Source organism: Malus sylvestris, chromosome 5 (genome assembly GCF_916048215.2).
Source record: "Malus sylvestris chromosome 5, drMalSylv7.2, whole genome shotgun sequence".
Lineage (NCBI taxonomy): Eukaryota > Viridiplantae > Streptophyta > Magnoliopsida > Rosales > Rosaceae > Malus > Malus sylvestris.
The window spans coordinates 13222159-13358962 of record NC_062264.1 but is presented as its reverse complement, the minus strand read 5'-3'; the positions used below and the strand labels follow the sequence as shown (position 1 = coordinate 13358962).

Here is a 136804-nt window from a genome sequence, read left to right as displayed (position 1 = left end):
ACAACTTATGCACATCTTAAAGTTGATAGAGGAATCTAATGATGACTACAAAGTTGCATCATACTAAAAATAAATAAATAAATAAACAAAGCAATCTCCCAAGCATATCTTCCATATCAAACCACGCCGCAATTGAACGCGAGACCTGTCAAAGAAATTCGCCACAAACATCTCAAAAACATCCCATTCACGAAATACAAAGAAATTTGTACAAAATCCTTACCAAGCCATTAGGAGATTTTCGTCTAATTCGTTATGTACATTAACAACATTGTTGTTTGTAGTACCAGTGATAGGACCTGGAAACTTCACATTAACTGCTATAACCTGCAATCAAAATTCTAATAAAAACAAGTAAAGTCAAATTCTGATATACTTCAAACATTGCTCAAACTCCTAAAACTTAAGGATACAACACACGGTCTAAAATCTACATTAATCATCCTAACATAAACAAAACGGTTAATCTCTATTTACTATCTTGAAGTTTTGTGGTTTTCAACATTTGGTACATGAAGTTTGTTGATGCACAAAATCAGTGAGGACTTTGGTACAACAGAAATTGTTAAGTTTGTGACCTTCGCTAGATTGCTCCGATCACTAATGTAGATAAATATGTAAATGGATAGGGACATGGATGCAAACACAAGATGTACGTGGTTCACCCAGATTGGCTACATCCACGGAGTAGAGGAGTTCTCATTAATTGTGAAGGGTTTACACAAGTACATAGGTTCAAGTTCTCCTTTTGTGAGTACTAGTGAATGATTTAGTACAAATGATATAGGAAATATTGTGAGAGAATGATCTCTATTTATAGAAGAGACTTTCTAGTTTCATTCTGACATTGACACGTGTTGTGTTATGATTGGCTTCTGATGTTGACACGTGTCGTGCTATGATTGGCTTCTGATGTCGACACGTGTCGCGATGTGATTGGCCTCCTGGTTTGAAGGAAACTCTTCTAGGTCCTTGACAGTATAACGTTGACCGGTGCTTAGTAGTTTTAGGATTGGTCAAGTATGGTACAAACAGTGCTCCCCTAAGTTCCTGAGTAAGGGAAGCTCCACGGTTGGGGACTTGCAAGATCCAAGCCATTGAGTAATCACAAAACTTCTAAGTACCAAAGTGTGGTATCATTTTCACTTGCCTTATCTGTCTCATATTTAGATGTGGCATCTTCTCTGGAAGTACTTTTCCTCCATCTAGGGGTGGTATATTTAACCGATGAAGATGCACAAGGTAACGTATCAATTTCACTTGAAGCTTACTTGTAGTTTCGGGCTTGGTCAAGTGCGATACAAACCCAATAGTAGGAGTCCCCCAAGTCGCCGAGCTAGGAGATTTGCCAAATGAGGTAACAGCCAAGGTAAGCAATCAGACTTCCAAGCAAGCAATCTAGATCGAAGGTTTGACTTCGGCTTCCGGTTGATTGTTCTCATTCTCCTTGTGTTGTAAATAGCAACAAGGATAAGGAGAAGCAAATGGAGAAGATATGATATGAGATACTTTTGCTTTTGAAGAAGTAACTTTCCACAGGCTTATTCTTGAACTGGGCTGGAGGGTTTTCTGGTTTCTTCCAGAGTATAAGGCTTACTCAAGAATTTGAGGGTCAAAACAAGTCCATCAAATCTAGAGTACATTCGACCTTGATGATATGGGATACTTTTGCTGTTGAAGAAGTAGTGGATGTATCGGCACGTGTTCTGTTACGCTTATCTCCACATGCTTCCTTGTATCTTTCTCACTTTCTCTTTCTGTTCTTCAGGCAGATGTGGTATCTTCTCTGGAAGCATAAGATGTTGAAGATGAGTACTCGAAAGCAATGCCAGGTAAGTGGTCAGGCAAAAGGTTCCAGGCAGTCAATTCCTGACTGGAAGCTTGATTCCAAGTGCTGATTGATTGCTCTCTTGTCTTGCATGTGAAAACAAGGCCACAGGAAAAGATAGGGAAAAAGCATGATATGGGATACTCTTGCTTTTAACCCTGATGATATGAGATACTCTTGCTCTGGTGTGGCTTGTTTGTAGAGGTATTATTAGGGGGGAAGCTGAGTATTTCGAGAGACTCTGCTGAGAGTGCCCTCTCGGATGTGAAGAAAAGTTGAGCATTTTTTTTATTTGCAGGTTTGCCTGGCTATGAAGGATGAAGGTCAACATATACAGGAATGGTCCCAACAGTGAGTGGTAACGCTGTTCCTTTACCCTTCTCGGTCATAGCAATGTAGTGGGAGTTGTAAGATTCACGTGTTTTAACTTTGTCAGAGCACTTTGAAAAGTGGTCTGTGGTATCTGGAAAGCTGATGTTGCGTGTGAAGATTGCAAACAAGCTTTATCCAAGGAAATCTAGCTCTCGAAGTTCGGAGAGTGGTGCCTCTTTAGTTTTCAAACAAGCAATCCTGTCAGGGATCTGGCTCTCGAGATTTGGAGAACGGTGCCTCTTCGATTTTTTAGAAAGCAATCATGTTGGGAGTCTGGCTCTTGAGATTCAAAGAGCGGTACCTCTTCGATTTTTGAGCAAGTAATCCTGTTGGGAGTATGGCTTTCATGATTCGGAGAGATGTGCCTATTCGATTTTTGAGCAAGTAATCTTGTTTGGAGTCTGGCCCTCGAGATTCGAAGGGTGGTGCCTCTTTGATTTTTAAGCAAGTAATCTTGTTGGGAGTCTGGCTCTCGAGATTCGGAGGGTAGTGCATCTTTGATTTTTGAGCAAGTAATTATGTTAGGAGTCTGGCTCTCGAGATTCGGATAGCAGTGCCTCTTCGATTTTTGAGAAAACAATCCTGGTGGGAGTTTGGCTCCCAAGATTCGGGGAGCGGTGCCTCTTCGATTTTTGAGCAAGTAATCCTGTTGTGAGTGTTTTCTCAATGTGAGTAAAGGTTAGGCATTTTTGCCAGTCTACCTTGCCATGAAGCACGGAGGTTGACACACACAGGGACTTTCCAGTTATCAAGCAGTGGTGCTGTTCCTTTACCCTTGTGGGTAATGGTAGGGTAGCTGAACCTTCAAAATTTATGTGACTAAACTTTGTCAAAGATCTTTGGCAAAGTTATATGTGGTACCTGAGGAGCTGCTGTTGCGTGTGGAAAATAGTGCCTTTTCGAAATCCGAAGAGTGGTGCCTCTTCGAATTTTGAACCAATGGCCCTGTTGCCACTTTTATAAGGGCACCAATTGTGTGCAAGAAGTACATTCAGAGATTTATTGCACCTCATTTCTCCTTCATCATTTATGAGAATGTTTGGCCTATCCGACCGTCGTTTTGACTTGAATTTTGGTGAAGAGGTAGCCATGCCTTCTTAAGACAACATATGGCGCCCATCCTTCTTATCCCCTACTGGTCCTTTTACTGCTAGGGACTCTGTGATGAAGAATGATATGACCGTTGCGGTGGTGGCCAGAAACCTTTTCACTCCCAAAGATAACATACTACTTTCCAAACAGTCTGATAAGTTGGTTGTTAAGGATTCTCTAGCTCTCAGTGTTCAGTGTGCAGGTTCTGTGTCTAATATGGCCCAATGCCTATTTGAATCATTGGCGACTGAAGTCATAAGTCTCAAACAGGAGATTAGAGGGCTCAAGCATGAGAATAAACAGTTGAAAAGGCTCAAGCATAAGAATAAACAGTTGAACAGGCTCACGCATGACTATGCTACAAACATGAAGAGGAAGCTCGACCAGCTGCAGGAATCTGATGGTCAGATTTTACTTGATCATCAGAGGTTTATGGGTTTGTTCCAAAGGCATTTATTGCCTTCGTCTTCTAGGGCTGTACCACGTAATGAAGCTCCAAATGATCAACCTTCGGTGCCTCCTCCTTCTAGGGTTCTGCCTAGTATTGAGGCTCCGAATAATCATCCTCTGGTGCCTTCTCTTTCTGGGGCTCTGCCGACTGCTGAGACTTCTCCTAAGCAACCTTTGTGAAGGCTCCCTCTTGTTTGTTTATTTTGATTCATGTATATGTACATATTTGTAACTTATCGGAGATATCAATAAACAAGCTTTGCTTCATTTTAATGTATTGTGTTAAATACACCAAGGCCTTCTTCACTAAGTTCTTTGAATTTTTCCTTTTGTTAAAGCTTGTATGTTAAAGCTTTGTGAGTGAAGCATGTAGGTTGAGGTAGTGCTCCCTTAATTTCCCGAGTGAGGAAAACTTCTCGGTTGGATACTTGAAAAAATCCAAGTCACGGAGTAGTCGTGAGACTTCTGAGTATCAAGGTGCAGAAGCATATGGTAGAAGTCCCCCAAGTCTCCGGTCGAGGGAGTTGACGAATGAGGTGTCTTGCTAGTAGCCAAGTTTCCAAAGTAACAAAACTTCACCATTTTCCTTTCTAAGTGGTAGCCCAAAACTGCTACTTTATATATATTAAGCTTTATAGGTGAAGCTTTGTGGGTGAAACTTTGAGGTTGAAGCTTTGTTGGGTACCATGAATTGATTTTGCTTCACACTATCTTGATCAAGATGTGTGAAGCTTGTGTAGGTGAAGCTTTTGTGTTGAAGCTTTGTAGGTGAAGCTTTTGTGGGTGAAGCTTTTGTTGGTGAAGCTTTTATGGCTGAAGCTTTTGTGGGGGAAGCTTTTGTTGGTAAAGCTAAGCTTTTGTGGTGGGGGAAGCTTTTGTGGGTGAAGCTTTTGTTGGTAAAGCTAAGCTTTTGTGGTGGATGAAGCTTTTGTGGGTGAAGCTTTTGTTGGTAAAGCTTTTATGGGTGAAGCTTTTGTAGGTGAAGCTTTTGTAGGTGAAGCTTTGGAGTTGAAGCTTTTGTTGGGTACCATGAATAGATTTTGCTTCACACTATCTTGAACAAGATAGTGTGAAGCTTTTAAGAATTTGTAGTTATCCTCAATTGATGAAGCTTTTGTTGCTGAAGCTTTGTTAGGTACCATGAATTGATTTTGCTTCACACTATCTTGATCAAGATAGTGTGAAGCTTTTGAGAATTTGTAGTTGTCCTTCATTGATGAAGCTTTTGTTGGTGAAGCTTTTGTGGTGAAACTTTGTTGAATTTCTCAATTTCCTTTGTTTTTTTTTTGGAAAACTAGAAATTTGTTGAATTTCCCAATTTCCTTTTTTTTTTTTGGAAAACTAGAAATTTGTTGAATTTCCCAATTTCCTTTTTTTCTTTTTTTTTTTTTGGGAAAATTAGAAATTTGAAAATGTGGGAGAGACAACATATACAAATTTTGCTCCCATATTGTTAAGTAAGAGATTATGATGCAAGACACACCTTGTAGTAGTCGAAGGTTTAGATGAACCATATAAATTGAATTTTCTTCGAACAGTCTTGATCAAGAGTGTGTGAAGCTTTCTACGAGTTGTACTTGCCCATCATTGATGAAGCTTTTGTTGGCATCATAAATTGGTTTGCTTCACACTGTCTTGATCAAGAGTGTGTGAAGCTTTTGAGAATTGTGGTTGAACTCCTTTGATGAGGCTTTTGTTGGCACCATAAATTGGTTTTGCTTCACACTGTCTTGATCAAGAGTGTTTGAAGCTTTTGAGAATTGTGGTTTCCCTCTATTGATGAAGCTCTTGTTGGCACCATAATTTGGTTATGCTTCACACTGTCTTGATCAAGAGTGTGTGAAGCTTTTGAGAATTGTGGTTGCCCTCTATTGATGAATCTCTTGTTGGCACTATAAATTGGTTTTGCTTCACACTGTCTTAATCAAGAGTGTGTGAAGCTTTCTACAAGTTGTAGTGTTTGCATTGTTACAGAGGGGAAATGTTTGAAGCAGATGCAAGAGGGTCGAATAGCTTGATCTTCGTATGCCATGCACTGAAGTTATTGTTGGCTTGCAACAAGACTTTGTTGGTGACTATAACTCTTGTTGGGCATAAGTGCTCTCCTAGTTGAATCGTCAAGCTTGAGGGTTTTTTATTATTTGTGAATGCTAGAAGTTCACATGTACAAGTTGTATCACTCGTCTTCTGGTAGGTGGAATGAATGGTAAGTTGCTTTCATCACTTGGTTGGTGGTACGAAGGTGAGTTCCTTCATCACCTTTCATCACATTTCATCACCTGGTTGGTAGCATGACGATGAGTTCCTTCTTCACCTGGTTGGTGGCATGAATGGCAAGTTGCCAAATGACATTAGGTACGGGTTGTACATTTCATCACCTGGTTGGTGGCATGAAGGAGAGTACAGGTTGTACATTTCATCACCTGGTTGGTGGCATGAAGATGAGTTCTTTCTTCACGTGGTTGGTGGCATGAGTGGCAAGTTGCCAAATGATATTAGAGTACGGGTTGTACATTTCATCACCTGGTTGGTGGCATGAATGGTAAGTTGCCAAATGATATTAGAGTACGGGTTGTACATTTCATCACCTGATTGGTGGCATGAAGGAGAGTACGGGTTGTACATTTCATCACCTGGTTGGTGGTATGAAGATGAGTTCCTTTTTCACGTGGTTAGTGGCATGAGTGGCAAGTTTCCAAATGATATTAGGGTACAGGTTGTACATTTCATCACCTGGTTGGTGGCATGAAGAAGGGTACGGTTGTACATTTCATCACCTGGTTGGTGAGAATAAGGGCAAGGTGTATAGGCACATTGTAGCAAGTGTCGAATGACACAAAGTATGTTAAACCCTTTCAAAGCACAGTTAGCTTATGTATGAATGTGTTGGAATGTATGATTGAACGAATATACTGTGAAGCTGTTCATTTATTTGTATAGTCTTGTTGACATATACTTAGATTTTGTTTCATGTTGAAGCTTTGAACCCGAGTGTTTCATTGCTAGGAATGTAAGAGGATTAAGACCGAGTTGTCTAAATCACCTCTTTATTGAATTCATGCCAAATAGTCTTTGTTACATAGAATGCCGAACGGCTGAAGCTTAACACTTGTACAATGTGAGTTTACTTGTAACAGTACTTCAAGTGATCAGCGTTCTATGGATGGCCAAGGGTCTTACCATCGGAGCTTCTAAGCTTGTAGAAGCCAGGGCGATTGATGTTAACAACTTCAAACGGTCCATCCCAGTTTGGACTAAGTGTTCCTTCACTCGGGACTCTGTCGCAGAGTAATCTTTTCTTCAATACCCAGTCCCCCACTTTGAAAGAACGAGGTTTGACCCTTGAGTCATAGTAGTTGGAGATGCGCTGCTTGTAGGAGACATTCCTCAAGTGAGCCTGGTTTCTATATTCCTCGACTAGATCTAAGTTGAGGGTAAGTTGTTTGTCATTTTCACTTTGCACGTAGTTCTGGACTCGGAACATTGCTTGCTCAAGCTCAACTGGGACAACTACCACTGTACCAAAAGCAAGTAAGAATGGGGTTTCTCCTGTTGATATCAGATACGAAGTGCGGTATGACCAAAGAACTTGGGGTATAAATTCTGGCCAACAACCTTTAGCCTTGTCCAAGCTGGTTTTCAAAGTTCGCTTAATTATTTTGTTGATGGTTTCAACTTGTCCATTAGACTGAGGATAAGCTGGGGAGGCAAAACATAAGTTGATGTTGAACTTAGAGCAGAACATCCTGAACTTATTATTGTCCAACTGTCGCCCGTTGTCAGTGACTATCGTATTAGGAATGCCGAATCTGCAAAGTATGTTATTCCATATGAAGTCTTCTATTTTTGCCTCAGTAATGGTTGCCAAGGGTTCTACTTCGGCCACTTCATGAAGTAATCAACTGCAACGATTGCATAGTGAACCTTGCCCTTCCCTGCAGGCATTGGGCTGATCAAATCAAGTCCCCATTAGGCCAAGGGCTAAGGGCTGATCATATGAGTGAGCGGCTCGGGAGGGGAGTGAGGAATAGTTACGTAGCGTTGATACTTATCACATGAGCGGGATATTCTGATGGAATCTTAGTGGAGTGTTGGCCAGTAATATCCTTGGTGAAAAGCCTTGTGGGCTAGGGATCGAGATCCAGCATGATCTCTGCAGACTCCTTCATGTATTTCCCGAATGACAGTTTCCACCTCTGCGGGCATAAGGCATCTTAAGTATGGTAGGTTAAAACCCCGCTTGTAGAGTTGCTCATTAATGATCAAGTAACGGGTAGCCTTGTATCGAATTTGCTTAGCTTGGACTTTGTCATTTGGAAGGGTGCCATGAGCAAGAAATCTATAAATCGGGATAATTTGACTATCCCCCTGTTGTAAGTTGCACACTTCCGCAGCCATGATGCTTGGTGCTGCCAACAATTCAACCTGAATTTTTCTCCCAATCTTGTCTTCCATCGCTGAGGTGAGGCGAGCCAAAGCATCTACATGACTGTTTGCCATTCGAGGCATTTAGGTGATCTAGTAGTGGAAGTGCTTGAGCAACAATTGTGTTTGTGCCAGATATGCTGCCATGAAGCTATCCTTAGCGTCAAAGTTGTTGGTGACCTGGTTAACCATCAATTGGGAGTCACTAAAGATATGAATTCGTTTAACCCCAAGGTGTTTGGCCAAACGTAAGCTTGCTAGGAGGGCTTCATATTCGGCTTCATTGTTCGACGTCTTGAATTTGAAACAAAGAGCATACTCCATCGCCACTTTGTCAGGGGTCGTAGGGACTAGTCCTGCTCCACAACCTTGTTGTTTGGACGAGCTATCAACATATATACTTTATGTTGGGGTTGTTGGTTCTATTTTTTGAGCTTCTGAGGGTAATGAAACCACTTCTTTAGGCGTATAAACAATGTCAACAGGATATGTGAAGTCGGCAATGAAGTCTGCCACTGCTTGGCCCTTCTCAGCTGGCTTTGGTTGGTAGGAGATGTCAAACTCACCTAATGCTATCGCCCATTTGATCATTCACCCAGAAGTGTCAGGACTTTGGAGTATCTGTTGAAGATGATGATTGGTAAGCACGATGATGGAGTGTGCTTGGAAGTAAGGGAAAAGTTTTTTAGTAGACATAACCAATGCTAGAGCCAATTTCTCAATGTTGGAGTATCGTGTCTCCGCATCTTGTAAGGCCTTGCTAGCGTGGAAGACAGGTCATTCGACATTACCATCATTTCGAATGAGAATGGAACTAACTACTGAAATCGATACCGACAGATAGATAATGAGAGTGTCACCAACCTCAGGTTTGGAGAGCGGAAGGGCTTTACTCATGTAGTCTTTGAGGTTCTTGAATGCCTCAGCACATTCATCAGTCCATGTAATGTACTTCTTACTTCCCTTAAGTGCTTTGAAGAAAGGAGCACATCTGTCTGTGGCCTTAGAGATGAACCTAGTTAAGGCTGCCACCTTGCCAGTAAGGCTCTGGATGTCTTTTGAAGTTACAATTCTTTCATGTTGAGGATTGCTTTGATCTTCTCAGGATTAGCCTCAATGCCTAATTGGTTATCATGAAGCCTAAGAATTTGCCAGAGCCTACGTCGAAGGCACATTTGTTACCTCTTCAGAATGGTGAAAGTTTCAGATAGGTTGGTGATGTGTGGGTAAGCATGTTTACTCTTGACTAACATATCATCAACGTAAACTTCCATGCTCTTCCCAATCTGTTCGGCGAACATTGAATTGACCAGTCTCTGATAAGTCACTCCTGCATTCTTTAGGCCAAAGGGCATGACTTTATAGCAATAAAATCCTCTATCAGCAGTGAAGGCTGTGTGATCTTAGTCCTGAGGGATCATGAGGATTTGGTTGTATCCTGAGTAAACATTCATGAAACGTAGGAGTTCACACCCTACCGTAGAGTCTATAAGTCTATCTATGAGAGGAAGAGGAAAGCTATCCTTCGGGCATCCTTTGTTTAGGTCGGTGTAATCGACACACATTCTCCATAAGACCTTTTGGAGCAGGAGACTTTCCTTGGTCGGATTCTTCTTAACAATGACAACATTTGCTACCCACGTTGGAATGATTTAGTACAAATGACATTAGGAAATATTGTGAGAGAATGATCTCTATTTATAGAAGAGAGTTTCTAGTTTCATTCTGACATTGACACGTGTCGTGTTGTGATTGGCTTCTTATGTTGACACGTGTCGCGCTATGATTGGCTTTTGATGTCGACACGTGTCACGCTGTGATTGGCCTCCTGGTTGGAGGGAAACTCTTCTGGGTCCTTGACGGTATAACGTTGACCGGTGCTTAGTAGTTTCGGGATTGGTCAAGTATGGTACAAACAAAGTTTTTTTCATCCCAGAATCCTAGCTTCAATCTTAAATTTGGGACAGTTTCATACATCCGTTAAGTTTTCCGTTGGAACTTCTGTTAACTGAAGACGTGGTACCCATGGACAATGACTGGGCACCACGTGGATATTAAAATTAATAAAATTAATTAATAAAATAATAAAAACTAAAAAAAATTAAAAATAAAAATAAAACTTTGTCTTCCTCCTCCCTCTTCCCTCGCACCCCACTTCCCTCTGTAAAATCCCCAAACCTACCTCTAGATTTGTCCTATGCACCCTCACCCTTCTACTCCTACTCCATTTCCCAACCTCCGTTTCTGAAAACCACTTCCAAGTTCTCGAATTTCGTTGACCCACAATTTTTTACAGCCTGTTACCTTAAAAAATTATGTGGTTTGTCACCAAATTCCACCATTTCAACTTCCATGAAGCTTCAATTCGAACCCACAACCACCCACAACGTGACTCGGTACTGAGTTTGTTTAAAGTCATCGATCGGAGGTCCAGATCGAACACCCATACCCACCAACGTTAGACCTAAAAAATTGTGTTCTAAGGCGTCTATCAGAGGTCCAGATCGAACACATAGACCCACCTGAAGGAAAAAATTTGTCCTAACTAAGAACATGTGAGAACATTTGAACACATATGCAAACTAATAACACATTAAAGTAGGCATGCATTAAAAAAAATTCTAAAACCCATGACTTTCAAAGCCTAGTGAATGGTGAACCACAAGACTCTTTAACAATATTAAAGAGAATGAAGGATTTAGACATTCATTACCCTTGAAGCTCATCCTTGTTTACACAAGGGATTCACCCAAGTGGAGGGCCTTCAAGTCACCTCTTAGCTCCTTGGATCTTCCTTGTGTTTTTCTTCCTTTTGATGCTCCTTTGCTCCTTGAGGATGTGAGGAAAGGATCTCCAAGAACACCAAAGATTTTGGTGTCTCTAAGGCTCCACACCAAGGATGAGGTGTGAAGATGAAATGGATGACTTAGAGAAGAAAAGATTGCTAGCTAATTCTTCCCTAAGTGGCCGGCCTCCTTTTAGAGAAAAAGAGAGAAAGTGTTTCTCTTTTTTTGCCTCAAGAAAACCCTAATGAGAAAAAGCTATAAAGTTCACTTTATACTACATCACATGTGAGTGGCAAACTTGTAATTAATTCAAGTTTGCTTCCACTCACCCTTATGGCCAGCCTTGTCTTTGTTATTGGGCTAATTGCCCATTTTGTTTTAGTTGTCATACAACTTAAACATAATGGGCCTTGTGGACCAAAACACTTTTGGGCCCTGAAACCCAAAACCAACTTAAAAGCCCAATACGAACCTTTCGTAAAATTAATTAACTAATTAATTAATCTTGACCATTCTCAATTAAACCATTTAATCGCTTATCCATCTCATTTATATTTCTTCACTTTCATCCTTACTCGGTGTACGATCTATTAGGTTCCAAATAGCGAGGCAGTGAGTGATTGTTACTCTTAACGATTGATTGTGAATTGAAACAACATTTCAATTCTCCCTTTAATGAAGATTAGTGTTTGCTAATCTTCAGGACTTCTACAAGCCATGAGTGACACCTAGCAGTATGTCATGGCTACCCAAGCTAAGTAGAAGTGGTTGGCGAACCTATCCAGTTACAATTACAATGTAATGCGGTCTTTCTCTAATACAATACTCTTAATCACATTGTTTGAGTGATAGTTTGTTTCATGTCTACTATCCAATGTGATACTTCTTTATATGATTCAATTGAATATGATTTGGAACAAACTTCCTAAGTCATATTCATATGCTTTGGCCAAAGACTCCCAAATCATATCTTAGAGTATTCTCCCTCCACCATGGAAGGTTAGAGATCCCTTGTTGTGCATTCATATGCCTACATCACCAGATATCTTGACCCCAACAATGCCAGGGACACTTTCGATGGAATGCCTTTAACATGATCAAAGATCAAGGACCTAACCATTAGACATCTATGATGCCTCAGGTCAAATGACTACTTTGCATATTGCAACTAAAGAGTTCTTACATGACATGTATGTTCGAACTCTCTTTTGATCGTTGTTCAGTGTACTCAATTACCCTTTTGAGCACCTACGTGTTTGTCTTAGTGTCCAACACTAAATGACTTGAGACTAGTCATACTCACGCTTGAGTTGACATAACACATACGTACTTAGCGGATTGTCAATGCCCAATTGGCAATCCTATGGCTAGGAACATTTTAGGAATGAACATAAGAGAAATGTCTCGTTATTCTAGCTTACTTAGATCACTTCTCTCTCAGATTAAATACTTTCCTTGGATTCCCTTATTGCTTAAACACATGATACAATAAATAGTGATTAACAATAAGCTTTGGCCTTCATTAAACATGTAATAGTTTAATACAATAAGTATTCCAAAAGCTATTACATGAAATGAGTGGCTTTGTGGGCATACTTCCAACAATCTCCCACTTACACTCAAAACCACCTCCCATGTATCTAATACCCATCTTTTCCATATGGCGGTCAAGTTGGATTTGAGACATTAGCTTTGTAAGTGGATCTGCTATGTTATCAGCTAAGACAACCTTGAGGATGTTGACTTTCCCTTCGACAACATATCTTCTAATGATATTAAAGCGTCTGTCAAAATGCTTGTTCTTTTGATGAGCCCTAGGTTCCTTGGCTTGAGCTATCGCCCCACTATTATCACAGTACAAAGTTACTGGTGATGTAATGGTTGGAACCACTCAAAGTTCAGTAATGAACTTCTTCATCCTGAACGCTTCTTTACCGGCTTCAGCTGCAACGACATATTCTGCCTCCGTCATGGAATCAGCAATTACATCTTGTTTCTTGCTTTTCTAACTAACAGCCCCACCATTTAGAGTGAATACATATCCGGAGTTGGAACTTCTATCATTGACGTCAGATTGGAAATCTGCGTCTGTATAGGCTTCCACTCGCAACTCAGTCCCTCTTCCATAAACGAGGAACATGTCCTTAGTTCTTCTTAAGTACTTAAGAACCGTCTTGACAGCTGCCCAGTGTTCTGATCCTGGGTTAGATTGATATCGACTAGTAATGCTCATAGCATATGCAATTTCAGGCCTTGTGCATATCATGGCATACATGAGACTTCCTATGGCAGAAGCATAAGGAATAGCACTCATCTACCGTATCTCTTCAAGAGTCTTAGGTCGCATGGACTTAGAAAGGTGAATTCCATGTATTACAGGAAGAAGACCTTTCTTAGATTGTTCCATCTGGAACCTACTTAGCACCTTATCTATGTACATAGATTGGGATAATCCAATTAATTTTCTGGATCTATCACGATAGAGCTTTATCCCAAGTACATAAGATGCATCTCCCAAATCTTTCATGTGGAAGGTTTTGGACAACAAAATTTTTCCAAAAGAAAATACAGCAGTGTCATTCCCGAATAGTAATATGTCATCTACATATAACACTAGGAATACAACTGCATCCCCAACGACCTTTTGATAAACACAATTGTCATTTTCGTTTTGAGTAAAACCAAACGATTTGATTTCAGTATCAAAACGAATGTTCCAGCTCCTGGAGGCTTGCTTAAGTCCATAAATGGACCTCTGAAGCTTGCATACCTTAGTCCTTTCAGACTTGGACACGAAACCTTCGGGTTGAGTCATATAGAGCTATTCCTCTAGGTAGCCATTCAGAAAGGCTGTCTTCACGTCCATTTGCCATATCTCATAATCATGGTACGCAGCTATAGCAAGCAAAATCCAAATGGACTTAATCATGGCTACAGGAGAGAAGGTTTCTTAACAGTCAATCCCTTCTCGTTGCCTGTAACCCTTGGCTACTAGTCTAGCCTTATAAGTCTCCACATTTCCATCAGCGCCTAGCTTCGTCTTGAAGACCCATTTGTTTCCAACAGGTACTATACCTTCTGGAGGGTCTACAAGAGTCCAAACCTGATTTTGATACATGGAATCCATCTCATATTTCATGGCCTCTTGCCATCTATTTGAGTCAATGTCGGACATTTCTTCAGTGTAGTCCCTAGGGTCCTCCTTTGTATCATTGTCACCTAAAAGGTGCAATTACCCAAAGTCATTATCTAAGCCATACCTCTTAGGTGGCTTGCTAACCTTTTCAGATCTACGTGGAGATAAGGGTTCAAGAACAGGGTTGTCAACTTGTCGAGTGCTTGTTTATGGTTCATCATTAATCTCATTAATTTCCATCGTTTTACTCTTAGTTCCTTTGAGAACAAATTCATCATCTACAAACTTAGCAGTTCTGGTGACAAAGACTTTTTGGTCGTTGGGATGGTAGAACTCATATCCCATAGTTTATTTAGGATATTCCACAAAATAGCACCTAATTGATCTCGCTTCAAGCTTAATAGCTTCAAGCTTCTTAACATATGCTTCACAACCCCAATTCTTAATATGATTAAGACTTGGCTTTCTTCCATGCCATATCTCATAGGGCGTCTGTGAAACTAACTTGGAAGGTAATCTATTAAGCAAGTAAGCTGCTGTATATAGAGTGTATCCCCAGAATGTTACTGGTAGATCGGCGGAACTCATCATAGAACGAACCATGTTCTTCAAGGTTCAATTTCTCCTTTAAGAAACTCCTTTAAGTTGTGGAGTTCCCGGTGGAGTCCACTGTGATATTATTCCACACTCTTTGAGAAAATCTGGGAACTCGTTACTTAGATACTCTCCCCCTCGATCTGATCTTAGGATCTTTATCTGTTTCCCAGTTTACTTCTCAACTTCATTCTTGAATTCTTTGAACCTTTCAAAGTATTTTGACTTGTACTTCATAAGATACACATAGCCAAATCGAGAGTGATCGTCAGTGAATGTGATATAGTAGGAGAAGCCTCATCTTGATGTAGTAGACATAGGTCCACATACGTTAGTGTGGATTAACCCTAGAATTTCAGCGGCACGCTCTCCTTTCCCAGTGAATGGAGATTTGGTCATCTTCCATTTTAAGCAACATTCACAAGTACCCATTTGGTCATTACCTAATGGGCGGAAATATCCATCTTTCGACATCTTAAGAATCTTATCAAGGTTCACATGTCCAAGTTTAAGATGCCACATCTTTTCTCGGTTAACTTCTTCTTTAGCCCTTTTGGGTTTTGAGGTATTCCCGCTTTCAATACAGTGCATCTCACTACTTGTCTTTAGGTGAAAAAGTCCCTCTATCATATTACCATGAGAGATAATACGACTGTTCAGGTATAAAGTGCAACTCATTTTGTCAAACAATATTGAGTGCCCATCTCATAAAAGCATAGAGATAAAAATCAAATTCTTTATACATGAAGGAAAATATAAACAATTTTTAAGTTCCAGGACTTCCCCAGAGGGTAGTTTAAGCATGTAGGTGCCTATTGCTTTTGCAAAGATCTTAGTGCCGTTCCCAACTCGCACAATCATCTCCCCATTGTGCAGTGTCCTGCTCCCTGTTAGTCCCTGCAACGAATTGTATATATGTTGACTAGCGCCTGAATGAAATATCCAGGAATTGGAGCTCACTGTAAAAGCACTCTCTATGACAGAAATAGTCCCTTCAAAAGTTCGTGCCATAAGGCTCGCAATGCGCACCCTGTATTTCTTCTTCCAACGTTCATCCTTTCCATAATGAAAGCATGTTCCTTTGGATTTTATTGTCTTCTTCTTATGCAACCTTTTCCTTATGACTGCATTCTCACTCCCACTGTCCTTTTTGAAACCTTGTTCAAACTTACAGCACATGTCAATCATCTCGGTAAAAGTATGATCGAATCTATTCACTTTATAGTTTACAATAAACTTAGTGAAATCATCCGAGAGAGATGCAAGGAAAAAGTCTTGGGCCATTTTCCCATCGATGGAAGTTCCTAAACTCTCAAGATCTTGAAAGATCCTTTCCATCTTTTGTCCATGTTTATGGACCGATGTCCCCTTTGCCATTTTGGCATTCAATAGACTACAAACATTTGAGAATCGTACATTACTAGTCTCAATGTCATGCATCTTATGAAAACTTTCAACCATGGCATAAGAAGTGTCCATGTGCTTATGTAGCTTCATAAGCTCCTCACTAAGTGAAGTGAGGATTAAGCATTTGGCTTGTCAGTCATCCTCATAGTGTCTAGCATAATTTTGACACTCCTCATTTGAAGCTAGTTTCGTAGGAGGTACATGAGGAGGGGATTGCTTAAGCACATACAATATGTCTTTCACCTTTGAGACATTCTCAATGTGGCGATACCAAGCAAGGAAAAGTTGGCCCCTAAGGCCCCTTTTGTCAAGTATAATGGTGGGTGTGATTTTAGGCATGTCGTTAACTACATAACATAACAGAAATCGTATTAGATTGTTGATTTTAAAACTACTTGATTGGGTCATAAATCAAATAGTACCACCCACTATCTTTGGCAAATTCCACATCCCTCAATGGAATTCGAGAGTTATTCTGAACTCTTAGCGGGGTATGGGAGGCTCACAATTACCAAGCCCACTTCACGATGATACGATGTTGGTTAGCAAAAATAATGATGAGAGAATAACGCTTTAGTCGTTTACAATTCTTGTAATTACCCATCTAGTTTGACCTTTAGAGAATGATGCCTCACAATGATATGATGTTGGCACCATTGCACTTAGTTAAGTTATTCCCACCATGAAAGTTCATGTAGGGGTTCAAGAATAGCCTCACAATGATATGATGTTGGCCATCCTCGTTGCCTACCTCACCACATCATGTATGTACATATGGACTCCTACTGAATGTAAGCACATACTTTGAACTTCCCCATGATAGGGTGAAGCCGGTGTAGGAGTCACAAACGATTGGAGCCCACCATGATGGAAGGCCTACGAAGAGATGTTCAAGCATCTCTCGCTTATCAACTTAATATTCGTTTTGTTGAGGGAGTAGTGTTGGGCTACATCAATTTTATTTTAATCTTATTAAAAGAACTTGGGCCTATCACAACCATTGGTCCAAGTTAATATGAATTAGTAGTATATAATACTCCCACTATTTCAATGAAACAAGCGAAACTATATGGAACTACTAACGAATACTTTGCATCCTCATATGGACTATATAGTCATATTAGGTCTTAGCATGATTATGAACCGTTTGATTTGATCCAACACGAGCCTTGTGTTGGACCTTGGGTCTAAGGTAGGTAGTTGTTGATTTTAGTTACGCGTTTAATATAATTAAACCGTTATTTCCTATTGGGCGTTGGACCCAACTATTCCAATTTGCATACAAATAAACAAATAGGAATACTTGAAATAAAGAGAAGGGCTTATGCCCTTTTACAGCACATTTGATGGACTTATGTCCATTTACAACAAATTTGAACTAATCAAATTACATTCAAATCTAAACTACTTAACCCAAGCATTCATAATGTAAAACGGCCAATCACATAGCTCAATTATCGAGGCCTTTGGTTCATAATCACCTTTTTCTTAATCAATCATATTAACTAAGAAAGCAACTTAAACAATTGGTTTTCGGATTCATAGAATTGATTTAAATGGAACTAAATGAAATGAAAATCCAATTCTCATTAAAGAGACAAAACCATTTTGTTCTCATCATCTTTTGGGCCGAAAAACAATGACCACAACTATTGGGCCACAATGTTAAAACATAAAATTTTGGGGTCACTTTGGAAAAACACAAGAGTCCACAACTTCATGTAATTACAACTAGAACCCAAAAATTTCAACAATAACAAAAACTTAATTAAAAGAGCAAAACAATTTGTCCTTTAGTGATTTTGGGCCTTTATGTAAAACCGTAAACTTTTGGGCCAAAGTATAAATACATAAAAGTATCAAAACTTTATGTAATTGAATAAAGGCCCCAAAAGTACCCTACTTTGTAGGGTGACCGGTTTTGGTAGTGAAAAAGGGGGGAATGGTTTTGGTGAAAATTCAAAATTTTAAAGAGTGTTGAAAAAGGTGAAAGGGATGGGTGGAAAATTGATTGAAAATGACAAATCATGTCATACCATTTATTACAATAAAGTCACACCAACCACCATAAACAAAACTTTATGAAAAACATCAAACACTTTGAATCAAAACACCAAACCTTTTTGTTCTTGGCAAGAACTTCAAGGACTTTGAAGAACACGTATGAAAACTCGTAAGAGCTCCATGAATGTTTTCACTCAATAAAACTCAAATTTTCACTACACAAAAGAGGGTTAACATCCTAGGGCACTTAGGGGTTCCTAAAGTCACTTTAAAACTCTTTTAACAAGACAAACATGAACCCAAAAATCCACCCTTTGGATTTGACCGAATTTCCCCACATATATGGCACCAAATTTTAGTTCCAATATTCATGCTTAAATGAACTACATCTACAACATTTGAGATGCTAAATTTTCAAGAAAAATTTATATTCAAAAGCAAGAACAAAGCTTGTAACATTTACAACATTTAAATCACAAACCATGAAAAAACACAAAACCCAAAAGGATTCACCATAAACTAGACCTAGGCTCTTATACCACTTGAAGGAAACATTTTGTCCTAACTAAGAACATGTGAGAACATTTGACACATATGTAAACTAATAACACATTAAAGTAGGCATGCATTAAAAAACAATTCTAAAACCCATAACTTTCAAAGCCTAGTGAATGGTGAACCACAAGACTCTTTAACAATATTAAAGAGAATGAAGGATTTAGAGATTCATTACCCTTGAAGCTCATCCTTGTTTACACAAGGGATTCACCCAAGTGGAGGGCCTTCAAGTCACCTCCTAGCTCCTTGGATCTTCCTTGTGTTTTTCTTCCTTTTGATGCTCCTTTGCTCCTTAAGGATGTGAGGAAAGGATCTCCAAGAACACCAAAGATTTTGGTGTCTCTAAGTCTCCACACCAAGGATGAGGTGTGAAGATGAAATGGATGACTTAGAGAAGAAAAGATTGCTAGCTAATTCTCCCTAAGTGGCCGGCCTCCTTTTAGAGAAAAAGAGAGAAAGTGTTTCTCTTTTTTTGCCTCAAGAAAACCCTAATGAGTGGCAAACTTGTAATTAATTCAAGTTTGCTTCCACTCACCCTTATGGCCGGCCTTGTCTTTGTTATTGGGCTAATTGCCCATTTTGTTTTAGTTGTCATACAACTTAAACATAATGCCTTTGACATGATCAAAGATCAAGGACCTAACCATTAGACATCTATGATGCCTCAGGTCAAAGGACTACTTTGCATATTGCAACTAATGAAATCTTACATGACATGTATGTTCGAACTCTCTTTTGATCGTTGCTTAGTGTACTCAATTACCCTTTCGAGCACCTACATGTTTGTCTTAGTGTCTAACACTAAATGACTTGAGACTAGTCATGCTCACGCTTGAGTTGACATAACACATACTAACCTTAGCGGATTGTCAATGCTCAATTGGCAATCCTATGGCTAGGAATGTTTTAGGAATGAACATAAGAGAAAGGTCTCGTTAATCTAACTTACTTAGATCATTTCTCTCTCAGATTAAATACTTTCCTTGGATTCCCTTATTGCTTAAACACATGATACAATAAATAGTGATTAACAATAAGCTTTGCCCTTCATTAAACATATAATAGTTTAATACAATAAGTATTCCAAAAGCTATTACATCAAATGAGTGGCTTTGTGGGCATACTTCCAACACCACCAACGACGCCGTATCCTCCCGTTCTCGCTCTTCCATTCTTTGCCACTACTCCTCCTAATGTCGGAGCCGAAATCGCTCCTGTCCATGTTTTTTTTCCGTCTTCGGTTTTGCCTGGGGCGAGGTTTTGGGGTTCTGAGGATTTGATATGCAACACAATAGAGCTCCTGACAGTGCTAGAAAGCTGAAGCTGGGACTCGACAAGTTGAAGAGGGAGGAGCCTCAAGAAGTTCCCGAGCCCCCACAGGCTGCGGAAGAAGTGGACCAGATATTCATAAAGATGAAGGAGACGGGTCTAATTCTGAATGCAGTGGAAATGCCTGACAGGCTATGCAAAGATGCGCTAGTCCAGAAGGCCATGAAAGTTCAAGCAAATATAGCTGAAAACCCGAAAAACCCACATCAAATTGATTTATAGAGGTATTTGTCGGTTTGCTCTCTAAACTTGTATAGAGGTGCCAATTTCCACCCTGAACTTTAATTTTAGCTAATTACCCTATCAACTTTTATGATTAGCCAATTTTCCCCTTGAACTTTAACTTTAGTCGATTACCCCTCTAAAATTTTATAAATAGCCAATTTCCTCCCTAGCATTAGATAATAAATTTTTCATCCATCCAATTTTCCATTCTTTTTGTCCTCATATAGTTCTCATATATGTTGTCCGCGTGATCAAAAGGGATAAACTATTGAATAAAATTTTTAAATCTACCATTAGGGGAAAATTGGCTATATATAAAGTTCAAGCGGTAATCGACTAAAATTAAAGTTCAAGGGGAAATTGGCTAATTATAAAAATTTGGGGGTAATCGGCTAAAATTAAAGTTCAGGGGTGAAATTGATAGCTCTATGCAAGTTTAAGGGTCAAATTGACAAATATGCTTTGATTTATAAATACTTTTCTTAGGGCTGGTGTCACAACCCATCCCGGAAATGTACTATATTTTGTTATCGTTGATGTGAAAATACTAAAATGCCCTTGAGCGTTTGTGGCATCATGGGAGTAGGTGTGGTTGTGGTTGAGGACCAATGTATTAAGTCCCTACTAATTTGGACCCAATTAGAAGTAAGAAAATTTTTAGGGGTAATCGGTGTACACTTTGGAACCACACACTCACATCCATACCCTTTCTCTCTCTTCTCTCCTATACTCTCTCCCAGACTCACTCTCTTTCTCTTCCCTCTCCTCCGAAGAAGAAATTGGTACCATTGTGTTCGTGAGGACCATACGAGTACAAAGGTACCCGTTTCAGGTAAGAACTCGTTCGATTTCACGTTGAAAACTCAAGCTCTGAGTTGAGCACTATTCATGAACTTTCGAATGGTTGTTATTTAGGACAATCCAAGTTCATAGTGAGCTTAGTAAGGTCCCAAGAAAGCTTGGAATGCTTCGTTTGAAGGTTTTGGACGTCGGGATCACGAGGTTTGAAGGTGGCCAGTTTTGGTGAGATTTTTCCGACATGTTTTCGAATGATTTAAGGCTCCAAAGAGGTATAACCATCTTCCTCTTGAAATTTGTGACATTTGGGTGAAGATTTCGTAGAAAATGGTGCAAAAACAAGAGAGAAATGTGCAGTTGCAGGTCTGCCCAGAATCCAGCTCCGGTGGCACTATTCCAGCGTCTGGAGGTTGAAGGTGATGCACGTGAGGGCGCGTGATGTCGTGCCCTCCCCGGCGCGTGAGGGCGTGTGAGCTATAGGAAAATTTTTCTAAAAATATCACGATGTTCATGAGGTTGTGTAGGTTGCGTTGGTATATTTAAATACCAAAATTGAGCAATGTATGAGAAATTATTAGCTGGTTTTGTATATGTGCTTTAAAATAGCGTTTTTATAGTTAATTCGCATATAGGTGAGACTTATCCCAAGGACGAGCGTGTCCACGGGCGACCCGGGGGCTACGACCCTTTGACATACTAGTGAGTGAGCTTTTGTTTTCAGTATATACTTATATACTTGATAAATTTCCCAGAAATGCATTTAAGGAAAGTCTGCTTAGAAATAATATGCCAAATGCTTCTATATTTGGAATATGCAATGCATAGTTGCATATATATATATACAGATTGCTTAAGGGAAGGGATCCCCATTTTTTGAAAAAAATGGGGATTAGGTGTGGGGCCCACTCCACATCGAATTTCAACGATCCGAACCGTCTATTTTGTTAGTTCGATTCATAGATCATCCTTGCAAAAATTCAATTCAATTCAATCCGAAACCGTTTGCCTATTTAATTATCAAGATCAAATTTCATTTTTTCTTATATAACAAAGTATTCGTTCATTTCCTTGAACCCAATTAGATGTCTTAAACATTTCCGATTTAGCTAATATTTTGCAAGGATGATCTATGAATCGAGACTAACAAAATAGACGGTTCGGATCGTTGAAATTCGATGTGGAGTGGGCCCCACACCTAATCCCCATTTTTTTCAAAAAATGGGGATCCCTTCCCTTAAGCAATCTATATATATGAATGTGGTGCTGTAGAGGCACAGGTGAGTTCAGGTAAGCTATGTTTGGTTGTGTGAATCATCGATGATGTGATATGTGATATGTGATATGTGATTAAGTAATGTTCAGCTCATAAAGCTGCACCTAGGGTGATTGTGAATTAGCCAGAGATATGAATTACAGGCCTGTTTATTTTCGTCACCTCTCGCACTATATGCTCATATTGGATCTAACTTAAGTGCACAGTCTTGTCATACAGACCTTATTCATGGTTCCGACTCGTAAGTGACTAGCAATTTAACGCCCAGCTATTATGAGAGAATAGAGTTGAGCATAATTATATTACACCCAACCTTGTCGTACATACCCTGTCTAGGGGTTCCGACTTATGTGCAGTACATTGCCGTATAGGTCATAGTAGTGACTCCGGCTAAATTGAGTTTGAGCTATGAATTCAGCCGTACAGACTACCACAGAAGTTCCGGCTAACATATCATATTTCTCTGAAATTATTATTACCTGGATTGTTTACTTTGTTACATTTTGGCATGGCATACATATGAATATGATTATGTGAAGCATGAACTGAATTGATATGATTTCAGATATATATGTATATGCTTATATCTTGATTCTGGGAAAATAATACATGTTTTACAGCGAGGGGTTAGTATATTGATAAATGAAATGATTTTGTAAAACATTTTTTTTTGCCCATTCACGTTTTCTGTTTTGCGCCCCTCCAGGTTCTAAGTAAGCTTGCTATTGGTGGCTCGGGATCGTCGGCAGTTCTGACCTATTGAATAATAGTAGGATATTTCTGGTACTGTGTAACTAGTACTTATTCTACTGGACTGCACCTAGACTTTTTATGATCTGATTAGAAGTGTTTACGGTTGTAACTAACTCCTATCACTCCCTACTAGTAGTGCACTATATTAATGTGAGTTTTTAATTATTCATATATTTGCTACCTTTATCGCTTCCGCATTGTGCACATAGCTACGTCACTCTCACGTGACGGCCAACATGCCTTTACCTCAGTCGGGGTGTGTCAGTTTGGTATCAGAGCTTAGGTTTAGCAGTCCTGTATAATTCTTGAATGTTCTAATCCCTGTGATGTCTTATGTCAGAACTATGCCGCCTCGTAGAGAGCCCCGTCAACCAGCTGAATCTAGTTTCCCTGATATTGCTCAATTAGGGGAAGTTATAGTGTCTGCCATTCAGACAGCATTCCGTACTCCCCAGATGACACCTCTTGAGACAGTCCATAATCTGAAGTTAACTCACTTCATGGGTAATAAAGGTTATGAGGGGGTAGAAAAATGGTTGAATCATGTAGAGAAGACCTTTCAGGTGATGAAGAGTCAGGGGAACCTTCCTCCTGATAGGTGGGTCGAGACGACTACCTGGTTTTTGGGAGAATAGCCTGCATCCTGGTGGAGATAGGAATCTTATGAGATGACCCCAGAGGAGATTGTGGACTGGGGAGTGTTTAAGGAACGGTTTCGGAAAAGGTTCATTCCTCCTGTGTATGTTGATCTTAAGAAACAAGAGTTTAGTCATCTAAGGCAAGGGAAGATGTCTCCTAATGAGTATTACAGGATGTTTACTGATCTGTCGAGATATAATCCGGAGGTTGCTGCTAATCCGGTAGAGATGCTTCGCTGTTTCAGTTTGGGTACTTGATAGGAGCATATTTATGCGACTTAGTTAGCTTGTTTCTTGGCATTTATGTTGTTAGTTCGTAGTTATTTTAGTATTTTAAGCTATTTTCGTGTGTTTGTAGGTCCAAAGGGTTAATGTGTCAAAGATGTGCATTTTGGAGCATTTTGGAGCATTTTTGGGCATGGAATGGATAACATATACTTGGAGCAAAAGGAATGGACGAAATTTGAAGTTTGTGCATCATCCTCTCCCTATAAATAACCATTTTAGCACACTCATTTCACCCAACACATCCACTCATTACAACCACCCAACACATTCCCCTACCATTACATCCACTCATTACCACCACCCACTACATCCTCTCCCTAGCCTACAAATATATCCATCCAAAGACACATTCAGTGGGACAGTTTAGGGAGAAGGGAGGAAGACACATTCTGCCGCAAGGCAGAGTCTTTTCTTCTTAACCATTCTACACATTCCCACAACAAAAACACAATTCCATGCACCTTCATTTCCCTTTCCTTGCCGTGACCTCCATCCAACCTAAACACATTCAGCCATTCCTCTATACAAACAAACCTTCAAACACTCACCAACACCTTGTGCCGTAGCAAACGAAGGGAAGGAAAGTGCTTGGATATGCTTGCTGTTCAACTTGGATCGTTGGAGCGTTTAGGTGTTTTCTTTCTTTTGTTTCTAATGTTTAAATTCATTTCCTTTCGTTTTGTTGTAAATATGAGTGGCTAAACTCCTCTTGGCTAGGGGTGATTTCAAAGCCATGATTATGTGTGCAATATAATTTGATAAATTCCAGTTATGAACTCTTGAATCGTGAATGCAATTGGCTTAACTATTTGATTGATAACTTATTTGTATTTGTTAATTAAGGGTCGACACTTAATTGGCATGCATAAATCCATTGCTAGAATATAAGAAAGTTTCATATAATCGTTACAAACTTATATTCATAAGTAGTGGAGGCCGCTTATAAACGATCGCGTTAAATTCAATTCCTAGCATAAGTGACATGATGTCATAGTTGCAAGTGCTTTGTCAATGCTTATGATTTTCATTAAACGTAATGATCTTTGATTGTATCTCTATTATGATGTCATGTAGGGAACTTTTGAAGAATGTTTTGGGTTGTCGAATGATGTCATCCGATCCAATCAAATAAAGGAAAATCTGAGAGTTAACTAGTGATGTCACGGTTAATTTGGAGCATTGTCGTTCATAATTCAATGGAGTAGTAACTGGAAATCGAATTATTTGCATATATGTCATGTGTGGAGAAAAAGCTTCTAGCTATCCCTAGCTATCCCATCCATCATCTTATTTCTCACATTTGTTTTACAATCTGTCTAGTTTTTCATACTTGTTTGTTTGTTACAACTTCATCCAAATCAAAACCCCCCTTTTAGTTTCTTGTTTCAAAGTGTTTCAAATCTGTTTTAGTTTGTGTTTTTAAGTATTTTGATAAGTAAAAGTCAATTTTTGTCCAAAGTCATTCCTAGTGTCTAGTTTAAGTTTATGTAGTTGTTTTAAGTTGTTTTCAGTATTTTAAGTTTGCTTTGAGTCTTGTGAGTCTTGTTTAGTGTTTTTACGTTTAGTTTTATGTTTTTGAGTCAGTTTAGAGATTATTAGCAAGCCCTCCTAATCCCTGGTCCAGAACGATCCCTACTTACATTCTTTACTACAATTGATAAAAGAGGGTTAAATTTGTGTGTTAAGATAATTTTCGCATCAGTACTAAGAAGAAATGGTGTTCCATAGCGACATCTACTCATTGTGCCTCTTACCAAGAGTTTTATGAGATTCTACTGAGGATTGAGGCCTCAGAGAACATGCTTAGTGAAAGTGAGGATAAAGAGGGAAAAAATGGGGGTCAGGGGCGAGATGACAAAGGAAAAGGGCAAGCATTTCAAGAACCCCGCAAGACTCAGAACTTTAAGAGAAGTAGTGGCAGTTCCAGCTCTTATAGCGGGGGATTAAGTACTAATATGCAGAAGAGAGGTGATAGATTCACTGGAGGTCCGAGGTTCCAGAGATAGAGAGATTTTGGTGGTTCAGGAGGATCTGGTGCTCCTTTATGCCGCAGGTGTAATAATCGGCATTTAGGGGAATGTACGAGAGGCAGCAACAGATGTTTTACTTGTGGACAGATGGGTTATAGGGCTGCTCAATGCCCTCATAGTCGGCAGAGACCCCAGCAGCCTTCCTTCCCACCACCTGCACCTACCCAGTACGCTTCAGGATCTCGTGGTTATACTAAGACAGGACGAGGAGGTGCCTACCACTACCAAGGCGACACCGCTCCCTACACCTCAAGACAACAGCAGTATTCTCAAGATCCTCAGTATCAGAGTGGGTACCCTCAGTACCAGGGAGGATCTATGTCTTATCAGCCTTATTCAGTCGGAAGATTGAAGGAAAAATTTTGTCCTAGCTAAGAACATGTGAGAATATTTGAACACATAGGCAAACTATTAACATATTAAAGTAGGCATGCATTCAAAACAATTCTAAAACCCATGACTTTTAAAGCCTAGTGAATGGTTAACCAAGAGACTCTTCAACAACATTAAAGAGAATGAAGGATTTAGAGATTCATTACCCTTGAAGCTCATCCTTGTTTACACAAGGGATTCACCCAAGTGGAAGGCCTTCAAGTCACCTCCTAGCTCCTTGGATCTTCCTTGTGATTTTCTTCCTTTTGATGCTCCTTTGCTCCTTGAGGATGTGAGGAAAGGATCTCCAAGAACACCATAGATTTGGTGTCTCTAAGTCTCCACACCAAGGATGAGGTGTGAAGATGAAATGGATGACTTAGAGAAGAAAATATTGCTAGCTATCTCTTCCCTAAGTGGCCGGCCTCTTTTAGAGAAAAAGAGAGAAAGTGTTTCTCATCTTTGTCTCAAGAAAACCCTAATGAGGTAAAAGCTATAAAGATGCTTTTATATCTCTTTTCTTAGGTGAGTGGCAAACTTGCAATTAAGCAAAACTTCCCACTTCCTTCACTATGGCCGGCCATCTTAAGTGATTGGGCTATTTGCCCATATTTGTTTTAGTTGTCATACAACGTAAACATAATGGACCTAGTGGACCAAACCCTTTTAGACCCCGAAGCCCAAAACTAACTTAAAAGCCCAATACGAACCTTTCGTATAATTAATCAACTAATTAATTAACCTTGACCATTTTCAATTAAACCATTTAATTGCTTATCCATTTCATTTATATTTCTTCACTTTCATCCTTACTCGGTGTACGATCCATTAGGTTCCATTTAGCGAGGCAGTGGGTGATTGTTACTCTTAACAATCGATTGTGAATTGAAACTTCATTTCAATTCTCCCTTTGATTAAGATTAGTGTTTGCTAATCTTCAGGGCTTCCACAAATCATGAGTGACACCTAGCAGCATGTCATGGTTACCCAAGCTAAATAGAATTGGTTGGAGAACCTATCCAGTTACAATTACAATGCAATACAATCATTCTCTAATACAATACTCTTAATCATATTGTTTGAGTGATAGTTTTTTCATGTTTACTATCCAATGTAATATTTCTCTATATGATTCAATTGAATATGATTTGGAACATACTTCCTAAGTCATATTCGTATGCTTTGGCCAAAGACTCCTGAATCATATCTTAGAGTATTCTCCTTCCACCATGGAAGGTTAGAGATCCCTTGTTGTGCATTCATATGCCTACATGACTAGATAGCTTGACCCCAACAATGTCGTGGACACTCTCGATGGAATGCCTTTGACATGATCAAAGATCAAGGACCTAACCATTAGACATCTATGATGCCTCAGTTCAAAGGACTACTTTGCATATTGCACCTAATGAGTTCTTACACATGTATGTTCGAACTCTCTTTTGATCGTTGTTCAGTGTACTCGATTACTCTTTCGAGCACCTATGTGTTTATGTTAGTGTCCAACACTAAATGACTTAAGACTAGTCATACTCATGCTTGAGTTAACATAACACATACTAACCTTAGCGGATTGTCAATGCCCAATTGGCAATCCTATGGCTAGGAACGTTTTAGGAATGAACATAAGAGAAAGGTCTCGTTAATCTAACTTACTTAGATTACTTCTCTCAGATTAAATACTTTCCTTGGATTCCCTTATTGCTTAAACACATGATACAATAAATAGTGATTAACAATAAGCTTTGCCCTTCATTAAACATATAATAGTTTAATACAATAAGTATTCCAAAAGCTATTACATCAAATGAGTGGCTTTGTGGGCATACTTCCAACAAGGATCTCAATGGTATCAAGGGGGACAGCCCCAGCAGGGAGAGATTGCTGCTAGTAGTGCAAGATCTTCGAGGCAGTCAGGTTAGCAGAGGTAGGGACGTGGTATTCATGCCAACAGAGGACGCAGTGAACGACCGCAGAGTCAGGGGCATATCCACAACATGTCACTGCAAGATACCCAGAATAATCCAGATTTAATCATAGGTACGTTAAATATTCTTGGTTATTTTGCAAAAGTGTTGATTGATTGTGGTGCTACGCATTCTGTTATTTCTCATACATTTACTCAAGTGACACCACCTCATCCTACACCTCTAGGATATAATTTAGAATTTTCTATGCCTAGAGGGGATAGATGTTTTGTGGATCGGGTATATCTAGGATGTCCAGTGATAGTAAAGGGTATTATTATGCTGACTAATATTATGTCGTTGGATATTATGGATTTTGATGTGATTTTGGGCACTGATTGGTTACACTATAATCGTGCCAACATAGATTGTTATGGGAAGACAGTCACATTTCATTGTCCTGGATTACCTAAAGTTACATTTGTAGGAGAGCCTAGTGGGGTGAGGCATGGTATTATTTCAACCATGAAAGCAAAGAGATTGTTGTCGAAAGGTTGTCAGGGATATTGGGCTCATGTAGTGTTGAATGATGATGCTCCTAATAGTGTGGAGGATGTTCGTCTGGTCAGATCTTTTTCGGATGTATTCCTTGAGGATTTGCCTGGATTGCCACCAGATAGAGAGATGGAGTTTGTTATTGATCTGCTTCCAGGTACAAATCCTATATCCTTAATTCCTTACAGAATGGCTTCTGCTGAATTAAGAAAATTGAAAGTGCAGTTACAAGAGTTAGTGGATAAAGGTTTTATTTAGCCTAGTACTTCACCTTGGGGAGCTCCAGTTTTATTTGTGAGGAAGAAAGATGGGACTTTGAGGCTGTGCATTAATTACAGGCAATTAAATTGGGTAACCATTAAGAACCGTTATCCATTGCCTCGTATAGATGATTTATTTGATCAACTCAGAGGTGTCTGCGTATTTTCTAAGATTGACTTGAGGTTGGGATACTATCAGTTGAAGATTAAAAATGAAGATGTCCCTAAAACCGCATTCAGGACTCGATATGGTCATTATGAGTTTCTTGTGATGCCATTCGGGTTAACTAATGCACCTGCAGCTTTTTTGGATTTGATGAATCGAGTATTCCAGCCATATTTGGATAGGTTTGTTATTGTCTTCATTGACGATATCCTAGTAAACTCTAAGTCTAAGGCTGAGCATGCTAGACATCTGAAATTGGTGCTGAGCAGTTTGAGGGAACACCAACTATATGCTAAGTTTAGCAAATGTGAATTTTGGTTGAATCAAGTTGTCGTTTCTGCTCAAGGCATTCAAGTGGATTCTCAGAAAGTGGTAGCTGTGGAGAATTGAGAACAACCTCGAACCGTCACCGAGGTATGGAGTTTTCTTGGCTTAGCAGGCTATTATAGACAGTTCGTTAAGGATTTTTCAATGATTGCCTTGCCACTGACGAGGTTGACTCGAAAGGATGTTAAGTTTGAGTGGGATAGTAAATGTGAGCAAAGTTTCCAGCAGCTGAAGTACTATCTTACCCATGCACCTGTTTTAGCACTTCCGGATGATAGCGGTAATTATGAGGTCTATAGTGATGCTTTTCTGAATGGTTTGGGTTGTGTATTGATGCAACATGGTAGGGTAATTGCTTATGCTTCGAGACAGTTGAAACCTCATGAGAAGAATTACCCTACGCATGATTTGGAGTTAGCAGCTATCATCTTTGCCTTGAAGATTTGGAGACATTATCTTTATGGTGAGAAATGTAAGATCTTCACGGATCATAAGAGTCTCCAGTATCTATTTACTCAGAGAGATCTTAATCTTCGTCGGCGAAGATGGATTAAGTTACTTAGTGACTATGATTGCACAATTGAGTACCATCCTGGTCGTGCAAATGCAGTGGCTGATGTACTTAGTAGGAAGACTCCAGCCAGACTTAATGCCATCTATGATTGTCATGTTCCTCTTTTAGCAGATTTGAGGTCCACTAGAGTGAAGCTAGGAGTGGAAAATCGAATAGAAGCCTTGCTTGCTAATTTCCAGGTCAGGCCAATTTTAGTTAACCGTGTACTTGAGGCTCAAATGATTGATGAGGAGACTCATGAAATAATTCAAGCAAGAAACCAAGGAAAAAAGAAAGATTTTGATATTCGAGAAACTGATGGTATGCTTATGCAGGAAAGCAGAATGTATGTGCCAAACAATGCAGAGTTAAAGAAAGAAATTTTGGATGAAGCACATATATCGGCATATGCGATGCATCCATGAGGCATTAAGATGTATCATACCATTAGACCATTTTATTATTGGCCAGGTATGAAAAGAGAAATTGTCGAATAGGTGAGTAGGTGTGCCATTTGCCAACAGGTTAAAGCTGAAAGAAAGAAACCGTTTGGGTTGATGCAACCAGCCACTTCCCATTCCGCAGTGGAAATGGGAAAATATTACTATGGATTTTGTATACAAGCTTCCTCACACACAAAATGGTTATGATGGCATTTGGGTAGTAGTTGATCGGCTTACGAAGTCAGCACATTTTATTTCAGTGAGGGAGAAGTATTCGTTAAGCCGATTAGCTAAGTTATTTATTACACAGATTGTGAAGTACCATGGTGTGCCAATTAATATTATCTCGGATCGAGATCCCAGATTTACTTCTAAGTTCTGGATAGCATTCCAGGAAGCTCTTGGTACGAGATTGCTTTATAGTACGGTATATCATCCTCAGACAGATGGACAATCTGAGAGGACCATTCAGACATTAGAGGATATGTTGAGATCTTCAATGCTGCAGTTTGAAGATAGTTAGCATGATTGTTTGGATTTAATAGAGTTCGCCTAGAACAACAGCTATCATTCAAGCATTGGTATGGCACCATTTGAGGCACTTTATGGGAAATCTTGTCGTACACCTCTATGTTGGTCAGAGGTTGGCAAAAGAGTTTTAATGGGCCCTGAGATTGTGGATGTGACTACTCAAAATGTTCAGGTAATTAAGTCTAACCTAAAAGCGGCCCAAGATTGACAAAAGAGCTTAGCAGACAAGCATGCCACTGATCGAAAGTATAATGTAGGTGATTGGGTATTCCTGAAGCTATCACCTTGGAGAGGTGTTGTACAATTTGGAAAGAAAGGAAAATTGAGTCCTAGGTACATTGGACCATATTTGATCACCGAGCGAGTCGGTGAGGTTGCTTACAGGCTTGAGTTGCCTCCAGAGTTGTCCAAGGTACACGATGTATTTCATGTTTTGATGCTTCAACATTATGTTTCAGATCCTTCACATGTGATTCCCCTTCAACCCTTGAAAATCAATTCGGACTTGACTTATGATGAGGAGCCAGTGACTTTGTTGGATTGGAAGGATAAAGAACTGAGGAACAAGATAGTTTGTTTAGTAAAAGTGTTATGGAGAAATCATTCAGTGGAAGAAGCTACTTGGAAGACAGATGATCGGATGAGAGAGATGTATCCACGATTGTTTTATGATTATTAGTGGATGTATTGGTTGTATGTAATTTCGAGGATGAAATTTTATAAGTTGGGGAGATTGTCACAACCCGTCCTGGAAATGTACATTATTTTGTTATCGTTGATGTGAAAATACTAAAATGCCCTCGAGCGTTTGTGGCATCGTGGGACTAGGTGTGGTTGTGGTTAAGGACCAATGTATTAAGTCCCTACTAATTTGGACCCAATTAGAAGTAAGAAAATTTTTGGTTATGATTGGTGTACACTTTGGAACCACACACTCACATCCATACCCTTTCTCTCTCCTCTCTCCCGTATTCTCTCTCAGACTCACTCTCTCTTTCTTCCCTCTCCTCCGTATAGACAAGGTCGAACCAAGCCAAATCATCATGGATCGAAGAAAAAATTGGTACCATTGTGTTTGTGAGGACCATACGAGTACAAAGGTACCCATTTCAGGTAAGAACTCGTTCGATTTCACGTTGAAAACTCAAGCTCCGAGTTGAGCACTATTCATGAACTTTCGAATGGTTGTATTTTAGGACAATCCAAGCTCATAGCGAGCTTAGTGAGGTCCCAAAGAAGCTCGGAGTGCTTCATTTGAAGGTTTTGGACGTCGGGATCACGAGGTTCGAAGGTGGCTGGTTTTGGTGAGATTTTTCCGACGTGTTTTCGAAGGATTTGAGGCTCCAAAGAGGTATAGCCTTCTTTCTCTTGAAATTTGTGACATTTGGGTGAAGATTTTGTAGAAAATGGTGCAAAAACGAAAGAGAAATGGGCAGTTGCAAGTCTGCCCAGAATTTGATGCCGGTGGCACTATTCCAACGTCTGGACGTTGAAGGTAATGCGCGTGAGGACGCGTGATGCCGTGCCCTCCCCGGCGCGTGAGGGCGCGTGAGCTATAGGAAAATTTTTCTAAAAATATCACGATGTTCGTGAGGTTGTGTAGGTCGTGTTGGTATATTTAAATACCAAAATTGAGTAATGTATGAGAAGTTATTAGCTGGTTTTGTATATGTGCTTCAAAATATCGTTTTTATAGTTAATTCGCATATAGGTGAGACTTATCCCGAGGACGAGCGTATCCACGGGCGACTCGGGGGCTACGACCCTTCGACATACTAGTGAGTGGGCTTTTGTTTTCAGTATATACTTATATACTTTATATATTTCCTAGAAATGCATTTTTAAGGAAAGTATGCTTAGAAATAATATGCCAAATGCTTCTATATTTGGAATATGCATTGCATGGTTGCATATATATATGAATGTGGTGTTGTGGAGGCACAGGTGAGTTCAGGTAGGTTATGTTTGGTTGTGAGAATCATCGATGATGTGATAGGTGATATGTGATTAAGTAATGTTGAGCTCATAAAGCTGCACCTAGGATGATTGTGAATTAGCCATAGATATGAATTACAGGCCTGTTTATTTACGTCACCTCCCACACTATATGCTCATATTGGATCCAACTTAAGTACACAATCTTGTCGTACAGACCTTATTCATGGTTCCGACTCGTAGGTGACTAGTGATTTATCGCCCGGCTATTATGAGAGAATAGAGTTGAGCATAATTATATTACACCCAACCTTATCGTATAGACCCTGTCTAGAGGTTCCGACTTATGTGCAGTACATTGCCGTATAGGTCATAGTAGTGACTCCGACTAGATTGAGTTTGAGCTATGAATTCAGCCGTACAGACTACCACAGAAGTTCCGGCTAACATATCATATTTCTCTGAAATTATTATTACCTGGATTGTTTACTTTGTTACATTTTGGCATGACATACATATGAATATGATTATGTGAAGCATGAACTGAATTGATATGATTTCAGATATATATATATATATATATATATATATATGTATATGTATATGCTTATATCTTGATTCTGGGAAAATAATACATGTTTTACAGCGAGGGGTTAGTATATTGATAAATGAAATGATTTTGTAAAACATTTGTTTTTGCCCACTCACGTTTTCTGTTTTGCGCCCCTCTAGGTTCTAAGTAAGCTTGCTATTGGTGGCTTGGGATCGTCAATAGTTCTGACTTATTGAATAATAGTAGGACATTTCTGGTATTGTGTAACTAGTACTTGTCCTACTAGACTGCACCTAGACTTTTTATGCTCTTATTAGGAGTGTTTACGGTTGTAACTAACTCCTAACACTCCCTGCTAGTAGTGCACTATATTAATGTGATTTTTTTAATTATTTGTATATTTGCTACTTTTATCGCTTCCACACTGTGCACATGGCTACGTCACTCTCACGTGACGGCCAGCATGCCTTGACCTCGGTCGGGGTGTGTCAATTGGTTTGGTATATGTGTTTTGAAAAAAAAAACAAAAACTGCTTAAGTTGTGCTGTGAGAATAAGTTCATTTTTGTTGCTTCACATTTTCAGCTTTTTTCACCCAAAACTGTGAAAATAAGTTGTTTTTAAGTGTTTACCAAACACCATTTTGAGCTCACATTTTTTTTATACTCACTTTTTATAAAAGCACCTCAGTACCAATTCATTACTTAAACTCCCAATCCACCTCACTGTCACTAAAACCCTCGTTATCAGGACCAGAAATAATCCATGAATGGCTGAAAAAACAAAAACAAAGCAAAGTATGGCTGAAAAACAAAAACCCACATCGAAATGATCTACCTTACTGTCACCAAACTCTATTTCACCATTCTCTTGATTGACGATTCTCAGATATGTCTCTTGGGCAAGATACCATCTATCAAGGTTTTGAGTATTAAGATTTCACGCTCTGGGATTATTAAGCGAGACAAGCACCGCATCCATGCCCCAGGAAAACCTAAATAATCACAAAACAGAAACACTTAATGCAAGAGATAAAACAAGTATATCAATTCCAGAATCATCCATATTACATGCATGCATGAACATACTGGAAGCATTCATTTCAGAAATCACATTCTGAAGCAAACCTCATCGAACATCTAAACATTTGCATTTAACTCGAATGTATAACCAAAATATTTGCTACATGGCCCATCATACAACTTTTTTCTAGGGTTCACGTTTTAGTTCCTTCTCTAGATTTTTAAGAATGGGCATAGCCTGCTGGAAAGCAAAAGATAATAAATAAAAAAAATAAAAGCAGATGTTCTAAACTGATGATAAAAAGACAAACATGTGCAGTGATGTTACATCCCGTTCTTTAAAATAATGTATTTTATTCCTGAGACATGTGAAATGACTATTTTGTCCTTGTATGTGTGTCATAATTTCCGAGCCTTGACAAGAAGACTAGTTCCTTGCAATTATCTTGGGTTTTCCTAACTATATTCACGTACATGAATATAAAGTTGAAAGCGAAATTTGAATCGAAACTTGAGGGCTTAATGGTAATAATAAAATTGAGGAAGCGTAATTTTGTAATTTTACTTAAGTTCCTTCACCTCTGAGAAGGAACCACCACCCCCCCCCCCCCCATCTCAATTCCGACCAAAACCAACCCCACAAACTTTATTTTATTTCATGATCGGGTCCGTTCATTGTATTATTTTGGACTCAGTTATTGTTTTGGTAGAAAATGGGAAAGGAGATAAAATGACCGTTGAAAATTAAATTTAAGTTTGTAACCGTTGAATAATTTCATTACATTACCTATCGTAGAAATATTTTTTCTATGTAATTTTTGGCATACACGATCTCATAGTTTATATGAATAATACTGGCGGTTGGATCAACAGATTTACTAACACTTGGAGTTTATTTATACTTTCATTAAGTATGACATAAGATTTTGTTGTATCCACTTGTGTAAATATTTTAAATTGACGATCGAACCAGTTCATTGTATTCATATATGATCAAGGAGTGTAGCTATAAAAAATATCATCAAAATCGGAGTTAAAACTACCGTTAAATCGTGATTTTTCGTTTATAATCATTGAAAAGTTTTCTCCCGTTACTTGATCTCAGAATGCTTGTTTTTTATGATTTTTGGCGTATGCGATCTCGAAGTATATACCAAAATTTGACAGTTAGATCGATGAAACTAATTTCATACAATGCGTATCACATCAAAACAATAGATTCACTAACACTTGCAGTTTATTTATACTTTCATTAAATATAACATAAGATTTTGTTGTATCCACTTGTGTAAATATTTTAAATTTATGATTAAATCAGTTCATTGTATTCATATAGGATCAAAGAGTGTAGCTATAAAAAAAATCATCAAAATCGGAGTTAAAACTACAGTTAAATCATAATTTTTCGTTTATAACCGTCGAAAAGTTTTGTCCCTTTACTTGATCTCTGAATGCTTTTTTTTTGCGATTTTTGGCATATGCGATCTCGAAGTATATACAAACAAATTTGACAGTTAGATCATTGAAACTAGTTTTGTACAATGCGTATCCCATCAAAACAATAGATTCATCAACACTAGGAGTGTATTTATACTTTCATTAAGTATAACATAAGATTTTATTGTATCCACTTGTGTAAATATTTTAAATTTATGATCGAATTAGTTCATTGTATTCATATAGGATCAAGGAGTGTAGTTATAAAAAATCATCAAAATCGGAGTTAAAACTACCGTTAAATAGTGATTTTTCATTTATAACCGTTGAAAAGTTTTGTCCCGTTATTTGATCTCTGAATGTTTGTCTTTTGCAATTTTTTGGCGTATGCAATCTCGAAGTATATACAAACAAGTTTGATGGTTGGATCGTTGAAACTAGTTTCGTACAATGCGTCTCCCATCAAAACAATAAATTCACTAATACTTGGAGTTTATTTATACTTTCATTAAGTATAACATAAGATTTTGTGGTATCCACTTGTGTAAATATTTGAAATTAAAGATCGAATTCATTCATTGTATTCATATAGGATCAAAGAGTGTAGGTATAAAAAATCATCAAAATCAGAGTTCAAACTACCGTTAAATCGTGATTTTTCGTTTATAACCGTCGAAAAAGTTTTGTCCCATTACTTGATCTCTGAATGTTTATTTTTTGTAATTTTTGGCGTATGTGATTTCAAAGCATAAGCAAACAATTTTAACGGTTCGATCGTTGAAACTAGTTTCGTAGAATGTGTATTCCAACGAGTTGAATGGTATGTGTGTGTGTGTGTGTATTTATTTATTTATTAAGTAGCTTTAAATTTATTTATTTTGTAAGTATAACACTTAAGAAATTGAATGGTATGTATATTTATTAAGTAGCTTTAAATTTATTATTGTAGTTCAGATTGAGTTTTTGTTAGAAAAATATATTATTGTGGGTTTTATGTAAAAAAAGAAATTGAATTTGAAGGGACTAAAGTCACATTTTCAGTAAATTTTATAATAAATTTTTTTAAATATATAACTTGCGCTACACCACGATGTGTCGTTGCGCAAACCAACTTTGTGCGACGTCTTAATGTATACATGCGTCGTGCAATGTGTTAAAATTTTGGCAGTTTAACTATAAAAAATACGCTTTTTGTTTAAATTTTCCCAAAATCTTGCGCGAGGAATGGCACAAAATAGCTTTGCGCGACGTAGGTCACGTTCGACGCGTAAAAGAGTTTTGCGTTTGTCACGCAAAGTCAATGACTTTGGACAAAATGGAGGTCCAAAATGTAGGTGCAAACCATGCAATTGGAAAACAGTCGGTCTCTCTTCCCTTCTCTCTCACTCGGTCTCTGTCTTTATCGCAGAATCGCAAAGGCCGAACGAAACCCTAAAAACCAGGTGCGTCGTCCTCTCCTTCCACCTCCCCAAGCTCTCTTGCACGGCCTCTCACTAGTCACCGCTCACCAAGTCGCCAATCACCATTGTTTTCCCCCTTCTAGTCGCGTCCTCCACCACTAGCTGTTAAGTGCTCACTTCGCCACTCCAATCTTAAGGTAAGACAATTTGTTGAATTTTTTTTTTTTTTTTGCGTTTTATAAACTAGGGTTTTGGATTTTGAAGTTACAGTTAGGGTTTTGCTTGATACATAAAGAACTAATGCGAGAGACAAAAATGGCAAGGAATTCCGGTGCAGCCATGGCACGGCAATAGCAGCAAGTTCTGCACTGCGCTTCTTCATCGTCACAGCCTTCCTTCCAGTTCTTTCCAAACCCTGGCTTCTTCAATCCCCACCTCACCACCTTCGCCTCCCACAGCAACCCCTTCCACCTCCAATTCCCTCCACCACTCCCCAAACCTTCACTTTCTGCAGCTCCGACCTAGCTCCTCGCCCTCAGGTACTCCGTATTTTTGTTATTGTTTCAGCCATTGTCCAAAGTTTTAATAGCTCATTAAATTGAATTCTTGATTAACTTGAATTTCAGGCTCCTCAATGTTATGAACTTAGGATTGTGATTATCTTAATAACAAATTAAGAGTCAAGTTAGTTGTAATTGAGGGTTTTACTTGTTATCAAGGGAATTTGTTAGAAGTGCTAGCTGGCAGTAGTCATACTTTGTGTATAAGAGCACTTGCTCTTTGGTTTGAAAACAGATCAGAATTTACAAAAAGAAATTAAACACAAAAATATTTGGAGCTCTGCTCCTTCTTCTCTCCTTCCCTCTTCTTCCATATCTTTCTTGTGCTACTTGCAGGTTGATTAAGGGAATTGAGAATTGGATCGTATCAATGGTATCATCCTTCTCGAATCTTGGTTTCCCTCCTATGCACACACACCCACCTACGTTTTGTGCCATGGTTGCTGCGAACAAGGATTCACTTCGCAAGACCTTGGATGCTTTATTCGCACCCTACCTTGCTAAGATCCGCCATGCTCGTGAGTTGGCTCTCAACGCTGAAGGAGACTCCACCCTAACCTCTATGTTCGCTATCAGCAATGGGGGAGTTTCTGATCCAACCCCGACGATTTCCAATGACATGAAATCAATCAATCTCGATCATCCCGGACTTCAAGGAGACGACAATCCGCTGAGACTTCTATTGCCAATCGAAGTCCATTCCATTCCGCCGTTGTTTTCGTCATCACCAGTGTTGCGAGAAATTGCAGCTCCGTCGATCAAGCCACAGTCGAACTCGAAAGCTTCAATGGCAGCCCACACCAACAATAGCAAACCATTTTTGAGCAATCAGGAAGCTCCAACAAGTGTGCAGGGTCTGGGTTTAACTCTTAGTAATGAAAGAGCCAAAGCTTTAGGCCCCTTTCAATGGTTACTACATGACGCCAGTGATAACATCAACATTAAGGGTTATGGAGACCACAGGAGCGTCAAATTACAGATTCTTCGCCTCTGCAAGTAGCCGTCAACGAATACAAACACCACCAAACGTAGACATCAGGTATTGAGATCTTTGATGTACAAGTTTAAAAATCGGAAGGCCATGTGGCATTGGTTTTTCCATGGTTTCCTTGCATGTTATACTGATGGCAAGATGGTCACGAATGATGTTTATGTGAATGAGATTAATGGGTGGGTCAGCATGTATGAGGTTGGCAAATGGATGATGGTTTTGAATGCAGAGAAAGTGTTTGATGAAATAGCTAAGAGACAAAGCAAGGATGCTGCAGGAAACCTCTTCGATTGAATGACCGCTCTTTTTCATAACAAGGTTGTATGCTCTCAATTTTTCATAACTAGGGGTGAATTCTGGAATGGATGGGATCCAGGAGGCAGATTAGTTAAAATTCTAGGGGTGATACTCTGTTCCAAGCACCAGGAGAACCGTTGTGACAAGTACTCTCAAATTTTTATCCTACAGCTTGACTTCATCAATCATGCAGTGCATTTTTCTTGTCTACTGCAAGTGCTACAATATGAGAAAGCTACTGTTATCCGTGAAATTGTTTTTGATACTTCAGGTGGTCGCCAGTCCTTTATTGGTTCACTTCTGAGATCACAAAACACTTTGGAAGTGCTTTATTTGAGGAATGTGGCAGGGCACAATATGTATCACAAAACGAGGGAGTGGCATGACGATGTCCTTTGGAAGATCAAACGGCTGAATGAGAAGGGAGTGGTATCGGTTATGAACAATACCGAAGGACAAACAAACTATGAAGGTTTTTCTGGTTGTATCAGAAAGGGTGATGAACTTGTTATTGATGGTGTAATGGCACACTTTGAAGTCCTTGAAAAATTAGGAAGCGGCATGCGTTGTAAGTGCACACACCCTGGTCTATTCCTGCTTCGAGCCAAATTCAGGTTTTGGAGAGATATGAAGCTTGTAGAGAGGAACTATGAGCTCCCAACTCTGTCTACTAAGGATCGGTCTAACATTGAATTCAGAATCTCTCAAGGAGTTGATTTTATTGTCATGTCATTTGTAAACGAAGTTGAATCTGAGAAGCATTTGAAAAATCACCTCTTCACTAACAAAAGAATTATTGCTTTAATGCTTTACAATGGTGGAAGAATTGGTTATGGAAGAGAAATTGCAAAATGCTGCTAGGCAAATGGGGAGTTGTGGATGTAAATGATTGTTGCAGTTGTGCTACATATTTGGTGGATTCCAGGATAGTAGATGGCAGACACCTATGTATTACTACGAACTCTCAGGTGGTAACCTTGTACACCTACTTACCAACTTCTTGTAATTCACTGAGGGAGGTGAATGACAGGGTTAAAGCTTTGGGTCATCTTATGTCAACAACTATTTTGTCTCAATGGAAGACTATCTTGCTTGAATATGGTTTCACATATGCTAGTATAGAGTTGGACAGGTTCATACTAAGCAGGTCCGCAATCGATTTTGATTTTGCAAACATGATGCTATTTAAAGGTAGGAAAGGCCCTATCGAGATGATCTTGCGTGAGTTCTCTTCTCTGAAACAGGATAAACCAGCAGAGCCCCAAAGACACATTCCTCAACCTTCAGAGAAGACAGTGGATGCTCCACACCTCGTAGATGATTACTACCTCAATTTTTTGGTTTGGGGAAGCTGCAATAACCTTGTAATAGCTCTTGCAAGCACAGTTTATTTGTGGGAAGCTACCAATCTATCAGCTTTGTCAAGAATTAAGGCTTTGGACTGGTTGGGACATGTGGATGAGATTGTAAATGACCCTGACTATAAATTGGAGTTCCCGATTTCCGATGACAAACTTGGTCCTCCTACAATAAGTTTCAGTGATGCAACATGCGGACCCGTTTTGTTTAGGAATTTAAATTTTGGAATTGACCTTGACAGCCGCATCACATGGTTTGGGCCAAATGGTATTGGTCAATCAACGATACTCCAACTAATTGCAAGAGAGCTACAACCAATTTCTGGGACAGTTTTCCATTTGGCTACGGTTCAGATCGCTGTGTTCAGTCAGCACCGCATTGACGGGTTAGAATCATCTTCTAATCCCTTATTGTATATGATGCGCTGCTTCCCAGGAATGCCTGAACAAAATCTCCAACCTCACGTGGGTTCTTTTGGTGTCACTGGGAATCTAGCACTCCAGCCTAGGTACATGTTGTATGGTGGTCAGAGGAGCAGAGATGCGTTTGCCAAGATAACTACCATGAAACTGCACAGAATACTGCTTGGTGGGCCCTCCAATCATCTGGATTTGGATGTTGTGGAGGCACTAATCCAAGGTCTTGTTCTTGTCCAGGGAAGCATTCTCACAGTTTGTAACAGCAAGCACCTGGTCTCTGGAAGTATGGACTACAAGAAGATACCGTTGGTGCAATCCTCGTGGGCAAAAAGTTACCAACCATTCATCCATCACTCAGATTTTGGAAACATAACAATTGAATTGAAAACATGTCCTTTCACAAGTGTGTTGCTGCAAGTTTTTATGCTTCATAATTGGTGGTCTTATGCTTCTTCCTTAGCTCCCAAAGTTGAGCCTTCCACCACCTTGCTAGTGAGCACAAAGGAAGGTCTAGTGCAGAAAGTCTCCTCACAAGCAGTATTGACTTAGCAAAATTCTCACATTCCTTCCAAGAACAACAAATTCACACTTCGGTTGCAAGACTCCTTTGTTGAACTTCACTGCAAACAGTTCCAGATTTCATGTTCTAATCCTATCCTTGAGGACAAGGTTGTTCTTCAAGGGAAGGGCAATGTTATGAACTTAGGATTGTGATTATCTTAATCACAAATTAAGAGTCAAGTTAGTTGTAATTGAGGGTTTTACTTGTTATTAGGGGAATTTGTTAGAAGTGCCAGCTAGCAGTAGTCACACTTTGTGTATAAGAGCACTTGCTCTTTGGTTTGAAAACAGATCAGAATTTACAAAAAGAAATTAAACACAAAAATATTTGGAGCTCTGCTCCTTCTTCTCTCCTTCCCTCTTCTTCCATAGCTTTCTTGTGCTACTTGCAGGCTGATTAAGGGAATTGAGAATTGGATCGTATCACTCAAACATTGTTGTCATTAAGTCAGAGGATGAATACAACAGTGCAATCAGCAAAGCTAAGGGTAATTTTTCTGGGTTTTCGAAATTGTTTTGTTTTGAGAAAACTTATCAAACATTTTTGCAAATTATCTGATTTATATGTTAAATTTCATATAGACGGAGCTGAGCGAGCACTTTTCTACTTCACTGCAGTCTGGTGCGGGCCTTGTAAGTTCAAAATACGTTTTCTTTTAAGCAACAAAGTCATTGGCACGAAGTGTGGCGTAATTATGTGTTTTGAACATAAAATTGGTACTTTGGTGTGATCTCTTGTGCAGGCAGGTTCATATCTCCAGTCATTGGAGAGTTGAGCGAGCAATACCCACATGTAACAAAATATAAGATTGACATCGATGAGGTGCGCATTCGCATAGGAATCTAGTTGTTATGGAACCTAGTTATATGTTAAGTGTTGTTAATTATGAAATCTAGTTATTTGTTACGGGTTTCAATTCTCAAGTTAGTTTTAGCAATAACTTTACTTGTGGGCTCATAGCCATCTGGCATGTAATGGTTAGCTAGTTTGAACGTAATTTCATTTATTTTTAATTTGGGAGCATAATTTTTTTTTCAAATTCATACCTAACCTTGTTTACTCTATATACAGGAAGGACTTACAGAGCAAGTCGAATATTTCTGCTGTGGTAAATGATTGCTCTTATTATGTTTGAAAGAAAATGCTCCAATTTATTTTGTTCTTCGTATATAGCTTCTTTTATTCATGGCACTCGTGGGATGATCTTTTAAGATGGTCTTTTGAATGGATTATTACTGGTTTTGCTTCTTAGTAATTCTATATGTTTTTACTTGGATATGGTAAAATCCAAGATCCATTTGGTTCGTAATTTGATGTGTGTACTCTGGGGCAGCCTAAATTCCATCTCTTTCAAGATGGGAAGAAGATGGCTGAAGTTGTTGGTGCTGATGTTGCTCGCTTGAGAGACACTTTTGGAAAACTCTACAAGTAATTCTTTAGTACATTACACTACACTTGTGTGCTTTCTCATTTGTGAATGCAGTGTTTGTATTAAATGCATAATAGTTTTTAGTGGTTCAAGTTTCTCCAAATGTGATCAGTTCTACCTCAATTTATATTAAACCCTATCGTAGGATTTCCATTTCATGTGTGTGTGTGTAACTAAAACTACTGGTGTTGATGACACTTAGAAAGTAGCTAGTGAAAAACGTGGTAGTTGCATAATTCATTTGCACTTGTGTCTTTGGAGCTTACTGCTGGACCATATGATATACCATTTTGAGATTCAAAAACCAAAAAACTCTCCGCAATGTGGAACCTTCTGTGGTGCTATTGTTATGTGATGACGGTTTAGGTGATCAACTGTGTCCATGACTTTTGGTGTCAATGACTCTCCCTTAGATGGACGTGACGGTACCCATGTAAGTCATAATTTTTTTCCTGTTTGCAATCAGTTATTAACTTATTATACATGCTCTATTTATACTACATTTTATCATCAATGTCCGTATTTTTCATTGAGCTGTTTTCTTGTTATAGTGGAAACACATGCACTTTATTTCCTCACTTTGGTTTAAAATCATTGATTTATGAATTATCTGTACTTGATGCACGCCTCGGATAAAGTGACGGAAATTATATGGACAAAATGTATATGGGAAGAGTAGAGACTTGACAGTTTGGATCATAATTCATTCTTTATCATCTATTTATTTTCCTAAATTTGACGTTGGAGTAGGGTCTGATTTACATGTGCTAAATTAAGTTTTTTCGATGTATGGGGAAGGCGCGGGTTCGTGAGACGGGTGCCTCCTCTTCCAGATCGACAATAGGACAGGTCAGCACTGACGAAGGAAGTGGCAACCCTAAAAGGTTAGCTTGCGGCCCAAGAAGCAGCCTGGGAAGCCGAGATTGCAGCCCAGTTATCGGCCCAGAATGATAAGATGAGTATGATCTTACAAGCTTTACAGATGTCCGGCCTTCAAATCTCGATGCCAGCACCTGATCTTGCTCCACTTTCAACCTCCCAACCACTTTGCCCATTCAATACCCAGTAGCCAAACATAGATGACTACTTGTTGTAGTTTTTTCTTTTTTGTTCGGACATCTTGTATATACATTTTCATATATTTTATAATTAAATACTTTTTCTTGGTTTATTAATTATTATTTATAATTTAATTACAATATTTATAAAAATTTAAATAAAAAGTATTTTTGCCAAAAAAAAAACAAGGGTTTGCGCGACATAGAAACTTGCTTTGCGCAAAGCAGTTTTGCGTGATAGGGAAGTAACATGCGTCGCGCAAACCCTACTGTCACTGCCTTGGTCCGACATTGGCACGCAACGAAGTGTTTTTTGTACTAGCGTGCTATACTCATGTGCTTCCTTCGTGTCCCTCTCAATGTCACCTTCACTGCTTGAGTCATCGATGCTGTCTTCTACCAAGGAATTTCGTTGAGTAGACAATATTTTACAAACAATGTTTGTTTTGGGGTTCAACCCAAAACAAGTTGTTATGTGATGTAGGGGTACAAGTTGATCTTCACCATGAGGTTTGGAGTTCAACCCCATCGATGGCAATTGTATAATATTTTTAATCATATGAGAGAATGAAGTCACTGGTTGCCGGATCATCCCATCGGCTGATCATTGTCACTGAAAAATCCTGTCGTCCGGTTGCCGCCGTAAAATCTCGCTGGCTGGTCGTCTAAAGAGAGGGTAGGATATGGCAATTATGCAAATTGCAATGTTTTCTTATTAAATAATTTTGTTGATTCAATTAGTACGTGAACTAAAAACGTGGTATGTGGTATTTTTTTTTTTCTTAAAATTGTTTTAAGTAATAAAATGGCCCATAATAAAATACGCATTTGAATCCCCGAAGCCCCTACTGATGAAACAAATCTCCATGTAGCTAGACCCACAAAAATTACAAGGAAAACAAATGACATAAAGGGCAAAATTGCTATAAATAAAGCAGTAGCCTGACTCAAACAAAATCACTAGATATATATATTCGACTTTCCGTTCGAAATCAAACACCCAACACTTGTCTTTGACGAAAGAATTTTAGAATTTGAAATACAAAATATACAACAGATTCATTTAGCAATAACACTTTTCAGGTTGTGTACATATAGATATAGATCTACAGCAGCCACCAACAAAATAATAAGTGTGGCACCTACTTCAGAGACTCATTGCATGCTACATGTTTACAGAGAAAAACGGGACACAACATCATGATGATACAGGTGAGCTAATGTATGCCCATCGGAGATGCATAACTTTCAACGACCAAGTCTTGTGTTTTCCCCACCTTTCCTGAAGTACTAAGTTTATTGCTAAAGCAATACGGTACAACCTAACTGCACAAGGATAAGGAAGTAGCAAATCCTAAAACTACATTCAAAATCATTTGGAAGAGATGGTCGATATTTTAGTAGGAAAAATGCATCCAATCAATCCTATCATCTTCTCTCAATACAGAGTAAGAAATCAAATCACCTTCATACCTATTGAGCTGAATCTTCAGAGAATCTACTATCAAAAGGAGTTGAAGGATGAGAATGTGCTGCACCAGCAGCAGTTCCAGAGCCATGTTGAAGTTCTATAACCAGCCATCGAACTGCTTTACTCATCTGTTCCAACCGAACCGCACTAATGGGTGGCAGACCAGTTGCAGTTTGCCCAGTCTTCCCAGCCACCAAACCAGTTGCCTCATCCACCAGGCACTCTGATCCAATTCTTTGCTTCACGGACTCCACAAACTCCTCCGCTTGATCACAAGTGACTCTGAAAAGTTCCCACTTCTGCTTAAAATTCTCAAGAGCAGCATCTGTGGCTGCTGTTTTCTGACCACCAGAAGTTTCCTTGGATTCAAGCACATTAGCTGCTGCAACAACAAACTCTTGGTATGCACTATTTAGAGAATCTACAATGCTGTCCATTTTGAGGCTCGTACTTCCTAATGAATATAGTCAAAATGTTGGGAAACTGATGAGGGAAGCTAATAATTTGCATAAATGCATATAACTAAGATAGATATATTGGTTACTTATCAATTTATACTCAGCATGATGAAAGAGAGAAAAAAATTTATCTTTAAACTTTGAATAAGAATTTCGTGTTAAATCTCAAATATTACGTCCCTTCAAACCGGGGTTTACACAGCATACATTCAAATAACAAAGTCCATTAGATGCAGAAACTAAATTCAAAAGGGAAACATTTTACGATACGATGGTAACATACAAAGACCGATCAGCATTCATTAAAGGGACAAGAAAGCAGATGAGTAGGTTTGGTATCAGCTTTAAAGGATAGGGGGAAAGGCACAAATCTCAAAAAATTAAACAGAAAAGATAACAAATAAAAGGAAGATCGTCAACACTGCTTCCTTTTGTGATGTTTGACACACAACAATGTGTTACATGTCTTCCAGTCTTATCGTCAAAACGTAAGACATGCCACACTATTCAGACAACCCAAGGAGGACTCAACAAGGAAAAGATTAAGTTAGTAGCAGCTTTCTTTTATGCCTCCAAATCTGTTAAATACCTCCAATTTTATGCTCCAAGCTATCAAGCATGGTTAGTACACCATTAACTACATGAAATGAATACATGCTATTGCGCATACAGATCTATGATTGAATAGCAAGAATAGAGTAATTAGATCATGGAATCAGAGTCCTACCAATAATAAGAGTAACAACAGAAGCCAAAGTTTAAACTAATCACAACTATTTTACAGACAGATCAACGATTCATCCTCGTGTACATATACTTTGATATATGACATACCGACATATCAACCAGTTTGTCCAAATATGCAAACGCATAAGCAGCAAACAAAGGTTTTGTACACTACAAGCAAGGTGAATACAGCAACAAGGCATCTCTTTTCCAAACTCTGGATATAAGGGTCAAAAAACTATTTTATAAACACAGCAATTTCCACGCAAATACACTACAGCTCAATACTTCTGACTTCCTTATTTATCCTCCTCTTAGAGGCTCCCCGTTTCCTCCAAACGAAATTCAATCCCTTCTTCAACAAATATACAAAGCAAACTCCAATAGAGAATCTAAGAATAATTTAAAATCAATGTTAATAATTATCATTAAATTCAAATATGACTGCGTATAGAAAATTAGAAAGAGAAACCATCTTTTGGGAAAGCAAGTATGCTATTTTTATATCTCTACAGGGTGGGCTTAAGAAATGAAGACATTGTCAATCTGTGTCTAAATGATAGTGCAATTATTCCTATCCAAAGAAGACCTCTTTATCACTTGTGTTCGGAAAACGCCCCATCTTACTTTTAATTTTCTGGTAACAACTGCCACCATAACATCATTAACCCTTTTGAAAAATCTCAATATTTTCTTTCAAATGGATAAAATAAAATAAAGAAAAAACAAAGACTTGTTTTAAAAAACAGAAAAACAATTCACATTCTAGCAAATGATCAAAAAGACTTCAAGTAGCTGTATTACTACTGGTATCATACTAATATGCACAAAATTCATTAAAATTAGAGACGGGAAAATCAGAGAGCTTTCATTGGCTTTCGTTGGATTAAGCGGATAATAAAATGCATATGATTCACAAGAGCTGGGAAAATGAAACCCAGATTAGATGAGGAAGAAAGAGTAAATCTCAACCGATCCCGGCACAGAAACAACACAAACTAAATATTTAATTTATTATCTTTCTATCTTTATAATTTGAACAAGAAGTTCATCTTAAATCACAAATCCATGTTAGTCCAAACCTGGGTTTACAGCGCATCCATTCAAATAACAAAGTCCATTAAATGCAGAAATTAAATTGAAAAGAAAAACATTCTACGATATGACATGGTAGCATACAAAGACCAATCAGCATTCACAAAATGTCATAAAATTAAGCAGAAAAGAAACCCATTACAAGTAGAATACTCAACAATGCTTCCTACCAATAGAGTAACAAACAACTTCTTAAAAACAATAAAGGAAGAACACAAGTAACAACTTCTTAAAAACAATAAAGGAAGAACACAAGTGAAGGGTAATTAAATTATCATACAATCGCGACACAATATTATTGGGAAAAGTAAATATCATACAATCTCGGCACAGAAACAACACAGACTAAACCCTAAACAACGAAATTGAAGAACTGAAATTACCCGGTGCGGAAGATGAAGCCGATTGTTATTGAAGATTCAGATAATCGAAGAAGCAGAAATACTTACAACTGATCAGAAGAAACACAAGAAATTCATATGAGATAAAAGATGAATTGGATTCGATGGGCAGCCGAGCTATTGGGCCAAATATGCGACTTGCTTAAAATATATATTTTTTTCCCCCACACGCTTACTAACGGAAGATTTGCCAAAAAAAAAAAATAATAATAATAATAACTTAGTAGGAGTGGGTTCAAAAAACCGAAAACCGCACCGAACCGAAGCCGAAAAAAATCGAACCGAAACTGCCAAAATCGAACTGAACCGAATATGGCCAGTTCGGTTTCGGTTTTTGAGGTCCGGAAACTGAACCGGACCGAACCGAAAAAAAAATTCATATATAAATAATGAAAAAATATGTTGGCATCAGGGTTTGAACCCTTGACCTCAGGTTGGATAGTCATTTCAAGCCAACTTGACTGTCAGCTTTGTTATGTTATAATTGTACCGGTAATTAATTTATAGGTTTCTAATAGTTATACGCTTTATAAAATTTCTTAACTTACAAACCCTAGCCGTCATTCACATTCCCATTTCAGTTTTTCACGTTTTCTCAAACTCTCTCTCTCCCTCCGCTGCTTCCTCCCTGAGTCTCTTCCTTTGCTTCCTCAATCTCTTTCTCTCTCTCTCTCCCCTTCATCTCTTCCTCCAAATAACTCTCTCCAATATTCTCCTGTCCTCCTCGCGGATTCCTTCTTCCAAACCATGATTGTTGTTGCATATTTCCTTTTAATTATTTTGTTGTTGTTGCAGATTTCCTTTTAATTATTTTTTTGTTGTTTCTGCGTGTTTTTTGGGTTTTTTCTTTTAATTATTTTGTTGGGGTTTTGCATGTTGGCAGCAGATGCATAAGTTTTTCTTTTAATCTTCCAATTTGGCAGCAGATGCATAAGTGTTCCATGGCTGGCGAGAGCTTTGGGACTAAAAATAAACCCCCAAGGTAAAAAACTCTCATGATTGCTATTTAGTTCTATTGGGTTTATTTTCATGGAAAAATCAAAAGATTTAACACATGCATGCATTTTCTCTGCGAGAGCTCTCAGATCCACAACAAGAAATACACACCGACACCCAATAATGTCAGATCCATGGCCGATCGTCCCAGTTCGTATTCATTTGATGCAGAAGTTTCTGCATCTCCATTGCTCAATCGTTGCAGATTTCTTCCAAATTAAAAAAAAAATCATGGAAAAAAACCGAAAATAAACCGAAACCGAGCCGAAAAAAACCAAAATTTTTTTGAACCGAATCGAACTGAACCGAAAATTCGGTTCAGTTTCGGTTTTGGCAAAAAACCGAACCGTTTCAAACCGAACCCAGCCCTATAACTTAGCTCCTCAATTCGTTAATTTACGAAATTTTACATTGATAATCAAAACTGTTTGTATTACAAAACAAATATGAAATCATTTAGTAATGGAACTGTATAAAAATAAATAGGCGAATTTGGTAACAGTATTAAGAACTGTTTGCTACAGTTGATTGACTAAACAACCTGAATTTTAATTGATCTTTTGTATAGATAATATTTACAAAGAGACTAATAAAATGAACTATTCCAACTATAAATACGAAATTTTGAAAATCAGCTCTTAAGTGAATTAAGGATGAGCTCTTCTTCAATCCTAAGCAATCAAGCATTGCTAATATAAATAAAACGTAAACCGACTATTAAGTTTTCATCAAGAGGCTTTTTTTGGCATCAAGAGTTTAGATTGAAATGACTATAGGAAGGTGACTTGCAATACAAAGTTCTTTCATCTGACAACTATTATAAGAAGGCAAAGAAATAGAGTTAAGGGGCTAATGAATGATCAAGGTGCGTGGGTTGTGGATTTTGCTAAGCTTTAAAGGATTGTTGTGGGCTACTTCCAGAATTTGTTTCCACATGCGAAAAAATTCTAGTCAAATGTCTGCTTTTCCTAACTCGTTTCCTAGCATGGACATTTTTATGAACGAAAACCTCTGTAAAATAGTTGTGGAAAAATAAAGACTAGTCTGTTCAACATTGGAGACCTCAAAGCTCCAAGTGTGGATGGCTTTCCGACTTGCTTTTACCAAAATAAGTAGGCTCAGTGTTCTGATGATATTTTTTAAATGGTGGTCAATGCTTTTCGATTTATGGAGTTGCCTCAAGGACTGAACAATATATTGATTACTTTGATTCCAAAAAATGAGAACTCTAGGAAGATGAATTTTAGGCCTATTAGTCTTTGTTGCACCGTTTATAAAGTTATCTCAAAAGTCATTGTGGCTGGTCTTAGACAATTTTTGCCTAATTTAGTTATCCCTAATTGCAATATTGTCCCTAGAAGACATATTACTGACAATATTCTTGTGCTCAGGAGATTCTCTACCAATTCAAGAATTCCAAAGACAAAAAAAGGTTCTTGGCATGGAAAATCAATCTCTCAAAAGCTTATGATTGTTTAATTAAGATTTTATTGAATATGTTTTTGTGGAGATTGGTTTGCCTATGGGTTTGGTTTAACTTATAATTAAGTGTTTTTCTATAGTCCAATATCAAATTTGTTTTAATGCTGAGTTGATTGAAGAGTTTTCTCTTAAAAATGGTATCAGGGCAGAGATCTGCTATCGCCTTATCTTTATGTTTTATGTAATGAGAAGTTGTCACATATTTTATTGATGTTGTTAATAAGGGATGGCGGAAACCAGTTAAGGCTTCTCAATCTGGGTTTGGTATTTCGTATCTATTTTTTGCAGATGATCTTATGTTTTTTATTTTATGCAACTCCAAAACATGCTCGATTGATGAATAACTGTTTTGAAAGTTTTGTAAAGTTTTAGGGCAAGCTGTTAATTTTGAAAATCAGTACTGCATTGTTCTCCTAATAGTTCTATAGATGTGATTATAACATTTGTATTATTTGTGGTTCTCTCCTTTCAAGTAACATTGAAAATTACTTGGGAATGCCTCTAATTCAACGTTGAGTTACAAAGCCTACATTCACAGGCTGCATGCATGGTTAAAAATGTTCATAAGAAATTAGCTTCCTGAAATAGTAAGATTATGTATGTGGTTGGAAGGGCCACTTTAATTCAAGTCGTTACATCTGTCATCTCTTTCTATACTATGTAGACCACTAAATTGTCTATAAGTATATGTGAAGATCTTGAGAAATTGAACAAGAATGGTGACATTATTTGTGCCAATAGCACATTATTGATGACTTCTTAGAAGAATCAAGTTTTATTAGCAAAGACTAGTTAGAGAATTCATGCTTAAGATTAAGGCCTTTGGGTTTGAAGGCGAACTATCTCAAATGAACTTATGTTTTGGACCCAAAAATCCTTGAGAGGTTAATTGTTCTTATACTTGGAAATAAGTTTTATGTGGTACTGATCTTTTGAATAAAGGGATGAAGTGAAAAATCGATAATGGAGAGTCTGTGAAATGTTAAAAGGATGCTTGGATAATGGATGTTCCATTGATTGATACTATTGATTATGGTGTTGTTTTAAAATTCTAATTGCACAGTTTCTGAATTTTCTCAAGATGGTTGGTGGGGTTTGTCAAAGCTTAGAAGTGTGCTATCTAAGTATATGGTGCAGAAAATCATTAGTTGCCCTCGTGGTAGCCTTGGTGCGGGATGAGACAAACTTATTTAGAAATGTACTTCAAATGGTGTTTTCTCTACCAAGTCTACTAATGGTCACTTATTTAATGGGTAAGTTGAAAAGTTTCTTTTGGTTTATCAGTAAAGGTAAGTTGCTCTCTAATGAATAGCGGACTAGGAAGTGCTTAATCTCTAATTCTTCATGCAGTTTTTGTTCTTACCTTGTTTACTTTATTCTTCATATTCTCAGGGATTGTCAGAAGGCTAAATGTATTTGGGAGCTTCCTGGTGTGTTTTGTCATATGATAAACTCTTTTATTTCAACATTCAAGCTCAGTTTCTTGCTAATCTTAAAGTTCATAATAAGGTGATCAATCAAAGGCCTTGGTGCATTTTATTCCTCTTTACTTGGCATATTTGAAAATGGAGAAATCAAAAAAAATTTATACTTATTTTTATGTGAAGGGATTATAAAGCTATTATAGTAAATGGCTTCTTCTAATTGGGTGAATGATTTCTTGAAAGCTTATGTGAAGCTAACTAGAATTCAAATCTTTCTTGCTTGGGAGCCTCTTGATATTGGATGATGCAAGTTTAATGTTGATGGTTCGTTCAAGAAGAATAACTTCTGGCAAATTAGAACTGGTGAAGTTCTTAGAGATCATTGTGGTGATTGGTTGGGGGGATTTTCTGCTATTTAGGGTAGGCACATGCTGTTGAGATAGATATTTAGAGTTGTATTTTGATCTTAAGCTTGTTTTGGACAAAGATGTCTCTAGACTTATTATTGAAATGAATTCAGTGGGTGCTATCAACTTGATTAAGCAATATATAGCAAATGATCTTTATCCTCACGATACAATTTTAAGCAACTGCAGAAATATGATGGGTCAGTTTGAGTGTTATTAGTTGGTTCATATTTTCAAAGATTTTTTGTTGTTGTTGTTGTTGATCATTTAGCTAGCTAGAGTTATAATATGGATATAGGGTTTGCAATTTTCATAATCCTCTTATGTATATTGGGATGTGTTGATGGATGATTGTTTAGGGATCTCCAAGACTCGTTTTGTTTGTTTTGATGATATTTCTTAGTTTTGTTTGGGTGGTTAACCACCTTATTTTACCCACAAAAAAAAGAGAAAAATATAATCATGTATTTTTAAAAGGATTAAGTACCCAAAACTCCTAATCTTTTTGTGTGATTTCAAATTATTCTCAATTTTTTTTCAAACATTTCAAATGAGTACTCGACATATAGGAAATATAACTTTCATTAAGTCCTAAGTTAGAAGAATTGTTAAGTACTTACGTGGCATTTTTTGTTAGATTTATTTTAATGACATTAAATGAGTTTAACTTTAGTAGATAAATTAAATCAAACCCATTGAACGATGCTCAATAAGATGGTGAGTATCACCACAAATCAAACCCATTGAACGATGCTCAATAAGATGGTGAGTATCACCACTACTTAAGGCTGGTTAGCAAAAATACATATCTAAAATCTATTTCTTGCCAACTGCAACTTGGTCTGAATGGCTTTGAGACTTGAAAATCCAACCACCAAACAAGCATAGACATAAACTTTTTCTTTGTTAAATGAAGTTGAAACATTGAACACCCTATTCCAAACTACTGATACCAATATCATGCATAAAGAATTAGACAAATGTTAAAATTCAAGAACAAATAACCAATCTTAACATTGAACAACCTAGGATTCTTATAATCATGTGTAATGGAATAATTTGGTTCTTCCAGATACAACATTCTTAGAACAACATCAGCATCTGAATTGAAACACGCTTTAGGAACAGCAAAAAAATGCCCAATTGAATTTTTACTTTCAAACTTTTTAGACCTAAAATATGCAATGGGGCATCGACTTGGTTGGCCCTTTAAGAAGGCTCAAGGAAACAGAGAGTGCCTAATAGTGGTAACAGACTACTTCTCGAAATGGATAGAAGCAGTGCCCTTGACAAGAATCATCGACGTTTCTATCAAGTCATTCTTCCAGAAGAACATCATCTGCCGATTCGGAATCCCACATACAATACTTATAGACAATGGGATACAGTTCAGTAGTTCCGAGGTCACAAATTGGTACAAAGAACTTGGAATCCGTCACCTCACTTCCACTCCAAGATACCCACACAGTAATGGGCAGGCGGAAGCCTCAAACAAGACTATCCTACAATGTCTAAAGAAGAAACTTGAAAAGAAAGGTAAGTGGCCAAAAGAACTGCCCAGAGTCTTATAGGTGTAATACCCTGGAAAATTTAAATATATGTTTTTGGTGGAAAAAATAAAAAAAATAAAGAAAGAAAATTGCCTTATGGTAGAAAATAAAAGGGAGGAAGCAAAAAGATGGGGAACCAATTAGGAAGAGAGGAAAAAGGGGGAATTGAGGGAATCCAATCATTAAGGGAGATCAGGGAGGGAAATGAGGGAAGTGAGACGCACCAAACCCATGCTTTTCATCCCTATGACCCGTTCGACCCGAGGAGAACCCGGACCTCCCCAAGCCAATTTTGACAATATTCACATTATTTCTGGCGAATCATGACTCCCCATCACCTACAAACATCATCACGTCCCTCCTCCTCAGTTGATCACCCAAAAAATTCGATGCAAATGAGACCTTTTCATGATGTATAGTGGCGACGGCGCCATGGGACTCATGGTGGCAATCCGCGAATTCCGAATGAAATACACTCAATCTTCATCACCAAAACACTCATTTAAAGGTCAGGAACAAAGCCCAAATAGGTTTGAGGGTGGCAGAGCACCGGTACTGGTCGAATCGAAGCACACCTACACCAAGGGTTCCGCCCATCCGTGGGAAAATTCAGGCTTTTCCTGACCGAATTGGACTTCAGCCCAGGTATGAAAATTGCTCCTCTCATTGAGATCTACTTGCCTGTAAAATTTGGTAATTTTTAGAAATAGTTGAAATTTTCCTGTGAGTCGGGGCAGCCAACCGCCACCCACCACAGCGCGTGACCAAAGGGCCGACGATGCTATTTTAAGCTAAATTAGATGTCTTGATTTTAAATTTGATATTTGTATGACATAATTTGATTGTTTGAACCTAAATTCACTACGATACACTACTTGGTCAAAATTTGAATTGACAATCCAACTGTTGGATCATCACCAAACTTTAGTACATTATAATACGTAATATTTGAGGACCTTAGGAACTTACAGATCGAGAATCAACGTACAGATATTTCTGAATTGGATTTGCAAGTTAGTAAATTAAAACGTCGATCACCACTCGAATGTTGTGATTGGCGGAGATCCAACTGTTGGATTGAAATGAAATTTTAGTGTGTTGTTCTAGAAGCGTAATGTGAACTACAAATGGCTTGATCCCTTAGTAGGGTACGTAGGCAGTCTAACAAGAAGGTTAGATGCAACCATAATAAAATAACTGAGATTTAATCTTTTCTTAGGAATTGTCTAAGAAAAGAAATTTGGTGATTATCGTCCGAAATAAATTTTGGGTCTATTTTAGTATTTGCTTCTAAATATAAATTTATGGGTCATTACAATAGGCATATCATACAACGATCTAAAAAGATACAGGGGAACACCATTCTCCATGGTTTACGGAACAAAGGCCGTTATCCTAGTCCAAGTCACGACTATGCCAAATATGCATACCGAATAATAGACCACCTTAGAGAACGCGGGAATCCTTAAGTTCAACCTTGACTTTGTTGAAGAGCGTCGATAATGTGCTCAAGTCTAACTAGTTGCTTACCAGTAACACATCCAATCATACTACAATAATGGTGTCAAACCTAAGAGTTTGTAAGTTGGGGATCTGGTTCTAAGATATGTCTTTGAAAATACCAAAATCCTAGGAGAAGGCAAGCTCCGGGCAAATTGGGAAGGATCGTATATAATCCCTGGAGTAGAAGGCAAGGGAACCTATCATCTAAAACACATGGATGGGACCTCAATGACCAAGAAGTGGAACATCACTAAACTTAAGTGATACTACCCTTAAACGAGCCATCTGAACTACATGCAGTTTGATTTCCTTCTCTAGATATATAGGTTGTCCAATCAGAACTCAATCATAATGTCATTATTTGCGCGAAGATAAGTCCATGGAGAACTCATCTCCTAAAGCCCTACCATAGTCAAGAGTGATCCCTGATGTAGTTCTTACATTATATCATCTTTTTTTAGAACTACACCAGTGATATTATTCTCATTCCTAGAGATATGTAGGCAATCATTCCAGATTCAATCACACGCCTGTGTTGAGCAATCCTATTTTCTTATGTACAATATTTGTTTGTTTCTTTTCTTTTTTTAGTGATGCAAGGAATACCTCAGTCATTTGAACAAAGCATGAACTTTGACAACTTCGCACGATTGTAAGTCTAAAAATTCAAAGTAACAGTGTTAGATGAGTCTCTCTTAGCACATCCTGTATTAATCGGTTAGCAGCTTAGACTTGAACCGTAATAAGCACGATCATGATAGGCGGGCTACAGGCATGGGCATATAGCATCCTAACCTGGAAGTCCAATGCATCATTCGGCCTAAGTTTATACAACTAGTAAGGTTGTGGGTTATAACATTTAAACCTTGGCTCTAAGCCATTCAAGGGAATAGTTGAAAAGGCAATCTGAAAATCTTCTGAGGGTGGGTCTGAACTTTGACTCTGAGTATGATTACTTCTATCCCAAACCAACATACTAAGTCAAGTATGTTCTACAACATCAAATGACAGCAGTTTCGAATGGGGCATCCAGACTAGGCAATCCTCAAAAGGAATTTTATTCCAATGGAGCTTCGATACGTGAAAATGATTTGACCAAGACAGTCAAGATAGTCCAATTGAAAACGCTTAGGTCCGATTCATATGGTCTGATAGGCATCCATACTAGGTAATCCCCAAGAGAAATTTTATTCCAATGGAGCTCCGATGCGAGAAAATGTTTTGACCAAGATAGTCAAGGTAGTTCGATCGGAAATGCTCAGGTTCAATGTATATGGTCTGACAAAAGGTTTCAAAAAGTGTTTTTGACCCACATGTTGACGACTAAGTCTTCAAATAACTTTTGTTTAAGATTCATTAGGAACGGACACGCAATCCAAGCTAAGGGAGAAACCTTACTTTGGCACCACATTGCAAGTATTGAAATTCTTGACCTAAGAGATGGGGCAAGGTAAAAAAGATTGGTTTATTTTTTGCAAGTCGTGTTAGGTGCAATTCAAAATTCTCTCATCCTTGGTCCCATAAATACGTTTTGACAAGTACAGAGAAAAAGATTCTTCATGGGTTTAATATCTAATTCCTAATACTGGAGTAAGGTGGTATTCTGGATATCGCAATGAGAAGCTTTATGAATGCCAAGTTTGGGAGGTAATGTTTTTCCGAATCAACATTATCAAAAAGGGCTTTTAAGCTCTGTCTCAGACCCACAAACTTACTCGTACTCTGCTCTGTTACTTATTTTCCATGAATAAGGAAGAACACGATGTGGAAAAGGGAAGATATATATAAATACGTGTTTATTATCAAAGTTTCAAGAAAATGGCAACTATTTGGGTGAGACAAGCTCTCACCCTTGACATGAAAAGTTTCCTATGAAAACTATGAAGCAAAACTTGGCCAGGATCACCAACTTTGATGAAGTTTAGTTGTCACCATCATTCACACCTAAATGTAAGGAAGAAATTTGTGACGAAGAATCCTCTAAGGAATATCACACTTTGTTGAGGTTAAACCCATATGCTAAGGTTGCAAGGAGGATGTGGCACAAAGATGAATACTATGGAACAAATCATGAGAAGTAACAGATGCTATTAAGGGATTATGGCTCAACTTGTTTGGTAAAGGTTGGTAGAAAAAAAAAACATGGTTTTCTGATTTCAAGATCCTAAATATCGAAGATTCAAAGGGATAACTGAGCTAAAAAGAAGATTATGGAGTGAAGGAAGAAGCTTCATGGTATGGACAGAGGAAAATAGGTATGGAGGAACCTCGCTATAGAGGGACTATTTAAAAACAAAGCACTTAGAGATACAGTCGATGAATGCAAAACGTTACCTACCTTAAGATTTGTGCATATGAGGATCGAAGTCGCTCGAAGATATGAATGGTTGTCGCTTGCAGTACCCGTTATCATTACAAATTTTATGGCATGACACCCGAGATCACATGTCTAAATCCAAAATGTCCACTACACCATAACGAGTTGGATCACCACACATAGAAAGAAGATTAAACTGTACGTAGTCCAGCTTACTTTGAAAGCGTGATCTTTGGATAATTGTTCATCCTCAAGGGGAACATATTTCCTTTCAAATGCATGTTAGGGGCAATTGTAGGACCATGATTTTCTAGGGCCAAGTAAATGGGCAAAGTTTGAGTGACTTCATTGGAATGACCATGCTTGTTTCACAAGACATGCGATCTGATTTGGATATGGGCACGATCAGATCCTTATAAGTCTTGGAGTTCCTATAATCTAGAAAACAATCTAGGAATTGGTATGCGCCACAACTAATCACAACTCCTAAGAGAGTGCAATATCTACTTTTAGATATCCTCATCTCCCTTCCTATGGTATAAATACACCCATTTAGGAATTGCTCTGTGATTGTTGTTAATAACTCTTAGTTGTTAGTGGTGGTGACCATTTATCTTTTATTTGTTACAAGATTTTCCTTAAGTGTTTTTAATGCTATTTGAGATGTTTATCATTAACCGAGGTTCTGGGAATTTTATCAATAACTAAATTGTTTCACACTTTGCCAAGTTTCAAGTTCTGATGGTTTCATCATGTAAAGCAGTTGGTAATTTACAGTGATTTTTTTAAGAGTTGATTTAGTTTTTTTTTTTCCATAAGTGATTTTAATTCTATGCCAAGGATCTATTAATCCCTATTTTTGTTGTCAATTTTCCTACTGTAACATGGGTGATAAAGCTATGACTTTATATATAATGATGAGTAAACGTATGATTTTATTTATCCATGTTACTACAAAGTTTTATATTAAAATGGAGTTCTTATTTATGTTCATCTTCTTGCAATCATAGATTAGTTTAAATATTTAATTAGAATTTAAATAGTTTTTATTTTATTTTATCTTTTAGTATTAGACTACCTAGTTCTAACATTTGGATCCTTGGAAACTTACTAGGCTATTATAAATGATAATGAAACTAGATACGCAAAAGTAGAATGAATATATGATAACACAACTGAAGGTTTGCAAGGCAATGCAAACCAGCAACATCTCTAAAGGTAGTCATATAAATTTGGTCTCATTAGCTGATGTGATAAAAGTTAAGCACTCAAATTAAACCCTCTTGTTGTCAAATCGTAGTATAAATGCAAGTAGGGATCGTTCTAAACCGGGGATTAGGAAGGCTTGCTAAAACCTCTAAACTGACTCAAAAACATAAAAACAAAGTTAAAAACGTTTGAATTGACTCAAATGACTCAAAATAGGTTCACAAGACTCAAAACAACTTAAAAACACTCAAAACCGCCTAAAAACACAAACTGGGCAGTTACTGACTTTAACACAACTTTGGACGACTTTAGTGTTTTGGCTTGAATCAAAACACTCAAAAACACAAACAAAATAGATTTAAAACACTTTGAAACAAGAAAATAAAAGGGGGGGGTTTTGATTTGGATGAATTTGAAACAAACAAACAAGTTATAAAACTAGGTAGATTGTAAAACGAATTTGAGAAATAAGATGATGGATGGATTAGTTAGAGGTCTGTTCTTCACACATGACACACTTGTACATGAATTGATTTCCAATTGCTTTTCAATAGATTATGATGCTCAACACCCCAGATTAATCGTGATGCACAAATTAAACCTCAGATTTTCCTTTACTCATTGGATTGGATGAATGCATGCAACAACCCAAATCATTATCTAAAAGTCCCCTACATGAATGCATAATAGAGATACAATCAGAGATCATTACGTTTCATGAAAATCATAAGTGTTGACGAGGCAATTGTAACTATGAATGCATGATACGTTAGCCAAGAATTCAATTAACGCGATTGTGACAAGCAACCTTCACTACCAATGAATATAAACTTGTAATGATTAGGTGAAACTCATTTATATTCTAGCATCTAATTCATGCATGAAAACTAAGTATGCATCCTTAATAAACATACAAGAATCAGTTATGAATAAAACAGATAATTGAATTGCAATCACAACTTAACAAATCACAATTGGAAGAAATCAATTCATATCTCAAGCATGTTCATGGCTTCAAACTTCCCCCTAACTAAATAGGGATTTAGCCACTCATGATTACAGCAAAATCAGAAAGTAATAACAAAGTAAACATTGAAAACAAGAACAAAGTACACCTAAAACGCTCCAATCTGCAAGCATGAAACGCCAAGGCCCTTCTTCTTCCCCACCTTGCTGCGGCACAAGTGTGTAAGGATGTGTATGGATGTAGGAAAAGGTCAGAGATGGGTTTAGGTTGAATGGAGGCTGCGGCAAGATTGTATGGTGGTGAAGGGTGATGTAGAATGGTGTAAATTGATGAATTGTTGCGGCTGATTGTGTTTCTGAGTGAATGAATGATGGTCCACGAATTTTGGCTCAAAATATGTTTATATAGGCATAGCAAGAGCTAGGGTTTTTCAGATTAGGGTTACAACTTAGCAGATTTTAAGGCTTAAGGCCTAAGGGTTCGGTACAAGTGTTCAAATCCACAAAGAAAGGGGTTTTGGCCCACTTAGTTCCTGAAAAGGATTTGTATAACCCAAATCCACAAGGAATAAGGCCTAATAAATCAGAATCCACAAGGGAAAAGGGATAAAGGGGTGCGACAGGTATTGGAGCGAAGGGAGAGTGGATTGCAAGGCAAGGCAAGGCCTTCTAGAAGGGAATAGGCGCCACCTTTGTAGGGAATTCTAGAAACCATGTGTTTTGTGGCTGATTTGGGACTTCTAGAAGGGAATGCTTCTAGAAATAGCTTCTAGAAATAGATATTTAGGTCCTTTTGCAGCTAGGATTAAGGCATGATAAGATTAGGATAAAATAAGATAAGATAAGGTTGGATAAGGTTTTGGATAATGTTTCCTCTTTTGAGCTGATTCTTTATCTTCTTTGTCTTGAATTTAATTTCTTCATCCCCTTATTAGATTCCTAGCCTTTTGAACTCCAAATTCCTCCATCCATCTTGGCCCATACATGTGATATCCATTTAGTTTAGAACAAGAATTAAACTTGAATATTTAATAACAAATTCACTAAATAAATTAAAACATGTTTTACTTGTTTCCACTTCTTCCATTTCCTTGTAAAATTGAAGCATATCTTCCGTTGGTTCTTTGTAGAAGTTGACTTCATCCGCCCTAAGCCAATCACTAGTATACACTAGTACCTCTACCATTTTAGGAGTTAAGGATGCCCTAAAAGGGTCCACAACCCTCCTCATGAGACTAAATGCACTTTCACTAGCAACGGTAGAAGTAGGGATTGTAAAGATATCATTGGGTATTTGTGAAAGGATTGGAAACTCTTTTGTGTTTGATTTCCACCATCTCAAAAGATCAAAGCCACCAAAAACAAAGCTAATATAAGGAGCGGTGAAATACTTATCCACTTCATTGGATATCTCCAAAAGACATTGCTCCCTCCTTTTTTGTATAAGCTCCTTCATCATTTTAATTTTGTTCTCATCACCCTTACAAGCTTGAATTATGAACTCTTCATTTAGTTCCACATCTTCCAATGGAGCCCTAACGGTAGTGGAAGAACCCCTTCTATACTCATAATACATATCAAACAAGCATTTTTTAATCTCTGTAAGCATTCAATCTACCTTCCTATTATTTCATCCAAGTGCCTTGAGGTTGATGGTAATCATTTGAAGTTTATAACAAGGGTTTAGAACTTGGCCAAGAAAAATAAGCGGATTCACATTCTTAAAATTCCCCCAATACTTGTTATATTTCCACATAGCCACATTTTGCAATGTAAGATTGGTAGCATCTTTCTGTTTTTCTTCTCAATCTCTATTTGTAAAGCAACCACTTGATCCCATAACAAAGTTGATGTAACTTTTTTAGTTGCACTAAGCTTTAAAGTAGCATCACGAAACTTCTTAAGAAAGTGCGTAAAGGCTAGTGCCTTTTCCCAATCCTCTTCTTCTAGAGGCCCTACTCTTTTTATCAAATTCTTCTTTGAATCCATTTACATCTCTTCAAAGTAATCACAAAATTGCACATTCTCCTCTGCCATCCTAAGAAACACCTTCGTAAACTTGTATGCAACGTCAAAAATTTTATATGTTGCGTTCCACCTCGTAGACACATCAAAAGGCACAGTTGACATTTTATCCATCTTGAATAAGATAGTAAAATACCTAAACTTATCCAACCTAGCCGGTGAAGAATGAATATACTTGACATAATTTTGAATCCCCTTAACCGACATAGTAAGCTCCTTTAACCCACTATTGACAACTAAATTTAAGATGTGACAAGCACACCTCATATGCAAGTACTTCCCATCAACCAAGAGAGAATTCATTTCCCATAGCCTCTTTTTCATATAGTTAACCATAATATCATTGGTGGAATCAACTGTAATGCTAAATATCTTCTATATCCCTTATTGGTTCAAACATACCTCTAGAACCTTCCCAATGTCATCTCCTTTATGGCCCGTGATCTTTATGAAGTTTATGATCCGTTTGTGCAACTTCCATTCATTATCCATGAAGTGGGCGGTAACTACTGTGGAGCAAAAAATAATCAAGACATTAGGGAGGCGACACACCAAGATTCCCACGCGTATGCAACGGACAATAACAGCTCAATCGAGGTCAAAGGTGATCAAAATGGTACTTATTCAAAACCCTTTCATCACTCCTCATCAAATCTTCACCCATAAGGTAACTCCCAATTATTCTTTTCAAATTGGGATTAATTACCAAATTAATTGCAAGATATTATTTGACATAATATCTTGCAATTATTTTCAAAATACCACCATAAGTGGCCGGTCCCTATTTTCTCCAAATAGGGCCAGCCACACCCCTATATATAGTCCCATTTCTCTACCAAAAAGCTAAGTTGATTCTCTCCCTAAAATTCTCTAAACACATTCTCTCTCAAATTCTAACTTTGGCATCGGAGATTCTTCGACCAAACCCCCCCATTCATCGTGGGTGCGTGAGGCTCTTGGCCTTGATCTTAGGTGTTATTATTTTGCATATGCATTTTCATCAAATGAGAAGAAGGCGGAAATTTGCATCCATAAATTGGTACTTTCATTGAAAGTTTGATTCATAAGCTCGAAGAAGACTCTTGTATTCATAGTTTCTCATTTCTCGTTCGTTCGTAAATTTTTCATACATTCTTATTTCTAGATTTTTTTTTTAATTCTTTGAATAGATGTAGGAGAAAAATACAATGGCGAAAATTTTGAAAACCATAACGAACGAAACTTCCTACGTTCAAAGATCTGGATCAAATGATGGAGATTGCGATGTAGCCCTACCATGAGGATCCACATGGCTCAACACGACGACAAGATGAGCAACTTTGCCACCATGGAGCACCACCACCATGGTAGCCATATGGACCCCGTGACAGTGGGTAGTGGGCCAACTCCATGGCAGCAGACCACTGCCTTATGCACTGCCACTACAGCAGCCGAAACCTAAAACCAAGCCTAGGCCCAGGCACTAGAAGCAGTTGCGCAAGTAACCCAGCAAACGGTCCAATCTACAGCCCACGCCGTAGGGTAGCCAACCCAAGCTCAACACGAGCAAGCCCAAATCATTACCCAAGACGCATTGCAGGCCCAAGCTGCGTCGACCATCCCTTAAGCCCAGATCTAAAGCACTTTTAGTGCTGCACTATGCCCACGCGCATTGCACATGGCACAGCCCACTTTCGCAGCCCAACTCACTCCCGTGGCCTACTTAACAATCCCGATTGATCCAAGACTGGTTCAACCATTCTAGCTTCATATTTCACCCCAAGTTTTTGCAGATTTAACCTATCGCGGCTCAAATTTTGCACCTGAAGTCCACTACACTTCTACCACCTATGAAGAAACTTATCCCTTCCATCTCGCATGGTGAACAACACTTGTCCCGATAAGTCATAGAGTTGACAAGCTCCATCGTGTAGCAGATAACCTTGGTGAATTAGATTTTACAGCCTACCGGGATATAGCGTGCCCTAGATGAGGTATCCCGAAACAGGACGAGGACAGACAACGAACTCTCCAGTAACGTCCTAGCAAGTAACCCTTCAACCAGCCATGATCCTAGTGTTCTGGTAGTTTACGCTACCTCTAGGCCCTTGGGATAACATATATTATTATCTTAGCATGCGGAGGAACGTGCACTTTCGATCAAGCCCACGGACAAACATACGTTCACGGTTGAGGTCACACTCCGATTGTCAACATGGACAACCTCCCAGGCGAAGTGTTCGGCAGCCTGCGAACATCCTGCTCGCTTGCTAAGAATGTGCCATATGCATCGCAGCCACGACATAGACGAGTCGAGCATAGGGAAAAGCAGCCTAGAGCAATAGGTCACGACCGGGGGCAGCCGAAAGCTCCACTACCCTAGTAAAGCCATTTTTAATAAGAAGTTGAGAGGCTTCTAACTGAACGATTGCGCAATTTCCAGCGCAACAAGGCTACTGAAGATGCGCTTCGATAAGACATAACCAATATAAGTAGGTCACCATTCACGGAAGAGATTGAGCGGACAGATCCACCTCGTGGGTTCACTATGCCTCACTTTACTCCGTACAAGGGAAACGAAGATCCAGATTGACATCTCAAGCACTACAGCAGTACCATTATCCTCTACAGGAACAATGACGTTCTTATGTGCAAAATTTTTGTCACAACTTTACAAGGCGAGGCGCAAGACTAGTTTCACACCTTACAACCTCAGTCGATCAGGAGTTTCAACGAACTTTCCTTAGTTTTCACTAAGGAGTATTCGTCTAACTGCTCAATTAAAAGGACATTCGACCATCTCTTCAACATCGTAAAAGACCCTTGGGAGACAATTCGCGACTATGTCAACAAGTTCAAAGCGAAGAAGGCTAAGATTGTTGGCTACAATGAAGACATAGCAACAGTATCATTCAGAAATGGGTTTCCCACTGAACACCCTTTATTTGGAAAATTGATCATGGGAAAAGAATTGACCCTGACAACTTTGTATGCTTTGGCGGATAAGCACACACTATGGGACGAGGCCAAGCAGTCTAACAAAAACGAGTCAAAAAAGAAGCACATGGAATGTTCCCCAACTAAAGAAGACTTAGCGCCTGAAACATTCACCAAGTTCACAATTCCAATTGGCCAAATTCTTCGCAAGCTCAAGTACGAACCTTGGTTCGAACTGCCACCACTTATGAAGGGCGATCTTACTAGGCTGAATCAGACAAAGTATTATGCATTCCATCAAAGACCAGGCCACACTACCAACGGCTGCCTGAAGTGGAAGCAGTACTTTGAAAAGCTTATAAATGAGGATCGGTGCAACAAGTATCTTGACAGGTCAACGACAAAGCCTACACAACCAAAGGAAATCTCCATCACACCCTGAACCCCGTTAGTGCTTTTCCAAATAAGTTCGAAGTCTCAAGCAGCTTGACGAACAAGACCTCGTAAGACGAGGATTATCCAATTTGTTATGCATTTTCTACCTTTTAGCATAGTTGATCTATTTCTTTATTCTCAATGAAGATTAAAGAAGTTATTCATGCTGTCTACAACAAATGCTCAAACCTCCATATGGTTTCGCTTTCCAATGCGAGAGGTTAAACTAATTGATCTTTAATGTAAGAAGGTAAACCAATTCCCCAACACCCATATGGGTCTGCTCTTTAGTGCGAAAGGTTAAACTAATTGCTTTCTAGTATGAGAGGGTAAACCAATTCCCTGACACCCATATGGGTCTGTTTTCCAATAGGAGAGGTTAAACTAATTGCTCTCCAGTGCGAGAGGGTAAACCAATTCCCCAACATCCATATGGGTAAGCTCTCTAGTACGATAGGGTAATCTAATTGCTCTCCAGTGCAAGAGGGTAAATTAATTCCTCGACACCCATCTGGGTAAGCTCTTCAGCGCAAGAGTATAAACCAATTCCCCAGCATCCGTCTGGGTAAGCTTTCTAGTGTGAGAAGGCCACACAGCTTAAAATATTGAATACTTGAAGACTAGCTAAGCAAAAAATGGTTAGGGGCAGCAACCACTTCGCACTCAATAGTTCGCTCATCTGACACATCATCTTCAGCAGCTCTGATCTTGGCATCTCCATCTACGACATCAGAGAAATCAAACTCAAGTAGTTTTCTCATTTCTAGCAAGCAACCCATATGTGGTAGCCTAAACCGTGGCCAATGCCACACCATTTCCTCGGCCCATGCCAAGCTAGCCCTTGACTTCAGTCAAGCTGAGCAGCACAAGTTGTGGCCCTAGCCACACCACCTTCTCGGGCTATGCCAAGTTGACTCTTAGCCTTTACCAGTCGATGTGCCGCACCACCCTAACGGCTGCCCCATGGCAAGACCACCCAAGAAGAAGACAAATAAAATTAAGTTTTTCTTACATCAATGCGACGCGGAGAAGACAAAAAAATCAACGGATGACGGTTCTTTGCACAGGCAAGCAAATAAGCGTGCTAAGGGAGGGGGAACAAATATCCTCTAGTTTTCTCTCTTTCTTGTAGGGATAAATAATTAACCTCTGAAGTTGATTTAATCCCCTACTTAAGGTAGGCTTAAATAGGCTTTGGAGGTAATTTATTTCCCTTTCCTAGAAGAATCTAATTCCAAATCCAGGTGGGAATTTGCATTAAAGTTAGAGATCTCTACACCTACTGCCCTTTCCTACAGGCAGCCCAGCAGGTGTGGGGTCATTTATGAGCAAAAAATAGTCAAGAAAATTATGGAGGCGACACATGGACTTTTGGTTAAAAAGATAAAATTGCTCTTCAGGCACACCGGGATTCCCACGCGCATGTAATGAACAATAACAGCTCAATCGAGGTCCAGGGTGATCAAAACGGTACTTATTCAAAACCTTCTCATCACTCCTCATCAAATCCTCACCACAAGGTAACTCCCAATTATTCTTTTCAAATTGGGATTAATTACCAAATTAATTGCAAGATATTATTGGAGATAATATCTTGCAATTATATTCAAAATACCACCATATATGGCTGGTCCCTATTTTCTCCAAATAAGGCTGACCACACCCCTATATATAGTCTCATTTCTCCACCTAAAAGGTAAGTTGATTCTCTCCCTAAAATTCTCTAAACACTTTCTTTCTCAAATTCTAACTTTAGCATAAGAGATTCTTCGGCCAAAGCCCCCCTATTCATCATAGGCACGTGAGGCTCTTGGCCTTGATCTTAGTGTTATTATTTTGCAGGTGCATTTTTGTCAAATGAGAATGTTTATACCATACTTAGGGCCTCCATATTTAAATCTCATATAAATACTCGGGGGACTCAAATGTAATTATGTAATAAATGAAGGGACAAATATGTAATAAGTGATGAGCCCTTATTCTATAAAAGGACTTCTCACTCTCTTTATTAGGAGAGACCAATTCTTAGGCCATGAGAAGCCTCACTCTCACCCTCTCATCCTCTCACAAATAGAGAAATACAATATCAGTGTGGACGTAGCCCAAACATTGGGGTGAACCACGATACGTCTTGTGTTATTTATATTTCTTGCAGATTCACGGTCGGATTTACGTTGTTCCAAGACCTCCGGTTTTGTGCATTAACAAAGAAGAAGTCGGAAATTTGCATCCACAACTACCATGTAGTTGATGTTTTAAATCGATGTTCAAGTATCGGTTGTGATACTTACCCTTTGATTACACATATCTTCAAATAGTTTAGACTTCTCTAATACAAACAAATCCCACACACCGGCCGTAATCTTTCTCTTGTTTGGAATCTTGAACCGAGGTAGAGCCTCTTTCATCATATTAATATATCCACCACCTTTAACCACCTTAAATGGTTGTTCATCCTTGATGACAAACATCACACCCCTTAACTCTAGTCTCTTTTGGTTAAAGGTGTAGGGGACCAATCTACTACCCATGGACTCATTTGTTAAGATCGGTTGATTTTTATCACCTTTGATATAACAGGGGCGAATCTTTACAAACTTTTCTAAGGTGATATCCTATGTTTGATGTCCCATTTTTATCAGGATCAGTCGGACACTCTTTCTTACAATGTCAGCAAATTGCAAGGTGAATTTTTTTACTTTTATTCCCTTTTCTTACCACTTTCTTAGCATGTGACCACACCACCAATCTCCCCCCACTAATATCATTGTCACCTCTCTTACCACTTCCCACACTTTCATCCACTTCTTCTTGATTTTGTTGTTGAGGTTGTGTTTCAATGTTTGGAGTTGAGGTTGAGGTTGGGATTGAGTGGTGGAAGGTGTACTAGTAGAGCCATGACTATTCCTAAACTCCATCTTGACCTATTAACCAAAATAAGACACAAAGTTATATTAAAATATAGTAGCTAGCCTTGTAACTCATTCATATAAATTGTATGCATAGTCATATAAATAAGCCATATAACTCCGCAATAATTCATACATTTTAAAAGATAAAATCATGCTTGAAGCAAGCAAAATAGGTAAAACAGCATGCACACCAACAGAACACCAATCTCCAATTTAATCAGGCAGTAAGTGAATAAGTCATATAACTCTACTATTTTATCATATTAGTATGCAAAGTAATACCCAATTGAATAAAGTTTTGAAAGACACCAATCCCCAATTTTATCTTGCAGCAAGTGAATAAGGCACCAATTCCTAATTTTATGCATTAGTATGCAATATAAAAAAGCAAGTAGGGAAAAAGCAAAATAGGTGATATAAAAGCAAACCAATTAATAAATCCCCAATTTTCTCAATTTAGGATTTCTGAAAGTTTTATCTAATTACAGAGAATGATAACCCATTCTTCAAAATTGATGACAGAGTATGATGGAAAAATTGATAAAAGAGTACAATGGAAAAACTGATGAAAGAGATTCCTAAACTCCATCTCTATTTTCTTCAAAATTTTATATACATTACCTTGATAAACGAAACCGCGGAGAAGGACAACCCAAGTTGATGAAAGAGATGATGAGATGGACTACAGAGAAGGACAAAGTCACCAAAAACAAGAGAAACGGATATGAGTTGACAGCATTGAGAGAAACTATAAGCTGCGATGGCGGAAAAGGCTTAGGTTTCTATTGGGCAAAGAGTTAGAGTAGTTTGGAACTTTTTGGATAAATGCTTAGGATATAGTAATATTAATAAAAATTACATAATACATAATTATATATATATATATATAAATGAATAAATATATAATATAATATTAATAATATTGGTAATGGTTTTGGATACCACTACTATACTGAAAATGTACGGTACGGTACAAATATTGTACCATTACCAATTGGTACAATTTTTTGGCAAATATTTGGTATGGTACGGTTGGTAAGGCGGTTGGCATGGTAATTTGGTAAAAATTTACACCCCTAATTTAGATAGGCTCGCCTGTTATGTTTTGTTCTTACTGTAACTATTTCTTCAATTCTTATTTTCTTCTCTTTTATTGATGTTATTCAAATTCCCAATGCACCGGTGTACTTGCTTGAGACAAACATGCATGAATCTTTATTATTTGCTCTTTTATTATCCAAGGATAAGATGAAGAGAAAGAATGATGAAGTTAAAGAAGAAGGTATTCAAGAAGCAATTGAGGTAGTGAAGGTGATCTTTCAGACGACTACAACTTGTGTGCCAAACTGGAAGACCATGATATGGATGATGACATATATCGTCTTTTGTTGTTGGTTTCAAACATGCACATGGTATACCTTTTTTATTACTAACTCAATGTCTTAGACTCTTATTAGCATCTCAATATGTCTAGAGGTGCTATGATGTTTATGTTAGCTTTTGGGATGTACAGTTTGTGTATGTACTAAATGTTACCTAAATTATTGATCAATGAAATATGATTGACCAAAGTATTACCTCATATTGTTATATATTCTAATTCCAGATGACAAAACATGGAATATGTGGTAATTGACTCATCTCATATTGTTCCTAATAGGTATATGGTTTTGACATGTGTGTCACAAGTTGCGCCACATGTCAAAAGAATAGGTGACACTTTTAGTCTCACTTATCCTTAGCCATAGCATTGTAGGATCATGTTTGGGTGATGATAAATTCCTCATTTATACATCTAATATGTGACGAATGCATAGGTCATTGAATTTTATGTTTTGTGACACCTATTCCGTCACATGTAAAGTTATTAAGTGACGAAAATCCACGTCACTGATACATATTGGCATATAACAAGAAAATAAAGAACGAGAAAATACTTGTAGTTTTAAAGTTTAAAATTCGTAGACCTAGAGATCCCTGCTAGGGGTGGGTTGGAAAAAATCGAAAACCGAAAAAAACTAGGCCGAAAACTGAACCAAGATCGAAAAAAAACCGAACTGAAGCTGTCAAACCAAACTAAACCGAATTTAGTTGGTTTGGTTTTGATTTTTGAGGTTTGGAAACTGAACCGAACTGAAATATGAAAATCATATATAAATGCTTAAAACCTAGTGGCTTAAGGGTTTGAACCATTTCCTTCCTGGTTAGAGATAGTCACTTCAAGCCAACTTGATTGTCGACTTTGTGTTGATATATTTGTACCAGTAAAATATTTATATGCATTCTAATCTTTAATGCTTCATAAAATTTCCAAAGTTTACAAACCCTAGCCGTCATTCCTATTTCAATTTTCATCTCTTCTCAAACACACACACACACACACACACACACTCTTTCTCTCTCCTCCGCTACTTTCTTCCTTTCTGCTTCCTCATTTTTCATATTTTCTCCTTCTATTCTTATTCTTTTCCCTTGTTTTGTAAGATTTGAAGCTCCTACTACTCCATTAGATTACAATAATTTTGTCGAGACTCTGAGGCATCAGTTAATTTCGTCTTTCGTCTCATTGGCAGAGCTAGAGGAGAAGGAGCTTGAGGCTTACCTGTGGATCAACACCTGGAAAGGAAGCTCGAGGCTTGCCGACGGATAGGTACTTCGTTACTTATGATAGCTGGGGGAATAAAGAAGATGTATGATTTCTCAAACACATTTGAATTGATATGTTTTTACAAATGAAGTCCTAGTCTTTGTCAGACACATCGATTTCTCAGTCTTTGTCAGTAGGACATTCTTCTTTGAATTGTTAGGTAGTTGTCTCTAAAATCTGGGTTATGATATTTATTTTCTTTTATTGAATCATACTTTATTCCAGTAGAATGAAGTTTTATCTGGTCATAGAACTGACATTTTGAATAACAAATGAGTGATGTTATTTGGATTTCTAATAAACATTTTTTCCATTTCCTAAAGACATTGAATGTGCTTGCAGAGGTTTCTAAAAGATTGATAATACTTTAGTGATTGCGAGCTTTGGGGTTGATTGTTCAAGCTTGTTATGTTCGGAGCTATTGAAGCAAAGGTAAAGAATCTGAGGGAAATAGTAGATGTGGGAAAGGGCCTTAAGATCTTAATTTAATCATCTGGAATTTATTTATACTCCACTAGAAGATGTATTACAAAATGGGTGTAAGCTTTGTTTTCTTAAGGATTTTTTTTGCTATTGAAGAAAAACAAAATCTGTGGAAAAAATAAATAAAAAACACTGAATCGGGCCGAAACTGAATCGAAAAATAATTTGATCCGAACCGTTTTGAATTGAACCCAACCCTAATCCTTGCTCTCATTACTATTTATGTATAATTTGAACAACTTAGTCGCTTGGCTTTCATTTTGTATTCTTTACACATCTAGCCCTTGCCCCACCAAGCAAAGCAATGCGATATAACCTTATTCCATTTATGACTTGGAGTTTACGGTCTAAGGTGTTGCCCCAACCACCTCATTATGACTTTAATAAATATTATTTTGAGCATTGGGATTTCGGCATAAACATCGGTGAAACAAGAAAGTGCATTGATCCTCGTTAAATCATTCTTGACAGTGGCTGAGGAATGAGCGACAACTCATCGACTGCTTTTTCATGACTAAAACATTTTCCCTTTCTATTTGGCTATTTTCATCCTTACAATGAATAAAACTTAAATACACTATCATGGAAAACCCATCAATTGTTTCAATTAGGAAATATAAAATCAATCTTGAAATTCCTTCACCGATGACTTCTTATATGACACGACATGTTATGACAATCTGAAAAATGTAAGTGAGGTTGTATTATTGAGAGTTTATCATTCAATTGTATAAAAAATAATATTTTGTTAAACAAACATCCATTATCAATTTATCATTCAAATCCATTGTTATTCAAAAGATAATATCATCTAAATTATCATTCAAAGGTAATGTCATCCAAATTCATCATTCAAAAGGTAATACAAACAAATAAATCATTCATATAAGTCTTCCTCATCTAAATCAAAGGTAACATCATCCTCTTCATTGCCAAGTCTAGATGACTTGTAGGGTATGCCATCAATTCAATAAACAAATCTTCAAAATCAAACTCAAATTTCTTCGACTTGAGGTTTCTTCGTTAACCTGTTTTATTTTTAAAGTAATAGGACCTTGAGGTTGAGTAGGCTCGTGAGAAGGAAGAGAAGGCTCTCAAATGTATGGGCCACCTTCATAAACCACGAGTGGCACATTACTTTATGGCCTCAACATTGTACAATGACTCATCCTCAAGCTATCTAGGATCTTCGGGAAGAACGGGATCTACTATCTCCGTTATTCATTCACCATCAAAGGTAATTTTTTCCACAACAATGGGATCACACTTCTTCCTACTTCTAAGACTTCTTCTTGCAAAGCAAAATTGTACTTCACATAGGCTAAAACATTAAGCTTTTTGTGTTTAGCATATTCCTCCCTTTTGTATGAATCTACAAATAAATGTAAAATTAATTCTATTGTTTAAGTCTAATCATCTTAAGCAAAAATGACATAAAATACTATTAGGGCCAAAAAATGTCACACTCCAACCCAACCAAGTCTCAAGGCCTAATTGTTATGCAAAGCCCACATTCAAGCCCAAACACATGCCAAGGCGTGGGATCAACAAGGAATATATTTTACCAACATGCCATGCCATGGTGTTTAAACCGAATATTCACACCATTCTTTCTTATCCATAATTCATGCTAAGCCCAAGTCACATATTCGAGGCTTTCCAAGTGGTGTGGTGTGGATGGTTACAAAAGGTTATCGAGCCTACGTGGAATCGGGGTCATGGAAGACTTTGGGCTACTTGGGAGCCAAAAGATCCAAGTCCATAGCCTTTGTATTTCACGCAGGCATCATTGAGAGAAAACTAGCCTAGTTTATCCTTTTCCCTAGCAAGCCAACCCCCTTGGTTAGGATTAAACTAGATTCTTGCATTAAATGCATGTTAAGCCCAACAAGTCAGGGATTTAATGCTGACTTTCCCTTCCTAGCCTGCACAAACAGTCAACGCGCAAAAGCCATGAAACGCGCTACCAGATTTAGTGTATGTGGAAGGTCGTCCTGGTAAAGCCACGTCTTGGTAAGTAGCAATCTGCAGGTCTTAACAATGCAGCTAGTTCACACCAAAATTGAAATAATAGGATAGCTAGGGAAAAGGGAGAGGAAGACCAAGCCACGAGGGGATATTCTCTTGAAACTTAGAGAAGAAGCATTCACTTACATAAGGAGGGAGAGAAACCATTAGAAGTGGATTGAGATTAACAGGGAGGAGGAGATAGAGAAAACGTAGTGAGAGAGAACCACATAGGAAGAAGCCCAGAAAGTTACATTTTAGTCCAGAAGCATACTCCAAGTTTCAGACATCACCATTCATGAAACCTTGGCAATTTCCACAAGCCTTCAATCAAATATCTCAACCATTAGAAGCCTTGCTAACACCTAGGAAAACCCAAAACATGCAGCTAAGAATGTCATGCAACCATGCCAACTTTCTCTCTTATGTAAACTGATAATCTTCTAGCTTCCACACCACGCTTCACTTAAGCAAGTAATTATCTTGATCTTTCATGCTATCTTCCAGGCGATGATGTTACCGGGGTATTTCCTAAGACAATTTACCTCTTTTGAGATATCCCAAGACTTGTTACGAACCCGTACCAAGGGAGACAAGAGGACGTTCTCAAAGCCCAAGTTCACCTCGACCTAAAAGTCCCCCAACAAATACTAATAATATATTTACTTACAATTTGAAATGTGCTCTAATTCTTATCACATCCCGACGCACTACAAGTAAAACTAAGAACTCGAATAGCAAACTTCATTAACTCAGGTGTTTTAGTCCCAAAACGCTCCCACTAAACAACTAAAAAACAATATTAGTAAAGTAAATAATTAAAGGTTAATGATAAAAATATATTAACAATTGACTAATTAAATCTTACTTGGAGTTCACCTTTTCCTAGTTTGCATAGCCATAGGATCTACAAATTCACCAAGCCTTTTATCATATGAATCCAATTGGATATCTACATCTTCACATTCTTTGCCATTCCCAAGCATCATATCCATGCAGGCAAACAACCCACTTCACATTTCGCCACTATTTAAGAAATTATTCTCATACCGAAATTATGAATTCAAGTAATAGCCCACCGCATGTAATGGTTGATGAAATTGATCGTCCCATCTACGATCTATCTTTTTCAAAATAGGCATAATTTTTTTCTTCACTTTGTTAAGATTGTTTGCAATTTTCTCTTTTGCAGCATCCATCAACTCATATATACAACCCATGGTGGGTCTCTCCTGCAAGTCAACCTCTCTCAAGACACAAACAAGAGGAAGAACACCCTTAATGCAAAAGGAAACTCTAACCCAAAACTCACTATTATGTAGCACATGATGCTTAGCCAACTTTGTTTCATAGGATTTGCATAGGCTTTTTTTCCAACCATTCTTGAGAGGAAAAGAAAGCAACAAGATTTTCCTTTTGCTTTTGTAAGCTTTGAAGTATAAGGAAGGAACTTATTAGTCCCCTTGACCTAGGTGGTAGAAAAGAACCGATTTATTATGAAGGTGTGACACTCACACTACTTACATAATGTGTCCTTGAGTCTATATCCACACTTTCACTTTCTTCTCCGCCACCACGAGACAACTCATGGCTAGCTTTCTTCTTTTCTTTAGTTTCTTGAACATTAGCAAAACATTGTGCCTTCACATTGGGTGGGACTTTTTTACAACTAATCATTTCTCCCAAACTTACACCACCCAAGTGATGTTTAGATCTAGAAATTAAACACGTGCATTTGTGATTACAATAACCACAATAGAAGTGTTTGATGATAGGATCAAAATATTTTGTCCATTGCCGAGTAAAATCTTTCTTAGTAGAGGTCATATTCTTCAATGCCTAAACAATTAACATTCAATGCATACAGTTAAAAAAAAATTGAATAAAAAATAAAAATTCAATGCATATTCTTCAATGCCTAAACAATATGTGGATCATGAGTAACATTAGCACTGTTTTATTTTTTAGTAGGCTCACGGGATCAACCATTGCATTATTTATAAAAAAAATTAAAAAGCCCTAACCATTTTAATTATAGGAATAGACGCATAGCAGTAGAGTGCACACAAACATTATATATAAAAAAATATTCAAAATCACATTTTCAGAAGCCCTAACATTAAAAGTTATGGATCAGTGGCATGATGACAATGGTGTTGTTGCTGGGTGTTACGGTGGGGTGACGGTAGTATTGCTCGAAAGATGGCGGCGGCTACTGCTCGAAGCTGGTGGTTGTGCTCTATCGGAGGTCGCGCAGGAGAAGAATCGAATGAGGTAGAGAGAGCATGATAGAAGGAAGAGAGAGGAGGGAGGGAAGAGTTAATACCCTACCTAAATGGCGTCATTTTCGGTTTAGGAGTTTAAAAAAAAACAAAAAAAAAAAGGAAAATAGAGGCGGCCTAAGATTGCCTCGAGGTGAGTCTTTTAAAACACTTCTTGTATGTTACAAAACCACTTATATTTACAAAGGTGAATTCCATAATGGTTGAGTTTGTCTAGTGGTAGAATCTTACTAGGATTGTGACTCATCGACATGCACTTGGATATCCTTTAACATTAGCTCAAGAGATCCCTCTTTTGCCGAAACTTAATATGTATCAAGTCTTCGACCTGAACAAGATAAACTTAGCCCCTTTATGTGTTCAATTCATTTCTTATTTGATCAGCCACAAATTTTGATCCTTAAAATCATTCGAATCTTATCAAAACTCATCATAATCGTTAACAATCCTAATTCATTCAGGACTAGAACGAACCATCATCTACATCTTTGATCCCTTAGCAATCCTAATTCTACTAGGATTCAGTCGAACCACCAGCGTTCCACTTTTGTGTTGAGACATAGCCTTCCTTCTTGATTTATTCCTTCCTGGCCCAAATCCTGGATTTCAAGCCCAAACAAGTCTATAATACTCCATGTGTATACAATTAAGAATTGGGTTTAATGTATTTTTAAAAATCAAGGATTTTGATGGATTTCATAGTTTATTTTAGGCTTTAGGGAATCAAGTTTTTCCCCGAAAGAGAATGAATTCACATGGAATCTATGCGGAACTAACTGTTGGAGCTAAAAAATTCAGATTATCCAATCCTCCAACTAGTAAATCTTGTAATCATGTTGAAAAATCCACAAAAGCATCTTCGTTTGCCATTAAGGTGAGGGCCACTGCAAGAAAACACCGTAACTCAAGTTAGTCAGTGTTTAATATAAGGATGATTTTGTATTAAATCAATAAAAAGTTACAATATGAACAATATGTTAATAATATTTATGTTAATTATAAATAAGTCAATCATGTATTGTGATTCTTAAATGCTTTTAAAACAAACATTACAAAATATATCGCTACAATTGGCACCCACTACAGCTCACACCTATTTTCTCATATTTTTTTTTTATATTTTAGAATAGGTCAATAACGCTCCAAACATTGCAACACAATGTCCTTTTTCTGGTTCTGTTTTTACATTTGAATTTAGATGCTGTGGTATAATGTCCTTTTCCTAATTCTATTTTTTTACGTTTGGATTCAGACACTGCAACACAGCGTCCATTTCTTGGTTGTGTTTTTTACATTTGAATTCAGATGTTGCAGTAAAGTGTATGTTTCCTAATTCTGTTTTTTTATGTTGTCTGTTTCCTGGTTTTACAATTTACATTTGGATTTGGGCGCTGTGTCGTAATGTCTGTTTCCTAGTTCTCTGTCAGTTGATGTACATGTGCAACCACTCATCCCCAAACCTTGTCTCCATCATCAGCTTCATGATCTTGTGGAGGTCGTTGATGGTCAGGAAGGAATCATGTCAATCACAATGTCATAGTTAATTCAGACTCTGCATTACAGTTTGCATTGTACAATAGAAATTGCAATTTATAGTTCCTACACTTTGCCACTTGAACTTCTTAAACCCAATCAAAGGCTTGGCTTCCACCATTGAACAACCAATTTGGTCGACCATCTAGCTCGGATATGCTTCAGAATAATTGTCTTACTCATTTATTACACCATTTATGTGGCCCTTCCCACTTATCCCACAATTTTTTTTTTCTTTTTTTTCAATGGTAAACTAGAACTATTGCTATCACAAGGAGAATCCATCAAACATGGCCACACATGAACAAGATAAAACAAAATCAGAAAATTCCCCCATTGGAAGTATATATAATGACACAAAGTTCACTTAAAATTCTATAAAAGCTTGATTTTGCTCTGTCTTTCTCGAAGGTCTCCGCAGCCATACGCTTGACGACCTCATCATCATCCTCATCTTGTGTAATGGATGCACAAACACCATTCAATTTCTTGGACTTGAAATTGAGGAGACAAACCTAGGTCTTCCAACCAATTCGTAAAGCCAACACCAGAACGTGATATAGTAGCAGTGGTGGAGGCAAACATATCTCACAACAAATCGAAAGCATTTAAGTCAAAATCGAACATATTCGAAACAAATTGATTAACTTTCATGGCAGAAACCGTCGTCTATTTCTTGTAGGTTCACATAGGCATTGAAATCTTAGACTCCACGTCCATTTTCTCACCACTCCCTCCATGTTTCATGGAGTGAGCATTAGGTTCCTTGATTATAGTACCCATTTTCTCTCATATTTTTACGTTATTAGCTTGATTACATGGAGAGTACTTTTGGCTCCCACACAGATCAAGAATAAAAGCACGTATTTGATAACTTGCTTCTCTCTCCAACATATGGACCTCCTTGTAATTCTCTCTTTCTTCAAATTTTAAATTACTTTATTCCGTTAGGTAAAAACACGTATTTAGAAGTGAAAATGAACTAACACAAGGTCAATATATTTGCAATTTGAGGTAATCAAACAAAACCTATGAACTTCAGTAATTTATGATTCTACTACCGAATGCTTTTCTAATATTTCGTAATTTTGATGTTAATTTTAGGAAGAAATAAAAAGATAAATTGATTATTAATTTTATTATATTCGTCAATTAAGTTCTATTGTTTTTGTTGGGTTGTGAATTTAGTACAAACGCAATACTAAATTAACACTTATGTGACTAAAAACGCAAGATGATTAGTATTTCACCATGTTGTGATGCAATTATCAAATGTATATTTTATTAAATGTTTATTTTGTGTTTATTGCTATTTGTGTTCTTGAAGTATCTAAGTTATAAGACATGACATAATAATAAATAAGTGATTATGTATTCAAAACACAACCTATATGAATATACACCGTATTAGAGTCCTTAATAACATAAAGGTATATTTTTTTTCCAGTGTTTTGCCTTGGGCCTGCAAAATATCAAGGCTAGCCCTCGGTCTAAATGCCTAACCCTAGGTTTTTTTTTAACCAATATTTGACATATCAAACAATAGTGTGCTCCATTTTATACCAAAGTTTGAGTAATTTTTTTTTATAGTAATTTATACAAATCCAGTGTAATAATTTTTTTGGGCATTTTGATCTAGATGCTTGGTTTTTGGATTTCTTAGACTACACCTTAAGACTTTTACGGTGCGTTTGTTGCACCAGACTGTCTCGGACTGGACTAACTTTAGGAACTAAGCTAAACTGGCTTATACTAGACTAAGCTGGACTAACTTAGTAAAGCATTTGGTGCAGTATTAGACTAAGAAGCAGGATAATGAAAACAATACTATCACCAGTTTGGTGTTTGCTCAGACTAGGACTATATTATTTGTCACATCCCGGCTCGAGTCCACCACATCCCGAGCCCGTTCCACCACCGTAGCACGATATTGTCCGTTTTGGGCTTACCATTCCCTCACGGTTTTGTTGTTAGGAACTCACGAGTAACTTCCCAGTGGGTCACCCATCCTACGAGTGCTCTAGTCTCCTACTCGCCTAACTTCGGAGTTCCTACGTAACCCGAAGCTAGTGAGCTCCCAAAAAGTCTCGTGCTAGGTAGGAATGAGAATATACATTTAAGGATCACTCCCCTGGGCGATGTGGGATGTTACAATCCACCCCCTTAGGGGCCCGACGTCCTCGTCGGCACACTTCTGGCCAGGGATTGGCTCTGATACCATTTGTCACATCTCGGGCCCGTTCCACCACCGTAGCACGATATTGTCCGCTTTGGCCTTACCATTCCCTCACGGTTTTGTTTTTGGGAACTCACGAGCAACTTCCCAGTGGGTCACCCATCTTAGGAGTGCTCTGGCCTCCTTCTCGCTTAACTTCGGAGTTCCTACGGAACCCGAAGCCAGTGAGCTCCCAAAAAGCCTCATGCTAGGTAGGAATGGGAATATACATTTAAGGATCACTCCCCTTGGCGATGTGGGATGTTACATTATTGTTCTATTGTAATTGCTTTTTTATTAAAGATATTATTAAAATTAATAATATTGGATAAGAGTGAGACTCAATAAAAATACAAAAACCAAATTTTCTTAACATGATTCAAGAGTAACATTGTTCCAAACATCAATATAACAAAGTGTCCCAACAATCAATTCTAGACCTTCCAAGCTCAATCTCCTTGACCCCCATTAATAGCAATAAAGGGAAAAACTGTTGAGGCTCTTGGCTATCACAATACCATTCACCATTGTTTTTCCCTTATCATAAAAGGAGGAAGACTCAATAGACAAGACACCATTAGGTCCAACCTTGTCAATATCATCAGCAATTTCCATGGCATCAGGGAACTTAATAGCCGTAACAATTTCTTTTGCAAAGAACTTCACAACAAAGTGACCCTATGTTTGCTTCTTGTAATTCACACTCTTGTTTTGCTGTTGTTTTACCAATGCTTACCTCTCTATAGCACTAGCAGTAGAACCGTGCAATTGAATATGTGGTTCAAATAAGCCTACATTTTCCAAAAAAAAAAAAAAAGAAATGTCCACTGCATATATAGTATTGGAGTGGAACCACTCAGCAGAGTCTTCGCCATCAAAATGTTTTCCTGAATTATTATGATTGTTGGCAACCCGAGAAGTGACTTCCAAGAAATAAAGGGTATGTGCAATCAGTGAATTCTTAGGATTAAGTGGCAAGGCATCAAACAAATTGGCATCATTAACACAATATTGTTTTATCTCTGCCAACCATAACAACTCCTTGAAAAGCATTCCATGAATTAATAGAAATAAGATTGAAGCAATTGTTGTTCCATCCTTCTTCAAAGGAAGCTTGACTGCAATCTTTAAATTCAGAGAACTTGTGAAAAGGCATGTTTTCAGTTCAACTACAATCACTGCCCTCCGTACAACATCAATACGTTTCAATGGTAGTTCCATTTGGAAAAATAGATTCATAAAAACACCCATTCATTTGACCTTCGTGTACTGAAAATAGATTATCAGTTTAACAGCTTTCTCCGATGCATCTCCTGGATCCCAATAGGCCAAAAATCAAGGTTACGAGTGAACCAAAGATAGAAAGCAGCATGTAAATCAATAGCCAAGGTACCAAAATTGCTTTCTAGGTGACTTTCTAGAGAGCATACTAAATCAAAATAGGTGCCCATAGTGTCTTCACTTTGTCTCTTAGACTTTTCATCAAACAAGAGAAATAAGATTGAAGCAATTGGTAGTACTATCCATCTGATTCCCACATTCTCAATTGCCTTCACAACATGATCGAACTCCACATTTGAAAATTAGGAAAGTTCATTCCATTTGTATTTATAATTTGGGGTTGGCTTACCGGGAATAGCAAAGGCAATTGGTGGTATACCTGTAGCATATTGGTGAAAAGTAGTAGATATTCCTTGAAATTTACTTACTAAAAGCTTAACAATGATTGTGCAACCAGAGGGATTCCAGATATATCTAGTGTTCTCGAAACTATAAAGGTCTCTCCAATTAGTTATTTCCATTTTGTCTTCACTACCCTCCTCAGACATTTTCTCAAACAGTTCCAATGCATAGAAATCTTTCTTCACAAACTTTCCCACAAGATACCAATTAACCCATCCACAATTATCAGTCAAGAAGTCTTCATACATGATCACAACAACACTAGTATAATATGCCAGAATAAACTGCAAAATCCAATACAATTTGTCCTTCCGATTCGTAAAATTAGAAAGCAAGGATGTTAATACCTCATGTTGACGCTTCGTGGTGTTCGTATGCATTGAGGGTAGCCTACAGAGGCATATAATTTGTGAGTTGAAGCTCCAAAAATCTCCATACTCCTTAATTTTGGAAGGGCCAAAATCTCGATAGAAAACTCTTGGAAATTCCTCCCAACGCGATGTAGTGGGAATGCAATTGCGCTAACAAAATCTCTGTAAAGCTTCGTTGTCTAGATGAGATGAGACAATTCCGACCTTCTGAGATGCAGAAGTGTTAAAGTGGGCAAAAAATTTCTCCGCCCTGGAGATCTAGGAGAACGGATTATCGTCGATAGAGAATCGAGGGAATTCGATCCGTTGTGGACTCTGAATTCGGGGTGGGCTTCATTCCTCATCGTGGATCCCAAAGCATAGAAGCAGATTGTGATCAACATCTAGCGATTCAACGCCATCCAACAACAACGGGCCCAAAAGTGAGTCATCCGTAGCATTGATAGCAGACATCGAGGTTGGAGTAAAACCTAGACCCTGCCTACTCGTTAGAGCTTCTTGACTGCTAAAAAATGGTTTGTTATTGTTGGTGTGGGCTGCCGAGCCCATTGAAGTGTTCAAGTTCCATTATGGTTGGACAGGAGAAATTGCCATTGCTTGCAATAATGGTGAATAAGAGAGCAACGGAGGAACATAATCGACGGGTGTTACCGATGAAATTCGCAGTGGGCTACCGTCAACACTTTGAAGTGTTTTGTGACCGAGATTGATAGATGCAGCGACGTCCAAAAACATCAAGGCTGGATCAGAATCTTCCCCAACACCGAGAGCCAAGTCATGGCGTAACAGAGCAGGGCAAGGAGGGAGCGATATGCGACGACTCTCTCTTGCAAGATGGGCAAGGTTCTCTCTCGTAGAAGGTCTTACGAGTTTGGTCGAATTTGGGGTTCTTGGCTAAGAACTCTTAGCGAAGTCGTTAATCCGAGCGAGTCCTATCTAATCCCATTAAACCTAATCCTTGTGCAGACCAAACATGAGACTACATTAACAATTAGTATAGTTCCCTCTAAGAAGGTCAAATAAACACATCCTTAAAGATTTGATCAAACTAATTTTCAACAATTTTAATTTAAATATTTTAGATATATACTGATTATTAACAAATTGAGGAAGGGATCAAAATTTATAGAAATAGCAATAAATTAATTAATATTATTGAGTATGACATAAAAATGAATTTAAAAAGCATTTAGATTAAGACTACTCAAAATATAAAGTTTAATAAAAACTTTAACCGCACGAAGTGACACGGACTGCGACTCCTCAATAAACAAAAAATGTGGAAAGTTTTCGAACTGGTGAGTTTGCTTGACTGGCTTGCCACCAACCAAGGTATAAAATATCGATGATATCGGAAATATCGGTAGTCCAAAATTACGGAAATATTGATGGAAATATCGGAATATTATCGATATTGATAAAAATTGAATAAAAACCACGGAAATTGTAAGAAAAACTTGGAAATTTTTATTGAAACTTTGAAGAATGTTTATTTAGTCAATTATCTATTAGTTTATAAAAAAAAATTAGAAGGAAATGCATTACATGATGGATTTAACTGATTTAAGTTGATTATACAGCGAACTGGCAAACATTGTGAGTATATAAAATATGTAGTAATTAATGAAAAAAAAATTAAACACACCATAATCATTTATATATAATGATTTACTACAATATTTTACACTTTATACATTGCATGGTAAGATACATGAGTGATTTATAATCTTGATGAAACCACCATTACTTTTTATCTTGTCAAAAGTTGTCAAAAGTTAGAGACAGAGAGTCAGAGACACGGTTTTGAATTATTTGGATGCTGTTTTTTTTTTCTCACACGCCACCACACACACACAGAGTCAGAGACTCTCACACGCCACCACACATGCACACAGAGATCGAGAGCCCACACAAGCACACAAAGACCTCAGTCTCTCGATCATTCTCTCTTCTCCCTTCTCCCACACACACACACACAGATCTCTCGATCCTTTTCTCTTCTCCCTACTCCCACACACACGCCAAGGTTCTAAAAGCGTTAGGCGCTAGTCGGGCGGTGGGCTAGCGCCTAGCGCCTAGGCAGCTAGGCGGAGTCTAGGCGGACGCCTAGTCGACCTGGGCGGATTTAGGTAAATTTCTTATATATTATATGAATTAATTAAATTTATTATATCAGATATAAACAATTATTGAATAATATGTTATTTCTTATAGAAGAACATACATATACGAATGTTTTATGTACATGTATAATATGCTTACCTAGAAAAAAAAATATTATCTAAATAATTTATAATTTATGTAACATATATATATCCCAAACTTTTTAAATATATATAAAACCCACACAAGTGGGTGTGGGTGGTTTCAATTAAAACCATCTGATGACCCTTGTCCACCTTACTTGTTCACATCATTCACATCACCCAAGGCCCCTGTCCACCTTACCTCTTTCTTCTTCTTTGCCCTTTCAGAATCTCAAAGATTTATTTTGCTCTCTCTCTCTTTGCACTCCCTATTCCCTCATACATCTCGATCCTTCTCCCTCCCTTTCCTTGTTTCTTCTCCGGTTCTCCTCCCCATCTCTTCTCTGCAACTCACCTTCCCAAAGTAGACAGACACACACACCCCACTTCCCCGTGTTTGCCCCTTCCCCAATCCCTTGAACCTTCTCCCTAATTCCTCTCATTGTTTCTTCTCCCCCCATCTCTGCAACTCTCCTTTGCGGAGCACAGACACACCACACCCACGCCCACCATGACCTCCACCACAGTGGCGCACACTTCGACGAGCACCATCACCACCTGTGGACCGTTCCTCCTCCCTTTCTCACCTCCCGACGGCGGCGAGCACCATCAGCCTAAACTTTAGGTTGTATGAGGCGGATGATCCATCAAACTCAATCGGGTTTTGGGATCTAGAGAGAGGATTGCACAGAGAGGTGTAGATCTTGGCAGCTACGACGACGGAGCCTCGGCTGCCGTTGCGATGACGGAGAGAGAGAGCGATATTATCACGATAATCAAGTGGAACACTGTGAAAATATCGCTGTTGCAAAAAAACGATATTATCGACGATATTTCGCTGATAATATTGATATTTTAGACGTTGCCACCAACTACCTTCATTTTTAGACAAAAAAAAAAATTTGTAAAAACGCTTTAATTTAAAAATATTTAATCTAGAAAAGTATAAAATAAATTATCTTATAAAGAAAAAAAATAGCAAAATGAAATTTATGTAATGAGCCGAGAGAAAAGAGCCCCCCCCCCAAAAAACCAAAAACAAAGAAATTAAAAAAAAATAAAATGAATTCGCCGAAAAAACAGAAAGCAAAATCGGAGGAAGCACAATTGCCCAAAAACAGAAAGAAAAGAATCGGACATTTCCAGAACCAGACACACACAGAAACTCCCTCCTCCCTTTAATTTCCTCGTTCTCTCTTCTGCATTGTACGGCCATGGAACCTTCCAGTCCAGCTCCGAGGCGGAAATCCTGAGGAGCTTCAAGCATTGTTCAGGCTGGATCGAATTCGTCACGGAATTTGAGTTTCTTCGGATTTTGGTTTTTGTTCTCGGATTCGATCGCAATGGAGGCGTTGATCGAGCTGTGCGATCTGATTGCGGAGCACCCGGCGCAATTCACCGAGAAGCTTTCGTGGATTTGCGGCCGCTGTCCGCCTCCAGAGTTTCTTCTCGGCGGATCGCCGAGGGTTTCGCGGATTCAGCTCAATGCCGTGCTCGCCATCGCTCGCTTCATCTCCAAATGCCCCGATTCCGCCGATCTCCGCCCGAAATCGGTGGTTCTCGAGTTCCTGCGCTCGGTTCCCGCGTCGTTCAATCGGTCGTTTTGGCCCCAATCGTTTGGAAACGACTCGATCGCTTCTTTCTTCTCCGATTTTTTGGGTTACGTTTCTAAAGCCACCGAATTGTCTCCCGATTTTGCTACAGAGATTGCTGGGTTCACTGGTGAGGTCATAGTTTTGGCAATTAGCAGTGGCGGCGAAGATTTAGGGATTTCTCGGGCTTTTCTCATGGCACTGTCGGAACATTTCCCGCCAATTTTGCCTTCCGATGCTGAGAAGTTGATTACAATGCTTATTGATCATTTTGCGGTTTCGGGACCAGTGGTTCAGTCCCCGGTGACACCGAGGCGTATTGGGGCGAACTCGGAGACCTCATCTGCACAGAGCTCCCCAATGAACGGAAACCATTACCAAGCGAATGAGGGTTCCAGCCCCAGAAATGAGGCGAGTAATGTGTCAGGTTCATCAGGTAGTATATCATCAAGGGGGTCGGTGATGATGAATGGGAGCAGCATTGTGTGGAAGAGTGGTGTTGATCAATTAGGTGTGAATTTCGGTCTCGGTGATGGAGGCGGAGCTGTGATGCTTAGGCAGCAAGTTTCTTCATTTGAGGAAGAATCTGTTGAGAATTTGGAGAAGCAAGATATTGCTTTCAAATTGGTAGCACATATTTTGGATAAAGTCCGCATTGATTCTGCGCTTTTGGAGCAGGTCAGATTTATTGCAAAGAGGCAGCTACAGTCTATGTCAGTGTTTCTGAAGGTAAAGTTTTAATGTTACAGTTTTGAATATATGGTTTTTGCAATGAGAAGTTACTGCTTTACAGTGCTGTCAATGTGAAAAACTAGAATTGAGTTTATATGAGCAAAAGAAATGTAAAAAAAAAAGAGATTGTTTTTGTCATTTGTTACTTGTGAGCAGATTAGAAAGCGGGATTGGACTGAACATGGGGCACTTTTAAAAGTGAGAATTAATACGAAACTGTCAGTTTATCAAGCTGCTGCCAAGTTGACTCTTAGTTGCCTGTCTTGCTATGATACGGATATGAAATCAGCCAAGAAGTTGGCACATGAGACTCTGGCATTGTTGATGGATGCTTCTGAAGCCTGTTTGCTCTCCGTGTGGCGGAAAATGAAAGTTTGTGAAGAGCTCTTTGCTTCTTTGCTATCTGGGCTTGCACAAATTGCTGTGAAGCGTGGAGGCCAGGCACTACGTATTTTGCTCATCCGCCTAAAACCTGTTGTGTTAACTGTATGCGCACAGGTGCATATTTTTAGTTGTGCTAAATTTTAAATATCATTCTGAAGTGTGAAAGGGAATTTCACTTTATTTACTTTTGCTTTTCTACTACATGATTTTACAGGCTGATACTTGGGCAACCAGCCAGGGAGCAACGTTTGAGAGTGTGATGAAGACAAGTTGTGAGATAATTGAATCTTGTTGGACCAAGGAGCGTGCTCCAGTTGACACATTCATAATGGGATTAGCTACAAGTATTCGTCAACGAAATGACTATGAGGAACAGGTTGGTTGTTGCATACAAGATTCTAATTAACAGATTTACATGTATAATGCGCATATGAACATTTACTTGCATCTGAAAGTGTATTGTTTTGTCTTTATTTTAATTTATGTCTCTACATGCTAGATGTAAACATGCTTTTATGTTTGACCATATACTTTTCAACAAAATTATTGGTTCTCCCTTTCTTGTATGTACTTCTTGCGAGGAAGAGTTTTTCTTCATACAAAAATTATACGCGAAAGAGTGGCACTGTACCTTTTCTTAGCATGTCAAACCGTGGTGCCATATAAGTAATGAATTTCTTCAATTTTTTCTGTCTATCTATCTTGACTTAATCTAATTCTTATAAATCTTGCTAATATCAGGTTGATAAAGACAAAGAGGCACTTCCTGTTGTGCAGCTTAATGTTATACGCTTGCTAGCCGATCTGAATGTTGCTGTTAAGAAGTCTGAAGTCGTGGACATGATATTACCTCTATTTATTGAAAGCTTAGAAGAGGGCGATGCTTCGAGTCCTAGTTTATTGCGACTTCGGGTATAATATGTGTCTTTATGGCATAAATGTTATTATATAGGTTTCTCTTTAAACAGCTTTAAAAAGTAACTTTGATTAGCAAAAAATGCTTAATTATATGGTTTCTTAATTATTTATTGTACTGTACAACAGCTCCTTGATGCTGTATCACGCATGGCAAGTTTAGGTTTTGAGAAGTCCTACCGGGAGACTGTTGTTCTAATGACAAGGAGTTACTTAAGTAAACTTTCAAGTTTAGGATCTGCTGAAAGCAAAACTGTGCCACCAGAAGCCACAACAGAGCGCCTTGAGGTCTGTATACTTAAGCAAAACTACACATGATACTGTTGATTGCTTGACTTGATATAAAACAGATTCTCACTGGTTCAATCACATTCTAGACTCTTCCTGCAGGATTTCTTCTGATTGCTAGTGGTCTTGCAAATGCTAAATTACGTTCAGACTATCGTCACCGTCTACTGTCTTTATGTTCAGATGTAGGCCTCGCTGCTGAATCCAAAAGTGGAAGGTAGAAATCTTTCAAATAATATATCTGCTGATTGCATGCTCTAGAGTTTTTCATATAATTATAATTTAATTAATTTACAACTTCCGCACTCGCAGTTTTTATTTTTTATTTTGATACTTTTTCAAAATATTTCCTTTTCTCATTACAGTTGTGTTTCAAATTTTTATCTGATATCAAACTCTTGCAGGAGCGGAGGAGATTTTTTGGGACCACTACTTCCCGCTGTAGCTGAGATATGTTCTGATTTTGATCCTACAGGAGATGTGGAGCCTTCACTTTTAAAGTTATTTCGCAACCTGTGGTTCTATGTTGCTCTTTTTGGCTTAGCACCCCCCGTACAGAATGCTCAGCAACCTGCAAAGCCACTTTCCACTTCACTCAATAGTGTAGGAAGCATGGGTACTATTCCACTACAAGCTGTGGGTGGCCCATACATGTGGAGTGCACAGTGGTCTTCTGCTGTTCAGCGAATTGCTCAAGGAACACCTCCACTTGTAAGATTTTAATGGAGTATTTTTGCTTTCTCTTGATGTTGTGCTGTAAAAGTGACTATGGACTTGCTATCTGTGCTTTCACTTGTTAGATTTATTTATTTTTTCTATTGTTGGGATGGTAGTGCCAAAGTAATCTCTCGTTCTCTGACACACACACACACACACACACACACACACACACACACACACACACACACTATGCATTGCCTGTGAATTGTCTCTGGTTCTGTCATAAACAGGAAATCATTTGTTGATGATGCTTGTCCTGTGTATGTATTTAAAATTGAATATTCTTCTGTTGTCTCCTTAACATGGAAAGTTAGTTTGGGGGAATGCTTTCTGGTTTGTGAGGCAACATAATTGCTTCAATTTTTTTCCTTCTTCTTGCTTTGATTTGGTGTTTTGCGAGGATATGTCCCCAAATTTTAGTTTTTCCTTTTAAAATTACTATTCTGGAGTTAAAAACCCATGAAGTATGCTACATAATGTAAAATAGTGAATCTCTTGTCTTCATGTTGTTTTACATCTAATGCTCTCATACCAGATGTATAACCACTATTTTAAATGGTTCCAACTACACATAACCCAACCGAGGCAAATGTATTCCCCTTCTATTGAGAGTCCCTCAAATAACTTTATTTGAGGGACACCATGTGGGAACTGCTCTGTGTTTCATTTCAATTATCCGAACTGTTTTCTTATAATTCATTGTTCAAAGGTCATCCTTGCAAAAAGTTACACACATTGGAAATCATTAAATCCTGCGAAAAAAATAGACGAACATGGTATTGAAGAAAACTCTAAAATGAAAACATTTAATTGAGTTTAAATGGTTTTGGATTTTTATGATTTTTTCGGAGGATGATCTATGCACAAAGATCTAAAACTAAAAACTAGACCGTTCCTACAAGGATGATCTTCACAAGGATGATTTTTGCAATAAAAGCTTTGAAGGAAGATTTGATTAATGGGACTCACACAAACACACACACGCTATCTATCTCTTTATCTCTAAACCTATATACAGTATATTAACTCTTAATCAACACATTCTCTTCAATATATCAGGGAATTCACCTAAACCCAAATAATTACTTACTTGTTTCTCTCTCATGTCTGCTGTTAAAAGTACTTTAGGATGTTTAGACAGTCATAGTTCCATGTTAATCTGTGTCTGCTGGGACTGATTACCCCCAGTCTTTACTAGTTTCCTTTGCACTGATTTATTGAACTCAACTTCTGTCTGACTTAGGATGAGTGCAAATATTTATGTGATTGTAACTGATTGTTTGTGAAATTTTACATGATAATGTCTCTATTTCAGGTTGTTAGCTCAGTGAAATGGCTTGAAGATGAATTGGAACTCAATGCTCTCTACAATCCCGGTAGTCGTCGAGGGAGTGGGAATGAGAAAGCTGCTCTAGCCCAAAGAGCTGCTCTTTCTACTGCTCTAGGAGGGCGAGTTGATGTTGCAGCAATGAACACTATATCAGGTTATTAAATTTCTTACTCCTTAGTGCTTATTTACTGCTGACGTAAATATACATTCTCTGTATTCATTAACTGTCCACAATTTTGATTTTTATATTACAAAAAATAGGATCCCTGGATTTTGTTAATAGTTACTCTTCTCACAAATATTAAAGTATTACCTTCGAATGCTTTGCAGGTGTGAAAGCTACCTATCTTCTTGCAGTAGCATTCTTGGAAATCATACGATTCAGCAGCAATGGTGGCATCCTCAATGGTGGCACTAGTTCAGCTGCTTCTAGAAGTGCATTCAGTTGTGTTTTTGAATACCTAAAAACTCCAAATCTTGTGCCCGCTGTCTTCCAATGCTTGATGGCAACTGTGCATAGGGCTTTTGAAACAGCAGTGTCGTGGCTGGTATGGTTTTATTCTTTCATAAAGCTTCTGAAATAATAGTTTTTCCTTTTTTATCGGCTTGACTTAATCAATCTGTGCTCTTCTTTCGTGTGTGTATGTATCTGTGCTCACATGTCTGCTGTTCTTATTGCTGTTTAGGAAGATCGAATATCTGAAACAGGCAATGAAGCTGAGGTTAGGGAATCTACTCTTTCTACCCATGCTTGCTTTCTCATCAAAAGCATGTCACAGAGAGAGGAACACATTCGGGAGGTTGCTGTGAACTTGCTGAGTCAGCTTAAAGATAGGTGTCCACAGGTAAGATTATACTAGTAAAGTTACTCTAATATCAATTATTTCCCAGTTCTCATTGTCATCAATCTTGCCCTGTAAAGTTGAAACATAACTATATGAATGCAGGTCTTGTGGAATTCATCTTGTGTTGATTCCCTGCTATTTTCAATTAATAATGATTCGCCTTCTACTATTGTCAATGATCCTGCTTGGGCGGTGACAGTTCGTTCTTTGTACCAAAAGATTGTTCGGGAGTGGATTGTTAAATCACTTTCACATGCTCCTTGCTCTAGCCAGGGTCTTCTCCAGGTTGGTCACTGTACTTTCTATTTATGAAGTCGGTATAAGTTTATTATTGGTATCAAATCTCTGAGCATTCATGTGGTATTCCAGTCCTAAAGTGGTAAATAATATAATTTTAGACAGTTAGAACCTCCTCTTAAACTACAATTGTTTTTCTTTAAGGTTTTAGACATTTGGGCAGTCTTTTTTTTTTCTCTTCTGACATACACTGACATCAAATGGATCTTTAAGTATGATAGTTCGGTGTAATATTCTTATTTGTAGGTTCCCATATCAGTTATCCATGACCTTATACTCGTGCTTGTTACAAGAGATCTTATACACTTCAGAGTATTCTGCTTTTAGGATATTATGTCTTTTTTAATTGTGTTTTTAATATACAACTTGTACATGTTTTAGTTGTAAGTTCAGTTAATGTATCTGCACATTTTTAGGTGCTGTTTTTTGAAAGTAAAATGAAGTACTGAAACCGTATCATTGAATTATACATACTGACATCTTATAACTGCAAAACAAGTGGTGAATATGCTCAACCTGAAACTTTAGTGTTGGACTCTAGTCCACTGCATTGTACTTCCGTTGTTTTTATTCTGAAAAAAGCATATTCAACCTGTTTGATGAGTGATGATTAAACATTTGAAGTCTTAATTCATTTTTATTTCAATACACATTTTAAGAAATGAAACCAAATATATTTTGGTGAACAAATAACAAACTAAAATCCAACCCAAGAAGTTGAGTTGGTCAACGTTTAGGTGGTTAGGTGATATGATAGGTACACTAAGGATGGTAGCTGAGCAACATGAATTTCTTTTAGTTAAATTATTATGTATTTGAATCTAGAAATATAATCTTACCGGTGTTGGTAGTTGTTGAGGGTCATGTTTCATGAATATGTACGACGATGATACGATGCCGTGCGATAAGATATCTCCAAAATGTAAGATCCAGATATAACAGTTAAGAAATTCTAATCATCATTATCATATTGAAGTTGTAAATTATAATATTTTGTAAAAGAATTGAACAACCAAGATATCTCCAAATTGTATAGCCCTGTTAATTATTATACTCTTAGGCCTTTTTTTAATATAAAAGAATTTTACGACACTACTCATATCCTAATGTGTATTTGTGGCACCATGTGCTGTATTTATGTCGTATCCAAAAGTCAAACTTCCCGTAAAGTTAACTGGATAAGAATCTGGAGTAATCAACACAAGTCGAGGCTGATCTTGGGTGTATCAGGGCCTTCTCCATATGATATACTGCCTTGCATTGCAAAGTTTGGAGTATTTGTGATGTTGGAGCAAAGTTCAAATTATGATATATAAGACTATATGAAGCACTGCTTGATTGAGTCTTCCATTTTCTATTAGTGCAATTTACACATTTTCAGTCCGTTACTGTTTGTTTTCTTTGAGTCTCTTTGTCACATGATCAATGTTTTGGGCATGTAGAATTATCTTCTTAAGAATTCGCAAGTGCAATAATATGAGTCTTTCAAGTGTATTAATTTGTCTTTGAGTCGCTTAGAATTGAATGCTGAACACTATAAACTTCTCGAGGGGACGTATATATGTTTGAGTGTTTTAATTCCTGCACGTCATTTGGGCTTAGCAAACATCTTCTTAGCCTCATTTTTATGTCTTTTTTTTTGTTTCACTGTTCTTTTCTTTTATTTGCAACTGCAGGAAAAGCTTTGTAAAGCAAACACATGGCAAAGATCTCAGCATACAACTGATGTTGTATCTCTTTTATCAGAAATACGGATTGGTACAGGTAAAATTGATTGCTGGAAAGGCCTACAAACGGCTAATATTCCTGCAGTAATGGCCGCTGCAGCTGCAGCATCAGGAGCAAACTTGAAACTATTAGAAGCCTTCAATTTGGAAGTGCTCAGTACCGGCATAGTTAGTGCAACAGTTAAGTGCAACCATGCTGGAGAAATTGCTGGCATGAGAAGCTTGTATAACAGCATTGGTGGATTTCAATCTGGTACGACACCAACTGGATTTGGTATTGGTGCGGGCCTTCAAAGGTTGATCTCAGGACCTCGTCAACAGACACAAGCCGAGGACGATTCATTTAATGGGATCTTGCTCACAAAGTTTGTGCGTTTACTACAGCAATTTGTGAATTCTGCAGAAAAAGGTGTGGAAGTGGACAAGTCTCAGTTTCGCCAGATTTGTTCTCAGGCAACTGCATTACTACTGTCAAATCTGGTAAACATGTCCTATCTATTTTTTTATCCTTGCTCAATTCTTAAGCCTTTATGTTTCATTATCTGATTTTGTTTTTTCTTTTTCTATTCCAGGGCTCTAATTCAAAATCAAATGTAGAGGGCTTCTCACAACTGCTCCGTCTTCTCTGTTGGTGTCCAGCTTACATTTCCACGCCTGATGCAATGGAAACTGGCGTTTTTGTCTGGACTTGGTTAGTTTCTGCTGCGCCTGAACTGGGATCTCTAGTCCTTGCGGAGCTTGTTGATGCATGGTTGTGGACCATTGATACAAAACGTGGTATCTTTGCATCTGATGTGAAATATTCTGGCCCTGCAGCAAAATTAAGGCCTCACCTTTCTCCTGGAGAGCCAGAACCGCAGCCTGAAATTGATCCTGTTGAGCAAATAATGGCTCATAGATTATGGCTTGGATTTTTCATGGATCGCTTTGAGGTGAGGATTGTACTGATTTCATGCACGAATAATATTAACTACTATGCAGTAAAGATTTGCCTAGTAATTTGATAATGTGCTTGAACTTGAATATGGGAATCATAATTTTCTGTTTTCTGATAACTTCAACGATTCTAAAAGCCTTACAGGATGACTATTTCTAACTATTGGTGTATATGTAATTGTTGTCTTTTTCATTGGTTTTTTATGGGACAAGGAAAGACAAACTTACCCAAAACTTTAAACTTTCCTGAAACTTATTTATCCAACCTGAAAATCCCAACGTTATGCCTCCTTATTTTATCATAAAATAATTGATGTTTGGACTTGAATTTTCTTTCTTGCATCGTCTCTTGCCTAGTGTCTACCATTTTCTTTTCTCTAATTGTAGCCACTTTAATCGACCCCTATCTTGTTCTACATCATTTTGTTTTTAATTTTTATTTTTATGTATGGTGTTCCAGTTGGGGAATTTATTCTCAGTGGAAAAAATAACCGCTTAAAAGATGGTTCTCATTTAGTTATATACTGTCTTGTGTCACTTATCTGGTTTATGTGTTCTCACCTATGTATTTTCTTTTTGATTGGCTGTATAGGTAGTTCGACACAACAGTGTTGAGCAGCTCTTACTTCTTGGACGAATGTTGCAAGGGATAACAAAGATTCCCTGGAATTTTTCGCGCCATCCTGCTGCTACTGGTACATTTTTTACTGTCATGCTTCTTGGACTGAAGTTCTGCTCATGCCAATCCCAGCGTAATTTGCAGAACTTTAAAACAGGGCTTCAGTTGCTGGAAGACCGGATATATAGGTTACTGCATTTTAGTCTTTTGCTGTGAATTTTATTCATAATTATTATATTTATTTACACACTATTGATCATAAGAGGGCACCTTTACTTGCATTTAGTAGTAAGTAAATGATTTACGCACAACCCTTATCTCCTTTTATACACTCCTGCTTATTTCTGCGCTTGGTTATCATTTGATTTGTTCAATCCAAAGGCCAGAAATAAGCAGGGGAGTACATGGGGATAACAGGAAATCATTTCTCGTGGTAGTATGTCCCTGTAGCACAATTTCTTGCCTTCATGTACATGAACGCTTATTCATTGATATTCATATGGCCTATCGACGTTTATGTATACAACTCACTCTCTCTCTCACTAGAGTTCAAGGCAACCATATGTACCATCAATTGGATTCAATACAAATCAATAACTCAACTGTATATGCATTAATGCATTCTGCTGTTATACACTAGGATGTGTGTTCTGGGTTTAAGTTTAGTGTTTCAGCACACTTGGTTCTATGATTTTAGGAAAACTAATGAAAAGGGCTTGAAAACTTTGAGTTTTAATGATAAGGACAAAATAAAGGGTAAAGTGAATAGTACCAAGATTGACTTTTTAGTGTAAAAATGTGGTTTTTCGTTAACGTGAACAGTACCGGGAGCTTTTCGTTAAAGCTCCCTTCTTCTTTCACTTTTGCTTTCCAAGTTGCAGCCTTCTTGTCTGCTGTTTATATTTAATGTTTTCTACATAAAATTTGTTTCCCATAAAAAACAACCCTGAGTTAAAAATGCTTTGTTTATGCTACTCTATTGGTTCAACTTGTCTTAATTTTCCCGAGTTTGTAATTATCTGAAAATTACAGGAATTGACATAATCTTTGGAAGAGTATACAAATAATGATTATTTATTAAGTCAGTATTCTATCTTGGATCTTAGGAGGGGAATCTCTACAGGATGGAGTTGGAAAGTATTTTTTTCCACAAATCATGGGAAATAATGGCAAACAGTGTCTGTATGGTGGAGGTTTCTGTTAAACAAGCTGAGATACAGTAGATCAAATACTAGGATCCTTAGTTCAACCTAACACATTGTCATGCAACTAACAGAGTGGATCGTTGTATAGTGTTGGTGTCTTGGAAATTATTTGGTTTCTTCATGAATGAAGGTGCTGTTTACCCCTTTATCTGGATTGGCTGCCAAATATGCCAAATTATTTAGAAGGTTTATGTAGGAGCTGGTGTTTGTTTATTTGCTTGTTGATCCGTACCCACTCCATTGCAGTAGTGCATGACTGCAACTTCGGCCAATTATATTGTTGATGGTCTTAAGTAGGAAGTTGGGTACTCATTGTTTTGTTTTGTGTTGTTAGCTATAAAGTTGTCCCCTTCTCCAAAAAAAAAAAAAAAAAATTGGAGAAAAAAGAAACAGGAATTTGGTTGCAAGAAAATACTTTAGCATTTTGGCATATTTTCTGTTGCCAATATTGATATCAAATTTATCATATTAAGGTTGTGTGCTTAATTCAGTAATAGGTTGACACCGTATGTACCGTGTGTGCATACTTGTCCAAGTCAGTAGGTGTGCTTTTAATGAATTCTTGTTCAACTTGATTATGTTCACATTTTCCCATTTGATTGAAACTTTCTCTTGATGCATGTTACAGGACCTCTTTGGGTTGGTTTGCCTATGAGCCTGAATGGTATGATACCAGCTATATGAATTTTTCTCAGAGTGAAGCTCAATCCATCTCCTTATTTGTCCACTACCTTTCAAATGAGCGAGTAGATGCAGCAGTCTATTCTGATTCAAAAGGGAGTGGACGAGAAAATGGGACCACTTTGGTTGATGCGGTAAGATGGCTATGTTTTCAGTGCAAGGTTTCTGCCAGTAGAGTTTGGATTTAATGATTCTTCTTCATGAACAGGATGTCTAATGCATTCTTATTTTATTTTCCCTATTACTGGGTTCCATAAGGTTTTTCTGCAATATATCTGTAAAGTCACTTAATACATGCAGAACGATCAATATCATCCTGTCTGGGGTCAAATGGAGAACTATGCTGTGGGAAGAGAAAAACGGAAGCAGCTCCTTTTGATGTTATGCCAGCACGAGGCTGACAGGCTTGAAGTTTGGTCGCAACCAACTAATACAAAGTACAATTTTGTTGGCACATTATTCATCACTTCATAAAGGACTTGGAACCTTTTCTTAATACCCATGGTTCCATGTAAAAGTTAACATACTGCTTTTGAATTTCCTGTTATTCTCAGGGAGAGTGCCTCTTCACGGCAAAAAATTAGTTCGGATAAATGGGTTGAGCATGCTAGGACCGCTTTTGCTGTAGATCCTCGAATTGCTTTATCCTTGGCCTCAAGGTTCCCAACAAACACATTTTTGAAGGCTGAAGTTACCCAGTTGGTTCAGGTATGTTTGTTAGTAGTCAGGAGAGTAGGAATGGTAAATTTGGGATGTTGCATATTAGTTAAGCTAGGATAATTATATGCATGTCTTAAATACTTTTCGTGTGGAAAATATAACTTATGAGACATTATGCATGCATCTGTTCAGATTTCCAGAGGTCATAAGAAGAGACTGCTTATTAACAGAACAATTTGTTGTTTATGGTTTAAATTCTGACTGACCTAACTGCATTCTTGCTGGGTATTATCACAACGGTTAGTCACATCTTATGTGTCTTAAGCATCGCTAATCTGTTGCTATTGGTGTAATGTTTTCTTAAGTGGTAGGAGGAAGGGGTGCTACGGTAATTTTGAGAAACATTCCCGTACTTATCCTTTGCCTTATATATGTATATGAATACATGTAACTCATATACATTCATGTGTACATACGCCCGCACGCACGCCCGCACACACTATAGTATACAAATTGCCTCTTAGGCAGGGATGTCTGCATGTCCCCATCATGTTGTTCAGGCTTGTTAAAAATGAGCCAAGGCACCCTTTTAGTTGAAAACATTATTATCTGAGTCCAAAAAATCTGTCCTTTTGAATACAATTAGGAGGTGGGAATACTCAGTTACAATAAATTTGCTTTTGTTATAATTTCTTTACTGATATTTGATACCAATCATATTCCCATTTGTTGCTCCTGGGATGTTGTACATTATTACATCTTGATTAAACTGGGTTTTTTTGCAGTCGCATATCTTGGATATCCGCTCCATTCCTGAAGCATTGCCGTATTTTGTGACCCCAAAAGCAGTTGATGAAAATTCGGCACTTTTGCAACAATTGCCACATTGGGCTGCTTGCTCAATTACACAAGCTCTAGAGTTCCTTATTCCTGCATATAAGGGTCATCCTCGTGTCATGGCATACGTTCTTAGGGTTTTGGAGTCTTATCCTCCAGACCGAGTAACTTTCTTCATGCCACAGCTAGTGCAGGCTCTGCGATATGATGATGAGGTGAGTTAATAGAAGTTTTGAATTTATTCCTTTAGCTACATTTGTTTTCATTAGTTTTGTATTTGGGATGCAATTGGAAAGTTTATTTGCATAGCTAAAACTCAGTTTTACTTTATTGTATATCATTCTTCAATCTTATCAAATGCCCAATCAAGTTTTTAGAATCCTTGACTTCTTAGTCTCATACCATATACTCCTAATAAAACAGCCAAGTGTAGGATTCTTTTTTATTGACCTGAAGATAAGATGTATGGTTGTTCTATTCATATTGGGGTGAACTTCAGCGGTCCTTACTAAAAAATTGTGCCTTGTGCCATTTATGTTTGGGCAATTTTAAGTACACAACTAAAAATATCACAGTTCTGAAACATTTAATGTGGTTATTGCATGTATCAGAAAACCAATAAAACTGTGTTTTCTTGTTTTATATGTAGACTTATGTCCTTTATAATAATAATAGTAATACAACTTTGAGGAGTTTCTAATGAGTGAAATGAATACTGTCCAGTCAAGACAAGATCCTTAAGATCATAAGTTTGTTTCTCAATTCATCATAAAAGATCCGCTTGCTCCGAAATGACTTGACCCAATAGGGAAATCCCAATTCATTGGGCCTTTGGATGCAATCAATCGAAAGCCCCAAGGTGCCATATTCTAGGAGCCCAAACTATGTGATTGAATAAATCCTCTTCTATCCACTGCTGGTCGACGACTCCTTCCAAACTCCGATTCATATTGTTCATTGAGAAATCTCTGATCAACGGTAGAAGGGATTCCTGATCAACCACCAATTTAATTCAACTTTCCCAGTTGTTATTTATTATTACTGCTATAATTTTTATGCATTTTATTTTTATTTTAATTTTACAGCTAATTTCTTTGTGTTTATATATTTTTAATTATTTTATAATGCGATTTGCCTCTATTATTTTCTATAAAAGTTGATTGGGTAATTGGTTGGTAGGACTAAGGTTGAGGATCCTTAATTTGACCACACAGTCTGGAGGTGCAATCATCATAGACCATTGTTCCACACATTCCGTGTAGCTCTTTGCAAGTCTTTCTTTATATATCTGATCTCTACTTAATTCGTTTTGCAGAGGTTAGTAGAAGGCTATCTGCTTAGAGCAGCTCAAAGAAGTGATATCTTTGCCCATATTTTAATCTGGCACTTACAGGTGAAGCCTGATTCTGTGAAACTAATCTACTTCCTTCCTTCCTCCGTCTCTGTCATACACACACACAGATGTGCGCACACACATGAAAGTCCACATGCATATCTTTTTAAGAAAATTTGATTGTGTGTATTAATGGCAGGGTGAGACATCTGTTCCAGAATCAGAAAGAAAAGATGACGTCCCTGTGAAGGTATGCCTACAATCTGAGAATGGCCTTGCGTTTTCATTACATGCTGTCAATTGGCAACCAAAATTTTGGGCATATTTAAAGTTTTGTTTGTGATACCAAGGAATTTGATTCTATGTTGGAAAGTTGATAACTAATATTTAAAGTTTTGAGTCTTTTGGTTGGAATTGTGCTGAAGACAGTCAGCATTGCACTGTTAAATCTAGAGAATATATGAGAAATGATATCATAAAGTCATATTTGAGTATAAATTAAGATATGCATAGAAACGGGGTATCCGCTACACGGTATGCTGTCATGTACTAGTATCTGCCTAGGAGTTTTACTAAATATTTGCAATGATACTTAGTCTTATAGGAATGGAATATCTTCAGTAAAAGGTTTGCATCATTTTCTGTAATAGCTTTCTATTGTTCTCAGAGGCAGTAACTGTTGGTGACCATGGGTCAAATGCAGTTCATGAGTTAATAAGTGAATTTATGGTGATTGGTGATAGATAGTGCATTATTATATTTTAGGTCATCCCTGCATTCTGAATCGCTGAAGGGACGGTCAGTATGAATTTTCAAGAACCAATTTCTTGCATTTTGTGTAGAAAATCACAACATTACTTGGATTAAACTTTTGCATTGGACTTATAATCTAGTTGGAAGCATCTCCAATTAATTTTAATTCGGTTCAATATGTGTAGTCGTGGAACAAGAAGTTTGTATACCACTTTGATGTGTTATCATTTTTTATTTTTAAAATAAAAATCCAGAACTGCAGAGTCCATTATCAAAAACCATTGTGTCACCAGAAAAAATTGTAATTCCGTTCAGCATGTATATCTGATCTTCGTGTGTATAGAACAGTACAAGCTAAGATATGTTTGCATCATTTTGTATCAACTGTACAAACTTTTTTAAAAGGTCTTAAGTAAATTGAATATTCACATGAGTTCACATGGTCTGGGTTTCTTCATCTTTTGTTGTTGAATAACTTGAATTAATTGATGCTTCCTTTTCAGAATAGTTCGTTTCAAGAGTTGTTGCCTCATGTTAGACAGCATATCATTGATGGTTTCAGTCCCAAGGCACTTGATATTTTTCAAAGAGAATTTGATTTCTTTGACAAGGTTACATCTATTTCCGGTGTACTCTTTCCGCTTCCGAAGGAAGAACGCCGAGCTGGTATCCGGAGGTATACTTGTAATGTGTGGAATTTTTTCTATAAAAATGGTCTTTGGATGCTTGAGCTCATAATTTATAAATATACACACACATAAGCACATGTGTGCATATAGTGTGCATATATGTGTGTGTCTGTGTATGCTGTTGATGCTAATATGCAATCTGCTTAAACAGAGAGTTGGAGAAAATTGAAGTTGAGGGAGAGGATCTCTATTTGCCAACTGCTCCTACCAAGCTTGTAAGGGGAATTCAGGTAGATAGTGGAATACCCTTGCAATCTGCAGCAAAAGTTCCTATAATGATAACATTTAATGTTGTCGATCGGGTTGGGGACCGCAGTGATGTAAAACCACAAGCTTGTATTTTCAAGGTAAGCTTATCCACTTACATCTCAAATTGATTAGACCCATGTATGGTTGAAAGGCTGCTTATGTTGTTTAGTTTGTACTATGGGATATGATGGATAAAGAAGTTACATGATGCAGACAATTAGTCTCAGGATTTTTAAACTTGTGACCTCTTATTTATTCCTATGAAAATTTGAAATATTAGAAATGTTCAAGTTTTTTCTTATTTCATGGCTTAACGGAGCTCCCTTTCTTGAAGGTTGGAGATGATTGCCGCCAGGATGTTCTTGCTCTTCAAGTGATTTCCCTGTTGAGAGACATATTTGAAGCAGTTGGAATTAATCTTTATTTGTTTCCGTATGGTGTTCTCCCAACTGGCCCAGAGAGAGGCATTATTGAGGTTTGGATCTTTGTCAACTACTTTTTAGGGTCCTGCATGCCTGCTATTTTGCTGAGAGATCTTATTCTTCAATTTACACGATTCCATGTGAAGCTTTAGATTTTACAGTCCAGTTCATTTTCCAGTTTCATTATTTGGGTGTGCTAGGCAATGTTCAGACTACTTTTTTTATATGAGAAACACAGGTTTTATTGATAAAAGAGATACAATGTGGCGGATAAAGTGTCCCCTGAATGAACACACGGTTATTCACATCTAACAAGGTTCTGGCTACATTTGATTTATTTCTTTTAATGATTTGGCTTTGGCATATAGTTAAATACTACAGTATTTGTAGAAAGCAGTTGAAAAAAATGTGTCTTTCCTTGAAGCTAGCTGTTGCCTAATGTATCAGCAATGGTTTTTAAGAATCTTATCCGGATAATATTTTGTTTTTATCTGCCTCATGAACATAAAAGGAAGAAAATAGTGGAGCCGCTTTTTCCATTTTATATTATCCTCCAACTAGTTTGTAAACTAAAACATTTTTGCTGTCAGAAGAGAAATCGGGGATCAAGTCTTTTCCTGCCACGAGGCTAGGCCCAATGGTTGTTTGAGGGATTTGAAGGGCTGCAATATTTTTCTTGTCTGTTTGGTAATCTACTGGTGGAAAGTCTCTTTGTTTTTGTGCTTTGGTACAAAATTTTCTGAAGTAGGGGTCAAATCTGGATATTTTAAGCATGGGTTTTAGATTGATTGCCTACAACTACTTTCATCAAGGTTTTATGTGTTTATGCTGGAATAGCACAAGTTATAGACATTTTAAGGCTCAAGCCAACCAAAAGTAGAAACTCCAACATCGATTGTATCACTTAGCCAATTAATATTGAATTTTGATTTACTAGACATTCATATCTTCAGCTCTACTGTGTGAATTATGAATGCAATTGCATCGAGTGGTAGATTCGAAAGGGTAATCTGACGTTGTAATTTCCATTCCAAGGAATGTCTTAAGTTGGGTGATATGATCTCCCCAAGCTTCTTCCCTTGAGCTAAATGGCTGATTATAGTAGTACGGGCACATTTGGTTTCTTTCGTAATATATTTTTTTATTGCAGGTTGTACCTAATGCACGGAGCAGAAGTCAGATGGGTGAAACTACGGATGGTGGTTTGTTTGAGATTTTTCAACAGGATTATGGACCTGTTGGGTCTGCCAGCTTTGAAGCTGCCCGCGAAAACTTCATCATTAGTAGTGCTGGTTATGCAGTTGCCAGCCTTTTACTTCAACCAAAGGATCGACACAATGGGAATCTTCTGTTTGACAAGTACGATCTTCGAACCAGCCTTTTACTTTTTTATTTTCTTATTTGTTCTTTTTTGTCAAATTTGTGTTTGGAAGGACTGAGAGACGTAGGCACCCAGCACATATGGTACAAGCATAGCAAACTCAAAAACTGACCTTCAAACCACTCATGTATTATTAGCCACTTCCAAATGCTATACTTGAAACATGTAAGGTATACAATTTGTGAAAGTAAGGATTGATCTGAAACTGATGTCGACATGCCTGCTAATGCAGCGTGGGAAGGCTTGTTCATATTGATTTTGGTTTCATCTTGGAAACTTCACCGGGTGGAAACATGCGCTTTGAAAGTGCACACTTTAAGCTCAGCCATGAGATGACACAATTATTAGACCCTTCTGGGGTTATGAAGAGCGATACATGGAACCAATTTGTGAGGTAGGAAGGGGTTTGTCCCTTTTGGTTTCTTTTTCCTCACGATGTTTCTGGATAATATTTTTATGTTGATTCTTTTTGGCTAGAAGTTTAAACGTGTGTTACGTTCTATGTAAACCATCCACAGCTTGTGCGTTAAAGGGTACCTTGCTGCCCGCCGATACATGGATGGGATCATCAACACAGTGTCGTTAATGCTAGACAGTGGGTTGCCTTGCTTCAGCCGCGGTGACCCTATTGGAAATCTTCGTAAGAGATTTCATCCAGAGATGAGTGAGCGTGAGGCGGCCAATTTTATGATCCATGTGTGCACAGATGCCTACAACAAATGGACGACCGCTGGGTACGACTTGATACAGTATCTGCAGCAGGGCATCGAGAAGTAAAAAGGAGATGTTTGGAGCTTGTTTTACAAATGTACATGATATGCCTGTAGTGTTATAGTAATTTTCGTCGTCGTAATTTTTTTACGGAGGAATCTCCACTTTATAGTGTTGAGAGGACTCTTGGAGAGGCGTGAAATCGAAATCATTTTATTCTATGGATGGAGATCCTCGTGAGGTTTGTAAAAATACAGTTTGTAGTTATTATTTTATTAATGGAGTTCAAACTCTGTTGCTTCCAGGTTTTAAAGATGCAAACGAATTAGGGAAGTTGCAGACGGTGCTTTACTGCAGTTGCAGTAAACAAAAATGCCTATGCATTTTGGTGTGGGCTCAATTCTCACCGATCTCTCTCACTCCTACCATTTAGCAATTTACTCACCGATCTCTTTATGAATCCAAGTCCATTGAACTGGAGCTAAGGATGAAGATAACCTCCAAATCTCCTCCGTAGTAGGGTAAATTTTGCATGTGCTTTTTAACTGACTTCTTCAAGACAATAACTTTGGAATCACTTTCAACATGATGTTCTGCAAATCCATGTCTTTATCTAATACCTGCCTTGAAAGTGCTTCCTCTGCCTCAGTTTCCTTAACAGATGATCTGAGGAGATGGCAGCGTTCGCCTCCCAAAAGGATCCCTCCCAATCTCGTATGACAACGCCCAGGCCAGCCTCGCAAGATGATCTCCATTCACCATCTACATTTATTTTAACAAAAGCGGGTGTGGGAAGGGTCCAAATGGCATTTCTTCTTGTGGTAGCAGAAGCTCTCGTCTCTCTGCAATGATGCTCAAGCCTCTTCGCTACAGAGCGGGAGATGATCCCTTCAGCGTAGCTGTGGTATCAGGGTCCTTCCTGAACATAAGCATTGCACCTTTCCTTCCATATCTCCTAGCAAATAACACCCACCATGATAAGAAAATGATCCCTTTATGTTGTACTCTTTTCTAAGTTGGTCAAATATTGATATATTTAAGTAGATCGTAGTTTTACGATGAGTGCAAAATGATCTCAAGTTCAAACCAAACATTTCTTGGTCCAATGTTTAAAGAGTTTCAACTTAATGATACAAACAGCAAAATACAAAGTAGATTGATAATACGAAAACACTGGCATGAATGCTCGACCATACTACCACAACTTGGTGATGGATCGTTATTTTACACGCACGATACGGTATGATACACAGAACCAAGATCCAACAGAATCGCTACGTACTCAGATAGCTGATGTTGCAGGTGATGGGATCCAAACTAGATGATTTTCCGGCAAGAAATGGCAAACTGGAGATGAAGCGCTAGCTTTAATTCCAAGAAGGGCAAACAAGTCGTGGGCAGGGTCCCAATCAGAAGTGTCCATGTGGCAAACAGCTACAGCTTGAACCTTATCACCATTCTCACCTCCAAGTTTAACCTTGAAGAACTTGGTGTCTCTCTCAAAATGGTGGCAGAAGAACACTGCATAAGGATAGGCCAATGGATGGCAAAAAACCATTTTGGAAGCCAAAACTTGTTTAGGCTCTTCTAAGATAGTGTACCTTTGTGTGATGGATGTTGATGTTGTGGGGTGCTCGGTTGAGAGAATGTTGAAGCGAACACCTGAACCGATGATCTTGGTAACAAAATTTGTCATGGACTCCAGTGAAGTGGCACAAAACTTCGTCTCACCCGTGATGGGTTTCATCTCACATTGTTCAAGTGCATATGCGACATTCTTCGCTTCTTGAGAACCTTGTGGGATTGAGAAGAGTTGACGAATTTGTGGGATATGTGGTGTTGAGAATGGGATGGAATCAGCTACTTCTTTAGGCAGGAAACGAGAATGTTCTTGGTTGGGAAAGTGGAGAGGCATTCTCATACCGCAGTGTAAATCATCGAACGTGAAAAATCCTTGCTTGGATGCTTCATTGTGATCCATGTGAGGTTGAGATTGTGGATGCATATGAATATGAACATGCTCATGAGAAGGCTCAACTTCTTCTGTTCCATAACTCATTTTGTAAGGAGTCTCGACTTCTTCTTTGGCTGCATAACTCATTGTGTAAGGAGTTTTAACTTCCTTTTTGCTTTCCTTAGTTGCATAATTCATTGTGTACGGAGTCTGGACTTCTTCTTTGGTAGCGTAACTCATTGTATAAGGAGTCTCGACTTCTTCTTTGGTTGCATAACTCATTGTGTAAGGAGTCATAGCTCCTTTTCTGCCTCCATAATTTGTTATGTAATTGGGAATGTCCTGTAGTTAAAAGTTAGTTATGTAAGGATCATATGATTAATCTTAGTAATGTATAAAATTACTTGTGTCTTCATTTACCTCCACTTCTTTCATGCTTTTTGTAGCTCCAATTCCCTTTCTACCTTGTTTGTTTCCATAATTTGTTATGTAATTGGGAAGGTCCTGTAGTTAAAAGTTAGTTAAGGGTCAAGTGATGAATCTTAGTAATGTATAAAGTTAGTTGTGTAATCACTTACCTCCACTTCTTTCATGCTTTTTGTAGCTCCATTTCCTATTATGCCTTGTTTGTTTCCATAATTTGTTATGTAATTAGGAAGGTCCTGTAGTTAAAATTTAGTTATGTAAGGATCATGTGATCATAATCTTAGTAATGTATGAAGTTCGTTGTGTAATCACTTACCTCCACTTCTTTCATGCTTTTTGTAGCTCCATACCCAATTTTGTATTGTTGTTTAACTACATCCCTTGCTCCAGTGGCATAACGACACTGCTTTAGAATAACAAGAAATATGATTTTTTTTTCTATATATCCATTTATTTTTTCTATATATCTTGAGCCTCGAGATTCATTTTAACAAACAATACAATATTTACAAAAATACATTTAATAATAGGTTATAAACTCACATAAAATATGTGCATACAATTACTAATAGATCAAAAGTTAGTTGGTAACTTATATTTATAATTGAGATGAGAATAAACCTCAGCGATATATATGGTTAAAATTTACTATGCTCTTGGAGTACTGTCTATAAAATGGTTAATAAACAAGTACATATTCACATATTCAAGAAACTCGAGAAATAAAGTTTCTGACTCAGTGACTCCTGTTAAAACGAAAAGAGGAAAAAATGAAGACCTAATGTTGCTGCTGATCACTCTTTATGTATTTATTTATTTTTGTATATGGCTATAGGGCTTAAATATGAAGGTTATTTTGGAATGTTCTGTTCTATCAATCAAGACCATAGGCTTTATCCGCTTTCATTTTTATTATTTGCAAATAAATTTTCAATGGAAAATTTGAGACAAATAAAAATTATAAATATTAGAAATTATATTTCATGAAATATTTAGAAATATATTTAACGTAAAAATGAATACAACATAGTGCATAGACAAAAATGAATACAACAGTTGCCTATAACAGTTAACAAAAATTTCTGTTAATAAAACCAGAAATAGGTGGGGATTAAACCCACACCATAGTGCATAGACATGATTACTTTCCGTTACTATGATAATGCGCCATCTGCATGAAATTAATTAAGATAGAACAGTAGGACGCTTTGGTGAGGTGTTAAAGGTATTACCAAAACAAACAGAAGACAAAAGATGATGAATCGAGAGGCCATATTTCTCTACTTTGAGATTTTTCTCCTCGTACTCCTAGTGAGGGTGTTTAAGGGCTTTTTATAAGCACTGAGAGGTTTCACTGGTATTAATTTATTTTAATTTAATTGATAATCATTCTTATCTGAAAGGATAAATATAATGCAACCATAGGCATGACTTGACATTTCCCCCCTTATTCGGTGGTCGTATTTTATAAGTAAATAATGATGGCAACTAATCACACTCACAGAGATTTAAAAAAGACCATACTTTGGGAACTATATGATGGGAAATGTAAAGTGTCTTTGAATGAGTATTCTTTATTAGTAAAAAAATTCTTTAATGGATATGATATAAAAAGGAAAAATTACATATAAAGTATATTTTTAATACTTAATTTCATATTGAGACAACACTTTTTAAACATTCCAAGGAGAGACAAAAATTAATATATGTAGAAGACAACATCAATTACGCTTTTTTTTCTAAAATCTAAGTTACAAAAATACCCTTTATCTTTAGCATCTTTTCACACTTCTTTTTCTTGCTCTCTTCTCTCTCTTTCTCCATTTGTCTCTTTCTCTCTCCCTTTCCGTTCCCCATTTCACCAATTTCATGCAGTAAACAAACAGCCAATATCGGCATAGCATGAAAAGGATAAATAAATTTAATTTCACCAAAAACAAACAATTGAGTTTTTCAATTCAGCAAAAATACGCAATTGAGTTACTAAATTTTCAAAATTAAAAAAAAAAAGGTTAAAAAAACACATATGGGTAGGAGAGAGAGCGTGGTGAGCATTGAGAGCAACAGAGAATTTGTCATCTTTTAACGAAATTGTAGAATTGAAAGCACCACTACAGCCACCACCATTTCTTCTAACAATATTAATAATAATTTATTACCCACCACTTCTACCCCAAATGAGGATTCTCCAAAATCTGTTCTTTCCAAATGCCCAGGTACTTTCACGACTTCTTTCCCCATATAAGAAAATTTAACAAAAACACGCACATGCACATATGTTTTACATACTACTATGATCCATATAAAGAACAAAATAAATAAATAAAAGAATTATTAATTTTAACTTTTTAGGTCTACGAAATTACAAATTGAACCTAAGAAGTAGCTGATGGCATGGTGGTGCATGGCGAGGTTGATGTTACTAAGCTTATGATTGAAGATAAGAAGCAGTGGATGGACAACATATTAAACATTATTGAAGAAGTAATGAGAAATTCCTCGAAAGGCTTAGAGATAAAACTGACATGTTTTCGTGTCTCTTCTCTTGGCTACTATTTTTTGAACCCTTGTGTTTGAAGTAGTGAGGAAATGAAAGAAAACATAGGGAAGTGTATATATATATATATATATATATATTTTTTTTTTTTCTATTAGAACAGTGATTTGATTTAATCTAAACGAAATTATTGGGAGGAGGATTCGACAGGTTGGACTGATAACATGTATATAGTTTTGTTGAAAATATACAAACTGGTTCTACTAAAAAAAAGTGTACAAAACTAATTCTACATGTGTTTGAAACTGATTCTGCAAAAATGGTCGATGACTGGTTAAACTGATTCTATGAAAATGCTCGATGACAGATTGAACTCATTATGCAAAAATGTCGAAGAAGGGTTGAAGTAATTCTACAAAAATGATAGAAGATGGGTTGAACTGATTTTTTGCAAAAATGGTCGATGACAGATTAAACTGATTTCTTAAAAATGGTTGAGGACATGTTGAATTAATTCTGCAAAAATGGTCGAAGACGGGTTGAGCTGATTCTGCAAAAATGGAATTGAACTGATTATGCAAAAATGGTCGTGGACAGGTTGAACTGATTCTAGTAATAAAGGATACCAATTGATTCTACATATGTTTCAAAATGGATTATGTAGAAATAGTCGATGATGGGTTGAGCTTATGACATTTTTGTAGAATCAATTCAACCCATCTTCTACCATTTTTGCATAATCAGTTCAATCTGTCCTTGACAATTTTTGCTGAATCAGTTCAATCAATTCTCGAGCATTTTTGCAGAATTAATTCAACACGTGTTCGACCATTTTTTCAGAATCAGTTTCAAACACATGTAGAATTAGTTTTGTATACTTTTTTTAGTAGAACCGGTTTCTATATTTTCAACAAAACTATATACATGTTATCAGTCCAACCTGTCGAATCCTCATCCCAATAATTTTGTTTAGATTAAATCAAATCACCGTTCTAATAGAAAAAATATATATACTTCCCTATGTTTTCTTTCATTTCCTCACTACTTCAAACACAAGGGTTCAAAAAATAGTAGACAAGAGAAGAGACACGAAAACGTGTCAATTTTATCTCTAAGCCTTTTGAGGAATTTCTCATTGTCTTCTTCAACAATGTTTTATATGTTGTTCATTAACTGCTTCTTATCTTCAATCATAAGCTTAACATCAACCTCGCCATGTACCACCATGCCATCAGCTACTTCTTATCTTCAATTTGTAACTTTCGTACTTACATTCCAAAAGAAAACCTAAAAAGTTAAAATTAATAATTCTTTTATTTATTTATTTGTTTTTATTTTTTTGTTCTTTATATGGATCATAGTAGTAATAATGTAAAACATACGTGTATGTGCGTGTTTTTGTTGAATTTTCTTATATGGGAAAAGAAGTCGTGATAGCACCTGGGCATTTAAAACGAACAGATTTAGGGGAATTCTCATTTGGGGTAGAAGTGGTGGGCAATAAATTATTATTAATATTGTTAGAAGAAATGGTGGTGGTTGTGGTTGTGCTTTCAATTATAACATTTCATGAAAGATGACAAATTTTCTATTTGTTCTCAATGTTGACCAAGCTCTCTCTTCTACTCCAAATGTTTATTTTTAACTCATTTTTCTTTTATTTTGAAAATTGGATACCTCAATTGTTTTTTTTTATTCAACCCTAAACCCTATTAATATATGCTATAAGCCTAACCCATCCTTGACTATTTCTGCAGAATCAGTTTTGAAACATATATATAATCAGTTTATATCTTTTATTACTAGAATCAATTCAACATATCCTCAACTATTTTTGCAGAATCAGTTCAACCCGCCTTCGATCATTTTTTTGCAAAATCAATTCAAGCAGTCCTTGACCATTTTTGTATAATCAGTTCAACTCGTCTTCGACCATTTTTGCATAATCAGTTCAACCTGTCTTCAACTTTTTTTGCAAAATTAGTTCAACCCATCCTACACTATTTTTACATAATTAGTTCAACTTGACTTCGGCATTTTTGCAGAATCAGTTCAATCAGTCCTTGAGCATTTTTACATAATCAGTTTAACCCGTCCTCGGCCATTTTTGCTGAATCAGTTCAACACGTGTTTGATCATTTTTGCATAATCAGTTTCAAATACATGTAGAATTAGTAAATTTGTATACTTTTTTTAGTAGAAATAGTTTGTATATTTTAGTAGAATCAATTTGTATATTTTCAACAATACTACATATATGTCATCAGTCCAACCTGTCGAATCCTCCTCCCCATAATTAGTTTAGATTAAATCACATCACCGTTCTAATAGAAATATATATACTTTCCTATGTTGTCTCTATTTCCTCACACAATGGTTCAAAAACTAGTAGACAAGAGAAGAGACACGAACGTGTCATTTTTATCTCTAAGCCTTTTGAGGAATTTCTCATTATCTTCTTCAACAATGTTTAATATGTTGTTCATCAACTGCTTCTTATCTTCAATCATACGCTTAGTAACATCAATCTCGCCATGCACCACCATGCCTTCAGCTGCTTCTTATCTTCAATTTGTTACTTTCATAATTACGTTCCAAAGCAGAACCTAAAAAGTTAAAATTAATAATTCTTTTATTTATTTATTTATTTATTTTTTTTTTTGTTTATATGAATCATAGTAGTAGACTGTATTGTAAAACATATGTGCATGTGCGTGTTTTATTGAATTTTCTTATATGGGGAAAGAAGTCATAAAACTACCTGGACATTTGGAAAGAACAGATTTTGGGGAATCCTCATTTGGGGTAGAAGTGGTGGGCAATAAATTATTATTAATATTGTTAGAAGAAATTGTGGTGGCGCTTTCAATTGTACCATTTCATTAAAAGATGACAAATTTTCTGTTGCTCTCAATGCTCACCACGCTCTCTCCTACCCATAGTCTAAAATATCCATAATATTTCGATATTTCCATTGAAATTTCTGTGTTTTTGGACTACCGATATTTCCAATATCATCGATATTTTAGACCTTGCTAAGTCACTCATGTATCTTACTATGCAATGTATAAAGTGTAAAATATTGTACTAATTCATTGTACATAAATGATTATGGTGGTTTAAACTTCTTTCATTAATTACTACATATTTTCTACACTCACAATGTTTGCCAGCTCGCTATATAATCAACTCAAATAAGTTATATCTATCATGCAATGCATTTCCTTCCAATTTTTTGTGATAAACTAATAGATAATTGACTAAATAAACATCATGCAAAGTTTCAATAAAAATTTCCAAGTTTTTCTTACAATTTCCGTGGTTTTTATTCAATTTTTATTGATATCGATAATATTCCGATATTTCCATCGAAATTTCTGTGTTTTTGGACTACCGATATTTCCGATATCATCGATATTTTATACCTTGCTCCTACCTCAGATGTGTATTTTAACTCTTTTTTTTTTTTTTTTTTTTTTTCTAGTTGGTTACTATGATAGTTAATAGTCTTTGTTAATGAAATTAAGATTCTATGAGTGACGAAGAAAGGATGGCATGTGCTTTTAGCTACATATTCATATGCGCAAAAAACAACATCCCAGCTTCTTGGCTCAACGTCAACTCTTCAATAATGTTATTTTTTACAAGCAAATAAACAACTTAGAGAAAAAAAAATAGTTATAACTTATACAGACTTGTTCTCTTAGATCTTAGTGTTCAAGGAAATTATGGTCATCTACCGTTCGATCTTAATCCAATGGTAAGTAGTCATTTAATATTTATTGTATTTTGTCCTTCACCGTTATATTAGGATCGAACGTTGAATGACCACTGTAGACCAAAAAATAAGGGGTGTGATATCCACACACCCCCCCCACACACCCCATTTTATTTCTCACACACCTTTTTAATTTTTGGCCGTCGGATCGGATGAATTGAAGAAGATTAACGAATATAAATTATCAAGGGATGTGTGAGAAGTAAAATGGGGTGTGTGGATAACACATCCCAAAAATAATCCTAAAAATCAAGAAGATGACACACGAATTTTTTCTCAAGAAATACAAGAATGCCCTCATTAAATAGGCATAACGCACCAATATTCCTACTTGCAGCTCAACATTCGTAGAGGTCCAAGGAGCTGACTATGATTGCTCAAAGCTCTCTTGCTCATGTCATGGAAAAGTCAAAGACATTAAAGTTGCAATTAATTACTAAATCTATCTTTAATACATTTGCAATTGAAGATCAACTTTATCAAATAAGGAATCCCTATCACAATCAATCATGGATGCTTCCATCATCTCCCAATAAATTATCTCCTAATTAATATCTTGTGAATATTATTTACTCATTCATCCAACAAATGACACACCTTGACCAATGGAAAACCATCATATGTAGGGAAAAATCTAAACCCAATGTCTAGCCACTCCTCCCAATAAATACTTCATCTCCACCAAATTTCTAGTAAGGTTTTGCACCAGAGATGCTGACTTAGGCATCGAAGACAAGGTTTTGCAATTCACTACAAGGTTTAGGAGAAAAAATTAATACAGAAAATCCTAGAGTTGACACGTGAACTTTGACCCCAAGTGATGAGAATGCCCTCATTAATTTGGCGAGGCCCACATCCACAATTGAAGATCAACTTTTATACAATAAGGAATCTCTATCACAATCATTCATGGATGCTTCCTTCATCTCCTAATAAATTATCTCCTAATTAATATCTTGTGAATATTAATTACACATTCATCCAACATATGACACACCTTGGTCAATGGAAAACCGCCCTATGTAGGGAAAAATCTTAACCCAATGGCTAGCCACTCCTCCTGATAAATACCTCATCTCCACCAAATTTCTGGTAAGCTTTTGCTACGCATACAAATCCTAAACACTCTCTTACCAGAGATGCTGACTTAGGCATCAGAGACAAGGTTTTGCATTTCACTACTAGGTTTAGGAGCAAAAATTAATACAGAAAATCCTAGAGTTGACACGTGGACTTTGACCCCAAGTGATGAGAATGCCCTCATTAAATTGGCGAGGCCCACATCCGCTCCATGCGCAATTCAACCCTCAAGAATACCTAGTTGTTGGCTGTGACTTCACCAAGCTCTCTTGCCCATGGAAAGGAGAAAAGTCAGATGTATTAAATATAAGATTAATAACCAAATCCTATCTCTATACCTTCCTAATTGAAGACCAACTCAATCAAGTAAGGAAACACAATTAAATCCAATCAGGGATTCCACAATATATATTCCAAGATATTATTTATTCAATACTATCTCTGGAATAATTCTTTCATAATTCATCCAACGAATGACCCACCTTGGCCAACTGATGGCAGATACATGGCACTAGATCGCTCTCCTCCATTGCTAGCTCTTACTCCTATAGATACTCAATTATCTACCAAATTTTCGTAAGCTTTGCTACGCAATTAAGCTCTGAAAATCTTTCACTTTTCAGAGAAATTGACTTAGGAATCAGAGATTTATTGGCCAAACCCCTCTCTCTTTAGGTGCATGGCTTTGGCTTTTGATCAAATGTGTTTAATTGTTTTATAGGTCCAAATTTGTCAACATTTAAGATGAGAGAGTTTTTAATCCACATTACTCCCTCCTTTCTTAAAAGTTAAAACATGAGACAACTCATCTCTAATCATAACTTCCTCTTCAAGGTCCACATTGTTGTTTACCATAATCATTTTCTATAGTTCACTAAGCTCCTTAAAATAATTATCTTTGCACTCTTTAGTATCAAAAATATCTTTGCACTCCTTAATATTACCAAAGGTTGAAATGTTCCAACCTTGACCAAATACTTTTGGTGAGGTGATAAAGGTATTACTAAAACAAACAGAAGACAAAAGAGTTTACCAAAAACAAAAAAACAAAAAAAAACAGAAGACTAAAGATGATGAATCCAGAGGTCATATTTCTCTACTTGAGACTTTTCTCTGTAGCTCTTACTCTTAGTAAGGGTGTTTAAGGGCTTTTATAAGCACTGAGATGTTTAATTGGTATTAATTTATAATTATTTAATTGATAATCATTCTTATTTGAAATGATAAATATAATACAACCATACTACTACAGTCTATTGATATTTCTCACTTGTAAATGAAAAGTCTTAAGTTCAATTCTCGTTAAAGGCGAATTTGAACCACATTATTGTTAGCCTACTATGAGGCTAAGCCATCATAATCTTCTTTAATGTAGATAATATCGTTTGATAAAAAAATAAAAAATAAAAAAAGGACGAGACATTTTCCTCCTTATTCGGTGATCGTATTTTGTAAGTGAATAATGATGACAATTCATCACACTCACAAAGATTAAAAAAAGGGGAACTTTAACGAAAAGCTCCCGGTACTGTTCACTTTAACGAAAAACCACATTTTTACACTAAAAAGTCAATCCTGGTACTATTCATTTTACCCTTTATTTTGTCCTTATCATTAAAACTCAAAGTTTTCAAGCCATTTTCATTAGTTTTCCTTAAAAAAAGACCATACTTTGGGAACTATAAGATGAGAAATGTACAGTGTCTTCGAATGAATATTTTTTTATTTTTTATTGGTAAAAATATTCTTTAATGGACATGTTATAAAATCTATTTTGGCTGAAAAAATATAAATTTGCATACTTTATTTTACATCCTTAAAATGTAAACCTCACTAGATAAAGAGAAAGAGAGAAAAGTAAATGTGATCCTATATGTACATGTCTATTCAAGTACGACTCATATTTACATTTTTCGAAAAGAGGAAATAAGATGTAAATGTACGATTTACATCTCTCGATAAAGATTCTCTAATATACCTAAATATCGTGGATTAATTTTCTCGCCTCTGTAAATACTAAAACTTTTTTTTTTCTTTCTATCTTATCAATTGTAAACACTAATGATGATTATTCAGCTTTTAGCTATAGGCTCATATGCGCAGAAAACAACGTCCCAGCTTCTTGGCGCAATGTCAACTCTTCAATAATGACATTTTTTACGAGCAAATAAACAACTCAAAGAAAAGAAAAATAAATTAGTTATAACTTATACAGACTTATTCTTAGACTTAGATTTCAAGGAAATTGTGGTCTATCTGTCATGCAATCTTAATTCAGAGGTAAGTATTCATCTAACTTTTTGTTGTATTTTCTCTTTTACTCACTGTTTTAAAAATCTCCACCTAGCATCACCTAGGCCCCACCTAGGCGCTAGGCGACTGATTACTGTCCCGATTAATACTTACGCGTTTGAAAATTAATAAATGGCGCTTAGACGTGTTGAGGCGCCCGCCTGAACCGCCTAGCCCGTCTAGACCCGCTTAGAACACCTGCCTAGGTTGGAACTCATTTAGATACAAAATAGATAACTTTCCTTTTGCATTTTATTATTTCCAATAAATTGTAAGAGACTTATTGAACTCTTAAACAAACACACATTATATGTTCGCTCCCCATGTTTTCATTATGTTCAAATACTTCATAATATATATGTCATTCTATTTTCTAGTTTATGATGAAATTATATATATTTTAAGTATAAATAGACACTTATTTACACGAAATATAATAGATTTACTTAAATCCGTCCGCCTAGGTGCCTGCCTAGGCTCCGTCTAGAAGCTAGGCCCTAGCCCGCTGCCCGACTAACAAAACCTTGCTTTTACCTAAGGTCGAACGGTGAACAATCACGATTTTCTTAAACTTTGAGATCTAAGAGAACAGGACTCATAACTTATAAGAGTCTCTACCTAATTAACCGAGCGTCCACTGAACAAATAAACCATTTTAAAGGTTTAGTTTATTCCTTGGAGAGGTTGGAGTATTTTAGTATCTTAAGTATATTCAGCTTAGTTGCCCAGAGGTAAAACGTCATTATATGTTTGCATCAGAGTGCACAAAAAATGGCACACAATGTGCGTAGCTAAGTGTAATTTAACATATGGGTCACTGGTTCTGCTAGCATGCCACATTAGATGCAAGTTCAAGAAAATGCCTTGGATCCAATGCACGATACGTCCGCCTTCAACCACTATGCATCGAGCTCAGTGCCTTACTTTACAAAATACATGAGTTATCAACTTCAGACACAAGTCACACAACACCATAATCAAATCCTAAGACATATTAAAACAACCGGGTTCACGTTGTAATAATTGTGTTCGTATCATAATAACGGTGTCGATTCAATTATAACTATACAATTCGTGTTTTATAAATTTAATCAATTTATTTGATGAAAATATTATACTTTAGTAGTGACTTTTTGGTGCATTATTGGTACGTTATTGTTATTTGATGAAAATGTTATACTTTAGTACGTATCTAAACAATAATTTGATACATTATTGGTACGTTATGCAATCCAAATTTGTGTACAAATTAGTTTTTGATATGTTATTTATTTTTTATTTAGATATGTACTAAGCTACTGGTACATTTATATTATCATAATTTTTGTATGTAAAAAGCTAACGGCAATTTATGTGTAACCCTAAAATCTATCTGTATGTTTCCAGCCAATATGAGTACATTTTTAGGTTGGCATGGGTACATTTCAATTTAGTAAGCATATATTTTAATTAGGTATGAATACATTTTAATTTAGCATTGTTATGTTCAATTTGATAATAAATTATGCTGGTACATTAATAGAATTTTTACCACAACCAAAAGAAGCGATAATAACACTTAAAATACTTTATCCAATTTGACTAAACTCAAGTGTCAATGTAGGAAGAAAAAATTGAACATAAAATTTCTAGCATATATATATATATATATAAAACGCTAGATCATCGTCTAGTGGTACTGTTATAGTTAATAGTCTTCGTTAATGAAATTATGAGTGACGAAGAAAGGATGGAGTGTGCTTTTAGCTATAGGCTCATATGCGCAGAAAACAACATCCCAGCTTCTTGGCTCAATGTCAACTCTTCATTAATATGACATTTTTTACAAGCAAATAAACAACTTAAAGAAAAAAAAATTAGTTATAACTTATACAGATTTGTTCTCTTAAACCTTAATATTCGAAGATATTGTGGTCATCTATTGTTCGATCTTCATCTAAAAGTAAGTGTCATTTTACTTTTTGTTGTATTCTCTCCTTCACCATTATATTAAAATTAGACGGTAAATGATCACGATTTTGTTAGATTGTTGAGATGTAAGAGAACGAGACTCATAACTTATAAGAGCCTTTACCTAATTAACAGAGCGTCCACTGAACAAAGAAACCTTTTTTTATGCGCTAAGATAAATGTTTAGTTTATTCCTTCGAGAGATTGGAATAGTTTAGTATCTCAAGCATATTCAACTTAGTTGCCTAGAGGTAAAACGTCATTATATGATTGCATCAGAGTGCATAAAAAATGGCACACAATGGGCGTTGACCTACTGCCACAGTAGGTTACGTTCGTTACTTGCGCCTTCAACTACTCATGCATCGAGCGCAGTGCCGTACTTTACAAAACAACTGATGTTCGGTATAGTGATGGAGTTAGAATTTCATTTGAGAAGCCTCTCACAAATGGTAAGGTGATGTTATTCACACATTTATTTTTACCTCTTAAAAGTTACAACACATCTCTCAATTTTTAACAGTTTAACAAGGGTATGTAGAAGGTAAAAAAAATGTGTAAATGAACATTACCCCAAATGTTAAAAAAATAAATCTAAACAGTTAGTATCTACAAAAGTACAAACAAAAACCAAATATAATTTGATACAAGTCCAAAATAACAAATGCATTGATAACATTACGAATTCACAACAATCAAAATTGTACTTGACGACATTTCATATTTTGAAACCGTATCATAATAGACTCATCATCTATACTATTTAAAATATCTTTATCAATGCAAGCAACCAAGTAATTATCCATCCACAAGTCACCTATTGGTTTGTATAGGTTGCTCTTCACAATATAGCAAAAATACTCGCTCAAGATTACAAACCCAAAATAATTTTAAAAATCAATTTAAAAAAATTACAATAGATCAATTTAACAAAAACAAAATCATAATTTAAACCAATAATTTGCAAGAGAGATGAGAGAGTAAAATACAAATATTAGTGTAAAAATTGGGATGTGAAACGGATTTGTTGGGACTTGGGAGGTGGAATTTGAAAGGTTGCAGTCGAGAACAAGGTAGGCTAAAAATAAAGTGAGGATGGCCTGGTCCTACCTGGTGCCTTCTTTCCTCCGACCAGGTAGACTAAATATATAGACTAAATTTATCAATGAAAATCATCTACTCACCTTTAAACCATACATATCCAAATTAATTTGTTGGATTATCCTTAAGGGTTATGCGTAAGTTTTTTATTTAGAAATTGTTTTGGATTAATTAAGGCCTTCCAAAGTTATTTTTTTTGGTCGTTTGCTACGCTTCCACAGTTATTTGAGCGAGTATGATACATATATAGGAATCATGTAACTTGAGTTTGATACCTCTAGCATTATTGTTACGCTAGTGTGAGTTCAGTATATTTTAATATCACACTTATGAGTTCAATATGTTAGTATGACACTAAATTTTTTTGGCTTACTGTAAGAATGTGATTCCTATATAAATTCAATATATTAGTATCACACTCGCCTTGTCTGGCCTACTATAGAAGCGGTAACCTTGCAGATTCGTTTCTCACTGGTGTTTCTCTTGTTGGCAAAATAGTTGTCGTAGATTGTTTACTATTGAAGCTCACAAGTCACAAGACTCACAACCTTGGCTGCAATTTTTCTGCTTAATTTCCTGGAAAACTTTTAATCATTTCCTACTTCCTCCTCCTCTGCTTTCAAATGCGACTGGCAGCGCTCATATACAAAACAAAACAAAAAATCATTATAGCTACCCGTACCAAACAGATTATTCAAAACACTTGGATCTTGTTGGAAAATTTAATAATAATATTATTATATTAAATTTATTAATTGAATGAAAATTAGAAGTGGAGTTTTTTGGTAGAAAGATATGTCTACTTAAATGAAATGTTGTAACCTTTGACTCTTCATGAATAGTCACATGCTTTCCAAAAAGGCATCACACATTCTATAAATAAGGAAGCCTCGTATAATCACTAAAAGAACTTTTCATTGTTTACATAATCATACATAGAGTGCACTAAATATTAGAGAGTCTCATTGAGTCCATATGAGAGAGTTTTCAACACAATCGTAGTTTTCAACACAATCGTAGTTCATGGAGCCATGTGATTTGGAGTGCTACTATTACAAGGACGTGGTTGTTGTATCTTGGGAGACATGCGCTGATCAACCATAAGCACCGTAGTGGGGCGTAAACTTATCTTAAGGACAAAGTGTCCAACACTTGCCTTGATCATATTTTCAGGTTTTTCTAATCTATTATGTCATGTTCGTTTAACATTAGTTATTCATGTGCATGTTGGAAATGTGCCCTAAAACCAATCATATGATGATACTTTACGAACATTTCACAAAGTTAAACTAATGTAGTTTAAATATAAAGGGCAAAGATTATTGTTTGAGCCGTCTCATATAAATGTTATATGCTTAAACGATAAGTCCAAGGAATATGTGATTGGGAGAATGCAATCTAAAGAAGTTAGATTCATGAGACCATTCTTTCGTAGACACATCCTAAATGTTCCTGATCATAGGATTGCCAATTAGGCATTGACAGTCCGTTAAGATCAGTACGTGTTGTGTCTTCTCTCAGGGAGAGTGACTAGTCTCGAGTCATTGGTGTGTGTGACATCAAGACAAGTATGTAGGTGCTCAATAGAGAATGAGTTCACTGAACACGATCAACGAAGAGTTCTCATATTCATGTCACATGAGAACTCATGGTTGGGATAATGCAAAGTAGTCCTTTGACCTGAGGCATCACAGTTGTCTTGTGGTTAAGTCCTTGATCTTTGATTATGTCAAAGTCACCCCATCCGCGGGTGTCCATGGCATCGTTGGGGTTAAGCCACTTAGCCATGGAGGCAGTTGAATGCGCAACAAGGGATCTCTAACCTTCAAACCGTTTGGGGGAGAATACTCTATGATATGATTGAAAATCTCTGATCAGAGTATGAATGAGATTTAGGAAGGCGTTCCAAATCACATTCAAGGTAATCATATAAGTAAACGAATCACATTGGATAGTAGACATGAATAAACTATCAAACCAAACAATGTGGTCAAGAGTATTGTATTAGAGAAAGACCGTATTGCATTTGTAATCCTAAACTGAATAGGTTCTCCACCTCTTCTGATTAGCTTGGGTAACCATGATATGCCACTAGGTGTCACTCATGGTTTGTGGAAGCCCTAAACGTGTATAATCACTAAAGGGAGAATTGAAAGTAAGTTTCAATTCACAATCGGTTTGAAAGAGTTCTAATCGCCCACTGCCTCGCTAAAAAGAACCTAATGGATCGTACACCATGTAAGGTAAAGATTGAAGAAACAACGGATATGAGTAAGAATAATTAAATGGTTTAATTATTTATGGCAAGGATTAATTAATATGTTAATTAATCAAACGAATAAGTTCGTTAAAAGACTACGGGTTAGTTTTGGGCCTCAAGGCCCAATGGGCTTCGAACGTCAAGCCCATTGACTTAAGTTGTATGACAACTTAATTCACAAAGGCCCAAAAGCCCAATAAAACCCTTATGGCCGGCCATGTTAGAAGAAAAGATTTTTTTGGTTCTTTAGGTCACTTATTTGAAGGGACTATATAAAGAACTTTATAGCCAAAAATTTAAATAGGGTTCTTTTGGAGAAAATTGGAGAGAACATGTCTCTCATTTTCTCTCTAAAGAGGCCGGCCACCCTAGAGGAAATTAACTAGCAATCTTGCTTCCTCTAGATCACTCATTTCTTCATCAATCCATCATTGGTGTGGAAACTTAGAGGTTCTCAATTTTGGGAACTTGGAGAATCTATTCTTCCATCCAAATCCATGGATCTAAGAAGCAAGGAATGAAGGCCCTCTTTTTGGGTGATTAGCCTTTGCTTATGCAAAGAGGAATCTACAAAGGTATAAATTTCTCAACTCACTTTGATTTGAGTTGAGTCTTGGTTCACCAATCTACTAGGCTTTGAATTTCATGGGTAATGTTTTGTTTTTGAGTGCATGCTAACATGATTCCGCCTTTAATTGTTAATTGCATGCTTATAGATGTTGCTCAAATGAACATGTTTTCACAAAATCTTCCTTCAAGTGGTATCAGAGCTTAGGTCTAGTAGTTGGTGAATCCTCTTGGGTTTTGTATTTCATAGTTTTGATTTAAAAGTTGTAATATGTTACAAGCTTTATTCTTGTTTCTTTGAATGTAAATTTTGTTAGAAAATTTGCCATCTCAAATGTTGTAGATGTAGTTCATATGAGCATGAATATTAGAGCTAAAATTTGGTGCCAAGTTTTTGGGGATTTTCGGCCAAATCCAAATGGTGTTTTTTTGGGTTCTTGTTTGACTTGTTAAAAGTGTTTTAAGGTGACTTTTGGAACCCCTAAGTACCCTAGGATGTTAGCCCCATTTTGAATGGTGAAAATTTGAGTTTTATTGCTTGAAAACATTCATGGAGCTCTTATGGGTTTTCATGGATGTTCTTCATTGTTCTTGATGTTCTTGCCAAGAACAAAAAGGTTTGATGTTTTGATTCAAAGTTTTGATTTATTTCATAAAGTCTTTGTTTTGTGTTGGTGGGTGTGACTTATCTATCATCAAAACATTTATTATTTTTGAAAGGTGATAGAAATGGTGATGGGTGTGTAAGAAGGACTTCTCTTACACACACACCACTTGCATGGCTTTATTCACATCAACCTATTTCCACTTGCATGGCTTTATGACTTAGTTGAAAAATTTCCAAATTTTTGTGGACTTATCTCCACTCCTTTTTCTCCCTAAAACCGGCCACCCTATTAAAATAGGGTATTTTTGGGGCTTTTATGCAATTACATAAAGTTTTGATACTTTTGTGTATTTGTATTTTGACCCGAAAGTTTACGTTTTGACGTTAAGGCCTAAAAACGCTAAAGGACAAATTGTTTTGCTCATTTAATGAAGTTTTGAATTTATTGAAATTTTTGGGTTCTAGTTGTAATTACATCAAGTAGTGGACTTTTGTGTTTTTACAAAGTGACCCCAAAAGTTTGTGTTTTTGCAATATAGCCCAAAAGTTGTGGTAATTGCATTTTGGCCCAAATTAGGTTGAGAACAAAATTGTTTTGTCTCTTTAAATGAGAATTGGATTTTCATTTTATTTAGCTCCATTTAAATCAATTTTATGGATACAAAAACCAAATGAAAATGTTGCATTCAATTTAATTAGTTAAAGTGTTAATTAATTAAAGGGTGATTATGAACCTAAGCCTACGATAATTGAGCTATGTGAAAGGCCGTTTCAAATTTGTTTGAACCATGGGAATGTGTAGATTAAATTTTGGTTGTAATTTGATTTGATCAAATGTTGTAAAAGAGCTTAAGCTCTTATTTACTTTAAAGTAATTTGAATTGTTCAAATGTTGTAATGAGCATAAGCTCACCTTTACTTTGAAGTACTTCTTTCTTGCTTTATTTGATATGCATCAAAATGAAGTAGTTGGGTCCAACGCCCCTAAGACAACACGCCTTAATGTGATTAAACGCGTAACTAAAATCAATCACCATCCCTAGACCGAGATTCAACACTAGGCTCGTGTTGAATCTAAACAAAGGTTCATAGTCATCCTAAGGCCCTAAGGCAACTATATAGTCCATCAAATGAATGCAAAGTTTATGTTAGTAGTATCATATACTCTTGCTTTAAAAACCGTTTTATAAGCATAGTGGGAGTATTATATACAACTAAAACAATCATATGGACCAATAGTTGTAATAGGACCAAAATTGTTTTAATAAGATTAAAATGTATGTTTATATATGATGAGACCTAAAACCCTCAACCAAACCATTATTAAGTTGACAAGCGTGAGAGTGCTTTGAACACTCTTTCGTGGCCTTCAACCGTGGTAGGCTCCAATCGTTTATGACTTGTACACCGCCTTCACCCTATCATGGGGGAGTGCAAAGTGCATGCTTATACTCAGGAGGAGTCTATATGCATACTTGATGATGTGAGACGTAGGCAACGAGAATGATCAACATCATATCATTGTGAGGTTGTTCTTGAACCCCTACCCGAACTTGCATGGTGGGAATGACTTAACTAAGTGCAATGGAGCCAACATCATATTATTGTGAGGTAACATTCTGTAGAGGCCAAATAAGATGGGTACTTGCAAGAGATGCAAATGAGTAAGCGTACTCTCTCATTATTATTAATGCTAGCCAACATCATATCATTGTGAGGTGGGCTTGGTAGTAGTGAGTCTCCCATACCCTACTAAGAGTTTCCTCCAAAACTCTCGAATTCCAATGAGGGATATGGAATTTGCCAAAAATAGTGGGTGGTGCTATTTGATTTAAAGACCCGGATCAAATGGCTTAAAATCAATCAATTTATATTCGTTATGTATTTATTTACCAATATATTTGCAAACGCTATCCAACACTTGACAAATAAAAGCCGAAAGCTTTAGTTTCCGGACTTGGTACTACAAAACCATAGATTGTCTTTAATGGCTTGTAAATGTACCTAAGTAGTCTCATCCTCACAATCTTCCTATTGATAATGTATCATTAGAAGAATATGTTAGAAAAAGTCTATCATAAAGAGGACAACACTTTTAATGTCATAATTCTTCAATTACAATTTGTTGTATGAAGAAATAAGAGTTGCTTTGAACAACCCTTAGTCAATGCAAACACTAGTGCTTGTTTTCTTTGTTAAATGAACAAAGAACTTGAGAAGAAAGCACAATGGCATGGACACTTTATGTGCCATGATTCTTCACTTACAAATTTTTGTATGAAGAAATGAGAGTTGCCTTGAACAACTCTTGAAAGTTTGTAATTATGTTTAGAACATAATGAAGGGAAAATTATGAGTTTAACACATGGGATTTCTAAATGACTAGCATGCATATACAATTCAAAATTTATATACATGAGCAACGGAAGCAATTTATCAAATAATATCAAAGCTATAGTCATGCAAATCCCCTTCATGGTTCATAGGTTTATATATAATGCATCAAAACATTTTAGTAAAGAACAAAGTGTAGGTTTAGTCTTATACCTCTTGATCTAGACTTGAGACCAAGGATGGACCACCTCCAAGCCTTTTGTTCCTTGAAGTCCTTGAGCCTAGCCTCCCTCCTTGGCTCCTCCACTTTGTTAGTAAGAGTGCTCCAAGGTTCTCCTTTAGTCTCCAAAGGAGAAGACCTCTAAATATCCACACCCACTAGTGTAGTGAGATGGATGGAGGAATAACCAAAAGGGTGAAAGATTGTTAGTTAAAACACCCTCTAGGTGACCGGCATTTGTGGTTTTAGAGAGATATATTCTTTTGCCTCTTTGTTGTTCAAAAACACACAAAAACCCTAAGGATTAAATTTCTATAAAGTTCCTTATATAGACAAAAAGAAACCTAGTCAACAACTTGACTAAATATCTCTCCCTCTCCACTTGCAAGGGCCGGCCCCTTTGTGTTGGTTTGGGCTTTGGGCTTTTATTTATTTCTAGTCATCCAATGCTTGAATAAAAGCCCAATGGGTTTAGGCCCAATGGGCCCAATTAAACCCGAACGTTTCTTTAAGCCCAAAACGATCTTTTATCGCTTTTATGATTTCTTTAGACTTTCTAAATTAATCACAACACTTAATTAATCCAATTAATTATTTCCATCATCCATTAAGTACTCACTACAAGAGTGTATCGGTGTACAATCATTTTAGGTTCTAATTAGCAAGGCAGTGAGGTGATTGACATCAATTCAATTGATTATATTTAATCCAATCACTTAGTGAATTAAAACTTCATTTTAATTCACCTTTCTTCTTTGATGACTACATTTAATCATCTAGAAGAACTCACAAGCTATGAGTGACATCTAACCATATGTCATAGCTACCCAAGCTAATGTAGAAGTTGTTCGGAGAACCTATTCAGTTGGAATTACAATGTAATTCGATCATTCTCTAAAACAATACTCTCAATCACATTACTAGGGTATGGATATATTATGTCAAACCCCTAATGTGATTATTCCTTCTTATATGATTCTATTGAGTCGTATAGGAACGCTTTCCTTTATTACGCTCGATACTTCGGCCGAAGATTCCCGAATCATATCTTAGAGTATTCTTCCTTTCTAGTCGAGGATTAGAGATTCCTTGTTGAGCATTCACTTGCCTTCATGACTAAGTGGCTTAACCCCAATTATGCCGTGGACATCCGCGAATGGGGTGACTTTGACATAATCAAAGATTAAGTACTTAGCCACAAGACAACGACGATGCCTCAGGTCAAAGGGCTACTTACATTATTCCAACCATTAGAGTTACTTGCTTGATATGTGAGTAGACCTCCATGCAAGTACTCTTGTTCGATTGTGTTCAGTGAACTCATTCCCTTAATGAGCACCTACATACTTGTCTTAGTGTCACAACACGAATGGGATGAGACTTTCCATCCTTCCATTTGAAGCGGACACAGTATGTACCGGTCTAAGCATTGTCAGTTTCCCTCCGACAATCCAATGACTAGGAACCTTTTGGACATAATGGTTATGTGAAGAAGGTCTCTTTAGTCTAACATCATTAGATTACTTCTTCAATCGATCCATTGTCCATGGATACACTATTTAGGACATATATCGTTTATTGAGATAGTCCTAATTCGTGTCTTTGCCATTTGATGTATAAGAGTCATCCATACATCGATTCATTTGTCCTGAAAGGTTTCTTCCAAAGATTGACTTTCAGGGCATATTTCCAACACATAATGGTTGGTTGACAAAAATAGTCCATCAACATGGACTTATGATGATTTTGAATCATTAAGTGTTGAAGTGTTAAACCACTTCAAGAGACAGAAACTAGGCAAGGACGTCACCTTTGTGTCCCTATCCTAATGGTTCACTAAGTTTATTGTAAACTATATAGTGAACAATAAACACATGCTCTCCAAAATGTTTGATGTGTATAACACAATTGAAATAAGTTTCAAGAGAGATAGTGGGAGTTTAGGGACCATGACCATTGTAGTCAAAGGAGAAGTCAAATGAAGAAGATAAAATTAACTCCAAGGGAACAAACTTTCTTCATGAAAGGATGGACATTGGAAGGGGTATTTGCAAGAAATGTCTTGCAAGTGTCAAGAACACACCTTTCGAAGGTGTTGTAAATTGTTCTTGAATAGTTCAAAATAGTTGGTTCTTCTACTTGAATGCTTGATTCCGTATTAGTAACTATGTTTTACAATCGTTGTAAAAGTGTGACTAATAAGAAGTAGAAGAAATATGAGAGAAGAAAATGTGCTTCACATTCGGAACGTGAATAAAATATAGATCTCTGCGAAAGTAGATAGTACTTACTTCCTCATATGAACTACCAAAGAAATTGGAAAAACCAAAGATTGTCTTTACATTCCAATTTTAAGGAACGTAATTCCGTCACTATAGTAGAGATGGATGATGTTTTGTTTGACAAAACATTGTTCTTTATTAATTAATGATTGGATTATTGTAATCTAATTGATTGTCTCTATAGTAGAGATGATATGGTAGTGTTAACTGTTTAGAACATAATGATGCTTAAAACCCAAAAGGTTGCAAGGTAGTGACTAATCCCAACTGAGTTGTGATACCTCTAAAACATAAATTACGAGTTGGTCATAGATGGATGTTTTGGATCGTTAGATCCGGATCCAATACCTTCTTGTTAAAATTGTATAGAGGCAAAATATTTGAATCTTTATTCTTTTGGAAAGAATAAAGAATCACAAAGTTGTTGAGGTTAATTCACTTAGATGTTAGTGGCACTAGTCCACAACATAATACTACTCATGTTGTATGACATTCACCGAAGATCACCCTCGGTTGGACTATAGTTTATTTTAAATAAACACAAGTCCGAATACTTTGCAAAAGGTTTCAAAGAATTCAAGAAATGTAAGTTGATGAGTAAGACGTCTAAAGTATTTACATCCTTAGATTTGATCCAAGGAATGGTAACACTTTAGAATAGTTTTCTTGAAAGATATCAAGGAAAGAAGCATCATAAGATAATGAATTTCTCCATTAGGAGAAGAACGAACTCGAATAAGATTTAGTTCGTTGGATGTTATCTATTACCCATATATATGATATATATACTTCTAAAACAATATGATTGTCAATTAGAAGATCTTCCAAAATTTTCATAACTCCATAAGATGTAGTTGGAAAGAAAGACAAATCTCAAGCATGTTAAGATTTGGGGTTGTGTGCTAATAAGCAATATTTGTTTGATAACAATCTTGTGGGATATCCTTAAATTAACTTTTGGATATCGCTTCTATAAACCAACTAACAAATGTTGTTTTGTTGGGTAGTTCATTGTAGTCTTACAATATGATTTGCCTAAGAGCAAATGAATGAGAGATAGAACTCAAAGAATGGGTTCTTTGAGAGACAAGATAATAATCAACAAATATAACAACCTAGTTCCTATACCAAAAGCTCCAAGGTAGTCGAGAATGATTTATAAACCGTCTCAGTTGAATGGTTTGAACTTTATGACTATGTCATAGAGTTGCACCTCTTATTTCGAAAGAAATAAGAATGAAAATCCTTATGACTACATTGAGTGTATATATGATATATACTCAAGGAAATGGTAAAGCACCATTTGACCCGAAATAATGAAACCTTCATAAGCTAATTGGTAGCTTAAGGTAACTACAATCAAAAGAATGGTTGACTTTGAAGAAACCATCTTTGACGTAGTCTTGGTTTCAATTAATTCGAAGATAGTTAGCTACAACTAAATGGTGATTCAATGTTTGAACATAATATGGGTTTCCGAAACCATTATTAAGATAGTCTTAATAATATATGTCTAAAACTATGAATCACAAGACATGTAATTTGTAGAGATCCATCCATCATGAATCTAAGCAAGCTAGTGGGAGCTATGAGCATCTTATGAGAAAAGGATCAAATCGTTTGATTTCTCATAAAGATGTAAATGAATCTTTTGTTTACTAGGTTTACAAAAGATTAGTGGGAGTTAATCATGTTCCTAAAATTTAAATATATATTTGATATATTAATTTTGGAAATGAAAAGAATTCTTCTTCGTTAAAGTTATGACTTTAAAACATTATATGAAGATAGAATGTATATGGGAGACATAGTCTATATACATGGGATGGAAATCTATATTGATAGATTTTAGGATATAATTGGATTATATCAAGCCCTAAATATAGACAAAAGATGATAGGAAGTTTCTCATATGATAAAGAACTTCAATCAAAAGGACAACTCTAGTGAGACTAAGAAGTTGCTCTTCTCAAAGAGAACGTACTCTTTGACTCCCAAAGAAATAATGCGTAAATAGAATCCTTTATGCGTAAGCAGAAAGGTGATTTATGTATTTCATATTGTATGAAAAACATTGATATGAGTTGTACCTAGAACGGTACAAGACGATATCAGTGCAAGCCCAGGATCAGAACCATGGCAACTGTTAAGTAAGTCCTTAAGTATTTAAGAAATACTAAAGGATAGATTCCTCAAAGAATGAGGAAGAATTAGAGTAACGTAAAGGAAGCGTAAATGTATTAGATTATGAATCTAATCCATCATTGGATGTTTCTTCATTATGAATGAAGAGATAAACAGATATCTCTTTATTATGACTAAAGAGACATTTGGATGGAAACATTAAAGTAATGACTTTAGTATGTTCCATTATGAATGCAAAATATATTGCCATATAGAAGCTTACAACAATATTGTTTGGATGAGAAAGTTCATTTATGAACTCTCTATTCGGTTCTAACCAGAAAGTGTATCTAGTGTGTCGACACTATGACACTAATGGGGCGATAGCTCTAGCCAGGGAATCAAGGTCTCATCAAGATCCGAACTCATATGAGAGACTGAACCACATGATTGAGAATCATGTATAATGGTGACGTCGTTATTCTCAAGGTTGCTTCTATGGATAACATATAGATATCCATTGTCTAGGCCTACTACTCAGCCATTTATGAAATGACTACAGAAGAGGTATCATCACTGATGACCAAGCTGATTGGCTCTAGTGCAAGTGGGAGATTGTTGGAAATGTGCCCTAAAACCAATCATATGATGATACTTTACGGACATTTCACAAAGTTAAACTAATGTAGTTTAAATATAAAGGGCAAAGATTATTGTTTGAGCCGTCTCATATAAATGTTATATGCTTAAACGATAAGTCCAAGGAATATGTGATTGGGAGAATGCAATCTAAAGAAGTTAGATTCATAAGACCATTCTTTCGTAGACACATCCTAAATGTTCCTGATCATAGGATTGCCAATTGGGCATTGACAGTCCGTTAAGATCAGTACGTGTTGTGTCTTCTCTCAGGGAGAGTGACTAGTCTCGAGTCATTGGTGTGTGTGACATCAAGACAAGTACGTAGGTGCTCAATAGAGAATGAGTTCACTAAACACGATCAACGAAGAGTTCTCATATTCATGTCACATGAGAACTCATGGTTGGGATAATGCAAAGTAGAGTCCTTTGACCTGAGGCATCACAGTTGTCTTGTGGTTAAGTCCTTGATCTTTGATTATGTCAAAGTCACCCCATCCGTGGGTGTCCACGGCATCGTTGGGGTTAAACCACTTAGCCATGGAGGCAATTGAATGCGCAACAAGGGATCTCTAACCTTCAAACCGTTTAGGGGAGAATACTCTATGATATGATTGAAAATCTCTGATCAGAGTATGAATGAGATTTAGGAATATGAATGAGATTTAGGAAGGCGTTCCAAATCACATTCAAGGTAATCATATAAGTAAACGAATCACATTGGATAGTAGACATGAATAAACTATCAAACCAAACAATGTGGTCAATAGTATTGTATTAGAGAAAGACCGTATTGCATTTGTAATTCTAAACTGAATAGGTTTTCCACCTCTTCTGATTAGCTTGGGTAACCATGATATGCTGCTAGGTGTCACTCATGGTTTGTGGAAGTCCTAAACGTGTATAATCACTAAAGGGAGAATTGAAAGTAAGTTTCAATTCACAATCGGTTTGAAAGAGTTATAATCGCCCACTGCCTCGCTAAAAGGAACCTAATGGATCGTACACCGTGTAAGGTAAAGATTGAAGAAACAATGGAGATGAGTAAGAATAATTAAATGGTTTAATTATTTATGGCAAGGATTAATTAATATGTTAATTAATCAAACGAATAAGTTCGTTAAAAGACCACGGGTTAGTTTTGGGCCTCAAGGCCCAATGGGCTTCGAACGTCAAGCCCATTGACTTAAGTTGTATGACAACTTAATTCAAAAAGGCCCAAAAGCCCAATAAAACCCTTATGGCAGGCCATGTTAGAAGAAAAAGCTTTTTTGGTTCTTTAGGTCACTTATTTGAAGGGACTATATAAAGAACTTTATAGCCAAACATTTAAATAGGGTTCTTTTGGAGAAAATTGGAGAGAACATGTCTCTCATTTTCTCTCTAAAGAGGCCGGCCACCCTAGAGGAAATTAACTAGCAATCTTGCTTCCTCTAGGTCACTCATTTCTTCATCAATCCATCCTTGGTGTGGAAACTTAGAGGTTCTCAATTTTGGGAACTTGGAGAATCTATTCTTCCATCCAAATCCATGGATCTAAGAAGCAAGGAATGAAGGCCCTCTTTTTGGGTGATTAGCCTTTGCTTATGCAAAGAGGAATCTACAAAGGTATAAATTTCTCAACTCACTTTGATTTGAGTTGAGTCTTGGTTCACCAATCTACTAGGCTTTGAATTTCATGGGTAATGTTTTGTTTTTGAGTGCATGCTAGCATGATTCCGCCTTTAATTGTTAATTGCATGCTTATAGATGTTGCTCAAATGAACATGTTTTCACAAAATCTTCCTTCAGTGCATGCATCACTTTGATATATAATTGCATGAATTATTTCTTGATTTTCCATGTGATTTAATATAGCAATTAAACCCTAATTTTTCCAACAATCTTAAGACAAGTTTATGGTTTGATGGCTATGTTTGTTTGAGAATTAAATGATGCGTGATATAATAATGCTTAGTCCTAGAGGCATAATTTCTTCTTATTTAACTTTGTGAGAGAATGGTATGGTATCTAATATTTGCATAACTATGATTTTGCTTCCATATAGTCATGTCAAATTTATTTGGTTTGGTTGCTACATTAATTGGTGCATGATTCGGCTGTAGACACAATAACAACAACAAAGTCTTTTCCCACTAAGTGGGGGTTGGTTATATGAATCCTAGAACACCATTGTGCTCAATTCTGTGTCATGTCCTCCGTTAGATCCAAGTACTCTAAGTCTTTTCTTAAAGTCTCTTCCAAAGTTTTCCTAAGTCTTCCTTTACCCCTTCGGCCCTGGACCTCTGTCCCGTAGTCGCATCTTTTTAATCGGAGTGTCAATAGGCCTTCTTTGCACTTGTCCAAACCACCGTAACCGATTTTCTCTCATCTTTCCTTCAATTTCGGCTACTCCTACTTTACCCCGGATATCCTCATTCCTAATCTTATCCTTTCGCATGTGCCCACATATCAAACGAAGCATCCTCATCTCCACTACACCCATTTTATGTACGTGTTGATGCTTCACCACCCAATATTCCGTGCCATACAGCATCGCCGGCCTTATTGCCATCTTATAAAATTTTCCCTTGAGCTTCAGTAGCATATGGCGATCACACAACGCGCCGAATGCACTCTTCCACTTCATCCATCCAGCTTATATTTTATGGTTGAGGTCTCCATCTAATTCTCCGTTCTTTTGCAAGATAGATCCTATGTAGCGAAAACGGTCGCTCTTTGGTACTTCCTGATCTCCGATCTCACCCCTAACTCATTTTGGCCTCCATTTGCACTGAAATTGCACTCCTTATATTCTATCTTTGATCGGCTTAGGCGAAGACCTTTAGATTCAAACACTTCTCTCCAAAGGTTAATCTTCGCATTTACCCCTTCCTGAGATTCATCTATCAATACTATATCGTCTGCAAAAAGCATACACCAAGGAATATCATATTGAATATGTCCTATTAACTCATCCATTACCAATGCAAAAAGGTAAGGACTTAAGGATGAGCCTTGATGTAACCCTACAGTTATGGGGAAACTTTCGGTTTGTCCTTCATGAGTTCTTACGGCAGTCTTTGCTCCATCATACATATCCTTTATAGCTTGGATATATGTTACTTGTACTCCTTTATTCTCTAAAATCCTCCAAAGAATGTCTTTTGGGACCCTATTATACGCTTTTTCCAAATCTATAAAGATCATGTGTAAATCCTTTTTCCTATCTCTATATCTTTCCATCAATCTTCGTAAGAGATAGATTGCCTCTATGGTTGAGCACCCTGGCATGAACCCGAATTGGTTGTCCGAAACTCGTGTCTTTTGCCTCAATCTATGCTCAATGACTCTCTCCCAGAGCTTCATTGTATGACTCATTAGCTTAATACCCCTATAGTTCATGTAATTTTGTACGTCGTCCTTATTCTTGTAGATAGGCACCAAAGTGCTCTTTTGCCACTCATTTGGCATCTTCTTTGTTTTCAAAATCCTATTGAAAAGGTCTATGAGCCATGCTATACCCGTCTCTCCCAAGACTTTCCATACTTCGATCGGTATATCATCTGTGCCCACTGCTTTTCTATGATTCATCTTTTTCAAAGCTACAACCACTTTTTCCTTCCTGATTCGGTGGTAAAATGAGTAGTTTATACATTCTTCTAAGTTACTCAACTCCCCCAAAGAAGTATTCATTTCATGTCCTTCATTGAAAAGATTATGAAAATAACCTCTTCATCTGTCTTTGATTGCGTTCTCTGTAGCAAGAACCTTTCCATCCTTATCTTTGATGCATCTCACTTGGTTTAGGTCCCTTGTCTTCTTTTTCCTTGCTCTAGCTAGTTTATAGATATCCAACTCTCCTTCTTTGGTATCTAGTCGCTTATACATATCGTCATAAGCCACTAGCTTAGCTTCTCTCACAACTTTCTTCGCCTCTTGCTTCGCTATTCTATACATTTCACCATTTTCATCGGTCATATCCTTGTATAAGGCTTTACAACATTCCTTCTTAGCCTTCACCTTTGTTTGTACCTCCTCATTCCACCACTAAGATTCTTTTTGGTGTAGAGCAAAGCCTTTGGACTCTCCTAATACCTCTTTTGCTACTTTTTGGCTACAACTAGCCATGGAATCCCACCTTTGGCTAGCTTCCCCCTCTCTATCCCACGTGCATTGGGTGATTACTTTCTCTTTGAAAATGGCTTGTTTTTCTCCTTTTAGATTCCACCATCTAGTCCTTAGGCATTTCCAGGTCTTATTCTTTTTTCTCTCTCTTTTGATATGTGCATCCATCACCAACAAACGATGTTGATTAGCCAAGCTCTCTCCCGGTATAACTTTGCAATCCTTGCAAGTTATACGATCCCCTTTCCTCATTAGAAGAAAGTTTATTCATGTTTTTGACGACCCACTCTTGTATGTGATCACATGTTCTTCTCTCTTCTAAAGAAGGTGTTGGCTAAGAAGAGATCATATGCCATTGCAAAATCCAATATGGCTTCCCCATCCTCGTTTCTCTCGCTAAAACCATGGCCACCATGGAAACCTCCATAATTGTCTGTCTCATTGCCCATGTGTCCATTTAAATTTCCTCATATAAATACCTTCTCCGTCTGAGCAATTCCTTGCACCAAGTCTCCAAGATCTTCCCAAAATTTCTCCTTCAAACTTGTATCCAACCCTACTTGAGGTGCGTACACACTAATCACATTGATGAGTTCTTGTCCTATTCCAATCTTGATTGCCATAATTCTATCTCCTACCCTCTTGACATCTACGACATCTTGTGTCAAGGTCTTGTCCACGATGATGCCAACACCGTTTCTTGTTCTATTTGTACCCGAATACCAAAGTTTAAAACCTGAGTTTTCTAGATCCTTTGCCTTAAGACCAATCCACTTAGTTTCTTGTAGGCATATAATACTTATCCTTCTCCTCACCATAACTTCCACTACTTCCATAGATTTTCCCATTAAGGTTCCTATATTCCATGTTCCTAAACGTATTCTACTCTCTTGAACTCTACCCTTCTGTCCTAGCTTCTTCCCCCTCCCCCGTCTAATAGAATCAAAGTACTTCTTTTGAGTGGAGTCGTTCAAAAAGAAGTTTCTATGACCCCCTTGCTCATTTAACACTGCATCCTATTGTGTTCCTTTTAAGTGCAAATATAAGGATAGTATAATGGCACAAGTAAGGGTGTCGAACCACAGGGACTAATTAGACCTTTACAATCACTAGCATTATGTGAACCCTAAAGAAAATGCAAATGAAAACTGAATTTAGATTTTTGTTTTGAAAGCTAATGTAACTTAAAATGCAAGACAAGATAAAGATGAATAATAGATTGATTCAGAAACGATGGGAATGGAACTAGGAATATCGATTTCACCATTACAAGCGAATTCTATGAAAATTAAGTCAAAATGTATTCAACTCTCCAATATGCAACTAGGGTTAGTTTTACTTATTTATGATCATTCATTTAATGTGTGGTTGTGATCAAGTACTCATAATCTGTAACCTAGTTGTGATTTTCAACTTAGATTACCAAATAAGAATCCATTAAGAACAAGAAAACTTCAAAGAACCAAAGAAATCACAGGGCATGAGGTATGCATAGCAGTTTCTTCATTCATTCACATGTCCACCAAGATTAAACATGATGTGTACTATAACCTTGATCAAATAATTTGTAAGAAACCCTAATGGTGATCAAACATTAAGATTAACAAACAAATTATACTATAAAATCAGTGAATGAAACAAGAACACAGATTGATAATTTAAATACTTTAACTTAATAACATAAAGTAAGTTTGCAAGGCTACATCGAAATCCCCAGCTATGAACTTAATTACACAACATGATTACAAAATATATTAATATCAAGAACAATATGAGTGAAATTAAAGTTCATAGAAGAAACCCCCTTGAATCAATTCTAATGTTGAACTTCTCCAAGAACAGCGCGGCTGCGTGGTTTCTTTGGTGGTTGCAGATGATGAATGGAGAAAGGATTTTTTTTTTTCTGGAAGAAAGGCCAAAGAAAGAGAAGAGAGAGAGAGCTTTGGGCGACCCCAAGGGGAAACTTCTATAAAAATGGCTGAAACTCTCAGTTTTATAAGGTTAAATAGGCTATTACAGATTGCCAATACATCCTAGTAATTGGGCATTTAATTCCCACGTTTTTTTTGCTGTTATTGGTCTTATAAAGAGCCATATTCATCACCATATTCAATTTCCACTTTTAATTCTTTGTCTACATCAGCATTCTTATTCAATTATCATCTTTTAGCACCATTTTGCCTTATTAATGGCTCTAAAATACAATTAACTGCACATTAACACAAAGAGAGTAAAACGCAACTAGTTTAACTCAAAAATATCACAAAGAGACTAGGAATGGATGGCATGAATCTATGAAATATATGAGTTATCACATCTGGGTGTCGATGGAGATACAGCGACCCTTGCTCACTTATCACTGTGCTCAGGCCACACAGCGCGCCACTTACTGGTGTCGCCCTAGCTTTAGTGCGATTTCGTTCTGGAATCATTTTCATAAGGATTCGACGCAACCTAGGAATGTTGGTTGTCGACTACCTGACGCCCTCCCCCTTCTCCTTTATCTGGGCTTGGGACCGGCAATGTAAGATAAACTTACACAAGCAGAGTTATGATTTGGCTGTAGACAAAAAATAAAAAAAATCCGATCACATATTATTTCGAAGAACACGACAATTCTGTGTTAATTCTTGTGTTTGCTATATTTGTTTGTTTAACTCAAATCTATATATGTTCATATTAAATTGGACATCTCTTTTCTCACTTAGTGCATGGTGGCACGATCGTTTCCTTCCATTTTCAGTATATCCAATTATAAGTTACTAAATGCAAACTTTAAAATTTGATCGTTTTATTGTGATTAAATTTGTGTTCTTTATGAGAATCTTATCAACTAAAAATCTGGGTATTAAAATCCAGTGCATTCTTCTATACGAGTCACACCATTTGATAACGGGACCTCTTGATTACAATTGGAGGGATGAACAAATTCTGGTTCAAGAATGGATGAACCATTTTGACACACCAGAATTGGTTTGGAGAATCTGGAAATATTGTATTTTTCAGATGAAAGAGTTTGGCATTTAAATCAAAGACCAAAGATTCTCTGAGGGGATGCAATTGTTAGACATGCATACGTCAAAGTCTGAGTAACTCTTAATGAAGAGTTGTGATTCAAAACACTAAGTGGTGGTTAGCGAAAGGATGCAACAGTTTGACAAATTCCATACACATGTTCCCATAGGAATTTGGGAAAAATTATGTGTGCGTTAGTGCAAAGTTTTGGAATAAGAGCATATTTACAGGACTGTAGTGTCTCGACATGCTGATGCAAGTTCATGTACTGTAAGAATTGCTAGGTTTGGTATGCTATCAAACATCACTTAATCAGTCTTCTAACGTAGTGCAAATAGAAATAATACAAAACATTGAAGAATTGCATCAAGCTTTTCTCCACGA

General features: G+C 37.1%; 4 protein-coding genes, 2 long non-coding RNA genes and 3 pseudogenes across 10 annotated transcripts; 5 read left to right on the top strand and 4 right to left on the bottom strand.

Annotated features, from left to right (window-relative positions):
- The first annotated feature begins 32105 nt into the window (after window positions 1-32105).
- LOC126620700 (uncharacterized) lies at window positions 32106-32890 on the top strand. The gene is made up of 3 exons (XR_007622603.1): window positions 32106-32213; window positions 32297-32451; window positions 32812-32890. It is a non-coding gene; the product is annotated as an uncharacterized LOC126620700 (long non-coding RNA).
- Window positions 32891-37378: 4488 nt separating this feature from the next.
- On the top strand, window positions 37379-42019 carry LOC126624280 (uncharacterized). 4 transcript variants are annotated; one of them, XM_050293316.1, is made up of 3 exons: window positions 37379-37643; window positions 37717-37985; window positions 38343-42019. In XM_050293316.1, exon 3 carries the CDS (start codon window positions 40146-40148, stop codon window positions 41619-41621), a length of 1476 nt encoding a protein of 491 aa, XP_050149273.1. In that variant the 5' UTR covers window positions 37379-37643; window positions 37717-37985; window positions 38343-40145; the 3' UTR covers window positions 41622-42019. The 4 variants fall into 4 exon arrangements, with proteins under 4 accessions (XP_050149273.1, XP_050149274.1, XP_050149275.1 ...); XM_050293317.1 differs by having other exon boundaries at window positions 37717-39045; window positions 39227-42019; XM_050293318.1 differs by having other exon boundaries at window positions 37770-42019.
- Window positions 42020-42030: 11 nt separating this feature from the next.
- Window positions 42031-44234, top strand: LOC126622564 (thioredoxin O2, mitochondrial-like; the record flags this gene model as incomplete). Its single annotated transcript, XM_050291348.1, has 4 exons — window positions 42031-42121; window positions 42216-42266; window positions 42377-42456; window positions 42706-44234. Coding segments are annotated over 4 exons (267 nt in total), but the record flags the coding sequence as incomplete, so codon positions are not given.
- An 830-nt stretch (window positions 44235-45064) lies between these two features.
- LOC126624122 (mediator of RNA polymerase II transcription subunit 32-like) lies at window positions 45065-48457 on the bottom strand. Of its 2 annotated transcripts, XM_050293141.1 has the most exons (3): window positions 48255-48411; window positions 45595-46046; window positions 45065-45447 (listed from the first exon to the last, which is right to left on the bottom strand). In XM_050293141.1, exon 2 carries the CDS (start codon window positions 46027-46029, stop codon window positions 45595-45597), a length of 435 nt encoding a protein of 144 aa, XP_050149098.1. In that variant the 5' UTR covers window positions 46030-46046; window positions 48255-48411; the 3' UTR covers window positions 45065-45447. The 2 variants fall into 2 exon arrangements, with proteins under 2 accessions (XP_050149098.1, XP_050149097.1); XM_050293140.1 differs by having other exon boundaries at window positions 45065-46046; window positions 48321-48457.
- Window positions 48458-54115: 5658 nt separating this feature from the next.
- Window positions 54116-69988, top strand: LOC126624797 (uncharacterized). The gene is made up of 2 exons (XR_007624227.1): window positions 54116-54776; window positions 69657-69988. It is a non-coding gene; the product is annotated as an uncharacterized LOC126624797 (long non-coding RNA).
- Window positions 69989-72421: 2433 nt separating this feature from the next.
- On the bottom strand, window positions 72422-74299 carry LOC126622071 (uncharacterized; annotated as a pseudogene).
- Window positions 74300-80864: 6565 nt separating this feature from the next.
- On the bottom strand, window positions 80865-81979 carry LOC126622563 (uncharacterized; annotated as a pseudogene).
- Window positions 81980-84931: 2952 nt separating this feature from the next.
- Window positions 84932-103491, top strand: LOC126621915 (phosphatidylinositol 4-kinase alpha 1-like). Its single transcript, XM_050290538.1, has 26 exons — window positions 84932-86202; window positions 86362-86703; window positions 86804-86965; window positions 87331-87501; window positions 87634-87792; window positions 87882-88009; window positions 88197-88503; window positions 89828-89996; window positions 90173-90390; window positions 90529-90687; window positions 90790-90972; window positions 92661-93191; window positions 93284-93643; window positions 94240-94454; window positions 96100-96286; window positions 96453-96589; window positions 96707-96860; window positions 97598-97864; window positions 98965-99042; window positions 99182-99232; window positions 100239-100411; window positions 100576-100771; window positions 101008-101148; window positions 102246-102454; window positions 102709-102870; window positions 102995-103491. The coding sequence occupies exons 1-26, from the start codon at window positions 85225-85227 to the stop codon at window positions 103251-103253; spliced, it is 6096 nt and encodes a 2031-aa protein (XP_050146495.1). The 5' UTR covers window positions 84932-85224; the 3' UTR covers window positions 103254-103491.
- An 831-nt stretch (window positions 103492-104322) lies between these two features.
- Window positions 104323-106861, bottom strand: LOC126621916 (BURP domain-containing protein 11-like; annotated as a pseudogene).
- Between the last annotated feature and the right edge of the window lie 29943 nt (window positions 106862-136804).

Excerpts from the sequence above, each read along its gene's own strand:
- LOC126621915 (XM_050290538.1), top strand. The coding sequence starts at position 85,225 with ATGGAGGCGTTGATCGAGCTGTGCGATCTGATTGCGGAGCACCCGGCG. Across the intron at positions 96,590-96,706 it reads TCGCAACCAACTAATACAAA|GGAGAGTGCCTCTTCACGGC; the intron begins GTACAATTTTGT and ends TGTTATTCTCAG. Across the intron at positions 100,772-101,007 it reads CACAAGCTTGTATTTTCAAG|GTTGGAGATGATTGCCGCCA; the intron begins GTAAGCTTATCC and ends CCTTTCTTGAAG.
- LOC126624280 (XM_050293318.1), top strand. The coding sequence starts at position 40,146 with ATGCTGCTAGGCAAATGGGGAGTTGTGGATGTAAATGATTGTTGCAGT.
- LOC126624122 (XM_050293140.1), bottom strand. The coding sequence starts at position 46,029 with ATGGACAGCATTGTAGATTCTCTAAATAGTGCATACCAAGAGTTTGTT.